The sequence below is a fragment of the Panthera tigris genome, chromosome B3, assembly GCF_018350195.1.
Source record: "Panthera tigris isolate Pti1 chromosome B3, P.tigris_Pti1_mat1.1, whole genome shotgun sequence".
NCBI classification, from domain to species: domain Eukaryota; kingdom Metazoa; phylum Chordata; class Mammalia; order Carnivora; family Felidae; genus Panthera; species Panthera tigris.
The window spans coordinates 74,371,842-74,510,628 of NC_056665.1; the positions used below are offsets into that span (position 1 = coordinate 74,371,842).

A 138,787-nucleotide genomic window follows, 5' to 3' on the forward strand; every position below is an offset into this window, starting at 1 on the left:
GTTTTCCAGAGTGGTTGTACTGTTTTACATTCCCACTAGCGATGTGAGAGCTCCAGTTCTTCTGTATCTTTTCCAGCATTTGGTATATTGAAGTCTTTTTTGTTTCTTTCTCTTTTTTTTTTTTAAGTAGGTCTCGCCCAGCAAGGAGCCCAATGCTGGGCTTGAACTAACAACCTTGAGATCAAGATCTGAGCTGAGATCAAGAGTCAGATGCCTAACCGACTGAGCTACCCAGCCATTTGGCTATATTGAAGCATTAAAACATTTTTTAGGGGCGCCTGGGTGGCTCAGTCGGTTGAGCGTCCGACTTCAGCTCAGGTCACGATCTCATGGTCAGCGAGTTCGAGCCCCGCGTCGGGCTCTGGGCTGATGGCTCAGAGCCTGGAAGCCTGCTTCTGATTCTGTGCCTCCCTCTTTCTCTGCCCCTCCCCCACTCATGCTCTGTCTCTCTCTGTCTCAAAAATAAATAAACGTTTAAAAAAAATGAAAACATTTTTTAAATATTTATTTATTTATTTTTAATTAAAAAAAATTTTTTTTAATGTTTATTTATTTTTGAGAGACAGAGAGAAACAGAGCACAAGAGGGGCAGGGGCAGAGAGAAAGAGACGCAGGCACAGAGTCCAAAGCAGGCTCCAGGCTCTGAGCTGTCAGCACAGAGCCTGACAAGGGCCTCGAACCCACGAACCGTGAGATCATGACCTGAGCCATAGTCGGACGCTTATCTGACTGAGCCACGCAGGTGCCCCTTAAAATTTTTTTTAATGTTTATTTATTATTATTTATTTTTTTAATTAAAAATTTTTCTTAATGTTTTTATTTATTTTTGAAGGAGAGAGAGAGAGAGAGAGACAGCATGAGCAGGGGAGGAACAGAGACAGAGGGAGACACAGAATTCGAAGCAGACTCCAGGCTGTAAGCTGTCAGCACAGAGCCTGACACAGGGCTCAAACTCATGAACTGCGAGCTCCTGACCTGAGCCGAAGTTGGACACTTAACTGACTGAGCCACCCAGGCGCCCCATTTAAAAAAAATTTTTTTTAATGTTTTTATTATTTTTGAGAGAGAGAGAGACATACACTCAGACAGAATGTGAGCAGGGGAGGGGCAGAGAGAGAGGGAGACACAGAATCCGAAGCAGGCTCCAGGCCCTGAGCTGTCAGCACAAAGCCCGCTACAAGGCTCGAACCACAGCTGTGAGATCATGACCAGAGCTGAAGTGGGACACTTAACTGAACCACCCAGGTGCTCCTAGTATTTTTAATACTAGCTATTCTGATGGTATCACAAAGCACAATGGATTTTAATTTCCATTTCCCTAATGAGTAATGATATTGAGCCTCTTTTGTACTTACTTGCAATGTACTTACTTGCCATCTGTAAATCTTCTTAGAGGAAGTATCTATTAAAGTTTTTGTCTATCTTTTATTGGGTTGTTTGTTTTCTTATTATTGAGTTTTTGAAATTTATGTATTCTGTTTTTTCTTTCTCTAGTGGATTGTGCTTTTGGTGTCATCAATAAGAAATCTTTGCCTAATCCAAGGTCACAATGATTTTTCTCTTGTTTTCTTCTACAAGTTTTATAATTCAGGTTTTACATTTATATCTGTTACTTTTGTTTTGTTCTGTTTTGTTTTAAAATAGATCTATTAATTTTAAAAAGTTCAGGGGTGCCTGTTTGGCTCAGTTGGTTAAGCATTGGACACTTTTTTTTTCCTTTAATTTTTTTTTTTAAGTTCATTTATTTTGAGACACAGACATCATAAGTTGGGGAAGGGCAGAGAGAAAGGGAGAGAGAGAATCCCAAGCAGGCTTCACACGGTCAGCACAGAGCTCAACCCAGGGACTTGAACCCACAAAACCATGAGATTACGACCTGAGCCGAAACCAAGAATAGAAGGCTTAACTCACTGAGCCACCCAGGCGTCCCATTTGTTGGACTCTTGGTTGCCCAGGTCATGATTTCAAGGTTCATGAGTTCAAGCCCTGCATTGGGCTCTGAGCTGACAGTGCGGAGCCTGCTTGGGATTCTCTCTCTGGCTCTCTCTAACACCTCCCCTGCTCATGCGCGCGCTCTCTCTCTGTCTCTCTCCTCTCTAGAAATAAATTAATAAACTTAAAAAAATAATAAAATAAATAAAAGAAAAAAGTTCAGACATCCCTGATTTGAGTTTGTGTGTGTGTTTCTTTTCTTTGACCTTTTCACTTACTTTCTAAGGAAATTCATTTAAAAAGTGCTAAGTTCAGGGCACCTGGGTGGCTCAGTCAGTTAAGTGTCCGACTCTTGGTTTCAGCTCAGGTTGTGATCTCACAGTTCATGGGATGTAGCCCTGCCTTGGACACCATGCTGACAGCACACAGCCTGCTTGGGATTCTCTAAGACCAGTGGTTGCTTGGGGCATAGGTTGAACTGGGAAGGCTTGGAGGCAGAGAAAACAGGAGATCACAGAGCAATTTAAGAGGTAGATGATGAGGACCTGAATGGAGATAATGCCAGTAGGGATGGAGAGGAGGGAAACCAGTCTGCAGATATTTTCTGAAGTATTAGTAGAAGGATCTGGGAGATGAGAGAAGGGATATTTGAAGTTTCTATTCTGGGACATTGAGAGAATTGTAATGCCATGAACTGAGATATGGAACATAAAAGGGACACAAATTGAGTGGGCATGGATTATGTTCAGCTGTGGGCACATTTGGGTGAGAGCCCTGTGCTTCAGACTCAGGGGATCCCCAGCAGGCAGGAGAAAACATGAGACTGAAGCAGGGAAGGTGGAAAGTACTAGGCTGAAATGGAAGGCATCAACCAGGAGAGTCAATGGAGGAAGAAAGAAAGAAGGCAAAGGACAGCGAACCCTGCATAGTCAAGGTCAGGCCAACAGAAGAGAAATGGGTCAGAGAGGCAGAAGCAGAATCAGGAGAGAATCCGAATCCACTGCATATTGAGAAGGCATCTAAATTTGGGGTTCCCCAGAAGAAGCCCCTGAGCATGGTTTTAGGTGCAGGTAGATTTTTGAGGAGGGATCACAGGAAGCAGGAGTGAGGGAACAGAGAGTGAGACAGGAAGGGAAGAAAAGCCAACCCGAAGGGTGTTTTATTGAGTTTGCAGTTGAAGGTTGGGGCTCCTGGGTGGCTCAGTCATTTGAGCATCCAACTTCAACTCAGGTCATGATCTCGCGGTTTGTGGGTTCGAGCCCCATGTCAGGCTCTGTGCTGACAGCTTGAGCCCGGATCCTGCTTCAGATTCTGTGTTTCCCTCTCTTTCTCTGTCCCCCTCCCACTTGTGCACTCACGCTCTCTCCCTCTCTATCTCAAAAGTAAGTAAATATTAAACATTAAAAACAAAATAAAATTAAATTTAAAAAAAGACAGTGTAGTCAAAGGCAATGGAAGGTGAATTTCAGTAGAACCTCCAAATTTAGAGACTGCCTCTAGGATTGTCCACAAGAAAGATGGGAGGCTGGAATATTCATCCACCAAGATCTATAGCCATTGGTTGAAGATTGCACCTGGGGGCACTAATTACCTTGCATTTCCTGGCTGTGTTTGCATCAGAATGGGCAAAGAGAGGGGTGATGAGCAAGCGCCCAGCCCATCGTGTGGAAAAATGACCAGTGATGGTTAATTTTATGTGTCAACTTGGAGGGTGTTTTGGATGAAATTAACATTGAAGTCAGTGAATTTTGAGTAAGGCAGCCTTCATGATGTGGGTAGGTGTCATCTAATCAGTTGAAGCAATTACCCAACAGCAAGAATTCATCAGCACTCCTGGGTCTTCAGTCTGTTGGTCTTTGGGCTGAACTGGGATCTCAGCTCTCCTGGATCTCTACCTATTGGCCTCTGGACTGGCTCACACTGCAGATTCCGGACTTGGCAGTCTCTATAATTGTGTGAGCCACTTCCTTGTAATAAATCTCTAATAAAACCTATATTTACATACATACACACATGCACACACACCCTATTGGCTCTGTTTCTCTGGAAAACCATGACTAATATGGCCCTGAAGCAGAACGTAAGTCAGGGTTCAGACTCGAGATAGGATGCTGGCAGCGCAAGGTGAGTCTGGCCTCACACGGAACTGTCCACCACAGCTGTGGCTGAACTCAGAGATGTGATAAGCACAACCAGGGGCATCTGCTGGAAATGATAAACAAGGTGAAGACAGCCTGCGGGTTTGGTAGCAAAGAGGACTTTGGTGATCTTTGTGAGAGGAGTTTTATGTTTCATTTTGAGTGAGTTAATGAGTGAAGGATCTGAGGAAGTAGAAGCAGAGAGCAGACATGACTGTTGAGAAGTTTGGTAGTGAAGGAAGGAAAAGAGGAGATGATGTTAGGTTAAGCAAGCAGAGTATCAAGGGATTCTTTTCTTTGTTTCAAGGCGGGGAGGACTTTGGGCTGTGGAGAAGAGAGAATGGCAGTAGGGAGGGAAGAATCACAGGCCTAAGAGAGGGAACAAGGACCCTGAGTCGGGACTAAGTATGGATTTCAGGGGCTCAGGTAGAAGGATTAGGTTCACACAGGGATAAAGATGTAATTTTATAAAAAGGAGAAATACCAAATAGGAATTAGGTGAAGATATTACATTGTGCTGAAGAGATAGAAAGGAAAGTAATTTCTATCTGCTCAGATAAGTAGGGAGGAGAGACATAGTGTAGAGTAGTGGGTAGAACACGGATTTGGAGTCAGACTGGTAGATCTGGGCTGGGATTTAAGCTTCACCATTTCCGAGTTGTTTGTCTTTAGGAAAACTCCTTAATCTGTATCAATTTCCTTATGTATAAAATGGGGAAACTAGTATTTACCTAGGTGAACAGGTGGATAGAAGTATATGATGCATATGTTACTGTACCTGACACATAATAGGCATTCAAAGATAATCATTGTTAAGTAAAGCAATTTTCTAAATGGGAAAAATTAAATGGGACTTGGTCATGGATCAGTTCCTGTGGGAAGTGAGAATAAAGGTGATCATTTATTGGATTTTTTCAGTTCTAGATTTTACATTTGGCTAATAGATTTCATTTCTCTGCTGAAAATTTCCATCCTAGCATCTATTTTCTCAAACTTATTGGTTGCAATTATTTCAAAATCCATGTCTTGTAATTCTAATGTCTTGTTCAGCTGTGGGTCTGTTTCTGTTGAGGTTTTTTTTTTCCTCTTTGTTTCCGGCCATTTGGTGATATCTTCTGGTATGCTTCGTTAAGTTTCGATTGAATGACACGTATTTGTATGAAAAATTGTAGAGACAGTTTGTCTCCCGGGATAGTTCTTGTATTTCTGACAGGCAATTAGAATAGAGGAAAATCTCTTTCATCCAATGTAGGCTCTAGCTGATTTGAAACTGTGTTTCAGTCTTCCTCTGTGCTCTTCTATTTCTAAATTATCCTTTGTGCCAATGATCAACGAACTCCCAGCTCCAAACCCACGCTTCACTTCCTGTTTTGCAATATTGGAGCTAGATTCTGTAAATGTTTCTTTTGCCAGCTGGCACAGTGTTAAGCATTGTCAGTAGAGGGTGCTGGAGGAACACTGGAGGAGGAGGAAGTCTCTTCCTAGTTTTGGTGTTGCTTTGGCAAGGCTGTAGTGGCATGTACAACTTCTCCAGTGCAGGCTCCTGCAAAGTAAGGCAATCAACGGTGCCCAGTGGCCAACAGCCTCGCCTGGCACCTTCTTGGGTGGCTTCTCGGTGAATTGCAGCTGATGAGGCACTTTCCCCTGAACGACTTCCCTTGGTGCCTCCTTGGACAGTTTTGCAGTGATTTCTGAGGTGCAGTATCTCAGTGACTCCTCCACCAGCCAGTGAGTCACAGGTCTCTTAAATTAGGTCAGAATCTCAGCTCTGGGAGTTTGAGGCAGGGTAGGTGGTCTTCCCTGACATTTTATTTTATTTATTTATTTTTAAAGTTTATTTGGGCGGGGGGTGGTGAGAGAGAGAGAGAGAGAGAGAGAGAGAGAGAGAGAGAGAGAGAGAATCCCAAGCAGGCTCCATGCTGTCGGCGTAGAGACCAGTGTGGGGCTCGAACTCACGCACCATGAGATCATGACCTGAGCTGAAATTAAGAGTCGCTTAACCGACTGAGCCACCCAGGTGCCCCTCTTCCTTGGTGTTTTATTTTAGCCTTGAGGTAGTGGCTTTTCTCATATCTGTTATTCCTGTCTTCTTTAGAGTTCTCTTTTTTTCTTACAAGTCAATCTCTCAGTACTCTAATACCCCATTATAGTTGATATTTTATATTCAAGTTTCCTGGTTCAAATTCTTGTGTGATTTCTATTTCTTGTGTGAACCCTTACTGATTACACCTTTAGTCTGAGAGTATAGTTCTTCAGGGGCCCTATCTGAAATCCAGGAGTGTTAATCAGGGTCCTCCTTCTCAACAGGTCTTGAACTCCAACATTTGTTTTCTTGGTACCATGAGACTGGTGAAATTTCTTCTCAGACCCTTACCTAATAATTGGGGACCATCACTCTGCCTACAACATCTTGTTTCTCAAAACCATCTATTCTGGTATTGGATGAACAATACCATATATTAGCCACCAGGTCAAAGTACAAAGAGCTCTTAACTTCAATATGGTATCTCAGTAGTGGCGAATGAGATGATTGTTCAATAAGTCTTTTCATTAATCTATAGGTAGGACTGTATGCAGAGAATACGTGGGACATATGGAATTGGATATAGAGTAAAGACGGAGCAAAAGGAAATGAGACTCCTTCCATATGCTATAGCAAAGCAAGCTAGATATGATTCTAAGGGGCCAGGTAGCAGTTCCTATAGAACAAGTTAAAGGTAATGAGAACAAGTTAAAGGTAAATGGTAATGAGGAATCCAATTTTAGGGTTGGATTTTGCTTCCTATGGTAGCTAAAGGGGGGATAGCTAAAGGTTGGAGAATAAAAATCTCAGAATACAGAATATTCCATCTCAAAGCCCAGAAGAAAATACAGCACAGCTGTATGCATCTTTCCCTGTAGATGTCAGATGTAAACTGAATTCTGAAGCTGATCTTGCACGTTGTTGAATTGCAGATAAGTTTACAACCTCATCAAGATTCTGCAGTGAAAGTAAGAATAATGATCCGGAAAAAGATCAAGATCTTGATAATCCAAATATGGCCATAAGAAAAGAACTAGGGGTCTTGGGAAAAACCCAATCCCACAGACTCCTTTGAAACAGTTTTTCATTGTGTCCCTCTGACAGAGGGGAGAGTGCTTTACTATTTCCTACCCCACACCTCATGTCCTTACACTTGTCCTGTGACCAGGATGAACCAGAGAGTGAGAAGCAATAACATACCAGAGTAAATAGGAATGATACTCATAAGAAGCTGCAGGAAATTTCTGGGGCAAAATCTGGGGGATTCCATGTGATTATAAAATTTAATGCGTGTGATCATGAATTTATGAAAGACGACAGGGGGCGCCTGGGTGGCTCAGTCGGTTAAGTGACTGACTCTTGGTTTCATCTCAGGTCATGATCACAAGGTTCATGAGTCCCAGCCCTGCATCGGGCTCCGTGCTAACAGTGTGGAGCCTGCTTGGGATTCTCTCTCTGCCCCTCCCCAGCTTGCTCTCTCTGTCTCTCAAAAATAAAAATAAATAAATTTTTAAAAAATTAAAAAAAAGAAAAATGGCAGAAGATAATTTTAGATTGGACCAAATTAATTGAAGTAATGATCTACAATGTATATTGTGAGTGCTTAGCAGCCCACAAAAAGCTCAGCATCTGCCATTTTTTTCTTATTTTAAATGTTTTATTTATTTTTGAGAGAGCACAAGTGGGGGAGGGGCAGAGAGGAAGGGACAGAGGATCCGAAGCAGGCTCTGTGATGTGGGGCTTCAACTCATGCACCAGGAGATCATGACCTGAGCCAAAGTCAAGATGCTCAACCAACTGAGCCACCCAGGTGCCCCAGGATTGGCCATTTTAAATGTCTCTATGGTTTTGCCTTTTGCGTGATGATTCAGGAGAAGCATAGTTGTTGTTGAGACTTGAGAGAACAGTGTCCCTGGTTGTAGAATGAGGGCTCTGTTGCTGTAAACAACATCATGGATAGCATCCCTAAAAGAGGATAACCAGAAATCTCATAAAGTTGTTTCTTCTTAACTATAAAATGAACTTTATTTGTTCTGTATAATGCTTAATGAGGATAATTATGTGGTAAGTCAAGAAAATATCCTATATTATTTAAAAATTTTTTTTAATATTTATTTATTTTTGAGAGAGACAGAGTGTGAGCTGGGGAAGGGGCAGAGAGAGAGGGAGGCACAGAATCTGAAGCAGGCTTCATGCTCTGAGCTGTCAGTACAGAGGCTGATGTGGGGCTCGAATTCACAAGCTGTGAGATCATGACCTGAGCCGAAGTCAGACGCTTAACTGACTGAGCCACCCAGGTACCCCCAAAATATCTTATATTAGGGGAAAGAGACAACATGTATAACTGGAATTTATGGATAATCCCCGAATCCGTTTCTCTAGTTTGCAGAGGCTACTGATTGGCCCCAGTAGTCTTTCTCCCTATCTTTCTTAGTAATAGAACATGACATTTTTAGCTAGACTTATGTCCACTTGGAATAAATACATTTCCCAGCCTCCCTCACAGCTGTATGTGGCCATATGACTAAATTCTGGCCAATTGGAATATATATGATGTGGGTAGGGAGAGGGTATGTATTCTTTGGCTTTTCTTTTTTCTTGTTGGTTTAAATATGGACATGATGGTTGGATCTTGAGCTGGATCCTTTATGGATCTTCTGTGAAGTGGAATGCTAGGGTGGAACAGGAAGACAGAAGGAGCTTGGAAGCCAGATAGCTGTGGAGCTGCCATACTGAGACTTTGCATGCCTACCTGTAGAGCTTTTATATGACAGAAAAATAAACTTCCATCTCACTTAAGCCACCATGATGTCAGGTTTTTATGTCTTATACGGCCCATGCCTAATTCTAATGGATGCACTTAGTTATCTAAATACCATCTCTTACCAAGTCTTCAATCGGTCAACAACTATCTCCTATGAATCTATGTATCCTAGAGCTTAGCATGGTTTCTGACACATAATAGATGTTTGATAAAGGCTCCTATCTATCTGCTCCACAGTGTCTGGTGGGGGACTTGAAGGCTGGGAGCTAGAATCCTCACATGTGTAGCAGTTGATATTGACTTTTGGCTGAGACTTTAGCTAGGGCAACTGGCTGTACCACATACATGTGACTTCTCCATGTGTCTCGGGCTTCCTGGAAATATGGCAAGCATTGAGAAAGAGAGACAGAGAGAGAGAGAGAGAGAGAGAGAGAGAGAGGAAGAGAGCACACTCCAGACAGACTGTATATTCTTTTTATGACCTAGCCTCGAAAGTTATTGTATGCCATTGGTTAAGGCAGTCACAAGCCCCTGGTTACAATCAAGGGGGAGAACACAGACCTCCCATCTCTGGGTGGCAGGACTAGCAGTTACACTGTAAGAAGGGCATGTTGAATGGGATAAATACCTACATCTTTAGAAGATAAAGTCTATCACAGTCTGCCTACTGGTCATAGCAATTCACATCCCTCCCACACTCATCCCCTGCCCTTAACATCTTCAAGTCTCATCCCATCATGGCACAAAGCTCAGGTGCAAGGGCCCAGATCTCATCCTAGCTCCTGGACCTCAAGCCTGAGCAAATGTTGCATAACAAATCATCCCCAAACTTAGTAGCTCCTTCTGGGTATATATTATCTAATTGGGAGATAAGATGTAAACATGTGAAAAGTTATATACTAATAAAAGGGTTTAACAATAACCAATGAAATGTTTTTTCTAGCTATTGATATATCTGTTGCTTTGTGTGAAGAAAAATTTCAAAATTAAAATTGACATTTAGCCATAAAAAAGAACAGGTCTTTTTAATGATATCTACAACATGGATGAACCTTGAAAACATTATGCTAAGTAAAAAAAGACAGGCACAAAAGTTGACGTATTATGTTATTCCATTTATATGAAATGTCCAGAATAGGCAATCTATGGAGACAGGAAGTTGATTAGTGGTTTCCAGCAATTACGGGAACGGGGGAATAGAGAATGGTTACTAACCGCCCTTTTGGGGTGTTGAAAATATCCTGGAATTAGATATATATGGTGAAGGCTGCACGACTCTGTGAATATACTAAAATCTACCGAGTTGTGTGCCTTCAAAGAGTGAATTTTGTGGTAAGTGAATTATGTTTCAAAAACATGTAAAATTATTTAGGGGCGCCTGGGTGGCGCAGTCGGTTAAGCGTCCGACTTCAGCCAGGTCACGATCTCGCGGTCCGTGAGTTCGAGCCCCGCGTCAGGCTCTGGGCTGATGGCTCAGAGCCTGGAGCCTGTTTCTGATTCTGTGTCTCCCTCTCTCTCTGCCCCTCCCCCGTTCATGCTCTGTCTCTCTCTGTCCCAAAAATAAATAAATAAACAAAAACATGTAAAATTATTTAAAAATTTTCTCTGATCAATCATGAATGAAATAGAAGAACAAATTTGGCTCTATTGTCTATATGGGAAGATCAATTTTTACAAAGTCATTGACAAATTTGTAAAAATTAAGACCTGGAACAGAAATTGTTGTGTCATAATTCATTCCTATGACAGATCAATATGTAAATATGTTTTTCCTTTTTATTTAAGATAAAAAATATATGTATATAATTATTAACCCATTGCTTTTTCTTTTCTTGTTCTGTAACATATATATGTTACTGGCATTATTATGAACATATTAGGTCAGTAAAAGAAAATTTGTACTCTATTTCTTTTCTGGTCATGATTATGTTTCATATCATCATTAATACTGAAAATAATCTTTTGTTACAGAAGAGATGGGCTTTGAAAATCATATACTTCAGTTGTAAAATATGTAAGGTATTTGTTGTTACTGACAGTCTCAGGAAAAATCAGTCAGGAAAAAATCAAGGTCTAAACTGGGGTAGCAATGAAGGGAATAAAAAGGAGGTAGATACTGCATGAATAAAACGTACTTTTCTATGGGGTACCTGAGTGGCTCGGTTGGTTGGGTGTCTGACTTCAGCACAGGTCATGATCTCACCATCTCATGGTTCATAGGTTTGAGCCCCACATCGGGCTCTGTGCTGACAGAGTCTGGAGCCTGCTTCAGATTCTGTGTCTCCTTCTCTCTCTGCCTCTCCCCTGCTCACACTCTGTCTCTCAAAAATGAATAAACGTGGGGCGCCTGGGTGACTCAGTCGGTTAAGCGGCCGACTTTGGCTCAGGTCATGATCTCGCAGTCCGTGAGTTCGAGCCCCGCGTCGGGCTCTGTGCTGACCGCTCAGAGCCTGGAGCCTGTTTCAGATTCTGTGTCTCCCTCTCTCTGACCCTCCCCCATTCATGCTCTGTCTCTCTCTGTCTCAAAAATAAATAAACGTTAAAAAAAAAAATTAAAAAAAAATAAATAAAAAAAAATGAATAAACGTTAAAAAAATTAAAAAACAAAAACATACTTTTCTACGGTTATTGGAGCACAGAAGAGGGAGATGTCAAATACGAAATATATTTTCAGCTTGACAATAACTGGAAATCTTGGGGGCTTGGTTTATAAGTATAGGTACCCAATGCCTAGAACTGCCTCTGAACATAAAGGTACTTACTTCAATACATATTTTTTGTTTGAATGAATGATCTTGTACAGGCACATCTTAGCTGCCTTATATATTCTCCACCCATCTTTTTACTGTAGATATTACTGTGGCAACTAACTGCTTGCAGGCGTCACCTGACAGTATCTGCTCCCAACTACAGCACCTAGCTTTGCCTTTACCCTGGGGAATTCTTCACTGAAGACTTGTGGGACACCTATCGTTTCTGACACTTGTGTAAACTTGGAAGGGTGAGGGAATTAACAATTCAAGGGGCAACTTTTGACCATTGGGGGTAAGAGTCAGTGGGTAAGTATTCCTCTCTTTGTCTCTTGACTCATATTCTATGTGGCTCCACAGAAAGTCCCAGTGGGATAATGTTCCAGTTGCTCAGAGCAGTGACCAGCTTAGTACCACATCCTTGGACCTACTTTCCCTCGTTCCCACTTTCCCTCTTCCCATTCCTCACCTGCCTTGTCCCTTGTGATTGCTTTCCACAATAAATAAACTACCTGCATGTCATTCTTGTCTCAGCCTCAGCTTGTGGGGGGAGTTCAGCCTAACACGGATTCCTATGTAAAATATGGCATGGGCCATATTAGCACTGGTAAAGGACCCACAGACCTAGCTGTGTCACTAACCTCACATGAAGAGATGGGCACTTTTGTCACCATTTTCAGATGCACATGTACCGACAGGAAAAGATCTCCAAGCCATTTGTTTTTTGTGGTTTTTTTTTGAAAAAAAAAATTTTTTTTTAACGTTTATTTATTTTTGGGACAGAGAGAGACAGAGCATGAACAGGGGAGGGGCAGAGAGAGAGGAAGACACAGAATCAGAAGCAGGCTCCAGGCTCTGAGCCATCAGCCCAGAGCCTGACGCGGGGCTCGAACTCACGGACCGCGAGATCGTGACCTGAGCTGAAGTCGGACGCTTAACCGACTGAGCCACCCAGGCGCCCCATCCAAGCCATTTGTTAAAATGAGGGGGGGGGGGGGAAGAGCAAGTCATGAAAAATGCTTGCAGCATGGTCTCATGTTCCTGAAAAGAGCAGGTGTGTGTACATGTTAGGAAATGTACACAAAACGGTGGACTGTCACGGTTTACTATATAGTTTTCTACGGCTTGAGTCATTACAAGGAGAATGCATCTGTGATTAAAAAAATAATAACGTCCACCTCCAAGGCCGTTCAATCAAGGTTGTGAAAGTGCAGAGCACTAGGCAAAGCGTTCCACTAACACAAGGTGAAAGAGAGCCGAACGGCGCTCAGGTTTGCCCGCTAGGGGGCAGCGGAGCGAGGACAAAGGTTAGGCGCGCGAGAAACCTGGGACTGCCGGAGCGAGGGAGGCTGGGTCTTTATGGGCGCCGGGGAGCAGAAGTGTACAGCAACCTAAACCTACAAATACTCGCTCTTCCCCAGGCGGGACGTTGCAGAAGTCATAAATTCCATCCCTCTGCTGTAGCCCAGGCAGATCGGAGGGTTTTCAGAATCTAGGGGATGCCCCGCTCCACTTCCCCCAGAGAAGCTTGGCACTATGAACAGTCTTCAGGCTCGCTCGTACTACTTCTGCTCTCAACAACTCTCCTCTCTGTTCACCGCCCTGCCCCCCCCCCCGCCCGACACCCGCAGAGGGGAAATTGAGTCACTGGAAGGCGAGGCCAGAGTCGCGGGGGGAATGTGCGCCGACGCCAGCCTCGAGCGCCTTCCAGATGCTTGGAGGAGGGGAAGAGTTCTCCAGGAAAATATACAAAGGGGGGTGAGAGGGGGAGGTGGCTGGCTGGGCAGGAGCTGAGCCAGACACATGGAGAAACGCTGCCCAGGATCAAAGGAAATATGACATTTGAAAAGAATGTGCGCGTCTGCGTGTGTAGCAGAGGGGTGGGGGGCGCGGGGGCGACGTGTGGGGAAGCAGGGGCTGGGTTGGGGTCTCTTCCCCTGCCCTTCTAGCCTCTGCTTCCCTCCTCTCTCTGCAGCCCCCTCGGGTGGAAGCTGGTCGCGCGAGTCTCAGGGTGTTCCTCGCTCTCCCTCCCTGTAGGTCTCTCCTTCCTTTATTTCCGAGATGAAGCTGGAAGGGAAATGTAATTTGAGGAGACCAACCAAAGGGGGAGAAAAAAAAAAAAAAAAAAAGAAAGAAAAAGAAAAATCAAACCAGGCCGCCTCCCTGCTCGGCCTCGGAACATTCTTCTCTCCCCGCCGGCCCAGCCTCTTATCCCCGCCCCTCCAGCGTCGCGGTCCTGGGCTCGGAGCCGGAGCAGCTCCGCACGTCACTGGGGTCCCCGGGGGCTGGGGGGGGGGGGTCCCCAGGGCGGGCCAGCGGGAGGACGGGAGGGAAGGGAGGGGAGCCGCCTGCGCCGCTGCGGAGCTCCGGCCCGCCGGGCCAGCCCTCCCCTCTTCCCCAGCCCCGCAGAGCCTGTTTCTCATTAGAGTAACGGGCGCGGTCCCCGCCCGGCTCCCGAGTGTTTGTAAACGTCTGACCCGAGGGGCGTCGCTTAACCCTTTAGGTGCGGGGCTGGGGCGCCGCTGAGGGCGCAGCCCTGAGCTGGAGGGATTTAGATGAAAAATCGCTGCGGCCTGTTAGAGAACTTTGAAGTACACATTCTTGCTTGGGGGTCGGGGGCGGGGATGGCCCCCTGGCCAGGTACCCTGGCCGCCTTCTGAATCAAGAATCTCTGATCTAACTCCCTCTCACCCAACCAGGCCCCACCATACCTGCCCTTCCTTGAAACTCCAGTCCGAGTCTTCCTTCCTCCCCCCCGCCCAGGTGACAGGTGTCCAACCCCGGGGCCCACAAGGTCGCCCGGCTCTGGGCTCCTAGAAAATCTGGCCAGGATTTTCAGGCGGGCCGGAGCGGGATGCCACCGGATCCGAGATTCATTCCAGACTGCATTTCTAGGGAGGAGGGAGCCGACTTCCCGCGGAGGCTAATTAATGGCCCCTCTGGGTGGCTGGGACAAGGGCAGCGGTAAAGTCCGGCCTGGATCACCGCCCGTCAGAGGCTGTGGACCTTTGAACAGTTCCCCAAGACGGCTAAAAGTTCTTCACCTTTGAGGGTTGGGCAGAGACGGTAGCTGGAAGGGCTGACTCTGCAGGGCAAAGGCTTCCAGGCAGGGCGGCCTCAGACGATGGAAGACCTTTTCCTTTTCAGAGCAGGCTGTAGCCGCTCTGCACCCCAGAGCCCGCTGGGCCCGAAGGCTTGGAGGCAAAGGAGAGAGGAGGTGTCCTTGCTTGAGAGTTGCTGGCTGCAGAACTCTTCAGAACTTAAGAAAGGGTCTGCCTGGGCTCTCTACACGGTGGACCCAGGATATGGCCCCTTTAAGACTCTCGGACCCGGAGCCCCAACTTAGACTAACAAGAGGGTGGTGGTGGTGGAAATGCTCCCGGAGGGATATGATTGTCTCCAATGCGGGCCTGTAGGCTTCAGTGAGGTCGCACCAAGCCTGAGGGACCGTTTTCCAATTAAGTTTTGTTCCTTTTTTTTTTTTTTTTTTTTTTTGAGGGGGAGGGACTGGAGAGAGGACAGAGGGAGGGAGGGTGGGGGAGGACGAGGGGCGCGTGGTTTTCTCATCTCATCCCTGGAGGAGGGGCTGGAGCATCCCGGGCAGCCAATCAGGGACAGGCTGGGGGGGCGCTTTGAAGAAGTTTGGGGGAAAAAAGTTTGGAAAAGTTTCTATAATAACGAGGGGGCGTCCGGAGGGAGGAGGCAGCGGCAGAGGAGGGGGCGTCACGGAGAAGGGGAGGGAGGGAGCCACGGGTGAAGATACGGCAGCCTCCTGAGCTCCCCCCTCCCACCCAGACCAGGACCTGGGGGCTCTGGCCGGCTCCATGGGGGCAGCGAGCTGCGAGGATGAGGAGCTGGAATTTAAGCTGGTGTTCGGGGAGGAAAAGGAGACCCCCCCGCTGGGCGCGGGGGGGTCGGGGGAAGGTTAGTGCGGGGCTGGGAAGTGGTCTTGGGGTCAGGAAAGGAAGGGCCCGGAGATCCCGAGACTGGGGATTTTAGGGCAGCGAGCCTGGGGTGGAGGATGAGGGGCTCAGAGGTGGGGGGAAGTCACAGAGGCTCTGGGGTCTGCGGAGGTGAGGCTGGGGGCCGGGCACCACTTTCTCCTTTTTAGGTCGTGACTGGGGTGGGGGTGGGGGTGCCGTTGGCCGCGCGCCGCCTCTCGGCTGGGCCGTCTGTCACCGGGCTGGGGGGCGGGCGGGAACAGCGGCCCCGGGAGCCCCGGGCGCTGCCAGGGGAAGGGGAAGGGGGCCCCGGAGCGTGTCCCTCGCGGTCCCGGCCCTAGGCCGGCGGACCCGACGCCGGGGGCTGGGGGAGCTCTCCGGGCCCGCCAGGGCGCCCCTCCCCTCCCCCTCCCCCGCCGGCCGCAATGAGAGGCAGATGGCGGGGACCTGAGCCGGGGGCGGCGGCCGCCGCTCTCACGGAATTCGCGCTGCCCGCGGCCCCCTCCCCCGGGCCGGGCCCGGCACGCAGCATCCCCTCGGCTGTACCCCCGCCCCCAGATGGGGGGAGCGAGGGAGGAGCCACCTCCCCTCGTTGCCACAGCCCTGGAGCCCCCCTCCCTTGGCCACTGTTGCGATGGCAACTGGGGCTCCTGCCAGCACCGTTTGGGGGTTTGGGAGCCGCTGCTAATTGGGTTCATGTGTGAGTCGCCCCCAGCCCAGCCCTGCGCTTCCCTAAACACGCCTCCAGGCCCAAATCCAGCTCCTCTCGAGTCGCCTTCCTCACCTTAAGACCCGCCCCGTCTGGTACCCCTGGTTCCAGGGCCAGGGGCTCAGGTTATCCCAGTGGGCAAAGGCCTGGGACGTCTGGATCTATGCACTCCACCTTCTGAGGTCCAACTTTGCCTTTGTCTTCGTGGCTCTGAAGGGCATCTCAGGACCCAGCCCCCTTATACTGAGGAGGGGGTGGCATACGGGGCGTGGAGGGCTGGCCACTCGAGGAACCCAGACATCTCACCTGCTTCTCTTTGTCCCCATCTCCTGTGGCATCCCTCTCTCTGTTCCCCTCCCTTCCCATTTCGACAGAACTGGACTCAGAGGACGCCCCGCCATGCTGCCGTCTGGCCCTGGGGGAGCCCCCTCCCTATGGCGCTGCCCCTATTGGCATTCCTCGGCCTCCACCCCCTCGGCCTGGCATGCATTCGCCACCACCCCGCCCGGCCCCCTCACCTGGCACTTGGGAGAGCCAGCCCGCCCGGTCAGTGAGGCTGGGGGGGCCGGGAGGGGCTTCCGGGGGGGTTGGGGGAGGCCGTGTTCTTGAGTGCCCTAGCATCCGCATCACCTCCATCTCTCCCACGCCCGACCCGCCGGCCACGCTGGAGGACAACCCTGATGCCTGGGGGGACGGCTCCCCCAGGGATTACCCGCCACCAGAAGGCTTTGGGGGCTACCGAGAGACCGGGGGCCAGGGCGGGGGTCCCTTCTTCAGCCCCAGCCCTGGCAGCAGCAGCCTGTCCTCGTGGAGCTTCTTCTCCGACGCTTCAGACGAGGCAGCCCTGTATGCGGCCTGCGACGAGGTGGAGTCTGAGCTAAATGAGGCGGCCTCCCGCTTTGGCCTGGGCTCCCCCCTGCCCTCGCCTAGGGCCTCCCCTAGGCCGTGGACCCCCGACGATCCCTGGAACCTGTATGGTCCGAGCCCCGGAGGTCGGGGGCCAGAGGATAGCTGGCTACTCCTCAGCGCTCCTGGGCCCACCCCAGCCTCCCCGCGGCCCGCCTCTCCCTGTGGCAAGCGGCGCTATTCCAGCTCTGGGACCCCGTCTTCGGCCTCCCCAGCTCTGTCCCGCCGTGGCAGCCTGGGGGAGGAGGGGCCCGAGCCACCTCCACCACCCCCATTGCCTCTGGCCCGTGACCCTGGCTCCCCTGGCCCTTTTGACTACGTGGGAGCCCTACCCGCGGAGAGCATCCCGCAGAAGACCCGGCGGACCTCCAGCGAGCAGGCAGTGGCTCTGCCTCGGCCTGAGGAGCCTGCCCCGTGCAATGGGAAGCTGCAGTCAGGAGCAGAGGAGGCCGTGGCTCCCCCCGGGGGTCCTCGGAAGGAGGTGGCGGGCATGGACTACCTGGCAGTGCCCTCCCCACTGGCTTGGTCCAAGGCCCGGATTGGGGGACACAGCCCCATCTTCAGGTGAGGATTGTGCCTAGCACCGCCTGTGTCTCCAGCCATCTCACTTAGAGCAGGAGGGTGATGGGATGGGTTTGAAGAAAGGTCCTAGTTCTGTGCCCCTTGGCATTTCAGAAGAGAATCTGCAACCAGCTTGGCTGCTGCCATCTACCCAGTTTTGGAGAACATTAAAAAACAAAACAAAACAAAAACCCCACCCCCTCCAGACAGATAATTTACAAAAGGACAATCACTCCCTGGGGACCAATAAGGAAAAACCTCTCCCCCACCCCCACCAAGAGGACCACTTAGGTAAAGAAGGAGCATCTCTAGGGTGTTCCCCACCCTTAGCTCTATGCTGGCACTGGCTGGGCATGGAACCTGGCTGGATTTCTGCCCTACACCCGGTAGCAGGGAGTCTCCCTTCTCTTAATTTCTAGGGCCCTGACTTACTGATTAAAAGTGTAGCTGCTAATTTGAATAAAATAGCTTGCAAGTCAAGGAATTCATACTGAAACAAGCAGTTCTTGAAGTTCTTCCACCCCTTTCACTCAAGAACCCTGGACATTTCAATAATCCTAAATCTTGGGATGTCAGATTGAGTTGGCTCTACCCAGAAAAGTTTCCTGGGGAAAGAAACCTTTACACCTGCTCCCATGGGTGTAACCCTGCAGGGCAGGGTTTCACTTCCGCAGCATGGTTGATATTTTGAGCAGGATGATGGTTGTATGGGGCTGTGGTGGGCGCTGTAGGATAGTTTAGCAACATCCCTGGCCTCTACTTTCTGGATGGTACCCTCTCCCCTAGTTTCGACTACTCAGAGTGTCTCCAGACAATGCCAGCCACCACCTGGGGGGTGGGGGTGGTATCTTTGAGTTCAGGACAGGAAAGTTGCCCATCTGTAACCCCCAGCTTTATGGAACTGACCTGTCCAGCCCCAACTAGTGGAGAGGGTGCTGGCTTGGAAACAATCCTGGCTTCTGTCAGTCACTGGCTTGCTTGGCTTGCTGGATTCTACTCCCTGGGCCTCAGTTTCTTTATCTGAAAAACAAAGGGGTAACCTCTGAGGACTTTTCTGGCCTGAAGTATTTCTTTACTTGACTCTTCCCATCCAGGTCTGGGGATTAGGATTAGGTCTAGGTTCACCTCTGCCTCCCCATGAAGGAACCCTCGCCACCCCAAACCCTGTGCTCAGAACTGGAAAGAAAGGAGTCTCAAGCCTTGTGTCATCTTCCACACCCTCATCTCAAGGGGCTCTGAGAGGGCTGTCTCCTATCTCCCCTTGCTTTGGGGCTGGTGGACTGTTTTATTTCTGCTGTGACTTCCTTTCTCCCACACTCACACCCCCTCCTCCCTCACATCCCAGGGAGCTGGGCCCAGCGCTGCTCCGACTGAGGTCTGAGACTGCATATGATCAGTGCTTTTCTCTCCTACCCAGGACCTCTGCCTTACCCCCGCTGGATTGGCCTCTGCCCAGCCAGTATGAGCAGCTGGAGCTGAGGATTGAGGTGCAGCCTAGAGCCCACCACCGGGCCCATTACGAGACTGAGGGCAGCCGAGGGGCTGTTAAAGCTGCCCCTGGTGGTCACCCTGTAGTCAAGGTAAGGGGCAGAGGGCAGTCCTGATAGCCTTTCTCTTCTCCAGTCCCAGATCCCTGCAGATGGGCTCCAGCTGTGCAGACCCATGGCACTGCCCTTTCCCACACTCCCTCTCAGCAATGACCCTGCAGGCAGCCTGGGGGAGGGGCTGGAGTTAAGGGAGGAAGGGTGCACTTCCAGGACCCGGATATACTCTCTCCTTCTCTGTCCCTCCACCCCCGCTCCACTCTTCCCATGGGACACCCGCCTCATGTCTACTCTGGAAAATGGTAGCCTGCCAGATATGGGGGAGGGGTTAGGCTGAGGCCAAAGTTCACTGGGAGTTAGGTTGTCTGTTGAGTTGGGCCAGTCTCTCTTGGAAGATTTCCCCCTTTGCCCAGCTCAGTTTGGGCCTTATTCCAAGAGTAACACTGTAAACTCCAGGCCACGTTTTCTCCACAGCTGGTGCCCAATTCCCCCTGGGAATCCCTTTCAGGATATCCTTTATCTTTCACCATCCTCATCCCCTGGTGGACTGAAAGCCCAGGGATGGATGAAGGATGAGACAGTGGGGGTTTCAGTTGGGTGGCCTCTCTCTTTCCGTCTGCCAGCTCCTAGGCTACAGTGAGAAGCCACTGACCCTACAGATGTTCATTGGCACTGCAGATGAAAGGAACCTGCGGCCTCATGCCTTCTATCAGGTGCACCGTATCACAGGCAAGATGGTGGCCACAGCTAGCTATGAAGCTGTAGTCAGTGGTACCAAAGTGTTGGAGATGACCCTGCTTCCTGAGAACAACATGGCAGCCAAGTAGGTCCCCACTTCACTTCCCCTCAGTCTTCAGGCTTTAGGACCAGCCTTTTCCATGAGGTCTAAGCTAGGCCCACTCTTCCTCTTCCCAGAAGAGCTAGCTGGACATCACCTCTAGGAACAGGTTCCAGGCCTTCTCATGATCTAGAAGAGGACTTGGGGCCTAGGGAGCACCTTGGAGAGACCACCTGTGATTAGAAAATACCCCCCCTAGGTTCCCAGAGAAAGTCATTCAGGGCTTTGGATGAAGCGTGGGGGCTTCCTCCTTACAGGGGCCTCGCCATTTGGCTTCAGCTGGGTGGGGGCTTGCCTTCCATTCTCTGCCTTCAGCATCGACTGTGCTGGAATCCTGAAGCTCCGGAACTCAGACATTGAGCTGCGGAAGGGGGAGACAGACATTGGGCGCAAGAACACACGTGTGCGGCTCGTCTTCCGGGTGCACGTGCCCCAGGGCAGCGGGAAGGTCGTCTCAGTGCAGACAGCATCAGTGCCCATTGAGTGCTGTGAGCAAAGAGGCCCTGTGCCGTCTCTATGTCTCTTGCCACTCCCTGTTTGCGTGTATGTCTGGCTTTCCATCTCCTCTGCATAGTGTCTTGTGTCCTGTCCTAGGTAGCCCTATAAAGGACTCAGCGCTTATTTCTATTATGGAGGGGTTGGGGGCAGTGTTCTAATTTGTCCCTGCCACAGACTCTGTCTCTGGGCTGGACTGTCTCTGGCCTGTCCTCCATCTGTCTCTGGGTGGCCCTGTGTACTTGTTTGGGTAACTCTGCCCTTAGGTGACGCTGTTCATCTCTGTCTCTGCCCAAGCTCCTCACCTGGTGTGTGTGACCCCAGGGATACTGTTGATTTACTTGTATGTCTGCTACCGAGGAGGACTCCTCCAGGGTCCTGTGGCAGTTATTCCAAGAAGGGTGGGGTCCTCTTGGACTCAGCCCAGCCAGCCTCCTTCCTGCACTGCTCTGCAGCCCAGCGCTCGGCCCAGGAGCTGCCCCAGGTAGAGGCCTACAGCCCCAGTGCCTGTTCTGTGAGAGGAGGAGAGGAACTAGTGCTCACTGGCTCCAACTTCCTGCCAGACTCCAAGGTGGTGTTCATCGAGAGGGGCCCTGGTGAGCACTCATGGGGGCGGGGGGCAGGCAGGAAGAGTTTGGAACGGGCAAGTGAGAGATCTCTGGCACTGTCATTAAACTAGCAAGTTGAACCTCAGTTTCCTTATCTGTGAAAGGGAACAGATGGACTGCCCTTCCTATTGTCCTGTCTGCTTCCCATGGGGAGATGGGTGTGACAGCAATCTGAAATGCTCAAGATGATGAACAGATGTGAGAAATCACATTCATTTTATTAAAGAGGAGTCAGCTTTGACACAGTTTACTCCCATGTAGATAGTCCATAGAGGAGAGAGGAAGAGGGGACTTATATCCTCCCAGACCCCAAGCCCCTCCTGAGTTATGGACCTGGTAGCACAACTGTGATTACAAAGCCTGTGAGGGGCCTCGGGTCAGTTGCGGGGCTGGAGAAGGGGACATTTAGGGGTCCAAGTAAACCCACCAACCTGAGCCCTTTGCCCTCCCCCCACCCCTGCCCACCAAGAACCCCAGCACCTACACTCAAATGGAGCACCCTGGGACCATGTCAGAGAAGGTTCAGAGATTCTGGATCTTGAGATCAGGGTCCCATTGCCTTCCTTCAAGCTAGGACCTTTCTTACTCTTGAACTTCCTCCCAGCACTGTCATGGCAGGGGATGTTTGGAACTGAATGGGAGGGTTCCAGAGTCACCTCTGTCATGAACTCTCTCTGGTTCCCCGGGCTGGCCCTGCCACTTCTCTTGTTTCAGTTTGCTGCCTCTTCCATCCAATTGAGTAAACACGCAGTGGGCTCCCCTGTGAGCCAGGCCTTGTAGGGGCCTTCTGAGTGTGGCCCTGACTCTAGCAGGAGGGGAAGTGGCAGGGGACTGGGCAAGGGGCACGGGCCCTGGAATTGGACTGGAGCTCTCTGTTCCTCCTGCACAGATGGAAAGCTGCAGTGGGAGGAGGAGGCCACAGTGAACCGGTTGCAGAGCAATGAGGTACCAATGTCACCTAGGGCACCCACCCTGGGCGGGTGGTGGGAGAAGTCAGGAAATTCACAGCTATGTCCCTTGCCCATGGGAATGGACTCCAGAAGCTACCTCTTCTTTTCTGGAGGAGGCAGTCTGGTCACTCTGGGAGCAGGTTCATCTCTAGGAAATGAAGTTTGCTGTCTAGCAAATGGAAAAAGCCAGGAGGTGGAGTTTGGGTCCTTGAAAGGGCTATGCCGAGCCAGATCCCCGAGGGCTCCCTGCCTCATCCTGTGTTCTTCCCCAGGTGACGCTGACCCTGACTGTCCCTGAGTACAGCAACAAGCGGGTGTCCCGGCCAGTCCAGGTCTACTTTTATGTCTCCAATGGGCGGAGGAAGCGCAGTCCTACCCAGAGTTTCAAGTTCCTGCCTGGTACGTTCTGGGACAGCGCACGGTGGGGGTGTGGGGATACGGGGAGCTGAGGCAGGGGCAGAGGGATGCGGTGCCCCATCGTGAGGATCCAAGAGACGGATGGAGCCTGGGGACAGAGAAGTGGGCGGAGGCCGTGCAGTGGGGAGACTGCCAGCCCTCTCACCAGTGTGTCCTGCTTTCTCATCTACCCAGTGATCTTCAAGGAGGAGCCTTTACCGGACTCCTCTCTCCGTGGCTTCCCTTCAGCACCTGGCCCCCCCTTTGGCACTGACATGGACTTCTCACCACCCAGGCCCCCATACCCCTCCTATCCCCACGAAGACCCTGCTTATGAAGCTCCTTACCTGTCAGAAGGCTTCAGCTATGGCACACCCCCTCTGTACCCCCAGACGGGGCCCCCACCATCCTACAGACCTGGCCTACGGATGTTCCCTGAGACTGGGGGTACCGCAGGTTGTGCCCGCCCGCCTCCAGTCTCCTTCCTTCCCCGGCCTTTCCCTAGTGACCCCTATGGAGGACGGGGCTCCCCATTTCCCTTGGGGCTGCCGTTCCCTCCTCCAGCCCCCTTTCGACCTCCACTGCCTTCATCCCCACCGCTCGAAGGCCCCTTCCCTCCCCAGAGTGGTGTTCATCCCCCACCTGCTGAGGGATACAATGAGGTAGGGCCGAGCTATGGCCCTGGGGAGGGGGCTCCGGAGCAGGAGAAATCCAGGGGTGGCTACGGCAGCGGCTTCCGAGACAGTGTCCCTATCCAGGGTATCACGCTGGAGGAAGGTGGGTGTGGGGCTGGGGGTTGTGAGTGTGAGTGTGTGCAAGAGATTGCTCTGCATGTTTGCTGAGGGCTGGAGTTTGGCTTCCCAGAGATGGGGCATCCTCGGGCCCTCAGGGCCAATTGGAGGGTCTCAGGAGGCAAGTGTTTGGTGCATGTGGCCACCTAAATCTGGTTAAACTCGGTTCTGAAGGGTGCAGAGAGTTCCTGCCCCAGCCCTTCTCCTGCCTCTGCCCTCTGTCCCAGATCACAGAATTTCCGGGCTAGAAGTACTTTGAAGACCATTCAGCCTAGCTCCCTCAATTGTCAGAGTCACGCACTGAATTTCAGAGTGGGGCAGGGGCTTGCTGAGGTCCCAGTCAGGCACATTTTCCCTTGCCTCAGCGTCCCCCCACACATGGTGACTGTGGTCAGGTTTGGTGATGAGGAGCCTTCATATTTTGCATCTCCTTCCTCCCACTGGCTACACCCACCTCTGGCCCCGATGACAGTGACTGCCCAAACACCGCAGGCCGAGCCAGCAGGAAAGGGCTAAGATGGGGGCCTGGGAGCCTACATGGATGGAATTGAGTGAGATTTGATTGGGGACAGGTATCAAGACACATTGGGGAAACTGAGGCCCTGTGGAAGAGAAGCCAGTGGAGGAGGAGCCTAGAAGCATCCTAGACTGAGGCCTGCCTGGAATGGATTGGGAATTTCTGGAAAAGGTGGGGACCAGTCCCTAGCCCAATCTTTCAACTGCACCTCCTTTACAGTGAGTGAGATCATTGGCCGAGACCTGAGTGGCTTCCCTGCACCTCCTGGAGAAGAGCCTCCTGCCTGAAGCATCACCTGGCAACCCCAGCCCCCCTGCCCAAGCCCTGCCCACTTTCCCTTCATCCTGGGGTGGCAGTTCCAGAAGCTTGGGGCCGATATGGATCCTCTTTCTCCAGCTTTTGCCTCCTCTCCCCTGCCCTTAGCTGAGGTGTGGCCCCTGGGCCTGGTGCTGCCTTGGAGGGGCTAAGATGGGGGTGGGGACCAAGGCTGGGTGTGAGGAAAGACTGGAGTGAAGGCTGTGTCTAGTTGTGTACAGGCCACGGTGCTGGGAGGCTGGGGACAGCTTGATGGATAATAAACTGCTCACTGACTAGTGCTTCAGGCTCCAGAAATCTTTGGACAGAGAGATGGGGCAGCTTACTCTAGCCCTGTATCCCAAAGAGTTTCTCAGTGGAGGGGTGCTGGGGAGGTTTTGAAGGGACTCCAGAGGCTCCCCAGCTGGAGTGAGGTTGGGGGCTTGAGTAGGCCTCTCTTCCCTGGGGATTCAGATTCCTTTAGGAGCTTTGGGATGGGGCCTAGGAATCTGTGTATTTTGAAGTTTCTTTCTCTTACCGCCACTCAGATGATTCAGATTCATAGCCAAGGTCACGAAAACCAGTCTGATCCCTTTTCCCCATTTATAAAGGAGAAATCCCAGGCTCAGAGAGGGAAAAGGGCTTGTCCAAGGTCACACAGCTAATCAACTAACAGGTTGAATGCCAGCCACACTCCTGGCCTCCTGCCCAGCCCACCCTCCCCAACCCACCCTCAGATACCTTTGGGCTTGGGCCTGAGGCCTATCTCCCTCGAGTATGGTTACGGGTGAGGGAGGGCTGGCATGGACCCATCCACACCGGATTCTCCCACCTTTGAGGACTGTGAAGACATTCTGGAAACATCTGTGCTTCAGAGGTAGACTATAGGAAACCATCCACACCGGATTCTCCCACCTTTGAGGACTGTGAAGACGTTCTGGAAACATCTGTGCTTCAGAGGTAGACTATAGGAAACCAAGCAGCTCCCCACAGCTCTGGTCACCACTTGCCCGGGTTCAGGGCATTGTATGATCTCCTGGTCTATCCTGCAGGTACACCCACATGTCCCCACTGACAGGCCGGGGTTGGAAACCTGGTTTGCCCCAGTTAACAGGCCATGGGAGGGACCAAGTCTCCAGTGGGTTGGGGAAAGTCAGACCTTATCTGCCCTGCTCACCTGGAGCCTGGTACACAGTAGGCACTGGGTACCACCAAGCTGAGTTGGAGAGGCCTGGCTGCAGGCGGCCATACTCAAAAGATATTCAGGGAATTCATACTTGGGAAACTTGCCTCACCTAAGGCTGGTGGGGCCTCTCTATGCCCAGTGGGTCCAGACAGGCCTGGCAAGTACCTGTGTGTTCCAGGGCAGGTGTGACAGAAGCTGGGTCTAGATTGGGAGCCCAGGAAATGGGGATAATACCTTCCCCCACCCACCCCTCTCCGTCTGGTTGCTGCTGTGCAATGAATTTCCTTTGTCTTCCTGAATTCAAATTTTTTGTGAACCAAACTGACCTCAAGTGATCAGATCACTGGGCTTTGGCTGCTCTTTTAAAGATACCCTCAGGGTGCCTGGCTAGCTCAGTTGGTAGAGCTTGCAACTCTTGATCTTGGGGTTGTAACTTTGAGCTCCACATTGGGTGTAGAGATTACTTAAAAATAAAATCTTAAAAAAAAAAAAAAAAAGTATCCTCCAGCAGGGGCCAGAGTCATTGCCCTGTAATCTCAATGTCAGGAGGGACCCTGGGGCACATGAGTCACAGGGAGCATTCTTTGGCTCCATCCCCAAGATCTCTGACAAGGGGTAGGTCAGCCTCTGTGAATGGAAAGCTGCAGAAGGCGGGCACTCACTGCCTCCCAAGGCAGACCATTTCATTTTCTGTCAGGGCACTGCTATTCATTCATTGCCACACATTTCTTGAGCAGCTATAACTGCCAGCCAGTGGGTCCTGGAGGACTTCTTAGCCTCAGGGCAACAGTAAGGAAAGAGCTCACTATAAAAATTCAAACAGTTCAACTCTGTAAATATTTCTTATACAGACAGTATATTGGATCTTGTTGTGGGGGAGGACGGTGAGTAGTTTTAATATGGGGTGTAGAAGGAGCAGAGATCAGGGGCATGTCATCCAGTTGTGGGGGTGAGAGGGAACTAACTTCAGGGTGACAGAATTGCCCAGGCTGATTAGGGGAAGGGCAGGTTAGGCAGAGCTACCAGCATGGGAGAGAGACCCTGGAGAGAGGCAAACAAGGAAGGCTAACAGATGGAAGGCTTGGCATTCTTGGAGGAGCAGGAGAGGTTCTGTTTGGTGGGGATGGGGTACAGGTTAAATTCTGGAAGTAGGGGGCTGTGAGGAGGGTTTGGAGAAGGCAGCAGTGGCTAAGTTCTGAGGGCCCTTGTAGCTGTGCCGGGGAATTTAGTTATTTGAGGATGGTGGGAGCTTTCCTACTAGATGGTAGGCCTTAAGCCTGGGGTGATACAATCAATCTGCCATGAAGGTCTTCCTGGGGTTGAGCTGACATCTGCCTCCCTGTGACTTGCTCTGCCAGGGCCTGTTCCGCCTTTTGGGCCCATTCTTTGTAAGCCTAACCCCTCTTCCTACTGGAATCCTGTTGTGAGTCAGCCTCCCAGGGTCACTGTCTCTTCCCAGGATCCCTACAGACATCTAGGTCCCTGAGGCTGGGGTTGAGAGAGAGAGAGAGAGAGAGAGAGAGAGAGGGGAGGAGGCCAGATCTTCAGCTGGTGCCAGAAAAGACTTTCTTGGCCAGGGTTTCTCCAAGTGTGGTCTGAGGATTTCTTGTATTTGAATCACTAGGGAGAGTTTTTTTGTTTTGTTTTGTTTAAAGGTTTTATTTTTAAGTAATCTCTACATCCAATGTGGGCTTCAAACCCACAACCCTGAGATACAGTTGCAAGCTCTGACTTAGCCAGCCAGGTCCCCCTGTTTCGGTTTTTAATATAGATTCCTAGGCAACCCTTGACCTACTCAATTATATTCTTTGGGGCCAGGGCCTAGTATCTGCATTTTAAGGAGTGCCCTAGGTGATTATTCAGCACAAGAATGCTTGAGATCTAGAGTCATTTGTCAATTAAGTGTCACTCCTTCCCACTCCAGACTCTAAAATAGCTCCCTTCTCCCAGATCTTGCCTGGGCTGTCCTGGGTGGAGCCTCACCTGGAAAAGTGTTCTTAAGGGGAGGGGAAGGGCACACACATTCATCACATTGCAACTCATCGCTCTCTATACCTGGCTCCATCTTGCTGTGTAGATAATCTCAGTTGTCTTGAAGGTTGCAAAAAAAAAAAAACAAAAAACAAAAAACTGCAACGCAGGGCACTTCCTCGAAGTTCCAGATGTAGGAAGTGCCAAGGGGTTTGGCTGCTTTTTTTGGGAGCTGGTTTTAGTGGCCTCAGTGTCTGGTTGCTCACTTAGCCAACGGTCCACAAAGTCCTCCAGGGCCCCTGCTCTGTGCTGAGTTCTGTGCTAGGCACATAGGATACGGGAATCACACCGGGGCCTTGCTGTGGAGGAGCAGACAATCCAGGCACTAGAAGCGGACACTTTCCGGCCTGGAAACGGGGGTGAGGTGATTTTATCTGAGCTGTCCAAGAGGCAGAAATGGTACGTTGCTATGGAAACACAGGGACCAGAGCTTGAGAGGGAGGGTCAAAGAACATTTTACAGAGGTGGGTGATTTTGAGCTAGGTCTTCAAGGAGAAGTGAGAGTTTTCTGGATAAACAAGATAGGCATGCGAGAGGGGGTCATGCCTGAGAGTTAAAACATATGAGGTCAAGACCACACTGGGGGGAAGGAATCAGACTTTCGATGCTTTAATAGGTCATGCGAAGGAGTATGGATAATAGGCAGTCTTTTACTCATTTGGTCAGAGGGTCTACAGGCATGAGTGTGGGTGTGTGAGCACATGTGATTTAGGATTTAGAAACTGTTTCGAGAAATAGTGGCAGGGAGACCAGAACAGGTTTTGCAGTAGTTGAGGCAAGAGAAGTCTGGGCTCTATCTACTGCTTAGCTTAGCTAAGCAGGCTCAGCTAGGGTGGGGGGTCAGGGAATAGAAAAGGTCCTGGACTGGGGTCCTAACTCAGCCATCAACTCTCCGTGTAATCTCTAGCACGTCCCTGGCCTAACTGGGCTCTAGCTGCCTCATCTGTACATGTTTATTGACGTCCTTCTCTGTAGCAGCCTCTGTGATAGCTCGTGGGGATAGAACAATGAGTGAGACAAACACAGTTCCTTCTCTCACAGAACTCAAAGTTTATGATAAGCAGTTACAGAACATAGTGTAATGATGGAGAAGTACTGGGGGCTATGGGATCTTTCAGAAAGGTCACTGAACCTGTCCTCTCCCACTGTTTGCGTATCTCTTAGAGTAATGATGGACAACTATATTTTGAGAGCATCTGTTGAATCTGTCCCTTTTAGGGGGGGGAACAAGACATTCCCTGAAAGGAATGGATATTCAGTGATTGCACCCAGGGTCAGGAAATGTGGATTTGTCACTCAGCCCTTGGGTAGAGTGAGAAGGAGCATCTCTTTATGCTTTTCTCTCTTAGACCTCAACTCTGAGAGACCTAGTTAGAGCAGAGTGTGTCCCAGTCGTCTCTACCACAGTGAGGCAGGATCCTGGCAGGGCAGGAAGTCAGGGGCCAAGGTTGGGCAAGATGGAAGCTCTGTGGTAGGTAGTACTACGTTTTATCTTCCTGAGTAATTCCTTTTGGCCCCCTCACCTTTTCTCAAGTTTATTTTGCTTTCTTTCTTCTAACAAAAAAAAATATATATATATATTTTAAATATTTATTTTTGAGAGAGAGAGACAGAGTGCGAGTGGGGGAGGGGCAGAGAGAGAGAGAGGGAGACACAGAATCTGAAGCAGCCTCCAGGCTCTGAGCTGTCAGCACAGAGCCCGACACGGGGCTCGAACTCACAAACCAGAAGATCATGACCTAAGCTGAAGTTGGATGCTTAACTGACTTAGCCATCCAGGAGTCCCTTCCTTCCTTCCTTCTCTTTCTTTTTATTTATTTATTTATTAAAAAAATTTTTTTTAACATTTATTTATTTTTGAGACAGAGAGAGACAGAGCATGAACAGGGGAGGGTCAGAGAGAGAGGGAGACACAGAATCTGAAACAGGCTCCAGGCTCTGAGCAGTCAGCACAGAGCCCGATGCGGGGCTCGAACCCATGGACAGTGAGATCGTGACCTGAGCCGAAGTTGGACGCTTAACCGACTGAGCCACCCAGGCGCCCCATCTTTCTTTTTAAAGATGTATTTGTTTATTTAAGTAAATCTCTACACCCAACATTGGGCTCGAACTCACGACCCTGAGGTCAAGAGTCACACACTCTTCCTACTGAGCCAGTCAGGTGCCCCTCCTTTTAGGTCTTTTTTAATATATTAGTTTCCTAGGGGTTGTCATAACAAAGCACCACTAACTAGGTGGCTTAAAACAATAGAAACTTCTCTCATAATTCAAGAGGCCAGAAGTCTGAAATCAAGTTGTTCGCAGAGTTGGTTCCTTCTGGAAGCTCTGAGGGAGAATCTATTCTAGTCCTTTCTCCTAGTTTCTCATGGTTGCTGGCAATCTTTGGTGTTCCTTAACTTGTAGAAACATCATTCCAGTCTCTGTCTCTATCATTACATGGAATTCTTCCCCGTGTCTCCTCTGTGTCTCTGTGTCCAAATTTCTCTTATAAAGATACCAGGCATTGAATTTAGGTCCCACCCTAATCCAGTATGATGATATCTGCAAAGACCCTATTTCCAAATAAGATCACATTCACAGTGCCAGAGGTTAGGACAGCATATCTTTTTTGGTGACCCAGTCCAATCTACTACACTGAATTTCATGTAAAGTTTTGTCAATCATTCTGGTCTCAGTTGTGTTATGGCAAGTTAAGCAAAAATGTCCACTTTGGGCCCCAGCAGTGCAAGGGAGATCAGTGTCCTTTGATGCCAGCTTGGTGGATGCAGCCATGAAGTGTGGGAGTCCCAAAGGAAAGGTGATTTTGAAGTAGCTTCTTGACATAGTGAAGAGCAGGCATTTTAAGGCCAACTCCCTCAATCCTCAGGAGATTCTCCTTTTCCTGCTGTTCTTGGACAATCTCCATTTTACTTGGGATGCTGAGAGATTATGTGGATTTATTTACAACTACACTTCCAAACTGGAAAGGGTTAACAAAATGAACAAAGAGTAACCAGCTAAATGAGAATGGAAATTCTCAATGAGCTTTTAGCATATTAAAAGCTCTGAAGATTCCTTCTGTATATGAATTCCTTTAACTGTATAATCCGACGTTTCCTAAATGCAGTTGATCATGAAGATCTTTTTTTTTTTATGAAGATCTTTTTAAAAAAATATTTATTTATTTTTGAGAGAGAGACACACACAGTGAGAGTGGGGGAGGGGCTTAGACAGGGAGACATGGAATCCAAAGCAGACTCCAGGTTCCCAGCCTCAGAGCCTGACACGAGGCTCTAACTCATGAGATCATGACTTGAGCTGAAGTTGGACGCTCAACCAACTGAGCCACCCAGGCACCCTGATCATGAAGCTCTTTTATTTAGGACAATACTGTATTAGTTATCTGTTCCTGTGTAACATATTATTCCAAAACTTTGTGGCTTAACAAATAAAAAGTTATCTTTCACAGTTTCCAAGGGTCAGAGATTTGGGAGTGGCTTGCCTGAGCAGTCTTGGCTTCGAGTTTTTCCTGAGGCTGCAGTCATCTGAAGGCTTTGTTGGAACTAGTGGAAGGTCTCTGTTCCACATTTCATGGGCCTCTCCACTTGGCTGCTTGAGTGTTCTCATGACATGGCAGCTGGCTTTCCCCAGCATCAGCAACCCAAGAAGCCAATGTGGAAACTTTATAACCTAGCTTTGGAAGTCTCACACTGTCATCTCCATCATACTCTATTGGTTACACAAACCAGCCTTGATTTACCGTGGGAAGAGCAGGAGGTGAGGGTCATATGGGCCATCTGGGAGGCTGGTACCACAAATATGAATATTCATTTATTCATTCATTCAGCAAATATTTACTGGTGCCTGCTATATGCCAGACACTGCTCTAGACACCAAAAAATACAACCTCAAACACAACAGACACATCCCTATCCTCATGGAGCTCACATTCTAGTGACACCTCACTCAACATCTGCTTGAGAAATTTGGGAAATATTGCTTCACAGGGACACAGAAGAGTGAGAAGTGTGGATACAGAATAGTTAATGCCAAGGTAGGGGGAAACTCATAACACCATGGAAACTGGGGCTCCTGACCTCGGTTTCACATTCTGGAAAAGGCAAAATGATAGGGACAGAAAACAGATCAGTGGTTGCCAGGGGAAATAATTGGAGAACAAGGAGTGGTTGACTATAAAGGGGCAGCACACAGGAATTTTTAGCGTGATGGAACCGTTCTGTATGGTATGGTGGTCAATATATGACTATGCCATTGTCAAAATCCATAGGACTCTACAAAGACCAAACTTAATTGTATACAAATAAAAAAACCCATATGTAACATATGAATTTAACTGTATTACAAATATATATGAAAAAGGTAGTGCGGGTGGGGGTGGGGGTGGGGGGAAAGCTAAAATAAGTAAATTTGGAAAACAATGTTTTGACTGGATGCTTTAAGGCTATAGACAAAAGGAACCATAGGTTAAAAAAAAAAGAAACAATAGATCAATATTATAGTTGGTAAATTTGTTACAGTTTAACAATTCTGAAACTATTTAACATATATATTAGTTTTGAACAAAAAAGTAAATGGTACATAAGTTAGATGAATTGTAGCTATGGGATAGAAGTTTCTTATTGACAGAGAAAGTGGGGAGAAAAGCTAAACAGAATAAACACTGTAGTGCTGGATTTGAATTGGGGGTACCAGTATGAACTCATGCTTGTTTTCTATACATATTTACATGGTATTATAGAATATATGTAATAGATCTATATATGTAGATATCATTCTATATATAGAGCTATAAGCTACAGATATCTGTATAATATACATATGTATGTATGTGTATAGACATACAAAAAATACAGAGATAAATATAAAGTGTGTATATGTGAGCTAATACACATACATGTATTTGCTAGTTTTGCCTGCTAAGAATCCGAAAGAAGGGGGTACCACATTAGCAATGAGCACACCTAACAACCAGATGTTAGGTTTCTAAATACCATTCTTCAATAAAAGGAACCAGGGTTCCTTGGAAAAATGACAAATTCTAGGGTTGGGGAAGGCATAACGCAAGACAATCCTGGAGCAAATTGCATTTCTAGAAAATTAGGGCAAAAAAAAAAAAAAATAAGGAGGAGGGGATATCAAAAGGATGCAGGAGCCAAATCAAAAATGTCCCAATGGCCAGGGTGCCTGGGTGACTCAGTCAGTTAAGTGTCTGACTTCAGGTCATGATCTCGCAGTTCATGAGTTCGAGCCCTTTGTTGGGCTCTGTGCTAACAGGTCAGAGCCCGGAGCCTGGTTCACGTTCTGTGCCTTCCAATCCCTCTCTGCCCCTCCCCCACTCATGCTCTGTCTCTCATTCTCAAAAATGAATAAATGTTAAAAAAATGTTTAAAAAAAACCATTAAAAAATGTCCTAATGGCCAAAGTTGAAACAATTTGAGCAAATTAATAAATAAGAATATTAGATTATAACACAAGGAATAAAATAGGAGCACCTGGGTGGCTCAGACAGTTAAGCATCCAACTCCTGATTTTGGCTCAGGTCATGATCTCACAGTTGTGAGACTGAGCCCAGCATCAAGCTCTATGCTGAGCATGAAGCCCGCTTGAAATTTTCTCTCTCTTCCTCTCTCTCTCAAAAACAGAACAAAACAAAACAAAAAACACAACAACACACACACACACACACACACACACACACACACAAACCTCTGTAATGGTTGAATAAGTAACTCACTGGAGGAGAAGGGACAAGTTTCCTTTAAAGAGAATTTCAATTAATAAATGCATAAGGAGGGGCGCCTGACTGGCTCAGTGGGTAGAGCATGCAACTCCTGATCACGGGGTTGTAAGTTCAAGCCCCATGTTGGGTGGAGAGTTTACTAGGGGCACCTGGTGGCTCAGTCGGTTGGGCGTCTGACTCTTGATTTCGGCTCAGGTCATGATCTTGCAGTTCATGGGATCGGGTTCTGTGCTGATGGCCAGAGTCTGCTTGGGATCCCTCTTTCTGCCACTCCTGCACCCATGCTCTCTCTCTCTCAAAATAAAGAAACATTTAAAATAAATAAATAAAATCTTTAAAAAAGTAAATGTAGATGGACTGAGTTGCAATAGAAAATCACCATTAGACCATCACAGTAATAATTGCTACAGGCAAGATCCATTGATGAATGCTAAAATCAACAGGTAAAACTTCAAGGAAGGACAAGATATTTGCAGGCCTCAAAGTATCTGTTCCAAAATGTACTAATTACTGTGAGAGTTTTAAAATACAGTCCTGGGTCGCCTGGGTGACTCAGTCGGTTAAGCTTCCAACTTCGGCTCAGGTCACAATCTCACAGTTTGTGAGTTCTAGCCCAGTGTCGGGTTCTGCGTTGACAGCTCAGAGCCTACTTTGGATTCTGTGTCTCCCATTCTCTCTCTGCCCCTCCCCCACTTGTGCTCCCATGCGCGTTCTCTCTCTCTCTCAAAAATCGGTAAATAAACATTAAGAAAAATACAGTCCCAAATTCTTTGATACCCCTTGCTCTAGGAAATAGAGCTGACTTAATTCCTCTGAGCTGAGAGGAATTAACAAAATGGTTATTTATTTATTTTGAGAGAATGAGAGGGCGGGAATGGGGAAGGGACAGAGAGAGAGGGAGAGAGAGAGAATCCCAAGTAGGCTCCGCACTGTCAGTGTAGAGCTAGACATGGGGCTTGATCCCATGAACTGTGAGATCATGACTTGAGCCAAAATCAAGAGTCAGACGCTTAACCGGCTAAGCCACTCAGGGGCCCCAGCTTGTATTCCGGACTTAGCAAGTTGTTCTAACAAATAGAGTATGGAAAGGGAAAAATAGCCACTTAACAGTAGAGAGACCAAGCAAACACCACTGTAACCGAGCAATCAAGGTTAACATCATGGGCAGTAATTTATGTTGATATCTGAGGCCCCTGATATGATACATTGAGAAGCACACATTACCTTTGTGATATTCTTTCCCAAGGCCCATAACCTCAGTCTAACCTAAACTGTACAGCATTGTACGAAAGACTTAATCACAAGTCTTGAAAGGGGTTGAGATTTCAGGTTTCGTTTTGAGGAAAAACACATGCATATTTACATATTGGTGCCAGCAAGGGCAGGGAGGGGCAGTGCGTTTTAAAGTTTTGTGATTCTGTAACTTGTGGAGATGCAGCCCACGTACGTGCAATGCTTAGACCCTGAATCCATTCAAATGTGTCACAGGCATTCCACTGTCCACTGGACAGTAATCCTTGTTTTTTCCCTTGCCTCCACCTCCGAAGTTGCTGTTTGCGTCCTGGTCTGGGCTGGAGAATCTGAAGAAGAGACCTCCTTTCTTCCCAGTGGGACCTGGCTGAGCTTCAAGTCCTTTCCGGCTGTGCCCTGGGTGGGTGTCTGCCTCCTCTTCCAGACTGCCCCAGAGGTGAACGGTGTCCAGATTGCCACGCAGGATTTCTGGGAAGGCGACTGACACCAGGGGGCAGCAGTAACAAAGTGGAAGGTGGGGTGGGCAGGAGGGAGGAGGAAAAAGCTTAGAAAAACAGGGCCCCTGTTCCTTTGTGAACTTCACATCTGATTCTCTTGTACATTTATTTATTTTTTATTTTTTTAATGTTTATTTATTTTTGAGAGAGAGAGAGAGAGAGAGACAGAGTGTGAGCAGGGGAGGGGCAGAGAAAGAGGGAGACACAGAATCGGAAGCAGGCTCTAGGCTCCAAGCTGTCAGCACATAGCCGGATGCCGGGCTCAAACCCGTGGACTGCGAGATCATGACCTGAGCTGAAGTGAGACACTAACCAACTGAGCCACCCAGGTGCCCCTCTTGTGCATTTTCTCAGACCACCGTTCACCAATTGGCTCCCACTTCTCAGAATCGTCAGTCATTTGGCCCTTAGTAATCATAGATTTGCCTTGTTAACTGTATTTTTAGGGTGCTTTCCCTGTTTCCCCTGCCAGATTGTAAGGTCCTGAAGAGCAGATTCCGTGTTTGTATTTATAACTCTTCGTGCCTCCTTGTCCAGTGAATAATAAGAGCTGCAATTTTGTGATGCTTATTAGGGAAGTGCTTTATGTGTTTTAACTCCAAGTTTGCTGCAATCCCAAACCAAGGCTCAGAGATGTTCACTGAGGAGAGCAGCGACAGAAATAGATAACAGGGGTGCTCACTCTGTTCTGAGCACCTCGTCAAGCAGGCCCTTCACATAGCTCATCTCATTTAATCTTCTCCCAACAGTCCTGGCAAGTTGTTCCTATTATTATCCCTATTTCATAGATGAGGAAACTGAGGCACAGAAGGCTTATGTAATGTCTACAGTCACAGCCTCCCAGGGACAACGTGGGGATTGTCCTGGGAGGGGGGGGGACCCACCTCTAGGTCCAGTGACCTTTCCCACCATACTACAGCCAATTCCCTACCACATGGGTGAAATCAGATAAAAAATAAACATCCAGGTGGGGTGCCTGGGTGACTCAATTGATTAAGTGTCTGACTCTTGATCTCAGCTCAGGTCTTGATATCAGGGTTGTGAGAGTTCAGTCCCTGTGTTGGTCTTCCTGCTGGTCATGAAGCCTACTTAAAAAAAAAAAAAAAAGAAGCTGTGGTTTGGGGAAACTGGGTGGCTCAGTCAGTTAAGCCCAGGTCATGATCTTGCAGTTCGTGAGTTCGAGCCCTGTGTCAGGCTCTGAACTGTCAGCACAGAGCGGGGAGCCTGCCTTGGATTCTGTGTCTTCCTCTCTCTCTGCCCCTCCCTAGCTCATGCTCGCACTCTCTTTCTCTCTGTCAAAATAAACAAACTTAAAAAAAAAAAGTAAATATCCAGGGCTCCCTTTGAATGAGGCAGCCAGACAGTCCAGAGATTGAACTTCAGACTTTTAATCAAAGGCCTTAAGATTCATGCTCCCTTTTGGATGTCATTCACTTCTTCTTCTTCTTCTTCCTCCTCTTCTTTTTCTTCTCCTCCTCCTCCTCCTCCTCCTTCTTTTTTAATATTTATTTATTTTTGAGAGCGACAGAGAGACAGAGTGTGAGCGGGGCAGGGGCAGAGAGAGAAGGAGACACAGAATCCAAGGCAGGATCCAGGCTCCAAGCTGTCAGCACAGAGCCCAACACGGAGCTCGAACTCACGAATGGTGAGATCATGACCCGAGCTGAAGTCGGACGCTTAACCGACCGAGCCACCTAGGCGCCCTGGATATTGGTCACTTTGTAAGTAGTAAAATGCAGGAGTTGGACTGGTCCAAACAGTGCCTGAAACCTCTTCTGATTCTAACACTCCAGGAGTTTATGCTGCAAATGGCAGTGTGCGGCGGGGAGCCTGCAGAAGGAGACCACTCAGGGTTGTTGAATAAATGACAGGACTTCCTTGCCCCTCTGAAGGGGTGGGGAGGGGAAGGGGTATACAGGCTGGGTGTATGTAGAGATGAGGCACAGAACTTGTTCTGAGCCCCCCAACGAGCCCTTTCCCCTCCATTCTTTAAGTCCTTTTAGGATGTTGCTCGGCCTCAGAGAGAGGTCTTCTTCATTCTTTGTCCCCCTGGTGGCAAAGGGCAGAGGAAGAAAGCTGCCGATGCCTTTGCCTGCGTGGGTATCTGACCAGCCCCACACCCTGGCTGTGGTGACAAAGCCGTGGTACTTAGATTCAACCAGGTGTTGGCATGCTTTATGACCTCTAGCATAAAAGGTTTTTCTAAGGCAAAGAAAGTTAAGTTTCTATTCCATTTTGGATTATTTTTGTATTATTTTCACCATCCTGAAAATCCCAGCACCTCCTAACTTAGCACCCCATTGGCAGCTGACCATAACCTTGCCTAGTTTTGGGGTCTCCCAGTTTTGGGTGGCCCTGGCTCCACTCTGTTTCCTGCCTCCGTCAAGACTCCCCATGGTTTCTTTGACGTTGTGGTTGGTCAGGGACCTTCTCTGGCTCTCCCAAGATATAACACACTATCACCAAAATTCTTGTTGGTTTAACTGTTCCTTAGCCACCCAAAATTCCATCCTAAGTACGCAGTTTACACTACTAATCCATCATCTAGCAAACATTGTTTTTACAAGGAATATAGAACTGAGGGAGAAATGTTGGTCTCCATAGGGATTTAAAAGGCATATGTGAGGGCGCCTGGGTGGCTCAATCAGTTAAGCGTCCAACTCTTGATTTTAGCTCAGGTCATGATCTCATAGTTTGTGAGATAAGAGCCCTGAGTTGGGCCCCACGATGACTGCGTGGAGCCTGCTTAGGATTCTGTGTCTCCCTCCCTCTCTGTCCCTCCCCCTGCTTGAGCTCTCTCTCTCTCAAAATGAATAAATAAACATTAAAAAAAAAAAAAAACTAAAGACAGAGGCTACCAAGATATTTTTCATTTATTTTTAATTTTTGATACAAAACATAGAAAACTCAAACTAAACTACACATTTTAAAAAGCTGACAAATAACCACAAACACTCCAAAACCCAGAAAAATAGCACGGTATTAAATAAATCATGAACTGCTTAATGTACAGTCTGTATGACTTATAGCTTTGTGTGGCCATCCCAGGTGAGGTAAAAGGAAAATTTTTGAAAGACCTTTCGGCACAGGGATGGCAAACAATAACTCAATTCGGTGTGGAAGTTGCCGCAAGCCACATAAATCTATCACAATTAATGTATCTCCAACCCACCTTCCCTTTTGCTAGACCCCAAAACTGCCCTTAGGCAGTCACCTGCCACAACGTCATCAATGTCGCCTGCCACAAGCGGAAGGGTGACAGAGGAAGTCTGAAGGAAAAGACACAGTAGTCTCACACACTGAGGTTAAAATATCTTTTGCACATTTCACAGAAACCTAAGACCGTCTGAATACACGACAGGGGTCTGTGCTCTGGAGCGCCCCCTCCAGCCTCAGCTCCCTTAGACACACAGCACATGTGCCTCTGGTGGGTGCTGGCTGGTGCGCAGGGGCAATCAGCAACTGGATGGTTCACCCCAGCCCTCCCTCTCTTGCACTAGGCTTTATAAAGTTCCCTTTTATATGTCTTGGACCTAGTTCCATATTAGGACAATTCTATCCCCTACTTGTTTTGAATGATAGCATTCCACTGCATGAATGAACATCCACATTTAGATGATTTCTAATGTGCCATGACAAATAATGCTGCAAAGAATACTCATGCTCCTATTTTTTTATGCGCATGTGAGAATATATTTGTAAAACAGATTCTTAGAGTGTGATTGCTGGGCTCCAGAGCATATCCAATCACAATTTAATGGACACTGCTAATTGCTGTCCTTGGAGGTTGTGAGGATATGCCAGCAGGGTCCAAGCATGGCCAACACTGTGTGTTAGCAAACATTGCTAATTCTTGCCACTCTGTAGGTGAAAAATCTTGCTATGGTTTTAATTTGCATTTCTCTTACTAAGAATGAAAGGGAGGGGCGCCTGGGTGGCTCAGTCAGTTGAGCAGCAGACTTCAGCTCCGTCATGATCTCTCAGTCTGTGAGTTTGAGCCCCACATTGGGCTCTCTGCTGTCAGCACAGAGCCTGCTTAGGATCCTCTACCCCTTCTATGCCCATCCCTGCTTACATGCTCTCTCTCTCTCTCTCTCTCTAAATAAAACATTAAAAAAAAAATGAAAGGGAGCATCTTTTCATGTATTTGAGAACCATTTATATTTCTTCTTTTGTGAATTGTTTATATCTTTGTCCATTTTTCGGTTGAGTCGATCTTTTTCTTATTGGTTTAAAAGAGCTGTTTGAATATGAAGGAAACCAGCGGTGTCTGGGTGGCTCAATTGGTTAAGCAACTTCAGCTCAGGTCATGATATCATGGTTCGTAAGTTTGAGCCCCACGTGGGGCTCTGCTGACAGCTCGGAACCAGGAACCTGCTTAGATTCTGTGTCTCTATCTCTCTCTGCCTCTCCCCCACTCGTGTGTGTGTGTGTGTGTGTGTGTGTGTTCTCTCTCTCTCTCTCTCTCTCTCTAAAAATAAATAAACCTTAAGAAAGAAATTTAAAAAAATAGGGGTGCCTGGGTGGCTCAGTTGGTTGAGTGTCTGACTTCGGCTTAGGTCATGATCCCAAGGTTTGTGGGTTCGAGCCCCACATTGGGCTTACTGCTGTGAGCGCAGAGCCTGCTTCTGATCATCTGACCCCCTTCCCCTCTCTGCCCTTCCCCTGTTTCTGCTCTCTCTCTCTCAAAAATAAATAAAATGTTTTTAAAAATTAAAAAAAAATAACTATGAAGGAAATCAGTTCTTGGTTTGAGATGATTGGCAAATCATTTTTCTCAGGTTTTCATTTGTCTATTGACTCTGCTTATGGGGTTTACATTCCAATGGAAAAAAATTCTGTATTTATGCAACTGAATGTATATATATATATATATATATATATATATATATACACACATAATATATACATTATGTATACATAATATATATGTATGTGATATATATATATGTGACTGAATATATATATGATATAAATATATATATGTGACTGAATGTATTAAACAAGTTTTTTTTTTAAATGTTTATTTATTTTTGAGAGAGAGAGAAACAGACTGTGAGCAGGGGAGGGGCAGAGAGAGAGGGAGACACCAATTCTGAAGCAGGCTCCAGGCTCTAAACTGTCAGCACAGAGCCCAATATGGGACTCCAACTCACAAAGCATGAGATCATGACCTGAGCCAAAGTTGGATGCTTAACCAACTGAGCCACCCAGATGCCCCTAAACAAGTTTTTAATGACTTCTGATCTGGTGTCATTCTTAGAAAGGCCTGCTTCTTCCAAATACAATATTTAAAAAATTCTCCCATGGTTGTGATATTTTTATGATTTCATTTTTAATATTTAAATATTTGATTTTTCAGGAATTTATTTTGCTGTATGAGGTGAGGTGTGGATATTTTATTTTATCTCAGAAGGCTACCCCATTGTTCCAAGACGTTTATTGAAAAATACATCCTAGGGGTGCCTGGGTAGCTCAGCTGGTTAAGCGTTTGACTCTAGATTTCAGCTCAAGTCATGATCTTGTGGTCATGGAATCGAACCCCCCGTTGGGCTCTGAGTTGACAGTGTGAGCACTGCTTGGGATTGATTCTCTCTCTCCATCTCCCTGTCCCTCTCCTGCTTGTGCAAAGGAGCTCTCTCTCCTTCAAAATAAATAAATAAACATTAAAAAAAAGAGAGAAACATACATCTTATCTTCACTGAAAAGCTATCTTTGTCATATACTAAATTTCTGTATGTAGTTGCTCTTCTTTTCTACATTTTTGGTCTGTTCCACTCAACAGTTTGTCTATTCATGTGCCAAGTTGCTAATAGTAGCTTTATATGTTTTGATTTCAGACTTCTAGTTTCCGGAACTGTGAAAGAATACACGTCCGTTGTTTTAAGCCACTCCCTGGCTCCATTCCCTGCTCCCCCCATTGGTGGCAACTTGCTGATACAGTGACAGAGTTGGGATTTGAAGGAGAGTCTAAGTGTGCACCTGAGCCTGAGTGCTGTGTTCTGAATGGGAGTGCACAGGTATTCAGCCCTGCTCCTGTGAGAGTGTGTGAGGGGAAAAGTAGGGGAAATTAGTGAATCCCCAATTTCCTTGGGCCTTATCAGCCTGTGGGTATAGGTATGGGATGAAGGGGCATGCTGGCCATTCTGTGTCCCTTTCAGTTCTCCTCTTTGCTCTCCAGTACCCTGCTCTGTGTCCAGGAGGCTGACCTCAATGCACTGCCTCAACCCTACTTCCCTGCCCTTTGGCTTCTGATTGGGTGTGGCCAATGACGGGCACTGGCAGCAGGTTGGAAGTCTGCTCCCTCCGTCCTGGGTCGCAGCTTGTCAGTGGCTGTGTATCTTCATCTGAGGCCTCAGCTCCTTCTGGTGGCCCTTTACAGGTCCAGCTCTGGTCCATTAGTTGGTTCCAGTAATCACATCTTTCCCTTTCCCTTTCAGGCCTCTGGTGGTAATGGCTTTCCCCACACTAATCCTAGAGTCTCTTACTGGTTTTCCTTAACCCTGCCCACATCTCATAAAGATCCATTCTTTAGACGTCCTTCAGCCATCCCTTTTGAAAGGACCACGTGCTTCCTACTGAGATCCTGACCAATATGGGGAGCCATCACTCTCTCCCAGAGTAACTCCAGTTTATTTGGCTCCTGCCTCTACTTGCTTGTTTGGAACGGGCCCGACCATTCTTGGTGCCTCTGGGAAGCCACTTCTATTCCAATGGGAGCCCACCAGGCCAAGCTGCTCTGGATTCTGGCAAAGTCAGGGAGGTGCCTGTCTCCCCACTGGGTTATTCCCACAAGCAGATCCCAAGCAGGCTGCCTGGGTCCCAGGGCTCCCCACCCCCTATCTCCAGAAACTGGAATAGGCCTGTCTGTCAAGCTTACAGGGCAGGCCCCTATTTTAATCTCCAAGAGCTTTCTCTGGAGGCTTCTCATTCTTTATGCAAACAGACTCCAGGCTCCAGGGTCCCCTGTTGCCAGACATGCCGAGACATATCAGACATATCGCATTCTCCTTAGACTTGAGCTGGGATCCTTCCATACAAGGTTGGGAAGGTAAGTTTGGGCCAGGGCAAGGAAAGCCTCCAACACAATTGAACAAATTTTAACCTAATGTTACAGGCAAGGAATCACCAAACATATTCATGCTGGGAGAGGCTTAGATCAAAAATTAAGAACTTTGCACATTGCCATCCCCATGCTCTTCCTGTTCTCCCTCTAGCTGAAATATCACCTTGCCAGAGAGTCCCCATCAAGGCACTCTGCATCACCACACCTTGCTTTATTTCCAGTACAACATTTGTCATTCCCTGAAATCACAGCTGTTTTCTTCTTTCTTCACCCATTCCACGAGGGCCAGGAGTCATGTTAGTCAATGCTATACTGCCAAGGCCTGGCTTATAGTAAACACTTAATAAATGTGTGTGGAATTTGTTGAATGAATGAATGAATTTGGCCAAGTGAATGGATTTAGATGAGGAAGCCCAGAGAGGTCAAGGACTTAGCTACCTGTTTAATCATGCACAACTCGTCACTGGCAAAGTCGGGACTAGAGCCAGGCTATTTAACTAAATCCGATACATCCAGGAGGAGAGGGGGGAGGAGGAGGGCACTGGTTAGCAGGGAGGGTGAGGAGAGCCTGGTCTAGGAGCCAGGCTGGTGGCAATGGGAAAGAGGGCGTCTCTGGGAAGGTATGGTGACATATTGGCCAGAGGTGAGGTGGGGACGAGAGACAAGATCTAGGAAGGGAAAATTAAAATGTATAGGGTATCTCTTCTGTGCCAGAACATGTGCTAGGCATAGTACCTGTATCTGTGCATCTGTGTGGTCTGATTTACAACCTGTGCGGTCTGATTTACGACCTGTGCTGTAGGTATTATCAGCCCCATTTTTATGAGCTGAAGAAATGGAGGCACAAGAGTTTAAATAAATTACCCTCTTTTATCCATTTATCAAGTACCTGACTCTTCCACCCTCTTTCCATCCTCCTTTGAATTTAGGATTAAACCAGAGAGTTTTCCTTGAAGATGCCACTGTGTGTGGGGTCCACAGTCCATTAGAAAAGGGCAACAAGAGTTATGTATTTATTCAGGGAACAGCAGGAAACAGGGGTAGTGGCTCTCACCTTGCTTCAGAGGAGAAACTGAAACACAAGAAGGCAGGAGCCTCTTCTGATACCTGGAGAGCAGACAGAGGTGGCAAGAGGGGAGACGACCTGAAGTTCGCCCTGAGGGTCTTTTGCTTCAAGGTACTATAAAGAGCCAGGACCGGGACACAGATGGGGCAGAGCAGAAGATTGTGGAGACAGAGATGACACAGATCACCTTTTCCTTTTCTGGATTCCAGTCTAGGGAGAAGCAGGGGTGGGACAGGACGGGCTGGATTCCAGTCTAGGAATAGTATGAGGATACTGGGAGTAGTATGAGAATATGAACCCCCTCCTCTCCCCAGTTGGGCCTCTTCCTTGCAGTGGGGCGCTCTTGGCCCCTTGCCTGCCAGGACACAAACACACCATGGCCCGACAGCCCAGATGTTCCTGGGCAGGCTTAAATTACAGTCCACTGCCCTTTGTCCCCGTAGGTACTACACTTGTGCCTGTCAGAATGCGGGGCTCATTTTGGGTTTGTAAAATAAAGGGCACTGGAGCCCAGGACCCAGACTGTGCCCTCTACAGAGCCAGGTTCTGTTCAGGCCCCAGGGCTGCATAAGGTGTTCTTTGTGCCGGGGATGCCTCCGGGGCCGGGTGTTGGAGGCGGGCCCCCAACCCAGAGCTAGTCCCTGACCACTGATGCCAAGAGGTTGGCTGTGGATCAAGGGTTGAGGGAACCCTCAAAGCCTGCGTTACGGACCAGACCCTCACTCCCATCCTGAAGCCCCGCCCCTCCCCCGCCCGGCATTACTCAAACTTGCTAAAAGGGGCTTTCATTAACCACGCCAGTCTGAAAATTCAGGCGGCTCTCCCCGCCCCTCCAGCCCTGGGGGCTTCAGGAGGGTCTGGGCTGCCTGCCAGCCCCGGCAGTCCCCAGACTTGGGGGTGGGGTGGGGAGGCGGTGCTGTTACCCTCTGCTTCCTGCTAGGTTTCCAGCCCGGAGTTTCCTCAGGCCCCGGCCTCCCCCGCTCCCCACCCTGCTCTTCCTTAACCCTTTCCTCCGGGGAAGGAGTGGCACAGGTCCGGTTCTCTGCCTCTTCGGGGAGGGCTGGGAGGGGCGCGGTGGGAGGAGCTGGGAGAAAGTCCCCGAAACCGAGCCCCCTCTCCCCCACCGGAACGCCCCTCCTTCCCCTTCCTCTTCCTTCCACCCAGGAAAGGGGAACGTGGAAGGAAATTAACTTTGACCCCTGATTCTGGCTTCGGGCCTAAAACTTGGGTGGAAGGCGGAGGTTTCCAGGACCCTCTCGCGCCCTCCCCCCGCCCTGTCGCCCCCTCCTTCGGCCCTCCGCGCCCCTTCAAGCCACTAGGCAGACGGAGAAAGGGTTCATCCTGCAGGGGCTGGCGCAGTGGTGAAAGGGGAAGGCTGGGGGCGGAGGGAAGGGCGGCGGGAGCCCAAGTGGTCCCACCCCCAGCTGCAGCCCCTGGCAGGAAGAGATTGTCGCGGGAGCCGCCGCCAAAAGGGACGGAACTCGGGCGGACGGGCGCCGTGGCCGTGGCTGGTGGGTCCGTAAGCCGAGAGGACCAGGCTGAGGCGGGGGGCGCGCCGCTCGGCGGAGGGGGCGTGGCCTGGACTCCTCCCGCACCCCGCTGGGGCGCCTCCCGCGCTGGGACCCGGTTGACACCGTCGGCGCCCTTCTTCCAGGGGCGCCGGGGCAGCCATGCTCCTGTCCGGGGGCGACCCTCCGGCGCAGGAATGGTTCATGGTGCAGACCAAATCGAAGCCCCGGGTGCAGCGGCAGCGGCTGCAAGTGCAGCGCATCTTCAGGGTCAAGCTGAACGCCTTCCAGAGCCGCCCAGACACCCCCTACTTCTGGCTGCAGCTGGAGGGGCCCAAGGAGAACATGAGCAAAGCCAAGGTAAACAGCTTGTCCCCACCCCCACCCGCCCCTTCCAGCCAGAGCCCTCTCGCTCTCCCCTGCCCGGGGGAGACAGGGGTCCCCAGAGATCCCTCGACCTGGATTCGGCACTATGGCGGGCAGGTAGTGGGCCAACGTCCTGCCTTTCCAGATCTGCAGGCTTGACTCCTTCCCTCTGGTTCCTTTTTTTCTTTTCTGCCTCACCCCTCTTTTGCGTGTCACTTCTGTCCCTCAAGTGCGCTGCGAGACCCTCCATGGTACGTGTTCCCTCATGAGCCTTCCAGCATCCACAGCCTGCTCCTCCATCTGGGGAACAGCTTAAGGTCCTTCTATGGCCTCTGCAACACCTCTTTGTTCTCCACCAAGACACTGGAAGGCCCAGGTCCTTCTGTCTCTTTTTACGTCTCCTTAAATCCTGGGTTGCCCCTTGGAGGCTCTCAGAGTGCTGGACTGGAGGGGCCCTTAGAGATGCTTCTAGAGCAATGCAGGCATTTTACAAATCAGGCATTGGGGATTGGAGAGGGTAAGAGGCTTGCCTGAGCACACAGTGTCAGGTAGGCAGGAGGGTGGCAGGTGCTGGGACCAGAACCCAGGGCTCTGGGCTCCCTGCCCCACACTCTTGATGCCCTAGGTAGCCTCTTGCAGGGGCTGGCGCGGGCGCGCCCGTGTGTGTGCGCGCCCGCGTGTGTGCGCGCCCGCGTCCGTGCACAGCTGCTCTGGAAGGCAGCCGTCCCTGGGGATGGGTGGGAATCTTGGAGGAGGGCTGTGGGCTTTCAGATGAAAGGGCCTGCTGTGTGGGGCTGGGCACTGGACAGGCCAGGTCACAGTGTACCTCTCTTGCATACTCCCTGGCTTCTCTTAACAAGGTTCTCTCTGGCCTCCAGTCATGGCCAAGGTCTCCCTCTTCCCCCAGATTCCCTTATCTTTTCCTAGTAGGAATGCTACAGTTTCTTCCCTGGGCCCCAGGCCATTCGCTTCCTGTGTATCTCTCACCCCTGCACCCTGCCCAACACACACCCCTTCCCCAGCTGGGTCTATACCAATATCCTAATTGGTCAAGGCCATGGGTGGGGGAGCCCAGAGTACACTGGCGAGTGGCAGGCAGGCAGGCAGGCAGGCTGGAAAGTTCCTCCCTCAGCCCCTCCACTGAGTTGCTTGGTCAGCAGTTTTTCCAGTTCTGACAGAGGTGCTGGGGGCTGGGGGGAGGGGTGCCTGCCCAAAGAATGGATTGGCAGGCACCCCTCAGATTCAGACTTTTCAGTAGCTGGAATAGAGTTGGTTAACAACAGCAACCTTTGGGGGTGTTTTGGGTTCTTAATCTTTTTATTAATTTGAAACACAACAACTCACGCTTTTATGGGATTTGCACTTTCAGAGGTGCCCAGCTCCCCTGCCCCCTGCTTAGATCCCAGATCAGATTCTCTAGGCCTGTCTGCTCCTGCTCCTACTGCTGCCTCAGGGTTCCTTGGGCCACTGATCCCTCCCTTACACTCCAGGCCCTGCTAAGGTAACCAGTGGTTCCTTCAATTCCCCCACCCTGTCACCTCAATCCTCTTTGTCTTCCTTTGGGGAAAGGCCCTGTTTAAGATGGATACAAGGTGAGGGGCTTCTGGGTAACTCCCTCTCTTATTGCACAGAATTTGCAGAAAGGAGAGATAGTTGGAGGTTTGGAGCAGGGGAGCAGGGTAGGTGGGAAGATAAGGCTCTGTCCCAGGAGTCAGGAGATCTGGGCTTAACCTGCTGTCACCAAGCTATGTCTGGTGTGGCAGAGAGAGTTTGAGATTGAGGTTTGCTACTCTCTAACTAGGTGACCTGGGGCAAACAATTTACTCTCTCTTGAGCTTATTTCCTCATCTATAAAATAATATAACACCCACATCACAGAGGGATTGTGAGTCAGCTGAAATAATGCATGCTTAAGCACGTTTGCAGATGTGGAGAGCTATGGGGGATAGATGTCAGTTATTATTGTATAACTTTGAACGAGTGCTTTTGTTTCTGATTCTGGGTCTCCTTGTTTGTAAAGTGAAAAGCTTAAATTAGAGTAAGAAGATTAAATGCTCTCTAAATTGCAGCAATCTGGTACATGACAATTTCTCAAGTATAAGGATGTTTTGTGGCTTCCATGGGGAGATGCTGTGGCTGACCCCAATCCCGGCTGCAGGGATATAGAATCCTGCACTTTGATAATGTCGTACTATGCACAGGCCACCTGGCAGAGAAGACCTAGCGAGATTGGAGACTGAAGGATGGGAAAGGGGTGAGCATGGGGATGGCTGGCTTGTGAGGGGAGGGGAGGTGAAGGACACAGGCTTATATCTGGAGAAGGAACTGGGTATGTTTCTAAATTATATGCACTGGTTTTTCAGGAAAATCTCTGTAGAACTCGAGTGCTTTTACTTTATTTATTTAAAAAAATTTTTAATGTTTTTTTTTTTATGTTTATTTATTTTTGAGAGAGAGAGACAGAGAGAGAGAGAGAGACAGAGCGTGAGCAGGGGAGGGGCAGAGAGAGAGGGAGACACAGAATCTAAAGCAGATTCCAGGCTCTGAGCTGTCAGCACAGAACCTGATGCGGGGCTCAAACTCATGAGCTGTGAGATCATGACCTGAGACGAAGTTGGACACTTAGCCGACTGAACCACCCAAGCGCCCCTCAAGAGTGCTTTTAATTGTTATCTTGTAGTGGGATTTAAGAAATAATGAGGACAGGGGCACTTGGGTGGCTCGGTTGGTTAAGTGTTTGACTCTTGATTTCGGCTGAGGTCATGATCTCATGGCTTGGTTCTTGAGAACGAGCACCACATCGGGCTCTGTGCTGACAGTGCAGATCCTGCTTGGGATTCTCTGTCTCTGTCTTTGTCTCTGCCCCTCCCCTGCTTGGATTCTCTCTCCCTCTCTCAAAATAAATAAATAAACATTAAAAAAAGAAATAATAAAGACACTGCTGGAAATCACCTTCCCAGGCAGCAAAAACAAACACTGGGGTAGCTTCACCTCTCTAAGGTGAAATCAACAAGTGGAAAGGAGGGTTTTAATAGTGACAGAGTTGCCCAGGGACAAGCCCTGCTCAGCGCTCTGTTCTTGGCAACAATGTGAGGAAGGGTTGAGCACAGAGAGGAGAGGTGACATTTCACTTTTCCCCTTTTTGGAGATGATGGAGGGAGACGAGGGGGAGCCAGAGACTGGGTTCAGGGAGCTGTGGGACAGGGCATGATTTGCTGACTTTTGGTTTGGCTTGTCAGATGGAAGCCGATCTGTCCCTGCTCCACACTGAGCAGTAACATGTAAGTTGGTGGCCAGGGGCATGCTGGAGCTGGCTGCTACTTAACCCACTGTTAAAATTTCAGGAAGTTTGGAAGCCAGTGGAGTCCCATTGGTAATTTGAAATTAGCCATGGTGGGAATATTTATGCCACAGAAACTGTCAAATGCTACAAATCATGTCTATCCCCCCACCTGGCTGATTGCTAAACACTTCCCGGCACATCTAATTGTGTTTTGGGCAACCGATCCTTCTCCCTTTTAAATTTTTATTTAAAAGAGTTTTTGTTTAAAAATGTGTTTGAGAGAGAGAGAGAGAGCACTCGAGCAGGGGAAAGGGGCAGAGGGAGAGGGAGAGAGGATCTTAAGCAGGCTCCATGCTCAGTGCAGAGCCCAACTCGAGGCTTGATTCCACGACTATGGGATCATGACCAGAGCTGAAGTCAAGAATCGGATGCTCAACCGACTGAGCCACCCAGGAACCCCTTCTCCTTTTTTTAAAACTTAATTTTTTCTTTTATCAAAGTAATGCACAATGTAAAAGTCCAATAGTTTTTAAAAAGCTCACACTAGGACACCATGATTGCCTGCCTTGTCCCTCCCAACTCCCTCTTTGGTGCTCTTCCTTGTAGGCAGTATTGCCTTTGGCATTTCCTCATCTCCACATTCCTAAAAACATATATAGGTACTGTTATATTTTGACTAATCAATTTTAGACATTTAAAAAAAAATCTTGTATTTATTATTTATTTATTTATTTGTTTGTTTATTTATTTATTTATATTTTTATGTTTTACTTTTGTTTTTATTATTTTAAATGTTTATTTATTTATTTTGGAGAGAGAGAGAGAGAGAGAGAGAGAGTGAGAGAGAGAGAGAGGGAGAGAGAAATTTAATCCCAAGCAGGCTCTGCATGGTCATCACAGAGCCCGACTCTGGGCTGGATTCCATGAACTGTGAGGTCATGACCTGAGCCAAAATCAAGAGCTGGATGCTCAACCGGACTGAGCTACCCAGGAGCCCCTTATTTTTTATTTTGAGAGAGAGAGAGAGAGAGAGAGAGAGAGAGACTGAGAATTAGGGTGGAGGAGAGGGGCAGGGGGAGAGAGGGAGGGAAGCTGACACAGCCTCCATGTTCCGCGTTAAGATTTTATTTTGATATAATCTCTACATCCAGCATGGGGCTTGAACTCACAACCCTGAGATCAAGAGTCACATGTTCTACCGACTGAGCCAGCCAGGTGCCCCAGTTTTAGATACCTTTTGACATACCATTATTGTAGGTGAGCCTTTAGTCCCTTATATCACCATCCCTTCTTTTTTTCTCAGTATAGTTCTATTTCAGTTTTCTCTCAGACCTGTATTTACTGTTTGCATCATTATGCCTGTGCAAGCATCACACGTATTTGAGCACTGCCATGTACCCTGCTTATGTTTTCTTGCTTTTATTTCAGTGACGTTAAGAACTCCTTGTTTTTTTAATGTACTTGTTTTTCTTAGTACCTGTAGCCAATTCTAACAACTTCAGTGGCTTCTCACTACAGTTTTCTAGGTGGTCAGTCTATGGCTTCAGGATGTCCTTGCAGTTCTAGATGTTTTCCTGGAGACATCCTTCTTTCTGTCTAGCCAGGACTACACAGTTTTCTTCCTAGACTTCAATTTGCTGTCATTCTTGGCAGCCCTTTGCGTTTTTTCTTTGTTAAGTGTATTATTTCCTGGACCGAATGCCTTTCTATTTCTTGGGTTGGTGGAGCACGTCCACCAGTTGCGTCGTAAGTTAAAAAAATGGTGCAGTGCATGGGGCTCCTGGGGTGGCTCAGTTGATTGAGCCTCCAACTCTTGGATCTCAGCTCAGGTCTTGATCTGAGGGTTATGAGTTCAAGCCCCACGTTGGCTCCATTCTGGGTGTGGAACCTATTTAAAAAAAAAAAAGAAAAATAAGTAAAAGATGGTGCAGTGCTGAAGAATATACTAGTAACATGCTTGCCTCTTGAGTCTTACCCTCCAGTCTGAACTAGTTGTCCCCCGTGCCTGACGATGCTTTTGGTCCTAAAACAGTGCCTAGCAAATAGTGGGTGCTCAATGATGATTTGCTGAATGATGAATACATTCTGAGATTTCTCTTCACCGTCATCCTGGAGATTGTCTTTGCTTTCTTCGTCTTTCGGATCTCCTTTCTTAGTTTCCATTGTTGATTCGCTGGAGAATGCTCTCCAGCAGCTTCCTGAGAAAGGGTTTACAGGAGGTAAAATGTTGGAGGAGGTAAAATGATATGCATATTTGCATATCTACATTGCATAGCTGAAGGTCGCTTGATTGATAGTTTGGTTGGTATTGAATTATAAATGGAAAATTATTGGTGAGATCGGGCCCTGTTTCGGGTGAGCACGAGCCTTGCATCGAGTGAACATGAGCCCCACTTTGGGTGAACTCTGCTTCTCTTTCTCTCTCTATGTCTGCCCCTCACTCACTTGCACCTTCTCTCTGTCTCAAATAAATAAATAAATGGAAAATTATTTTCCTTCAGAAGTGTGGAGGCATTATGCCATTGATTTCTTGCTTTAGGACTTTGGAAGCTCTTTAGGTCCCAGGTCCTTTGTGTGTGAAGTGTTTTCTCTCTGGAAGTATGTTGTTTTCCCCACTGTTTTGAGGTTTCTCAGTGAGACTCCTCTGTGTGGGTCTGTCTTCATCCATCATTGCTTATTATTGCTATATTCTGGGGGCCTGTCTATCTGGACACTCGTGTTCTTCAGATCTAGACAATTTTCTAGATTGGTGACTAGATTGACTAGATTGGTGACTAGATTGGTGATTGGAAAGTTGGTGACTTTCCTCCTTGTGTTTTCTCTGTTCTCCTTTTCTGGAACTCCTTTTTAGACATTAATGTCCCAATGTACTGGCCCAATGTACTTTTGCTTATTTTTTTCTCCTGTTCTCCAATTCTGACTTTTTGCTCTGTTTTCTGGAGAATTCCTGAAGTTTATCGTCCAAACTTTTTATTGGGTCTTCCATTTCTGCCGTTTTATATATATGTGTGTGTGTGTATATATATATATATATATATATATATATATATATATATATATATAATATGTATATATAATGTATATATTATATATATACATACATATATACATATTATATATACATTATATATATTATAAATATATATTTATAATATACATATATATTAATGTTTATTTATTTTTGAGAGAGAGAGTGGAGAGAGTGTGCACTCGCACTCGTGCTAGTAGGGGAGGGGCAGAGAGAGAGGGAGACAGGATCCAAAGCGGGCTCTGCTGGGCTCTGCAATGACAGCAGACAGCCCCAATGCAGGGCTCAAACCCACAAGCCGCTAGATCATTACCCAAGCCGAAGTTGGACACCTAACTGATTGAGCCACCCAGGCGCCCTTGCCATCATATTTCTAATATCTAAAGTCATTTGTGGGGGTACCTGGCTGACTCATTCGGTGGAGCATGTGACTAATTCTCGGGGTTGTGGGTTCAAGCCCCACATTTGGGTGTAGGGATTACTTAAGAATAAAGTCTTTTTTATTTTTTTAAAAAAATTTTTAATGTTTATTTTCAAGAGAGAGAGAGAGAGAGAGAGTGGGGGAAGGACAGAGAAAGATGGAGACACAGAATCCAAAGCAGGCTCCAGGCTCTGAGCGTCAGCACAGAGCCTGATGTGGGGCTAGAACTCAGGAAATGTGGGATCATGACCTGAGCTGAAGTCAGTTGCTTAACTGACTGAGCCACCCAGGTGCCTCAAGAATAAAGTATTTTTGTAAAAAACCACTTATGTTTTTTGAATTCTCTTTTCAAAAATAACACTGTATTCTTGTTTAATGTGTGCAATGTTCTCTATCATCTCTCTGAGACAGCAATGGTAGTAAACTTTTTTTTTTTTTTAAAGTAGATGCCATGTCCAGCATGAAGCTCAAGGCAGAGCTTGAATTGATGTCCCTGAGATCAAGACCTAAGCTGAGATCAAGAGTAGGAGGCTTAACTGACTGAGCCACCCCGGCGCCCCAATAGTAAACTTTTTAAAGTTTTCTTCTCCCTCCCGAGTTTCTCTTCCTTCAAATTGTTCCCCACCCGTTTGTGTATGTTTTCTGTATATTTATTTCACGTTAGAAGTTTTCCTTATCTATCATGATAATCCTTGCTTGAGGCTGACACTTGTTGATTTAGAGCTTGGTTGTACAGAGATCTCAGGGCACTGTCTGTTAGGAAACTTATTTGGTGATCTTTAGGTCTTGGCTCTCCAGCTGGCCAGATTTCCAGAATGTATTTCTCTTATTCTCTGTCCTGGCTGCTAAATCGCTGAATGGGAAGAATGAGTTTCTTGGCATTCAGCTTTCATTGTAGACTTCATTATTCATCTCTCCTCCCTTCCTTCATGTTTTTTGTATGATACCCACACCCTCAAGTATGGTGATCCACGTCTAATCCTGGGACCTTGTTTCCCGCCGTCTAGAGAACAAACCTCACAGCCTTTGTGTAGGGGGGCAGTTGGTCTCCCGTCTCGAGCTGCTCTTCAAACAACTTGACCTCAGTCTGCCTTTTTATTTATTTATTTTAGTTTAATTATTATTATTATTTTTTTTTTAGATCTTATTTTTAAGTAATCTACACCCAACGTGGGGCTCAAACTCACAATCCCAAGATCAAGAGTTGCATGCTCTACCGACAGAGCCAGCCAGGAGTCCCTCGGTCTGCCTTTTTAAAGGTTTCCCATCACTCTCAATTCCAGAGTTTCTTGGTGCTGCCATTTTCTGAGCCTTTTGACTATTCTGCAGGGTAATTTGGGGGTAGTTCTGGAAAGCAGACAATGAATGGTAACTGCCTTAGGAAAAAGGAGATTTCTAAGTCAGGTGTTAAATGCTAGAACACCTTGATCAAGTATAGACCAATATTAAACTGTTTCGTGTTACTGTTTTTATTTAACTTACTAATTGACAGAGGACCTGTGGACACTGCGCAATGTATTTTGGCAAATACACAACTCTTTTTCTGTGCTTATTTTGTTCCTGCCTTTTCTCTCCTTTTTTCCTTCTGGAGGAAAAAGATTGGGGTGGGCTTTAAGCAGGCAGATTGCTCCAGAATTTTCTGGATGTCATTGCCTGTTGTTTCTTTACATTTTCTTGCTGTAAGGTACAGACGGCACTATGGTTAAGACCCCAGACTTTGGAGTCAGAGTGCCTGAGTATCCCAGCCGACAATCTGTTTAACCTTGGACATGTGCCCTTCCTTACTCGTCTAAAATGGGGATGATAGCAAATTCCTTATAGGGCTGAGATACGAGTAAATGAGATCATGTGTCTAAAGAGACTGACACACAGTAAGTATTCAGTAAATATTAGTTCACACTTACTATTTGGAAAACGATTTTAGTTTTTATATACCTGTTAGTTAAAAAATATCGAACAGTGAATGGCACAATAAATATTTTCAGCTCTTTGCACAAAGAGAAAGAAACCACCGTCAATCTTCTTCCTCAGCACCTCTCTTCATTTCTACATGTTGTTTTCAAGTAATCGGAATATAGGGTGCTGGGGTGGGGATTTGTTAAGGTCTATGACAGTTATCCTGCGCCCGGTCAGATTCACCCTCGCCAGACAGTGGACCAGATGAGGTTCTTGGTAGGAGGGGTTGGCTTGGGGTGTCTGTCAGGTTTTGAGCTGGTTTGGGACTGATCGAAAAGGGGTTAGACCTGGGCCTAAGCCTAGGTGTATTTTAGACCCTTTGGGGAAGGGGCTGGAGGTCTGTGGCCTGGTCCTGGTGGAAGAGGTAAACACAGGCCTGAACGGGATGGCCAGGGTACCGAGCAGAGGGGCTGGAGCCGTCTTCAGGATGGCTTTTGGTGATCTAAGAGGGAGCCTTTTTCCCTGTTAAGGGGAAACAGGGAGAGGGGTGACCTTCAGAGACACGGGGATGTAAAGGGACAGGAGGGACATGAGGGCAAATACAGTTGACATGGGTTGACTGATTAAGAGGGAGAGCCCACGTTCCCTTGGAGCTCATGGGGGTCATGCTGGTGCAACTCAGCCATATTGGGGAGAAACCCAACCTCATCCATCCCAGTGACTGCCAAAGACTGAGTGGTTGAGCCCTGTAAACATGAGGACTTGGTCTGCCCAGAGAGCCAGAGGCCTTCCTTTTGGTTCCGCCACTGTGCATGTCTGCGGGGTTCTCCTGGATGCTGGCCCAGTGACTTACCTCCTCCTCTGTTCCCTCTGGGCAACAGAGTTACCATGGTTACAGGTACAGGTTGTGCTAGAGACCTTCTGGAGGGGGATTAAGCCAGAATCCCACAGGATTAGCCTATAGTCACTCTGCAGTCTGAGGAGGTAGAAAGAACTCTGGTTTCGGAGTCAGACACATGTGGGCTGTGGTCCTGGCCCATCGCCCTCTAGCTGTGTGCCCTTGGGCAAGCTACACAGCCCCTGCTGGGCAAGCAAAATGGGAATAGGATGGGCAGACATCAGGCTAAGCGCTTCCTTCATATTAACTCATTGAAGCTTCATAATAGCCTGATGAGGTGGGAAACTGTTGTCCCCATTTTACAGATGAGGAATCCAGACACAAGAAGGGGTAAATAATTTGCCCCCTGGTCACATAAGTTCCTGGCACATGGAGGATTCTCAGTAGTATGCAATTCCCCTCCCCTAGCTGTCTCACAGTTCTAGAATGCCAGGGTAGGACTGGACCCTAGGGGTATGTCACTGTCACTTAACCTGTAAGATGGCAGGTTAAGTGACAGAGGCCCTGAGAAGAAGGTAAATTTCCCACAGTTGACCTAACCTGTTGCAGTCAAGTTGGAACCAGAATCAGGTCCCTCGACTCCAAGCCTAGGTGCTTCCCCCTTCCCCCCCAGGCCTCCCTCATTCAGTCAGAGAGCTCCCTGAAAAGAAATGAGTGTGTGAGGAGGCAGGCCTAGAGAGAGGGGCTGGCTGTGTGTGTGTGTGTGGGGGGGGGGGGCGGGGAGGGTGCAAGCCAGTGGCAGGCCCATAAAGGAATGACTTCCTTTGTGTTCTCCCCACTGTGACTTCAGGAGTATCTGAAGGGCCTGTGTAGCCCGGAGCTGTGGAAGGAGGTTCGCTACCCGCAGGCCCTGCACTGCGCCTTCCTTGGGGCCCAGGGCCTCTTCCTCGACTGCCTCTGCTGGAGCACCCTGGCCTACCTGGTGCCTGGTCCCCCCGGCTCCCTGATGGTGGGGGGACTGACCGAGTCTTTCATCATGACCCAGAACTGGCTGGAAGAGCTGGTGGGGCGGCTGCGCTGGGGCCCTGCCGCTCTGCTCACCCCCCGGGGAATCTGGGAGGCTGAGGTGACCAGGGCTTTTGGGGCCCTGGTCTGGATCCGTGGTGACCAGTATGCAGGGGATCTGCTGCAGCTGCCCCCAGCGGTCCAAGAGCTGCTGCTGAGCCTGGTGCGGGACGCTGCAGGCAAGGAAGACATCATCGAGTGGCTCGGCCGCATCGGCACCTCTGAGTCCTGCCCTGACCCCGAGGTGCTGATCTGCCCTCCCCACCAGCAGAAGGAAGGCCCGGCCATGGTGTCTGTGGGAGACGGTCCTGGGCCCTTCCTGGAGGTGGGGACTCTCCAGAACAGGAGCCCAGAACATTCAAAGAGATTAACCAGCCTGGGAGCCACCAGGGCCCTGGTCTCGGGCACCCCAGGCCAGAACACACAGCAGGAAACAACCAGCCAGCTGGTAAGGTAAGTTCTGAAGAATCAGTTTGGTTTCTCTAGACCCTGTCCCTGTTCCCCCCTGCCCCACGGAAATGGTTTGAGATTTACCTGGCCTAACCACCTTTCCAACAAACTTGGATTTCCTCCAGGGTCGATTCCAACAGCCAAGGTAGTACCGACAGTGCTCGAGAGGAAGGGCCCGCGCAAGCCACCAGCAGCCAGGACTCTGCAAACCACACACAAGCCCCGTCACAGCAAAGGCAGGTCCAGAGAGTGGAAGATAAACGCCCCTTCCAGCCTCCCGTGTCAGCCCTGAGCATGTGCCCGCCCTGGAAGGCCTGGACCCCGGGGCCAGCGTTTGGGCCCTTGTGGCCAGGGGCTATCGCCGCAACCTTCTGGAGGATCAATGAACTGCACTCTCTCCACCTGGCCTGGCTCCTGTCCCAGGCATGCTTCAGTTTTCCCTTCTGGCAGAGGCCCCTGGGCCCCATTCAGTTCAAGCTACCAGGGCAGAATCCTTTGCCTTTAAATCTAGAGTGGAAGCAGAAGGAGCTGGTTCCTTTGCCCAGCATGGAAAGCCCAGACTGCAGACCAGATGGGGGACCAGGAGGAGATGCAACCCTACAGAATTGCCCGAGGCCAGAGACCCCCCAAAAAGTCATGAGTTTATTGGTGGTCTCAGGGGGCTCAGGCGTAAAGGACAAGACTAGCCCAGGACTTCCACAGATAGGGCCCCCCTTGACCTCTGCACCCCAACTGCAAGCTGGAAGCGAGCCAGGGGATCAAGGAAGTGTGCAGTGGGATTGTAAGGGGCCAGAAGAGGGCCCTTCTGTACTGCCAACAGGACAAGGTGTGCCTACAGCTCACGGGGGGTCCGTGGCTCAAGAGGGGCTGACAGTTCAGTCAGCACCCGATGCTCAAACAGTGCCTGAAACTCTCGAAGTGCCCGTGGCTGCGGCAGTGCCCACAGCTCAAACCCCACCCACAGATCAGGGGCTGCCTGCAGTCCCCAAAGTGCCTACAGCGGAGATGATGCTGGCAGTCCCCACAGAACCTTCAGCTCTCAAAGTGCCTTCGGTTCCGACAAAGCCAGCAGCTCAAGGGGGGCCTGCAGCTCAGAAGGCAGCCGTGGGTCAACCGGCATCAGCAGCTCAAATCGTACCTGCGACTCCCAAAACTGCCACAGCTCAGAAAACGCCTGCAGCAAAAATGCCACCTGCAGCAAAAACACCCAAAGCTCAAACTGGGCCTGCAGCTAAAACAGGGTCTACGGCCCCCAAGGGACCTGTGGCCCCCAAAGCACCTGCAGCTTCCAAAGCCTCCAGAGGCCCCAAAACACCTGCATCTCAGAAGACGCCCACAGATCCAGGGCCAAGCCTGGATGCTGCCAAACTCCTGAGCGAGGTGCAGCCTTCGTCAAGGGGCAATGCCTCCTTGCCAAAGGGCCATGGGGAGTCCAGAAGGCAGGGTCCTCAGTCCAGCAGCACCTTGACTTCCGGTAGTCAGCACCAACCTCAGATGGAGGGGCTCCCGGGGGCTTGGGAGGGGGCCCCGAGGCAGCCGCCTCGTCACCCACAGGCAAACAGCACAGTGACCAGCTTCCAGAGGTATCACGAGGCCCTGAATACACCCTTCGAGCTGAACCTGTCGGGGGAACCCGGGAACCAGGGGTTACGGCGAGTGGTCATTGATGGCAGCAGTGTGGCCATGGTGTGAGTAGCTACAGGTGTGGCGTGGGCTGGGGAGCTGGGGCAGGGCATCCCCGGGGGGGGGACAGAGCGTGGGCATCCCCTTGGTATGTGGGTGACATGGGTTCAAATGGGGAAATGATAGGATGGAAATGGCAATGGTGGGTGACTGGGGCATGGTAGGAATGTGCACGGAATCATGCAGACAGTCCTGCCAAGGGACGTTTCTTTCTCTCTCTTTGATAGAAACAGAAACAGGCTCACAGAGGTAAGGCATCTGGCCCAAGATTCCAGAGCCTCGTAAGGGACCTGGCTGGCCTTTGAGTTCAGATCTGTCCACTGCCAAGGCCCGTGCTCTTCCCACCGCAGCCCGCCTGTCTCACATAGCACAGCGTCTGTCAACCCCAGGCCAGCTACCAATGTTTAGCCTGAACCTTAAGGCCCAGCCCAGGTGTCCTTTATGGAGTTTTCCTGAGTGTGCCAATCAATCCTTAGAGACTGTCCTCCTGCATTGTGCTTACTGCTCTACACATGCTAGCATAAATGTGTGCAAGACCACTGAATTTGTCCCCACGGTACAGTAGTTATCTGTGCTGAGCACACTCCTGGCCCACAGTAGGTGGAATGAATGTTTGTTTGCTTCTGTCCCTGACTTAAGTTCTTTGGGTGCAGAGGTTGCCTTCTTTTTCCTGTTGCCCTGGAGTTTCCCGCACACACACACACGCACACACGCATTCACCCCACACGTGTGCACACAGCTGATCACATGCACATAGCCCCCGACGTGTGCACACACACGCACACGCAGAGTAGGTGAGTGAGCCCAGTAGGTGCTTACAGAATGTTCGATGATGGAGGAGAGGGAGAAGGGCATTGCCGGTTGCTGATGCAGGCATGTGGCATTGTCTGAGGGAGGAGCAGAAAGGCAGGGCCACTCGTCAGGAGGAGGCTGCTCACTTCCCACCACCCCCCACAGGCATGGCCTCCAGCACTTCTTCTCCTGCCGTGGCATTGCCATGGCGGTGCAGTATTTCTGGAACCGGGGACACCGAGAGGTCACTGTGTTTGTACCCACCTGGCAGCTGAAGAAGAACCGGAGGGTGAGAGGTGAGCTGTCCACTGCCCACCCCCTCCGCCAGCCCCTGCAGCATCACCAAGCTTTGCCTTTCCCTGCCTCTCTGTCCCTGCCGTGGCCTCTTCCACTTCGCCCTTCCTCTGAGCATCTCTGTCTTCTGTCTTTCACCTCCAGAGAGCCACTTCCTGACGAAGCTGCACTCCCTCAAGATGCTTTCAATCACCCCCTCCCAGCTCGAGAACGGCAAGAAGATCACCACCTACGATTATAGGTGTGCCAGTCCCAGGCCTTTCTGGAGGGTTCCAGGGGCTGGGCTGGTGTGTCGGGTGGAGTCCAGCCTCACCTGCTCTGGGGAGATGGAGGCCACCATGTCAGAGGGTCATGTCAGAGAGGATGGCGTGGTGCACAGGCCCTCTGTAGGCAGAGGGAGGCACACAGTGAGGAGAGGGCTCCAGGATCGGCTCTACCCAAGGCTAAGGGGGATTCCTGACTTTGGGACTCTCCAGCTCCATTCCCTCAGTCTACAGGCTCTCTGACCTATGGGCTGGATCCCACTACTTTGGATAGGACCCGCCCAGGTGACTCCTGGTGCTTCCAGTGAGCTGCTTGCCCAAGTGACTGATTTGGGGCCTCGGTTTGGGCTAAAGTTCAAGTCTCCAGGAACTGCTTCAGTTTTTTTCCTCCCCCCCAGCCCTGGCACTGGGAGGAGGTATGTGTGTGGCTGTATGTGGTTGGACCCCTGGCAGGGCTCTGAAAATGGAGTTAGACTGGCCTTGTCTCCTCGCTAAAGCCCCAGTACCTCCCTACTTCCCTACATGTCAATCCTAAGCACCTAGTCCCCAACATGGCTGCAGGACCAGAATGCACAGGGGGAGCCTGTGATGCTGCCTCTGTTGGGGCAGGGAAGGCCCTGCCATAGTCACTGGGCCCAGGCTGGAGTCTGTGCCCGGTCTCGGCTGCACTTAGGCACCTCCTATGCTGGCCAATGAGAAGTTCTGTTCTTCCCCACTTTTCTCAAGACCTGGCATCCATTCAGCTGGAAGGGCCAGGCATGGCAGCTCAGGCATCCCTCCTTCAAGAGCTAGGCCCCCTGGTAAGGTCTTTAAGCGCCTCTAAAATTTCGGGTCTGGGTTTGAGGGAAGATGGTTGTTCTGCAAAGGTCCCCTGCTGGGCACTTGTGGAATAGCATGCTTGGGGCCGCCGGAATGGCAACCTTTCGGGGAATGCCGAGAAGTAGGTGGCCTTTGCTTTCTTTCCTGGTCACAGCCCTCTTTCAAGGAGAGGTGATCCTTGGAAAAGTGGATTTGTTTATTCAGGTATGTGATTTTATATATGTTTTATATGTATATACATACATACATTACATACATATCGGTGTATGTATGTAGTGTGTATATGTACATATGGATGTATGTATGTATGTCTTGGCATGTATGGGAATGTGGTGCATTGGTGAAGAATAGTAATGGAACATGTGTGTGCATGCTGTGTGGCAGGCACCGAGGTAGGCACTTCAGTGTACTGTTTGTCTCATTCAGTTTAATCCTCACAGCAATATAGGGTAGGTATTTTATGTCCATTTTGCAGATGTGGAAACTGAGCTAGTAAAAATGCATGTGTGAATGTGGGCGAGTGTGCAGGTTTCAGCGTGTGTGTCTGTGCATGTGTATGTGAATGCCTGTGTGCTAGATAGGGGCGTGTGTTTGTATCTGTAGATGGGGGTGTGCATCCAAGTTCACCCTCCCGGGGGCTAGTGGTGATCCCGGATGGCTGCACAGACGGACGAGGAGATGGGCTCCTGAGCCCTGGCTCCCCGACCACCAAGGGCAGCATTTTTGTTCAGCACATCTCCACGTGAAACTGCAAGTTCATTTTCCCCAAAGAGCTGGGAAGTAAGGGTTTCTGGGTGGCTAGCAGCAACCCCTCTCCCTGCAGGTTCATGGTAAAGCTGGCAGAGGAGACAGACGGCATCATTGTCACCAATGAGCAGCTCCACATCCTGATGAATAATTCCAAGAAACTGATGGTCAAAGATCGGTGAGGTGATCCCAGGGACTTGAGCTGTTCCTTCCCCGTGGATGGATGTCAGCCAGCCCCTGGCAGGGGGTGCTGGGCTTGGGAGAGGGCCCTTAGAGCTGTGCTCACCAGACGTTGGTCTCAATTCCTGTTCAGACATCTGGGGGTTAACGGGCTGTATGAATCAAGGGCTCCTCTATGACCATATCTCCTTTCTCCCGGGTCCAGCCTACTGCCCTTCACCTTTGCGGGGAATCTCTTCATGGTGCCGGATGACCCCCTGGGCCGTGATGGCCCCACTCTGGACGAATTTCTGAAGAAGCCAAACAGGTAATGGGCCAAGCCTCTGCCGCCTCCCAGTTCCTCTTGGGACTGACCAGAAACTTCTCCTTGGTGCTAACCAACATTTGTCTAGTGCTTAACCATGAGCAGAGTGATTCGATTTTTCAGGCTTACGGTTTTACAACATATTTTTAAAAAATATTTATTGATTTTTGAGAGAGAGAGAATGCATGTGAGTGGGGGAGGCAGAGCGAGAGGGAGAGAGAATCTTAAGCAGGCTCTGCGCAGAGCCTGACGCGGGGCTGGAGCCCATGAACCGTGAGCTCGTGACCTGAGCCAAAACCAAGAGTCAGACACTCAGCTGACTGCGCCACCTAGGCGCCCCAACCTCTACCACATATCGATGCATCCATAAGCCACTTACAGTATGGTTTTGCAGCTTTACAGTTTTGCACATGTGCATCTTTCCACAGTTGGCATTTGTACTCAGCATTTTATGGCTCCCCACCCCCCCGCCCCGCCCAGATACATGCCATGTTAATTCATGTGGCTCACTTTAATGGCTGCGCGGTATTCCATTCTAGAAGTACCCAGGGGATTTATCGAATCTCTTGTCAAGGGCCGTTTGACATTTTCCATATTATGCTGTTGGCAGCAGTGCTCCAGGGGACAGCCTCATTCTTGCTGCTGTGGGAATAAAGGGAGCTGGGCTAGGGGAAGTACTGTGGAATTTTTTCCATATTTATTGTCTCCTTGGATTCTCACAACCTGGGTTAGACATACATGACTTCTGTCCTGGACCAGGTTTGCAGCAACTCAGACGGTCTGGCCTCCTCCTGCTCTGAGCTGCCTTACTGCCCCTCTCTTCCTAGTTCCCAGCAGAGAATGGTGGTAAGGACCTTATGGACAGGGCATTGCTTTCTGGACCGGGTCCCTCAGTTTCATTTCCCTGGTTTGAGAAAAAGTGCTGTGGAGGTTTGTCTGCTGTGCCCTCTCTCAAGTGCCTTGTCAGGCCGCCTTCCTTCTTGACCTCCCCCTGGCTTGCTCATCCTAGGGACAGGTTGGAAGTGCCAGTCATCTAACTCGTACCAAGTCATTGGCTTAGAAGTGGTTGAAAATGTTGCTTGGTCAACAAGGGTTTGATTGGGTGAGGCTTCGCATATGGATGAATCCCCAATATGGAGGCCTGGCACGTGCTGGAGATAGAGGAGGTACCTGCGGGCAGGGTCCTGATGGAGGCTCTGGCGCTTGGCCCAGCCTCAGGGGGACTTAGCAGTGGGGTGAGGCTCCGCAGATGTGGTTTCCCCATTGGGTGCCCCTCCCCTCCAGCAGGCCCCTGAGCCCCTCCGCTCTGCTCTTCTGGTATAGGCTAGACACCGACATCGGCAACTTCCTGAAGGTGTGGAAGACACTTCCTCCCAGCTCAGCCAGCGCCTCTGAGCCAAGTGATGGTGCTGACCCTGCACCTCCAGAGGGTCTGCAGAATATGGAAGAAGTCCGGGAGGAGAAGGAGGAGAGGCAGGACGATGAGCAGAGGGAGGGGCAAGGGGTGCAGGAGCCGCCTGAAGAAGATGCCCTGGACTCCTCACTGGCATCAGTGTTCAGGGCCGAGTGCCCTTCCCTTTCAGAGGAAATCCTCCGGTGCCTCAGCCTCCAGGACCCCCCTGACGGTGCCCTAGACATTGATCTCCTGCCGGCGCCGGCGTCTCCCTACCTGGGCATCCCCTGGGACGAGAAGGCTCCCTGCCAACAGGTTCTTGCCCACCTGGCCCAGCTGACCATCCCCAGCAACTTCACTGCACTCTCCTTCTTCGTGGGGTTCATGGACTCCCACCAGGATGTCATCCCTGACTATGAAGCCCTCGTGGGCCCCCTGCATAGCCTCCTCAAGCAGAAGCCGGACTGGCAGTGGGACTGGGAGCATGAGAAGGCCTTCTTGGCTCTGAAGCGAGCCCTGGTGTCTGCCCTCTGCCTGACGGCCCCCAACACCCAGCTGCCCTTCCGCCTGGAGGTGACAGTGAGCCAAGTGGCCCTCACGGCCGTTGTCTATCAGGAGCACTCGGGGAGGAAGCACCCTATAGCCTATACCTCGAAGCCCCTCCTTCCTGATGAGGAGAGCGAGGGCCCCCAGTCAGGGGGAGACAGCCCCTATGCGGTGGCCTGGGCCCTCAAACATTTTTCCCGCTGCATTGGAGACACCCCAGTGGTCCTGGACCTTTCCTACGCCTCCCGGGCCACTGTGGACCCTGAGGCGCCAGAGGGCCGCAGACTTTCCAAAGCATGGTTGATCCGATGGTCCCTCTTGGTACAGGACAAAGGCAAGAGGGCCCTGGAATTGACCCTTCTCCAGGGCCTGCTGGGAGAAAACCGACTGCTGACGCCCGCGTCCTCGATGCCTCGCTTTTTCCAGGTTCTGCCTCCTTTTTCCGACCTGTCCACTTTTGTCTGCATCCACATGTCGGGCTATTGCTTTTACCGTGAGGACGAGTGGTGTGCTGGCTTTGGTCTCTATGTCCTGTCTCCCACCAGCGCCCCTGTCTCCCTTTCCTTCTCTTGCTCCCCGTACACACCAACCTATGCCCACTTGGCGGCCGTGGCCTGTGGCCTGGAGCGCTTCGGCCAGTCCCACCTCCCTGTGGTTTTCCTCACGCATTGCAACTGGATCTTCAGCCTCCTCTGGGAGCTCCTGCCCCTGTGGAGGGCTCGAGGCTTCCTCTCCTCGGACGGGGCCCCGCTACCTCACCCGAGCCTGCTGTCCTACATCATCTCGCTCACCTCTGACCTCTCGTCCCTTCCGTTCATCTACCGAACCTCCTACCGGGGCTCCCTGTTTGCTGTGACAGTGGACACCCTGGCCAAGCAGGGAGCACAGGGGGGCGGGGAGTGGTGGAACTTGCCAAAGGACGTGCCGATCCCTGTAGTATCTCCTCACACCATGGGCAAGAGGCCTGACTTGCTGGCATTACAGCTGAGCGACAGCACTCTGGCCGATATCATCGCCAAGCTGCAGGCGGGGCAGAAGTTGTCTGGCTCCTCACCCTTCAGTTCTGTCTTTAACTCACTCAGCCTCGACAAAGAGAGCGGCCTGCTTATGTTCAAGGGGGATAAGAGGCCTAAGGTCTGGGTAGTCCCGAGGCAACTCCGGAGGGACCTGATTTTCTCCGTGCATGACCTCCCCCTGGGCACCCACCAGAGGCCCGAGGAGACCTACAAGAAGTTGCGTTTGCTGGGGTGGTGGCCCGGGATGCAGGAGCATGTGAGGGACTACTGCCGAAGCTGCCTGTTCTGCATCCCCCGAAATCTCATAGGCAGTGAGCTGAAGGTTATCGAGTCCGTGTGGCCCCTCAGGTCTACCGCCCCCTGGTCCAACCTGCAGATTGAGGTGGTGGGCCCAGTCACCATAAGTGAGGAGGGCCACAAGCACGTGCTGATTGTGGCCGACCCCAACACCAGATGGGTGGAGGCGTTCCCCCTGAAGCCCTACACGCACACGGCAGTGGCCCAGGTGCTGCTCCAGCACGTGTTTGCCAGGTGGGGCGTTCCCGTGAGGCTGGAGGCTGCCCAGGGCCCCCAGTTTGCTCGGCATGTCCTGGTAAGCTGTGGGCTGGCCCTGGGAGCCCAGGCAGCCTCCCTGAGCAGGGACCTCCAGTTCCCCTGCCTGACCAGCTCAGATGCCTACTGGGAATTCAAGAGGGCCCTCAAGGAGTTCATCTTCCTGCACGGCAAGAAGTGGGCGGCTTCCCTGCCCCTGCTGCACCTGGCCTTCAGGGCCTCCTCCACCCAGGCCACGCCGGTCCAGATCCTGACGGGGGATGAAGTGAGGCTGAGCGAGCCCCTGTGGTGGGAGATGAGCAGTGCCAATATCGAAGGGCTCAAGATGGATGTCTTCTTGTTGCAGCTCATTGGGGAGCTGTTGGAGCTACACTGGCGGGTGACCGACAAGGCTAGCGAAAAGGCAGAGAATAGGCGTTTCAAGCGGGAGAGTCAGGAGAAGGAGTGGAATGTGGGCGACCAGGTCCTCTTGCTGTCGCTCCCCAGGAACGGCAGCAGTGCCAAATGGGTGGGCCCCTTCTATATCGGGGACCGGCTGAGCCTGTCTCTCTACAGGGTCTGGGGCTTCCCGACTCCAGAGAAGCTTGGGTGCATCTATCCCAGCAGCCTGATGAAGGCCTTTGCCAAGAGCGGCACACCCCTGTCCTTCAAGGTCTTAGAGCAATGACCGGGGTGCCGGGAGAGCCCCCACTCCAGGGTCCTGGGCTTTTGCTGCTAGGCCTCCCCCAGCCTCGAGAAGTGGTCTCATAGCCCCCTGGGGGCCTCGGTTGTGCCTTTTGCGGAGAAGTCAATTCACAAAGCTTTGCTGAATTGCCTTGAACTGGGGATCAGCGTCCCTATGGAAGCATCCCCAGTTTGGGATATCGGGAGAGTCTGTCAAAGGCTGTGAGATATGGGCCTCTGGCAGTTTTACCCTGGGGGGCAGAAAGTCCCCTTTTTAAGGTAGGCCAGGCTCATTGTCTTTCCCCGGGTATCCTCATCGTCCTGTCACACGTGTGCAGGTACATACACACGTCCCCCCAGAATGTTACTCCTGTCTGTCCTAACGGTCAAACGGTGTTGGCTCTGGGCCTCAAAATCGGAACCACATTCCCTTATCAAACAGAAATCTCGAATATGGACTCTTCCCCTGAACTGTCCACCTGGGGACCTTTTGCTCTTCTCGCTGTCACAGCTGACCCAAGTCCATGAGGGCTGTGGAGAGGCAGCCCATTCCCAGTCTCACAGCCACCTTCCTCAGGCCAGCCTAGGCCTGTCCACTTGTCGAGGAGGGACTGGCAGTTCTGGGCCCAAGGCTCAGAGCTGGGGTAGAAGTACGGCCAGCCACATAGAGCATCCCGATTGTCAGCAGGGGAAGGGCAAGGAGAGACAGCCTACCTCAACTGGCTCTAGCCAACGAAGACAACCCGTCCCCTGCTTCAACGGCGTCAACCAGAACAGGAATCAAGGATCTCGATGCCGAGTGTGGCATCTCTACCTGACAGGCTACTTCAACTAGACCAAGGGGCCCAGGCCTCTGTTTGAAGGGGGCAGGGCGTCTGAAATGAGCAGTGCGGCGCGCGGTGAGGTACTGGCACGGCTCTACTTTCCAACCCTGCCCCAAAGCCCACAGCCCTCTCTTCCCATGTCTACTGTACCCCGTATCCCCAGACCCCGCACAATGTGTGACTGCTTTGGTTGGATCGTCCCCTTCCCCTGCACCTGCCTTCTGTGTAGAGCAAAGCCCAGCTCCCTCGCAGCCACTTCCTGCAAAGATCATCTTGTAGGGACAGTGAATTCCTCATAGGTGTGTGCACTTACACTCGCCCTCTGAGTGGCTGCTGCTTCTGCTGACTGTAGTTTCCTGGTGAAGGCTAGCACTGTGTCGCTCTTGGGGGGTGGGGGAGGCTCTAAGTAGTTTTATTTTTCCAAAGCTGAGCCAGACTCCTGGCCCAGCTCAGGTTGCCAAAGCGCTTGGCATTGCTAGAGCCAGAGTAGGACCCACCATCGAGTCCAGTTTGCTTGTTTCACAGCCAAGGTGAGAGGCCCGGAGGGGAAGTGACGTGCCCAAAGTCACACAGCTGGTTCGCTGGTGGCTGAGTTGGGACCAAGACTAAGCTTCCTAGCTCTCAGTTCACCCTAAACAGGTTTCTGGCGACAGGTTCAAGGGAGAGACTCCCTCAGAGCCGTATCCCATCCCCCATCTCCCAGTTCTTGTAGACAAACTGCTTCGTTGTTGCCCTTAAATCATTTCCAGCTGTTGATCCTGTCCAGGAGAGAATGGTTGGGTGACAGCTGAAAAACTGAAAGGTGAGCTGTGGGATTGTTAGCAGACACCTTCTTTCCTCCTCTTTCCCCTTTTCTCCCCCTCTTCTCTGCTTCTCCCTTTAGTGGTATGCCCAGCCTCCTCCCTCCCCATGCGGTACCCACATCCCAACTGCCCTCCTCCGCCCGCTCCACGTGTTAACCACATTTATGGTCTTATATCCTTTTATATGATTGTTTTTCATTCGATTTGTCAATAAACGGATCCGAATGGAACCGAGGTCTAGTTCTCTTTAGCTGCAGGCTCACTTACGGGTGGGGAGGGTGGGGGGCAGTTGTGGGGTGCTGCTGCTGCATGTTTCCCAGGCTGAGTTGAAGATTTGAAGGCCTGGGTAGTACCCTTTCAAGCTCACCTGACGCATGGTCTCATTTTATAGATGAGGAGACTGGCACCCAGGTAGTGAGATACATAAGGCCCCACGGCTGGTTTGTGGCAGGGCTGGGAGGGGAGCCCAGGCTATGGGCTCCCACGCAGCTGCTCTTTCCAGTCCCTGTCATGGAAGAACTGGGTGAATGAAACCTGGCGTGAGAGAATGGCATCAGCGCTGACCCAGCTTAGTTGTATTGGAAACACGACAGAATTAGGTTTGGATATCGACTCTATATCTGCTACCTGTGTGGCTTGTTTCTCGAGGCCTCGGTTTCCCCATCTGTGAGATGCAGGGTGATGACTCCCAAGTTACGGGATGGCACAAGGATTACATGAAATAATCTGGGCAAAGGGGCTACTGTGGTGCTGAGTATGGTGTGAGCTTTCATCTCTGCCGTGGACTGTATGTTTCTGTCCCCACCAAATTCATATGCTGAAATCTTAAACCCCAGGAGGATGCTATTAGGAGGTATTAGGAAGGCCCTTGGGAGATAATCAGGTTTAGATGAGGTCATCAGGGTGGAGCCCCCATGGTGGGATGAATGTCCTTTTAAGGGAAAGGGGCCACTCCTTGCTCTGTCTCCACCATGTGGGGTACAATGAAAAGATGGCCATCTGCAAGCCAGGAAGTGGGGTCTCACGAGACACTGGATCTGTCATCACCTTGATCTTGAATGTCCAGCTCCAGAATTATGAGAAATAGGTGACTGTTGTTTAAGCCCCGCCCCGACCCGGTCTATGGCATTTTGTTATAGTAGCCCGAGCTGCCTGAGACAATCACGTACTAGCTAACATTTCTTCTGCCCTTGGAACTCTTGCCATTTTTGATCCTCAGGTTCAGAGACCTTCCTAATGTTGGCCAAGCTTCCCGACTCTGGGCCTCGGCTTCTTGGTGCCTTCCTCACCTGCCCAAACTTCTGTTCAGCACTGGCAGGGGTATGGAGCAGCAGGAGGGAAACTTCTTTCCTGGGAACTCCCCAGTGTGTGTGTGTACGCTGTCATTCATTATTCATGGAGCACCTACTATGTGCCGGGCCCTGTCTAGGTGTGGGCTGGGTAGCAGGTCATGTGAGTCATAGGGTCTCTGCCCCTTGGAATCCTCAGGTGAAGGAGACAATTCAACAAGCAAATGCAGTGCAGGGGAGTAAGAGGAGAGAGAGAGAGAGAGAGAGAGCATAGTATATGAGCTTGGGTCTCAGGCACCTGGGATCTCAGCTCACATGCTATTCAGACAGGTCATGGTCTTCCCTGACCCCCTTCACCAGGAGTAATGCACATGCCCTTAGTACAAGGCAGCAAGGGAAAGGCTCAGAACTCCTAAGTGGAAAGCCGAGCAGAAAGCTGGCTCAGCAAAACCTCTTTAGTTTTTACTCAGGATGACTTTAAGCAATAATCAGATTTTACCCACATTGGCTTGTGAGCGCTGGGATGGTGAGATTTTGCTTCTTCGCTGTTCAACAATTCTGAGCAGGATTTGAGATTCCTCCTACCTTTAGGGGAGGGCATAGTAAAAGTTTGTCTAGAGTTGACCATTATGGGCATCACAGCCTACCAGTCACTGCTTCTCTCGTTTATGCCCATCACGATTTTCCCTTCTCATATGGGGCACTGGAAGGTGGGCTTTCCCCAGAGAAATTACAAAGCAGCCAGTAGGCAGATAGTTCTGTGACATAACACAAGTCATAAAGACAAAGCATGTTCCACACTGTATCCTGTTCTCACGTTAAAACTTAACATAAACTAGCTGGTGAGATTAAGACCCCTAAGCTTTGTGACACCACGCTTTCCCAGCAACCATTTACTAAGTTCTTGCGTTCACAGGTAAAAGTGAACATATTTGAATGAAACAAGCATCGTAACAGGTAAATGGCCACTATAAAACCAAATAAAAATCCTACATGCCTTTTAGTTTTTAATTTTTATAAGCTTATTTATTTATTCTGACAGAGACAGAGACAGCATAAGTGGGCGAGAGGCAGAGAGAAAGAGAGTCCCAAGCAGGCTGCTAGCACAGAGTCTGTTGCAGGGCTCGAATTCATGAAACTGTGAGATCATGACCTGAGCCAAAACTAAGAGTCAAACGCTTAACTGACTGAGCCACCCAGGTGCCCCCCTACATGCTTTAAAATTATTTTTCAGTTAATTTATTTATTTTGAGAGACAGAGAGACAGGGAACGAGAGAGGGGGAGAGAGAGAGAGAGAGAGAGAGTAGTACAAGCAGGGGAGGGGCAGAGAGAAGGAGAGATGTGCACCAGTGCAGCCCCTGATGCGGGGGTCGAAGTCACACACTGAGATCATGACCCCAGCTGAGCTCAAGAGTCAGATGTTTAACCAACAGCGCCACCCAGATGCCCCACCACCCCCTACATGCTTTTTAAAGATTGCCAGAGAATCCTTGGGACATGCACCCTTTTTAATTTATTTACTAATCCAAACAGTAACAGTAACTTACACATATTGAGTACTTGCTTTGTGCCAGGCACTGTTCTAAGTGTTTTCCAACCCTGTGGGGTAGATACAATTGTTTTCTCCATTTTATAGAGGAAGAAGATGGGGGACAGAGAGGTTCAGTCATGGAAGGTCATGTGCAGCCACTAAGTGAGAGGCCCCTGTGCCACCTCTTAACCACTATGTTCACTGCTTCTCCTGTGAGCATATTCACTTGTTGCTAGGATTACTCTGCCTTGCCCCCCTTCAATCTATGGCTGGTCTTTCCTTAACGTGTTACACTGTGTCGGTTAAGATTTCTCCATTTCAGGTTGGTCTGGATCAGACTGCTGTACAAACTAAAACCCGTCCCGATTTACCTTAGGCGGGTCCAAGAACGATTCCCTTGGCCTTGATAAATTTTGACTTGAAAGCCAGGCCTTCTTTTCTCTGAGGTGTGATGAGAAAACAATGATTTTGAGTTGCTGCCTGGGTATTTCACAGTATGACAACCCCCGCTCATGCCCAGAGGCTGGATGGTTTTCAAGGACCAGAGCTTAGGATACTCACCCCAAATTCCCACTTTGCTTTTCCTGGGGCACCTTTTAAAATAACCACTTGAGAGCTGAGCACACAAAATTTTAGTGACCTCTGTGCCAACCACCTTATGAATAGTAGGTGCTCGTTACCCTGCTCTCTACGTCCTGTTCATTCACTCGTGACCGGGGACAAATGCCTGCCCTTCCCTTGGTTCATTGTGTGTACCCCCACCCCTGTTTCTGGGATCTGTAATAAATCTTGTGTCGCTACTTCCTTTGTGTGCATGTACCGAAACTGCACCTTTAATGAAAACGGCCCTGGGGTTTTCACTTTCCTGAGGTGAGAGCTCGGTGGAGAGCGGGCTACCTGCCTACAGTGCCCTGTGTGAGTGGCTTGTGCCTCCTCATTATGACCTCCTCAGCAGGTCATGAGCCGCATATTCTTTTTTTTTTTTTTAATGTTTATTTATTTTTGAGAGACAGAAGGATAGAGTATGAGCAGGAAAGGGGCAGAGAAAGAGGGAGACACAGAATCCAAAGCAAGCTCCAGGCTCTGAGCTGTCAGCACAAAGCCCAACATGGGGCTCGAACTCATGAAGTGTGAGGTCATGACCTGAACCTAAATCGGATGCTTAACCGACTGAGCCACCCAGATGCCCCATAAACTGCATATTCTTGACTTAATACACCAGCTCCGGGTCCCCCAACACAGGATTGTGTCACTTTCCCTCATCTAGTACCTGGTGCTACTTTGTAAGCTTCCACATTCTTATAGATGGTCAACATGAAGCAGGAGCTTGTAGCGGCTGGATTGCCAAGGATCTCAAAACCACACTAGGTAATGTCTCATTCTGAGACTCACCGATCCCCTAAAGGGCTATGCAAGGAAGTTCACTTACATAGATCAGTATGGCAGCCCCAGTGTGGAGAATGGACTGAGGGAGGCAAAACTGGAGGCCAAGGGGTCAGTTAGAAAGCTTCTGGAGAACTCTATCTAGGAGACTGGTAGTTTGAGTCAGGGGGGTGGAACACAATAGACAGGGCTCCTGGTTGTGATTGGCTATGGGGTATAAGGGAGAGGGAAGAACTGAGGACAACGGCTAGTGTTGGGTTGGGGAAACAGGGAGGTTTCATTTATGGAGAACAGAGACACACAGAGAGAGAACAGATGTAGGGAGAAAAGACCATAGTTGACTATAAGGTGGGGCGTCCAATGTATGCATCAGGGATAGAGATAACAAGTGTGGAAGCTGTCAGCACATGGATGGAAATTCAAGCTTTTGAGAATGTATCAGGCCAGAAGGAATCCTAGGGCAGAACCTTGAGGAAAAACATTTAAGACTTGAGCAGAGGGGTAGAGGAGCCTGAAAAAGAAACTGAAGCCTGGGCAGAGAGTGGAGGGCAAGCCCAGAAGGTGCACAGTCAGGGAAATTGGCACAGAGAGTTCTGGTAGGAAGGTGTGGCCAACAGGGTCAAATGTTAGGGAGGACTTGAGTAACAGAAGGACTGGAAATGTGCGTTGACTTTAGTGACACCAAAGTTGGGAGTGACCAGGCTGAGAGCAGTTTAGGTGGAGCAGTGGAGGCCACAGTTGACTCAGGAGGTGAGAAACTGGCGAGCATAAATATTTGACTCTAAAGAGGAGGAGAGATGACATGAACATAGAGCCGGGGACATATAAAGCTCTGTATCTACAACTATTTCCACACCTATCATTTTCTTTTTCAGAGTCAAGAGTCTTGAGTCTATTTAACTACTAAAGGGAAGGAGTAGAGAGGGAGAGGTTGAACCTTAAGAGAGAAGTGAGACTAAGGAAAGGGGATGTTTGGAGGAAGTGAGATCCGTGACTGGTGGATGCAGGTAGCTGCCTTGACAAGAAGAGGGACACGTCTTCTACTGAACCAGACAGGAGGGAGCAGAGATGAGAATGGTGAGTTTCCGGATGTGGTGGTGGGAAGGGTTCCTACCTGGTGTTTCTGCTTCTTCAGTCAGGTTGAGGGTGAGCCCGTTTGCTGCTGATGACAGGGGCAGACCTGGCGGTGTAAAAGGTTTAAGGAAAGAACAGAAAGCTTCTGTTGGATGCTGGGGAGGATGAAGAAAAAAGCTGGCAGAGGAAACCACAAAAGATTTGCACAGAGGATTGGGGACAGGGGTGACTGGACACCATGGGTTTAAAAAAATTTTTTTTTAATGTTTATTTATTTCTGAGAGAGAGAGAGACAGAGTGTGAGCTACGGAGGGGCAGAGAGAGAGGGAGACGCAGAATCCAAAGCAGGGTCCAAGCTCTGAGCTGTCAGCACAGAACCCGACGAGGAGCTCAAACCCACGAGTTGTGAGATCATGACCTGAGTTGAAGTTGGATACTTAACTGACTGAGCCGCCCAGGTGCCCCTGGACACCAATGGGTTTAGATCCACAGTGCATCCTTCAGTGGTGGGACTTTCTCTGCTGAGATTGGCTGCCAAGGTGTGGGCACAGGGAGGCAGGACAGCTGCATTCTTTTTTTTTTTTTTTTTCTTTTTAATGTTTCTTTTTGACACTGAGAGAGACAGAGCATGAGTGGGGAGGGGCAGACAGAGAGGGAGACACAGAATCCGAAGCAGGCTCCAGGCTCTGAGCTGTCAGCACAGAGCCTGATGTGGGGCTCAAACTCACGACCGCGAGATCATGACCTGAGCCGGAGTCGTTTGCTCAGCCGACTGAGTCACCCAGGCGCCCCAGGACAGCTGCATTCTAGTCTTAGGATTCTTAAAGTCTGAGGAGCTTTTTGTACCTGGAGAGGAACACTAACCACCATTGGTGTTTATTTACCGTTTATTCTATTTACCTCATAAACCTACTTAAGCAAAATTGTTTAAACATTTAAACACGGTTTGTATACCCAATAAATCAAAACCTACCTATTTTTTTTTAACGTTTATTTATTTTTGAGACAGAGAGAGACAGAGCATGAACGGGGAGGGTCAGAGAGAGGGAGACACAGAATCCGAAATAGGCTCCAGGCTCTGAGCTGTCAGCACAGAGCCCGACGCGGGGCTCCAACTCACGGACCGCGAGATCATGACCTGAGCCAAGTCGGCCGCTTAACCGACTGAGCCACCCAGACGCCCCAAAACCTACCTATTTTACAAATCAAATTATTTAAACATTTCCTGTAAACTTAAAACCTCCTACATATTTTGATAGGATCACCAGTAATATATTAATTTCTCTAAAAGCATGATTTTGGTAAACCACACACATCTTACAAGGACCATGAAATTTATTACACCTATACTATGTGTATACACATATTATAAAAATGGGTTTGTAGACCCAAGAGATGGACACTATCTCAGTTCAGACCAATTTCTGAATTTAGATAATCCCAAAGAACATTATCTCAGGGCAGATGAAGTTTTATATGATTAATCAATGAATGATTGGCTGGGACCTGGGAACTGGAAAATCTTCTGAAATGACTAAAATTTGGGGCGCCTGGGTGGCTCAGTCGGTTGAGCGTCCGTCCAACTTTGGCTCAAGTCATGATCTCATGGTTCATGAGTTTGAGCCCTGCATGGGGCTCTGTGCTGACAGCTCAGAGCCTGGAGCCTACTTCGGGTTCTGTGTCTCCCTCTCTCTCTCTCTGACCCTCCCCCACTCTCACTCTGTGTCTCTCTTTCTCTCAAAAATAAACATTAAAAAAATTTTTTTTTAATTAAATAAAATGACTAAAATCTGAGCCAGTGTTTACCTTGTATACCATGGGAATTTCTTAAACCCATGCTTTTTCCATGTGATTTGTGTGTTGTAACTGGATGCCTTTATTTTATTTTTAAATTAAATTAAATTATTTTATTTATAATACATTAAAAAAATCTTTTTTTAACATTTACTTATTTTGAGAGAGAGACAGAGTGCGAGTGGGGAAGGAGCAGAGAGAGAGGGAGACACAGAATGTGAAGCAGGCTGCAGGCTCTGAGCTGTCAGCACAGAGCCTGACATAGGCTCGGACTCACAAACCACGAGATTATGACCTGAGCTGAAGTCGTGCGCTTAACCGACTGAGTCACTCAGGTGCCCCAATACATTCTTTAGATGTTTATTTATCTTTGAGAGAGAGAGAGAGAGAGAGAGAGAGCGCAGAGGAGGGGCAGAGAGAGAGGGAGGCAGGAGACAGAGAATCCCAAGCAGGCTCTGTGATGTCAGTGCAGAGCCCAACACTGGGCTTGAACTCACAAATCTCCAAGTCATGACCTGAGCCGAAACCAAAAGTTGGCTGCTTAATCAATCGAACCACCCAGATGCCCCAGGATGCCTTTCCTTTAGATGATGCCATCTTTTTTTTTTTTTTCAACATTTATTTATTTTTGAGAGACAGAGAGAGACAGAGCATGAGCAGGGGAGGGGCAGAGAGAGAGGGAGTCACAGAAGTTGATGCAGGTTCCAGTCTCTGAGCTGTCAGCACAGAGCCTGATGTGGGGCTTGAACCCACAAACCGTGAGATCATGACCCGGGCCGAAGTCAGACACTTAACTGACTGAGCCACCCAGGCGCCCCTAGATGATGCCATCTTAAAACTTAATGACTAGGATATTTCAAAAATGTCCATGTTCCCTGCAGATGTTCCAAAAATGTCCATGCCCTGATCCCTGGAGCCTCTGAATTATGTTTCATAGCAAAAGGGACATTTTCATATGTAATTAAGGTTATTTATTTATTTATACTTTGAGAGAGAGAGAGAGAGCGAGCAAATGAGGGAGAGGGGCAGAGAGAGAATCTTTTTCTAAATTAAAATTTTTTTTTTTTAATTTTAGAGAGAGAGTGAGCAAGTGAGTAGGGAAGGGGCAGAGAAAGAGAGAGAGAGAATCTGCGCTCAGCGCAGAGCCTGAGGCACAGGGCTTGATGCACAGGGCTCCAACCCAGGACCATGAGATCATGACCATGCGATCTTGACCTGAACTGAAATCAAGAGTCGGATGCTTAACTGACTGAGCCACCCAGATGTCTCATGTAATTAAGGTCAAAAGAGGAAGATTAGACTGGATTATCTGGGCAGGCCCAATCGAATCACATGAGCACTTAAAATCAGAGAAATTTCTCCACTGAAGTCAGAGACTTCTGACTCTCAGAAGGATAGGTCAGAGAGATTCAAAGTGTGAGAAGGACTTGGCCTGACATTGCTGGCCTAAAGATGGTGGGTGCCAGGGATCTCAGTCCTACAGCCATAAGGAACTGAATTCTAAATGCTCTTGAAAGTGGATTCTTCCCCTTCAGCAGGGAAGGCAGCCCTTGCTTTCACCCTTATGAAACCCCAAGTAGAGAATCCAGTCACGCTCTGCTGGACTCTGACCTACAGAAAACTGTGAGATAATAAATAGGTGTTGTGTCAAGCTGCTGAAGTTGTTATATAGCAATAGAAAACCAACACAATAACTTCCCTGCCATTATTTACGAATTTATGTAGCCCATTTGCACGTTCAAAAACATCTAGTTGTTTTTCCTCAATATCCAGTCTCCTCTTGTTCCACATTATAAAACTCATGATGTTTAGCTCAGCATGGCTGTCCGGAATAAAGACTCGATTTCCTAGCCTCTCTCCTTGGCCTGGTGTGGCCAGGTGTGACTAAATTCTAGCCAATGAGATGTAATCAGCATGTTGGGGGCAACTTTCAGAAGGCTTCTGTAAAGGAAGGTGGCGTGCTCTTTCTTCCTTCCTGCTTCCTGGGGGGCTGTAAGGCTAATGTAATGGCTGGAGTGCAAGGAGCCATCTTGGGCCATGATATGGCAGCTAAAGATGGTAGAACAGCAAGAAGGGAAACTTGGCTGCAATCATCATAAGACTGTGATCCAGCCCTACTCTTTATCTGTGAATTCTTCTATGTGAGACAGAAATAATCTTCTTTGTTGGTTAACCCATTATTATTTTGGGTTTGCTGTTACTGCAATCTCATTGTAATTAGTTTGGTGATATAGAGGCTCCCTTTCCCAAGAAATGAAGGATCAAATTTGAGCTGTGAGCAGTTATCTTTTGGACGTTTGACTAATTCATCATCTTGCAATGCACTGTTGGGCTCCCTTTCTTCCTGGTTGTAATATATGACCAGATGGTGCCAATCAGTCTCCTCCATTCTTGATACAGTTCCAACTTTTTCTGGAATCACTCACAGCTCTATGTGTCCACCCTTCCCTACTTATACAGATAAAGAAAAATAAGTATACCTTACGAAGAGATAAAATACTCACTATATTTATACTCTTCTACTTATCAGAATTAGCTAAATATATATGATTATATTTGTTCTTCTTCTCTTGATAAATTATCTTTTTGCACATTTTATAGTGACTTTTTCCCTTTTAAATATAATTACAGAGTCATGGATTTTAAAAATTCACCTTGTTCCAATTAACTGTATTATTTTCCTTTCGATGATCAAATTGTCACAGCATGTCAAGGGGTGGGAGAATTTGAAAATGGATTCCTTTGCCTTTTCGGCTCTACCCGATCCAGTTTAAAACGTATCCTTGCTTTTTGTCATTAACAACATGTTCCAGGCATAGAGTTATTTAAGAGATGGAGTTCTGTTCTTTTTATTTTATTTAATTAATTAATTAATTTATTTATTTATTATTATTTTTTAATTAATTTTTTTTAATGTTCATTTATTTTTGAGACAGAGAGAGACAGAGCATGAACGGGGGAGGGGCAGAGAGAGAGGGAGACACAGAATCTGAAACAGGCTCCAGTCTCTGAGCTGTCAGCACAGAGCCCGGCGCGGGGCTCGAACTCATGGACTGCGAGATCGTGACCTGAGCCGAAGTCGGCGCTTAACCGACTGAGCCACCCAGGCGCCCCTATGACTTTTATTTTTAAGTAATCTCTACACCCAATGTGGGGCTCTAAACTGCAACCCCTAGATCAAGGGTCACACGTTCTACCAACTGAGCAAGCCAGGCGCCCCGCCCCAAGTTCTTTTAAAGGTGAATCATATTTGAGGCAAAGGTCCAGGTGCTCAGAATGCATATCAGATTTGTTCTAATATTGTTTCTAGGCTACTTTAATGACAAATTTTGAAAAAGTTACTTCTTTTGAAAACCACAAATCCGCGTTGGTGTTTCCTATGTAATTTAAGCATTACTAATTTCCTTTTTAATTTGACTCAAATATACAATTTTACATTTCTCTTCTCTAAACATACCTGCTTGTATCCTGTAACCCCTGATCCAAATTGTAAATGGCATCTTGTCTCTTCAGGGCTCCTGTGGTTTCTCATTGACCGTCATTCTCTAGTTGCTTTACTGATAGGTTTATCCATGCTGGGAGAATGGGACAGCGTGCGGTAAGACAGAGATTTTATAACACTGGCAGGAGAGTGGCTGAGGGGATGAATCATAGCATCTAAGACAATAGGAAGTTTAAGAAGGAGGACAAAACAGCACAAATCAGGAGAAAGAAGAGAGGCTAGGACTAGTTTGGGACAGGTACAGTGAAGGTAACTGAGAGAGCTGGGAGGGTGGTGGTGGCGGTCAGAATGTGGAGTCGTTGAAGTTCAGATCACAAAGGTTCTAGGAGGTGGCCGCGTCATTGACATGTGTCATGCTTGGAGATCAATACTTGCCCACGTGTGACTGTCTACCCCTACCTCCAGCTGTCCAAGGAAGCTCAGTACACCCACTCTTGGCTGCAGCAAACACACACACACCCCACGTCTTAGGTGGGGAGGTGAGGGCCAGAGTCCATCAGGGACCTTGCAAAGATGGATGCCCAGATTCACTGTCTGCTGGCTGCCCCAGTGTACATGAAAAGTGTGTACCATGTTCAGTCTGGGCACATGGCCTTCCTGCCCCACCAGCCACAGGCTCTGGGCTGTCCTGTGGTCCTCCCCACACTTCTGCTGGTGGCTAAGCCTCCTGCCCTAGCCCACACTGTGCTGGCTCGGCTTCTGACTGTGCTGGCCAAGATCCGTGATGCTGGCACACCTCATAGGAAGGAGCCTGCAGGGTACACTGAGGCTGGTCCATCTGGGTCCCTGTGGGGGGGGCCCGTCAGGCTCACCTGTGCCACCTGTCCCCAAATAGCACTGAGCAGAAGGCTGGGGGTGGAGGAACAGGAAGAGCAGAGTCTGCAAAGTAGCACAGGCCTTGCCACCTGCCATACCTTGCAGGCACAAAGAGATGCAGTGGGAGGATGGGGGTGGGAGGGTAGGTGAGGGGGGCCAGGTCCCCAGACACCACAGCTCTACTCTTCACCTTGGGTGTTAGGCACAGGGCTCCATGCAAGAAGGTGGAATACAGGCAGCCAGAGGGAGCCTCTCTCCTACTCCAAAGATGCTGCTTCTGGGGCAGGAGAGGGCAGAGGGCAGAGGGCAGAAGGCAGGGGTTAGATTCCAGTCCTTGAAAGGCCTGAACCCTTAGAGTGGGAAAATGAGGAAGCCAGAGAAGCTTGAGTATTTCCAGCCCCCTAGTAGGTTCCCCCGACGCAGGCGCAGGGACACTCGGTCCCCAGGGTCCAGGGGCAGTAACACAGAGCTGGTGGCTGCCTCTCGGGTCACATCAGGGTCGTTGGCAAAGGCTGAGATGACGGGCCACGTGTTCAGCATCAGGCTTACCTGGTGAGATGAGCCCAGTTAGCACTTCTCCCTTTATCCCAAGATCCCCCACTTGTCCGAGGGCTTCTTCTTTTCTCCAGCTCCCAAGGGATACTCTGCAATCCTGGGAACTTGGGGCTCAGCACACGCTCATTGGGGGGCTGAGGGATGGCCAGGGTTGGACTCAGTACCTCCTCCACACTCTCTGCTAGACAGGTCCTTTCCTCTCTTCCTCCTGCCAGCCGCACCACCCCCACCCCCCAGCCAAGGACACTGTCAAGGGAGGGACTGCCTAGGAGTTAGCAGGACTCTACTTATTCCCTCTCCCTTCCCTCCCCTCCTGAGCCAGGACAGGGCCCCAGTACACAGGTCACCTGGACAGTCTGGCGGTTGTACACCTTCACCACATGGAACCGGAAGCTATAGACACCACGAACAGGGGCCACAAAAGAGCCCGAGGCCCGGTCAAAGCCACCACCCTCATTCACCAGGACCTGTGGGAAGCAGACTCTGCTGAGTGGGGGTTGAGGGAAACTACTGGCTTATGGGACAGGGCAGTGAGTAAGGAAAAGAAGGGGTGGCAGGTAGATAAGAACAGGAGGAATGCACAGATTCACAAGAAATGATGAGAACGGGCAAGGAGGAGTGTGGGTAGGGGTGTAGGGAAGGGAGACAGGCAGCAGGGCAGAGGAGCGGAGGAGCACCTAGTCACAGTAGGGGGATTTTCCTTAAGAGCCAAGTGGGTTTGAGTAGTTGATTTCAGGTCATTACACGTCCACTGGACAAGGGTAGGGGGATTACCTGGTCAAAGTAGATGGCCCCACTGGTGCCATTGCTGATCTCCCCTGCTGGCTCGTGGTGGTGGCTTCGGACTGCAGCAAATGCCACTCTTCCTGGGGGGGCCTCTCCCAGGGCTGCTCCCCCAGGCCCCCCTGCAGCAGCTCGGCCAGGCTCACAGACCACCAGGCATTCCCCCTCCAGGAGGACAGGCTCTGCCCCTTCTTGGGCCCACCCATTCCCTAGGGTCAGAAGTATCAGGGCCAAGGGCAGCCTGGGGCTGGGTGGGAGTCTTGGTCGCCAGTGTCGCTTTGCTCCTGGCATGGCTGAGTTGTTCTGTGACCCACAAGTCTTCCTGTCTTGTCCCCTCTTGCCGCTCCTTTCAGTTCCTGCTTCCCCCGGGGCTCTCACCACCCCTCACCCTGCTCCTCAGCCCCCTCTCTGGGTCTCACTGTTAACCTGGTCTCAGCATCTCCCTCTCCATACCTCTCTGTACCCCCACGACTCTGTCCTGCCTCTCTCTCCTGCTGTCACTGCAGTTCCCTCCTCCTTGGCAGGGCACGAAGTGACAGCAGTTGGGCGCTAGGAGGGAGAGGAGGGATGAAGCAGAGAGACAGAAGGGCTACAGCCAGAACCCAGGGCAGCCCCTCTGGAGAGCACTGAAGGCTGGATCTGGGACCATAGAGAACTTGGTGTGTAAAAGTGTACATGTGCCTGTGAGAATGTGTGAGAGCCTGTAGGTGTATGCCGGTGAGCGTGCATCTATGCGCCAGACAGCTCGTACAGCCCCTCCTTTTCCTCATTCCTCTCCTCTTAAAATCCCTCACTAGTCAACAGCCCTCTCAGTGGCCCCTTTCCGCCATTAGAAGAAAGCGGGTGACCTTGTCTTTCCCCTACGATCGTGGTGGAAAGTGCTTGGGCCAACCGTGTCAGTATCTTGTGACCGTGGGCCAGTCTCTTTCTCTCCTTGATCTTCCACATCTTCATCCGAAGGGATCCTCTTCACCTCCAGCTCTCAATGAGTGGTTCCTCTCTCCCGAGAAACAACTGCGCAGAACGAGCGAGAACCCAGATTTACCGGGAGAGGTGAACCCATCAGGCAGGCTTGGAAGCTGAGCCCAAGCGAACCCCGGGCGAGTGGGCGGGGCCGGGAGGCGGGCCGGGGGCGGGTCAGGGAGGGTCCCGGCGGCAGGCGCGCGCTAGGGCCCGGAGCCCGCCCTGCGCCGGGTGGGGCCTGGCTGACTCCGCCCCGGGCCAGGAAGTGACTCAAAAAACTGTTCGAGATGTGGCGAAGACAGGTCCCCGTTGGGTGAGGACTTCGGGAAGGCCCGCCCAGTTTTGGGCTCCCAGCCCTTCTCCGCTGGGCCTGGGGCGCGGGTGAAGCTGGGGCCTGCAGGCACCGAGAGGCGCCCACTGTACTGAGGCCGAAACAGGCGGCCAAGGCGGGTAGGCGCGCTCTGCCCCGTGCCCCGGCGGCGGGAGCCGAGCCGGAGGCCCCTGTGCTGAGCGCGGCCGGGGGAAGGGCGCCGGGGGCGGTGGCAGCTGGCGGCTGTGGGCGGGACCCGGCTCGACCCCTGGGCCCCGGGTGGGGCCTTGGCGCTACCTAGAAGAGCGGCGGACGGCGGAGGGAGGGGGAGAGGTGGGAGGGGCTAGAACCTTGGAAATGGCAGACCAGGGACTCCAGAGGACATCCCAGTTCAAGCCCTGGTGCGGATTCATCTTTAAGAGGCCGTCTTGGACGCGGAGACTGCAGAGATCCTGAGGAGAGGGACTCTTTTGTCATCTATCCACTTCTGGCCTCCAGACCGAGCTGGAGCCCCCACTCTTCCTGCTTAGGGCTGTGGTCAGCCTTTTCCAAAGGCCAGATGCCCATCCCCAGTAGGCAGCCTTGTTTGCCCATGACTTCCTCTCCGGAGAGAAGACCTGGTTCCGGATAATCTGACATTCTCTTCCTACCCCCAGGATGGACCCAGGTTGTTTACTAGATTGGTATCGCGACCTGTTGATAGCTGGTGTAGGGTGGGAGACCCAAGATTTGGGTTAAGGGGACAAGGAGGCTCTGAGCTGCCTTCCCTCCTTCCAGGGCTGGGTGGCCAAGCAGCCATGCCCACCTGGGGGGCTGGCTCCCCGTCCCCTGACCGCTTTGCCGTGTCTGCGGAGGCTGAGGACAAGGTGCGGGAGCAGCAACCCTACGTGGAGCGCATCTTCAGCGTGGGGATGAGTGTCCTCCCAAAGGACTGTCCTGAAAACCCTCACATCTGGCTGCAGCTGGAGGGCCCCAAGGAGAACGCCAGCAGAGCCAAGGTGAACACCCCTCTCTGACCCTTTGGGGAACAATGTCTCCCTCCCCTACAGGGAGGCAGAGCAGAGGAGGGGCCGCTGGGGAGGAGCTCCACTCACTCCTTGGTTGTCTTACTGGCAACCTCAGTGACTGTCATCTTTTGAGGGACTTTGCAAATCTGTATTTATCTGGAGTTTTGGTTTCATTTGAGCTATGTTGAGCCAGGTTCTGCCAGGACTTAGAGACAGGTGATTCCACTCAAATCAGTTGTGCTGTTTTTGAAGACTAGAGATAATCCGGTTGGGCAAGCAGGCCCCACCAAGGAATTCACTGGGGGATGGGAAGCCAGGCCTCATTGCTTCTTGCCGTCAGAGGTTCTAGTACAGCTCCACTTACCTCATGGGGTGGCCTCATGACCGAGTCTCCCTTTCCTTATTTATGAAATGTGAATAATAGCAGTATCCACTTCATTGGACTTATTGTGAATGAGATAAAGCATGAGTCCAGCAAAAGTTAGCAAATGACAGTCCTTGTGATGGAAATCTACAACACGCATATGCACGCATATGCACGCATACATATTTAGCACGAATACATATTTAGAGAGATGGCCTTGTGATCAGTTTATTATAATAATATCTTAAGTTGAGTCAGGTTCTAAGTGGAAATATTAGCCGTAGCCCTATCAGCTGAAAAGGGAAAAGAAGTGAGATTCTTGATCCCTTTTTAACCCTCACCTTTGTCAGGCTCTGTGGGGCTCCATTGCTCTGCCCAGGCGTCCTGGAACTCAGGGATGGGGTGGTGGTGGTGTGCAATGGGCCTGAAGAGGCTACTGGGCCATGTAGAATTCCAGAAGTCTCCTTTTTTCCTATCCCCTATCCCCGTTCCTCCCCCAGGAGTTCCTGAAGGGTCTCTGCAGCCCAGAGTTGCAGAATGAAATCCACTACCCACCCAAACTGCACTGCATCTTCCTGGGAGCCCAGGGCTTCTTCCTTGATTGTCTGGTCTGGAGCACATCAGCCCACCTGGTGCCTGGGCTGCCCGGCTCGCTAATGGTCAGTGGCCTGACTGAGGCCTTCGTCATGGCTCAGAGCAGAGTGGAGGAGCTGGTGGAGCGGCTGAGCTGGGACTTTCAGCCAGGGCGATCCCCCAGAGTCTCTCAGTGTGCCGGAGTGCTGAGAGACTTCTCCGCCCTGCTGCAGCCCTATGGGGATGCCCACAGAGAGGCCCTGCTACAGCTGCCCCTGGCTGTCCAGGAGGAACTGTTGAGTCTGGTGCAGGAGGCATCCAGAGGGCAGGGGCCCCATGCAATACCCCCCTGGGTGGGGGGGAGCCCAGGCCCACTGGGTGCTCAGTACCAGGGAGTCAGAGCTCCCTCGAGTGAAGGCAGGGAGTCCCTGCACACTGGACCTACAAGGTGGCAAGAGTCACGGGGAGAGAGACATGTTATGGAGAAGGAGGGAGGGAAGCAGGGTGGTCCCAGGGAGATGGATTTGGGGTGGAAGGAGCTGCCTGGGCAAGAGGCCTGGGAGAAAGAAGGGGCCTTCAGATCACAGCCAGGAGGAGGAGAGGCAGGGCAGGTAGGGCCCCTGACAGGAAAGGGTCTGGGGAAGGAGGGGGTGCCTCAGGACAGAGGACGGTTCTGTGTCCAGAGTGAGCCTCCTGGTGCCCAGGGTCCCTATCCGAGGGCAGCTCAGCCCCGGGGAGCCTCCCTCCTCCAGCGGTTACACAATGGGAAGGCCTCACCTCCAAGGGTGCCTAGCCCTCCACCTGCACCCGAACCCCCGTGGCACTGCGGAGACCGAGGAGACAGGGGAGACAAGCAGCAGGTCGTGGCTCGAGGCCGTGGGTCTCCGTGGAAACGAGGTACCCGTGGGGGCAACTTGGTGACTGGCACGCAGCGTTTCCAGGAGGCCCTGCAGGACCCTTTCACCCTGTGCCTTGCCAATGTGCCTGGCCAGCCAGACCTCCGTCACATTGTCATTGATGGCAGCAATGTGGCCATGGTGTGAGTACCTGGTGGGACTGAGGATCCCAGGGAGGGGGATGATATGAACAGTTTTATGGACCTTGGGGACACATGCTGAGAGGCCCCGTCTCTGGAGCCCTAGAGCGCTGACCCCTTCCCACTGCAGGCATGGCCTCCAACACTACTTCTCCAGCCGGGGCATTGCCATTGCTGTGCAGTACTTCTGGGACCGGGGCCACCGTGACATAACTGTCTTTGTGCCTCAGTGGCGCTTCAGTAAGGATGCCAAGGTCAGAGGTGAGTTGGGCACAATGTTTTGTAACCCGGGAGAGGCCCCGTTTCAACTTGAGGATAACCCCATTGTGCTCCTCTGTTTCTCTAGAGGGCCACTTCCTGCAAAAGCTATACTCCCTCAGCCTGCTCTCTCTCACTCCCTCCCGAGTCATGGATGGCAAGAGGATCTCCTCCTACGATGATAGGTACTTGCTTCTCTCCTGGCCCCAGTATTGAGATTCAAGAAGCACAGTGGGGGCAGCCGAGGCGGGGATGGAAGCCCCTGACCCTTTGTGCGGTCTCTAAGTCTGGGCAGCGGGAAAATGGCCAGTTACTCCTCCGCGTACCTGGATGAATCCAGGCCAGAGGAGACAGAAGGTAGACAACTGTGTTTGCCCATTCATTCATTTTTGATTCATCAGACTAAATGATGCCTTGTATTTATATAGTGCCTTACTGTCTAGAACATACTAGTTTAATGGGAAGCTGGGAAAGCTGGTGACATAAATAACTTCTTACAGCCCAAATTTCCAAACATGTAGAGAAAACCCCCTGGAAGTACCAGTGTAGCTGTTCAAAATAACAAAGGCAAAGGAAGAAACACAGCGCGGCCATACTAAGATGATACAAAACGTGTTACAATAGGAACATCACTGGACTTAGAAGTTGAAGATCTGAATTTGAGCCCCAAGTTGTACCTACTCCTTGACTCTGACTACAGACCAGTCTCTTAACGGGTTAACCTCTTTGTCCCAGGGTCCTCTTCTATCTGTTCACCCTCCTTGTGAATATCAAAAGAAGCTAAGGTATGTGCTTGCCTCACTCAAGGTGCCAGGCAAGTGTACAGTGATAGTCCTTGACTTGTCATGGACCCCCTCAACTATGGCAGTAGGTCTCTTGTCTGTCACACAGGAATGCATAGAGTAAGAGTGGTCACCTTTTTAAAAAATTTTTATGTTTTGTTTTTGAGAGACAGAGACTGAGTGTGAGTGGGGGAGGTGCAGAGGGAGGGAGACACAGAATCCAAAGCAGGCGCCAGGCTCCGAGCTGTCGGTGCAGAGCCCGATGTGGGGCTTGAACTCATGAGCTGTGAGATCACGACCTAAGCTGAAGTCAGATGCTTAACCGACTGAACCACCCAGGCGCCCCAAGAGTGGTGGTTAACTCTTAACAAACAAAGGCTATACTACATGGCAAAGGCAAAGTGAGCAGTTAAAGCTGTCAAATTGTTTAAATAAAAAATCCAGGGCACATTCCCTCCCCAGGGTACACACATAGAGGGGGAAATGGGCAGATTTTAAAAGCCAATTCGTTGTTTGCAATTACAAGTTCTTTATTCCCTAGGATTTTCAGTCTTAAAGAAAAAAAATGAGTTTCCAAGCCACAGTGATTATATATTTTGTCTTTTCAAATACTTTTTTCTCCCTAACGAACAAATGGTATTCTACAAAAAGGCAGTTCACTTTCTCCCAGTGCTCTTCTGTTTTATGTCTAGATTTCACAGATTATCCAAGACATGGAACCTTTCCACACCAGCACTGACACAGAATTGAAACTGAAGAGCGAGTCAGTTGTAATGAATGTTAAAGGCACGTGTCTGTTATGTAGGTCCCGGTAGGCAGACAGCACAATATGAATTTGGAATTTTGTCTAGTTACAGTGAGTAGCAGAGTGGTGCATAGCATAGGCCTACTGAATGAATACTGCTGAGCAACAGAAGTAACATGACAGTAAAATACCCTTAACCTGCAAATACCTTTTCTATTATCATATGATACCGTGTACATTTATATGTCGTCTCCTTCATGCGTTTCCCAGACAGAAACTCAGAACCAGTCATGTTACACCTAACGCTTATCACTCGTTCCCTGTTCACCACACTGTCTTTCAAATACTGCCTGCCCACTTAGCACTTAGCAGTAGGCACATGGCCTGTAGAAGGAGGTGGGGGTGCTGGGAATTAGGGAAGGCCTGATTATTGATTTCAGAGCCCAAACAAACCATAAACCAAACACTATGGCATCTCGGAGGAAAGGGAGCCCCCTTCTGGTGGGGATTTTATGGGAAGGGAGAGATTAGCAAGTTTTTTTGTTGATTGAGGATGTGGGCTGGGCCCCAGCTTTTTGGCTTCTAAACCTGTTATAAATGACCCCCACCCATTGCCTCAAGAGTCCTATCTCATCTTGTGGAATCAGAATTACTAAAGTGAGGCCCAGGCATCTCTTTTTTAAAAGTTCCCTGATGATCCTGTTCATCCAGTGAGGTTTGGGAAGCACCTCCAGATGGAGGGAATCGTCTGAGAAGCATGGTGGCAGTCAGACAGCACAGGGCATGTTTGGAGAACAGGGTGTTATCTGATCATTGATTTTGTCAGAGTTGAGAGTACATTAGAGAATACCAGAAGAGATACGGCTGTACAGGTAGATTGAGCTGGGTTCTAGAAGGCCGTAGCTGCCAGCCCTGTGGACTTTATTCGGTAGATAAATGGCAAGGAGGGAAGAGTTTTGTTTGGGGGAAATGCGTGTTCTTTTAGGGGAGGGCAGGAGAGACTTGAGGGTGGTAAATGGCTGGGGTCAGGGCACCCCTTATCAGGAGGCTATGCAGTATCTCAGGTGCAATGTTCAAATAGCTAAGGGTAATGGTAGGACTGGAAAGGAAGGGGGCAGAGTGGAAGGCTCTTCAGAGGAAGAGCATGATGGATTTGTGACTGATGGGGGAGGATGGAAGGAGACAGAGCTGGAGCCAGATCTCACGGTCTCTCATGAATGAGGCACAAAGTGTTGGGTGGAGGGTTGTGGTGGATAGAGGGGATGCTCTTGGGAGACCATGCGGATTTGTCTGTTTCCTCTCTTAACTATGGCACCTGAATCTGGCAGTCACTTAGTGACTGGGTCACGGTGAGGTGGGGGGGGGGTCAGATCTCCATGCCCAGAAGTGGGTCATGGAAGTCGATGATACTCTGGGGTTGGGGCCTTGGAGTATCCCAGAACGGCTGCCGTGGTTTTTGAGACAGGTTCATGGTGAAGCTGGCTGAAGAGACCGACGGGGTCATTGTCTCCAATGACCAGTTCCGGGACCTGGCGGAGGAGTCTGAGAAGTGGATGGCGATCATCAGGGAGCGGTGAGGGAACCCTCCCCTGAGAACAGGGCGCATACTCGGACCTTTCTCTAAACCAGTTCTGTTCTGCCATCGGGTGAAGACTCTGGGAAGGGGCTTGATACTGCCTTGAAGGATACGGTGGCCAGTAATTTTCTGGTGTTGCTGGTCTCAGCTGTCTGGGAGGTTCTTAAGGGTCCCTCTGTGACCATACATTCTCTGTCCCCATCCAGCCTACTGCCCTTCACCTTTGTGGGAAACCTCTTCATGGTTCCTGATGATCCATTGGGGCGAAACGGCCCCACACTGGATGAGTTCCTGAAGAAGCCAGTCAGGTAACGCCCCAGCTTCTCCTAGACAGCCCCCAGCCCTGGCCCTCTGTCTGAAGGGCTTTGTGGACCTGGAGACTTGGGGGGAAGTGTGACCTCAATCTGGGCCAGCTTAATTCTTCAGTGGTTCCGGTTGCGGTGGGCTTGGCCGTATTTAACTGCTTTTCAGGGAATCCTGACATAGACCCTCCAGGCTGGGAGGGAAGCTTCCCCTGATCCATGTTTGGTGGATTATTTGGAACATGGTTGCTTTTACTTATAGCCAGTTGTATTTAGCACATCTGTGCCGAACCATGAAGTAAGTAGTCAATATATTAGACTTAAACTAGATCATACCAGTGGCAGGGTTCACCTTCCTGGCTCCAAAGGAAATGTCCTCCCCTTCAGAAGTGGGTTGATACTGCCACTCAGTGGTCATATTGGGGAACTTCAGGACCATTCCCCACCTCCCCCCTCCCTCCAAGCCAGGAATAGGCCAGGCAGTTAACTGGGATGCCCCCTGGGCTCTAACTTCCCTCCGTGATGCTCATCAGCTTTTCTTGTTCTGTTTCTTCCCAGGGCTCAGGGGTCTTCTAAGGCTCAGCATCCTTCCATGGCCTTCACAGAACACGGTCATCAGCAGCAGGGGAGAGAAGAGGAGGAAAAAGGCGGTGGTGGCATTCGGAAGACTCGGGAGACAGAGCGGCTCCGGCGCCAGCTGCTGGAGGTGTTTTGGGGCCAGGATCACAAGGTGGACTTCATCCTGCAGCGGGAGCCATACTGCCGGGACATCAACCAGCTCTCGGAGGCCCTACTGAGCCTCAACTTTTGAGTCTCACCTGTCCGAGTGGCTGCTATACCGTCAGCTCCAGCCTCACCCAACTCAGCATTTTCTGTGAGGGTCCTTGTGCTGCTCAGATCCTGACCTAGACTCACTCTGAGTTGGTGCGACTTGATCTCATCTGGAGTCAGGACCTCAAATAGCTCTCAGGAGGTTCTGCTCAGCCTTAACTTCTCAACCTTGCCATAGCACAGGGTTTCTGTAGGGAGTGGGGGCTGCTGGGAAGAGTAGGTCCTGGAGATTGGGACTGCTAGCTCCTCCTTCAAATTGAGTTGGGGATGGAGACGGGGGTGGGGAACGAAGAGCAGGTGGCAAGAAAGCGAAGCCTTTCCTTGCCCTGGCTTTGGCAGGTCAGAGGACAGGTTGCTTCCTAGGCCTGGCTGGGAAGGGGGATGCTGGGTCCTGGGGAGGCTAGTGTTACGGGGTCTGGGTCACAGTGGGGCAGCAGGGAGCTGGTGAAGGCAGAGGGAGACTTGGCTTCCGGTCTCAGCTATGCCTGTCTGTGACCTTGATTGAGCTGCTTGGCCTTTACTTCTGTGTATAAATCAGGAGCAAAAATGCCAGCTGGGAAGAGAAATGAGAATGTGGGGGAAAGCTCCTTGGAGGAAAGGTACTTGCATCAAGTCTCAGGTGTGTCTGTCTGTGGCTGCACAGGCTTCCTAACCAAAACCTCACTTTCAGAGATCTGAGGATCCTCAGTCCCCACGGCCCATGCCCTAGATTTTAACACTGCATCCTCAGTATAATGTGCCCTATCATGGCTGCGTCCCTTTTGGGCAACTCCCCCAAATCCACATTTATAAAACAGTTAATTAGGGGTGGCTGTTTGCATTACCAAAATACTCTCAGGGTTCCTATAAATGGCAGCTCTCCTGTTGCATTCAAGTGTTTACAGAGTCACGAATGTGTCAGAAAGTCCCCGTTGAGATGCACTTGCTGAAGTGTTGAGCGTTCGCCAAACTGATGAAGCCATGCTCTGTCTGCAATGACAATGTTAATGTGATCTGACCCCAGCATTTTCTCTACAGAACACATTTACTGCATAAAGTGAGGCCCCCTTCTGCTCTGTGTGCATGTGTATGGGGATGGAAGGGTTTATAGAGGTGGTATTGAGATGAACCAATTATCTGGAAAATGAAAACCAAAGGGTCCAAGTCAGAAGGCACCTGACTGGCCACCAGATCGACCACTGTCATCCTGATTCCTACATCCTGTCCTTTATCTGCTTCAAGTCCTCCTGTGCCAGAAAATTGACTACTCCAAGGTTGCACATTTCCTCTGTGGACAGTATTGGTTGCAGCCCCCAAATATGCTTTTCTGTTACATCTACCTTTGGGTGGGTCATTCTCTCAGGAACAATACAGAGCCCGTCAACTTCCTGAAGAGTCCAAGACCAGATAAAGAAGTAGGACAAGTGCCCCTGGATTCTGTGCTGTCCGGGCTCTGCAGCGAGTCCCTGGACATGGTTCTTTTACGGCTGTGGACATCTGCCTGAGTGGCACACAGCGAATTAAGTACTGCCATCTCCGTTCTTCATTCCAGCAATTAGTGTTGGGGAGCTGGATGATGGAGAGTGTCTTCAGCTCTTCTCCCATTAGGGCTTTATAGCACTAGCCTGTATAGACCTGACCTAGGGGCAGGTGTGTGGCAAAGAGGCTAGTTGTGGGGTGACTGACTCACAGACAACTCCTAGTCCTCTGGGAAGAAAGGAGATTGGGTAATCTGGCCCCAAACTGGGGGCTAGGGGGAACTACTTCTGGTCAAGGCGTGGCACACAATCAGGACAGTAGGCCAGAAGGACCCAACTGTCCTTTCGTGCTAGGGACTCTGGTTGCTTGAAGTCGGCCCAATCAGATGAGAGGCAAGTCCCAAGCTTCTTACAGGTGGGGATGTTGGCTTTGTCCTACTGCAGCTTCATGAACTAGGGCCAGCGGGATTGCTTTATTAATTCACTGCTCTTCAGTGACAGACTGAAGGCTGTTCTAGACTGAAGCCTTATCTCTTCCCCTGCTGGCACCCTAATGGCACTGTGTGAACAAGTACACAGGGTGACCACAGAACCCACTGGAAATGGATGATCACTGCGCTTGTTTTCTGGTCTCTACCTTTATAATAACCTCATGCCCCAAATTTGTTACTGGCTCTTGGCAAGGGAGGGACCAAGAAGAGAGATGCCCAGTATAACTTTCAAAACCCCAACATAGGGAAAAGAATCATCTGGCATTTCCTTAGAAATAAATTCCAGAAGAATCTAGGCCAAAGAGGTGAACGAAGCCTGTGAGATAATTTATCTTTATTGCCTCAATCACAGAGAATTCTCTACACAACATAAAGGGTAACTGGGACAGTAATGGGACACACAGGGAAACCAATCTGGGAATTCTTTTCCAAGGAGTTGAAGAGTTTAAGGATCCAACTTGATGAGACTGCAACCTTGAGACAGTGGACAGTCTCTCAGTTAAATCAGGTGGAGCAAAGGAACCATGAGGAGGGCAGGGAGAGGAATCTCTAAGGACTAGATGATTTCAGGTCCCAGAGGAGTACCTGAGTCTCCAACCAGGAAGCCTCTGTTGAGGGACAGGACTCCAGCCCTGCCAGAGGCCTCCCTGCTTAGGCTACGATTTCCTTCAAGGCGGCCCCTAGCTCTGGGAAGGAATACTGGTAGCCTGTGGCCAGTGTCCGCCGTGGGACCACCTTCTGGCCCTCCAGCAGCATGATGGCACGCTCTTGCCCAAAGACAGCTTGCACCACCATGCTGGGGAGAGGGATGAAGGCTGGGCGGCCTAGGGCAGCGCCCAAAGCCTTGGCAAACTCAGCATTTGTAGTAGTGGGGGCTGGAGCCACTCCATTCAGGACCCCCTGCACGTGGCTTGCTTCAAGGGCATGGATCAGGATTCCTGCCAGGTCTCTGATGTGAATCCAGGGGAAGAACTGGTGGCCCGAGCCGATGGGGCCCCCCAGGCCCAGGCGGAAGGGCAGCAGCATCTGACCGATGGCACCGCCCCCACGACCCAGCACGACCCCTAGGGCAGGCAAGAGATATGGTCGGGGAGGCTCCTCAGCCTCCAGCAGTTCCATAGTTCCTTCTGGTTTCCTCTTCCTCCCTTTTCCCAGGCCAGCTTAGCTCTGTAGTAGCTCAGAGGTGTGGCTCTCTCTGGGACTTCCTGTCCTCCCATCCACAGCTTGGCCACAAATCTGCCACTCCCCGAGCCCAGGAAGACATTCCAAACCTGTCTGATACCCAGGCCCCTGGTTCTCACCAGAACGCACCACCACCTGGCGTGTAGACTCTCCAGGAAGCCTGGCTGCAGTTTCCCATTTGGTTACCAGGTTGGAGAAAAAGTCAAAATCCCCTCCTGGGCTGTCCTCATCGTACTCTGCAGTCGGGCTGGGCTGGTAGTAAGCTGCCGGTGGAATAGCACTGGTTTGCCCCAACGTCCTTGGTCCTGCCTGGCCCTTTGCACCTGATGTTTCCCTTGGTCTTGCCCTCCTAGGTCTTTGGGATCTTCCCATGGGAAGACAGAGCCCTAGTTTTCCTTTGAACTACTCCACGAGTTGACCTGTTCCTGCCCTAGAGTAACTTATCTTTAGTTGTAGCTAAGCTGAGTGACTGCTAGAGTGTAGTGCTTAAGAGCAAAGACTCGGTGCCAGGCTGCCTGAGATTTATTCTTAGCCCCACCATTTATTAACCCTAGGAGTTCAGGCAAATTATATAACCTCTCCCTGCAGAATGTTTGCATCTTTACAACAGGAATAACAATAATACCTATCTCTCATAGGGTGCTTGTGAAGGTTAAATGCTGTAATATGTGTAAAACACTTAGACTAGTGGCAGATATATGTTCTATAACCGTTTGCAGTTCTTTGGTCCCAATGGTGAAATACAAGAATCAAATTCTGTTCCCAAAGAACTGTGGTGTGAGAAGCAAGGGACTTGGGAGTAGATGAGGCTTTTTCTGGCACTGAGAGCAGTGCCACTATCCCCTCTTCCTTTGAGAATCCCGGTTTCTCAGAGAAAGTACACAAAGGTCAGGAGAAATATGCATGGACTGAGGGCCTAGGAAGTTGTTGTGCTTGGAAAAGATCAGTACTCGGGTGTGTATAGCTAGAAGGGCCTGAGCTAACCCCTTGCTGTGCAACCGCTCTTCTTCTGGCTAATATAAGGGGCTGGTGATTTGGGACATACCTACACCAGTGACTAAGACCCAGGCCTTGGGGGGTTGTGGGGCTTTGGTGATGGCTTTAGCCAATATCTGGGTGGTCTCCAAGCGGCTGCTGAGAACCTCCTTCTGGAAGGTTTCATTCCATCTGCAGGAGGGAAAAAAAAAAATAAGGGAAATAAGTCACTAAATACATACACACATATCCCTTCCTCTTTCCCTGGGGCTCATCCATACCCACTTCTAGCAAACCCCTGCACTGTGGTTTAGAGGAATGGCCCATCTCTCCTGTAGGAAAAAAAAAGGCATATATCTTGGGTATCTTGAGTTATGAGTGAAGACTAAAGTCAATGGCTGAGGCAGGCAGAAGGGCAGGTGGGGGTGGAGGAAGGAGTGGGGCGGGATGAGTAGTTTGGGATATGAGTTTAGTTCTCAATCTGACATTTCTATTCGCCACAGCTCACAGGTTCTCCTCATCAGGGTCACACCCGTCCTCCCTCTGCTCTGAAGGACATCAGCTTCGGGGCCCTAGCTGACCTTCGGAGAGGGTTGAGGATGTTCTCTCCTGCCAGGTTGACAGCCACATCACAGCGCGGCAGCCCCGACGTAGCAAGCTCATCCTGTTGAAGAAAACAATGAGGCGGGTACGGGTGGTGGCTTGCCCTGCGCCGCCAAACCAGACCTTCTCCCATAGCTTCCAGAGGATGGACATACCCAGGTGATCCGACCGGGCCCGGGCTTTCGGGAGACCAACGTCACTTCGTGGTCCCTGGCTTTCAACAGCTGGGTTAGGGCTGTCCCAATGAAGCCCGTCCCGCCACCTGACCAGAAATTACGAGCTAATTACAGAAATTATCCTCTCGGGGGGGTCACCTTCCGTCCCCGCATGTGGCCCCCTCCTCTGATGCCATCCCATCTGACTCCAGACTTCTTCTCCCCCCTCCCGCGATGCAAAAGTGACACAGGTCACAGGGACTGGGGGAGATTCGACTTCCTGGGATAGGAAGCCAAGGCTGGTGCACGACTACCAGTGCACGATTCATTGCCCTCCCTCAAAAACGGCCTCCCACCTCCCAGTCTTTTATTTCAACCTTTCCATAAGCCCGCCCCCGATTCTCGCTTTCTGCCCTCCCTCACCCACAAGCACCCGCATAGCGACCAGGACCTAACGCGCCCGCGCAAGATTTAGGGGGGCGCTCCCAATCTTGGAAACGACCGCCCAATCCTGGGAGCGACGTTTGTGCGCATGCGTCTCTCGAGAAGCGCGCTCCAATAGGGGGGCGGGCAGGATTGAGACTGGGCGTGGTCCTGCTTGGCGACCCGGAAGAGTTCATAGAGAAGGCTGTATATTTCAGCGCGAGGAGTGGCTGGGACCGGCTGGGGTGGGAGGTGGTAGACTTAGATCCAGTGGGCGGGGAAAGAAGGTACGAAGGCAGAGGACGGAAGGTTTTAGAGTGGGGAGCACACAGTTACCCACCCACCCACTCATGACCGAAAGCCCGTAGAGATTTGAATGTCCTTTCAGCCTGGCGGATTGGTAGTAACGCAAGAGAATTTCTCTATCCGTACTATGGATTTTTTTCGGCCTGGCCTCTTCATCCTTTCTTCTCCCTGTTCTGCTTCCTTCCTATCTTCATTTGAAATTTTTTAGGTTACTCTCCTCTTAATCCTTCTCCAGCCTATTTCTTCGGATGCTAATGCCCTCTGTCTTCACCTGCATAGCCAAACTTCTCCAAGGAGTGGTGTCCATTTTTACTCCCCAATTCACTCCCGTCTTTTGCCTTTATTGTTTATGGACTCTGTCGTCAAGAGCACTAATTTCCAATGTGTCACCAAAACAAATGCCTAGTTTCCAGTTATTTTCTTGACCTCAGTTTCACTGGACACTTGCCGACTTCTCCCTCCCTTTGGAAATCGTCATCTCTCAGCCTTCGTGAAAGCCACAGCTCTCTTCTGGGTGTTCCTCCAAACTTTTCAGTTTCTGTTGCTTGCTCTGCTTCGAAGGTCTTAAAATGTTGGTATTTCCTCAAAGCTGGGACCTAGGACCTTCCTCTCTTCGGTCTGCACTTTCTCCCAAGTGTATGTGGGTGAATTTGAGGCTGGACACCTAGTTCCTGAACCTGCTTTGAAAGCGTAAGCAGCACTATAGCTGTGTTAGTTGCATTAGTAACTTAGGCCCACCTTCTGTTTTGTTCCCTACTTATGTTTTAGTACTGCTTATCATTAATTTTGCCCTTTTTGCCCCTACTCCCTGTTTACCCACTGATTGTAAAAAACTAATGAGGACCAGACGGTAACATTTGTCTTCAAAATTATCTGAGGTGCCTGATATACCAAGTCCTGCTCGTCCCCTCATTTTCCGGAAACATACACACCTCCAAATATCCTCCTTTCAGGATTTCAGGAACCCCCTCACCCACCTCTCATGTATTCACCTCCTTCCCCAAACATTTATAAGCTGTCCTTTCACTCAACAGAGCAAGGCAGCTTTATGAATGATCCTCTTCCTTCTCGTTGGGCTGCTCTTCTAATAAAACTTCTTTGCTTCAAAACTGGTGTCTCAGACATTGGCTTACTGAACATCCGGTGCACTGACAAGTGTGAGTTCAGTAACAAATACAGTTACCAGTTTTTCAGAGGCTTCCCAACATCCTATGCAACTTGAATTTCTCCTCTGACCTTTTGACTCTATAAAAACTTGTCACTAGACACTTCTTCTTGGATGTCTGAAAACTTGTTGATTTTATTTACTAAGTATCTCCCACATCCATCTGTTTGTTTGTCTGCCACCACCACTCTCTTTTAACTTATTATGCTCTTTTGTGTAAATTTCTGCAGCAGGCTCCTAGTAGGTCTCCCTGCTTCTGCGTCTTTCTCCTCTCCAAACTGTTCCACACATTGCAAACTGAATGATTTAAAAAGCTGGGCGGAGAACACTATGGTGACATACAACTCCTGAAAACAAAAGCAAAGACAAAAAACAACCCCCCCCCCCCCAAACCTCCCATTGTAAGTTTCCTGGATGTGCTGGGTAAAATGTAACACATCTCCATTTAAATACATTGTTAAGGCAACTAGAAAATAAAGGAAATCCTCAGAGACCAAAAAACAAGTCTTGGAACTGAGGGTACCTTGTGGTTGTTTGTCAGAGTAACCTAGGGGTGTGGGTGACAGCAGAGAATGCCTCAGACCCCTGCATAAAGCTCTTGGTGGGCTATGTTCTTAGGGGAAAAAATGAGTTTAAAAAAGCCTACTAGTGCCTGGTTGGCTCAGTCAGATGAGTGTATGACTCTTGATCTTCAGGTTGTGAGTTTCAGGGCAGCGTGGGGGGTGGGGCTGGGAGAGTGGGGGGGGGGAGCAGAGATTACTTAAATAAATAAAACTTAAAAAACAAACGCCCACTTAGTATCAAAGAACATGACCAGGAAACTTGTTTCTGCAGGCTTGGCTCTCCCCTAGGATTGGTTGTAAAAAAATTTCCTTCCCTGAGAAGTTGTATCTATTGTCTGGCCCTCCTGCAGATTCAGAGTTTGAATTAATTGTTGTCTGCTTGGACTAGAAAGCCCTGAGCCAAAAATTTAAGTGTTCCAGATATGAATAGAAATAAATTTTCCCTTGGTTTCACAGGATCCCAATTGATAAAATCCTGCCAATCACACAATCCAAAACACACGAAAAAAATCCAAGCTACTCTGGGGAGGGGTCAGCTGAAATAATACATAGCTGAATTAGACCAAAAAGGATTTCAGATATTAGAATTATGAGATATAGAATATGAAACTACCAAATCCAAAATGTTTCAAGAGGAGACATTAAAAACATGAGAAAGAGAAGATACTATTTTAAAAATTCCAGCAGAATTGATAAACCAATTAGAATTTCTAAAATTTAAAAACATAATAACTGAAATTCAAAAACTCTTTGAATGAGTTTAACATCAGGGAATAGATTTAGCATTGGTTAAGAGATGATTAACTAGATATGAAGACATTACCCAGCATACAGCACAGAGAGACAAAGAGGTAGAAAATATAAAACAGAGGGTAAGACAAGGAAGATAAAGTGAGAGATTCAAATTCTTTCTATTTGGAGTCTTGATAGAGAGGAAACAGAGGAAGGGACAGAGAAAATGTTTAAAGAGATAATAGCTGATTATTTTTCCAAATTAATGAAAGGTATGAATACTCAGATTCAATAAGCAAAATGAATCTCAAGTAGAATAAATAAAAAGAAATCCATACCTAGTCCCATCATAGTAAAAGTATAAAAACCAAGAAGAGATATTAGAAGAGGGCAGAAAGACAGATTATCTATAAAAAAATAACAATTAGACGGACAACAGACAATTTAGCTACAATACAAGCCAGTGGAGTAATACATTAAAACCTTCAAAGGCGAAGAGAAAATAATGGCCAACCTAGAACTGTTTACAAGCTGGCATTCAAGAATGAAGGTAAACCGATGGTATGTTTAGACAAGCCAAAGAAGAGAGCATTTGTTATCATCAGACTTACAAACTTTGTCAGGAAAAAAGAAAAGGGTCTCAAAAGGAAGGCGTGAGATGCAGGAGAATAATGAGCAAAAAGCTGGTAAACAAATGGGGAAATATAAACAAATATTGGCCATATAGAGCAACACAATGATATATAATTTGTGGGTAAAAACTGAAGCAGAACTAAAATGTTAGTCACCAATAATGGAGCTGGAGCTGAGTTGTTGGGGAAGGGTAACAGTCCTGAATAATACTAAACTTTGTTAAATATCCATTTAACAAATGAAGGGCAACTATTATATATTAGAAACAAAATGTGCACTTATAAATCAGTAGAGACAACAAAACAATCTAATCAATAAAAAAGTCATTGAGAAACAATAAAAAAAGAAAGTTTAGACAAAATTAGAAGATTCAAAGTAAGATAATAGGAATAATCGGTATCTATAATACATTTAGACTGAGAAATTGAATTAATTACATGCACTGGAATTCTAGATTTCAACGTGGATGAATCTTACAACTGTAATGTTGAGCAGAAAGGAAGTTGGAGGAAAGTATTTATGGTATGATACTATTTGTTTAAAGAGTAGAAATTGGCCAAATAATGCACTCTTAATTGGGGAGGTAGATTTAAAGTAACAAGAAAGGCATGAAAAATCCTCAGGATAGCATTTACCTGTGGGAGTGAGTGGGAAAGCAGTCAGGGAGGGGGACTCAAGGGACCCTGACTTCTTACTTCTTAGGCTAGATGGTGGGTACATGAACCTTCGTTTTGTTTTTCTTTGTAACTTTTAGTTGTCTGAAGTATAAGAAATAAAAATTTGTGGTGGATTTAAAATTTATAGTCCTGTCTCAGATGTGCAGAAACAGAACTTTAGTTTTATAACCGAACCCCACTTGCTCATGAACGTTTTTCTTTGGCAGTGGAATAAACTCAAACTCACCCAACCAAAGTAACTTCCTCATTTCTAGTTTAAAGTTCTCATCTCACTCAGTTTTCTAGGAGTAAATTCGCAGTCTTTCAGAGTGCCTCGTCCCTCTTCTCCCTTCCCTTTTCCCGCTGGACACCAGGGTGTAGGAGGCCCATGGTCCAGGCGCTGCCATCCAGTCCTCAGAGATTTGAGAAGGCCAAATCTCTTCTCATTTGGCCTTTTCATGTTGCCTGCTGTGGGCTGAGACACGGCTGGTTAGGCTGGGCCTCTGGGCATAGTTGTTTGATACAAACTCCCATGCTTCTGGGTATTATATCTTCTGCCTGTAATACCCGTGGTCCTGGCTGAGATCCCAGTGTTCTAAGAATGTCTGCTAGGAGATTGAGGAACAGTAGGCTTGTCTTCTGACCAATAGCATAGAACGTGTGGGGCTTGGTAAGTCTCCCCATAGGCCCCCTCCTGATTTTCTGCTACAGTCTTTACTGCCTAGGCACCGCGCTGCAGTCTAGCACTGTTAGTTATATACTGCTGTTAACAAATTATCTCAAAACTTAGTGGTTTGAGGGGTGCCTGTCTGGCTCAGTCGGTAAAGTATATGACTCTTGATTGATCTTGGGGTTGTAAGTTTGAGTCCCATATTGGGTGTAGAGATTACTTAAAAGAAAATCTTAAAAAAAGATACTTAGTGGCTTGAAACAACAATAATAATATTTATTATCTCATACAGTTTCTGTGGGTTAGGGATATGGGAGCAGCTTAGCTAGGTGGTTGTGGCTTAGGGTCAGTCATTAAGTTATGGCCAAGATAACAAGGCTGCAATCATCTGAAGACCCGGAGGGCCCTTTCCCAAGGTGGCTCACTCCCTTGGCTGCTGGCAAGAGGACTTGTGTCTTGCCGGTTGTTAGTAGAAAACTCCAATTTCTTGCCACGTGGATGTCTCCATAGGGCTTCTTGAGTACCCTTATGACACAGCAGCATGTTTGCCTGGATCTAGTGATCTAAGAGAGAAAGAATGAAGAGGAAGCCTCAATGCCCTTAACGACCCACTTAGACTTGGAAGTTGCTTTTTATCATAATTTGTTTCTTTTTTTAAAAAAATTTACTTATTTATTTATTTTGAGAGAGAGAGAGAGAGGGAGACAGAGGATCCGAAGCAGGCTCCGCACCAACAGCAGTGAGCCTGATGTGGGGTTTGATCTCACAAACCATGAGATCATGACCTGAGCTGAAGTCGAATGCTTAACCGACTGAGCCACTCAGGCGACCCCCATAATCTGTTTCTTAGAAGTGAGTTACCAAGTTCAAGTAGAGGGGAATTTGGCTCCAACTTTGGAAGGCAGGAGTGTCAAAGAATTTGTGGACATATTTTATGTTTTATTTTATTATTTTTTAAAGTTTATTTATTTTTGAGAGATTCAGAGACAGTGTGAATGAGGGAGGGGCAGAGAGAGAGGGAAAGAGAGAATCCCAAGCAGGCTCTCCACCATCAGCACAGAGCCTGATGCGGGGCTTGAACACATGAAACCATGAGATCATGATCTGAGCTGAAACAGAGTTGGATATTTAACCGACTGAGCCACCCAGGTGTCCCTTGTGGACATATTTTAAAAGCATCACAAGCTCTGTGCTGCAATTGGGGCTTCTGGGAGAGCCTTGCAAGCTCCCAGCTATGCTTGGGGATTGCAGCACAGTCTTGCAGTTTTCAGATATGTCCTCTACCTCTCTGGGTTGGGTGTCTCTCCCTGCTACTCTAGTTGAGTTCCTTTTCAGAGAAGCCAGGCAGCATTTATAATCTAGTTTTGACCTTTCCAAGCCTCCTTGACCTCCTATTCCCAGCCCAGGAAAAGCTATGTGATGGACAATAGCTCTGATATCCTATCCTGTTTCTTTTCTATTCTTTGATTTACAGAACAAATTCTTTGCTCCATCTTCTAAGATCTAGTTTGTTGGAACACTTAAGTATTTTCTTCTCTAAAAACTTTGCTCTTGCAAGTGAATCTCCTACTTTCCAGGCTATTCCAGGCTCATCTCTATTGTAATTTGGCTTTATTTTCAGGAAGATTTATCCCCTTGATCACAAGGATGGATTCTTGGCTTCTAATCCTAGAAAAAAAAAATCTCTCATTGGACTGAATTTGCTCATGTGTCCATCTCCAAACCGACAATTGTGGCCAAGTATGGAGTGTTCTGATTGGCCAGGCCTGGGACATGTGTCTATTGCTGGACCAGGGTGGCGGGGAGTCCCTACTCATCGTCCTCAGCCAGGTTTCTGAGGTATCAAGGGACTCCTCCTCTCTTCAACCACACTCTAGTTATTGACCAACCCTTCTTTCTCTCCTGGCTCTCTTTTCTTACAGTGAGTTGGGGAGGGGACTGGGCAGAGGGAAAGGAGGTTCTGCTAAATCAGATGCCCTAAGACCGTGGATTCAGGGGGGTGGAGTTTCATCAATATCCTCATGGAGGTGAGGCAGGAGTTCCTTCCAGAGCTGTGTATCCTTTGTGGGAGGGAATATACATAGGGACAGTGCTAGCTCCCAGCAACCACTTCTCTCCCAGTAGGCTGATGGGAAACAGGTCCTGTCTGAGTGTACTCAATTTCTCCTCAAACTCCTTAAAGTCTTTCTTCTTCTGCGTCCTGGGGGTGAGTGGGTTGACTTCTCCTTCTTTTTTAGCCTCTCCTTTTACAACTGAACTAAAGTTAAGCTGTTTGCAGGGCTCACGGTACATCTGACACTTCAGCTGTGAAAACATTCAAATCGGAGCCAGACAACAAGACATGAGAAATTTTTGTCTGCATCTGGGTATTGGTGCAAATGCAGCTGGTTTGCCTTTCAGGAAGACAAGGGTCTCTTCGGAGTCTGTAGCAATCACAAGGATTTCATTCATTGAAACGGGACTGTTTCCCCCACAGCTGCTTTCTGAAATAGCAAAAGAAGCTGAGCACAGTCCCTCTGGGTGGTCAGGCCATCACCACAGGGTGCGACAGGAAGCCAAAACTTACTGGGGGGGTGTCCTGGCTGCTCCCCTCAACTTGGGCAGGGGCAGAGTGGGTTGGGGGTTTGCTGGTGACAAGCACTTCTTCCTTTCTCCCATGCCACCTCTAATTGTGTGAATGTCCCTCTGCTTCATTTTGTTTGGGCAGATTTTTGCAACTTCTCTCAGGCTCTGGAATGTTGCTTGCTAAATGCAATTCACATCATCATGTCACATGGTTTCTTATTAAAATATGATACAACCATCCAACCAACCATCCAACCAAAATCTTAATACTGGAGACACAGCAGATTAAGGAACCTAGAACCTCCTCCCTCCCTTTAAAAATAGTCTTCTCTGGGGGCGCCTGGGAGGCTTAGTTGGTTAAGCGTCCGACTCTTGATTTTGGCTCAGGTCATGATCTCACGGTTCATGAGTTCGAGCCTCGCATCTGGTTCCATGCTGACAGCACGGAGCCTACTTGGGATTCTTTCTCCCTCTCTCTTTGCCCCTTCCCTGCACTCTCTCTCTCTCTCAAAATAAATAAATAAACTGAAAAAAAATGAAGATAGTTTCCTCTGACCCCAGGTTTTGTGGTGATAGAAGCAGTGTTCTGACAGAAGCAGAGTCTCGCCATTTGTGGAAAGGCCAGGTTTTCTCCTAGGGCTCCATCTTCTCTTCTCTCTCCTCCATGAAGAGTTCTAGATGCCACTCCCTCCAGTCAGACCCCTATCCAAACATCTGTTCCCAGTGGGGACTTACTCAGGAGTTAATACCTTTTCACCTCCCACATTAGCCCCATCTGCTTCTGTTCTTGTTCTGCTGTGAAGACCATGTGCCCCTGAGATCTCTCTGAGTCTAGTTTCCAGAGCAGTGAGTGAGAAATGAGTTAAGGTTTGCCTTCCTGTGTGCTCTGCCAGTGCTGGAGTGTGTGTGTGTGTGTGTGTGTGTGTGTGTGTGTGTGAGAGAGAGAGAGAGAGAGAGAGGAAGGGAGAGGTACACACATAGAGAAACACACACAGAGATTAATTAGCCTTTTGTCTGGCTGAAGGGAAATGTTCATCATGAGCAACAGCTCTTGCACCACCAGAGGCCTCACTAGCCCAGAACCAGAAATCCCGTTTCCTCTCCTCTCAAAGGGAGGGCCACCGTCTGCAGACTGTCATCAGTGTTCCAGTCCTGGACTGTAAAATGGCCATCAGGAGGCTTTTCCTGGGTTTGCTTTTCCCCCTGGCCAACAGTGTAGCAAATAGATACAGGCAGGAAAAGCCACACCAAGTCAGGTGACAAAATGGTCCTCCTCTCTCATGGCCGGGTCATGGCTTACTAAACAGGAGATCTGAAACCCTTAATGGTGTATGAAGAACTTATGAAGGCTTATCTGATCAGCAGGGACTGGACGGGAAGATGATTAATGGGACATACTTCCAGAGAAAAAGAAGGAGACGGATGGGCAGATGAGAGTTGAAGTGGCCCTGTATGTGAGGAAGACATGAACAATCTTAAAGCGAAAGCTTATATACGGTCTCTGGGAGGAGATCACATTCTCACGGATTCTCAAAATCACATTCACACATAATAAAATGCCGATTTTATGACATGGCACATTCTTGCGGTTGCTGTAGAAGGCAGATCACGGCCAGATGAACACAGGTTATTTATTCACTGGCCTGCTAGAACTATTTGGCACCCTTTTGGGGAACTCTTGAGTGAGTGGGTGAGGGGGTGAGAAGCAAAGCATGTTTTTATTGTTCAAGATGGACTGGATGAAACAGTCAAGGGTGAATGGAAAACAGCAGAGCTCTGTCCACTGTGGATCACCTGACCAGTTCGAGTAAAGAGAGAGGCTGGAGCAGCTGTCAGTTTATTTTCATTTTTTTAAATGTTTTACTTATTTTTGAGACAGAGATAGAGAGACAGAGCATGAGTGGGGGAGGGGCAGAGAGAGAAGGAGACACAAAATCCAAAGCAGGCTCCAGGCTTTGAGCTGTCAGCACAGAGCCCGAAAAGGGGCTCGAACCCACAAACCCTGAGATCGTGACCTGAGTTGAAGTCAGATGTTTAACCGACTGAGCCACCCAGGTGCTCCTGGAGCAGCTGTTGACTGTACTGCTTGAGGAAAGGCTGGAACATGGTTTGTTAGGGTGGAATTGGAGGTGATGTCTTTACCTTGGGTGTGGAACTAGACTGTGGTATAAACCAGGCCAGGTGTGAGCCATACTTTCTTTAGTAATAGTGTTTATGCCCAATTAAGTCCAACATTTTTGTGGGAGAACAGAGATCACACATAAAACAGGAAAATTAGTTAATGAATAATTGCAAGGTAAAATATTAAAAGGCAACAACCCTGTAAGTTAAGAAATAAGATGTCTGGATTAATGTTTCCAGGCATTAAAAAAAAAAAAATCCTCATTGGTGGTTAACCAGCATCGTAAAAGAGGCTTCTATGGGTAAAAATCTGCCTTTAAAACATATGGTCAAATTGGCTGGGTGAGGAGAAAGGGAGCTCACTGAATAGCAAGAGTTTTATCTATCTATCTGTCTATCTATAGATACATATAGAGTGGGTATATATATAAATATATATAAAATAGAAATATATTAAATATATGTTTAAATAGAAATATATATATTTAAATATGTATTTAAGTTCATTTATTTATTTTTGAGAGAGAGCAGAGAGACAGGGAGAGGGAGAATCCTAATCAGGGGCCGCACTGTCAGCACGGAGCTCAATCTCAGGATCCATGAGATCAACCTGAACCAAAATCAAAAGTCCGATGCTTAGCCAACTGAGCCACGCAGGTGCTCAAGAGTTAGATATTAACTGGTAATAAGGTAACCAAAACACTGAGAGGGACAGAGAACCAACTTAACAACAACAAAAAAAATTCAAACTTTTAATTGCAGTGGGTAACACTACTGTAACTCAGTGAGTTATCACAGAGTGAGTGCATCTCTGTAACCACTACCCCAGTCAGGAATAGAACATTACCAGCTCTCCAGAAGGCCCTCATTCCCCAACCATGTGCCTTTTCCTACTCTTTTTTTTTTTTTTTTTTTTTTTTTACGTTTATTTATTTTTGAGACAGAGAGAGACAGAGCATGAACGGGGTAGGGTCAGAGAGAGGGAGACACAGAATCCGAAACAGGCTCCAGGCTCTGAGCAGTCAGCGCAGAGCCCGACGCGGGGCTCGAACTCACGGACTGCAAGATCATGACCCGAGCCGAAGTCGGCCGCTCAACCGACTGAGCCACCCAGGCGCCCCATCCTACTCTTTTTTTTTTTTTATAATTTAACCTTATTTTTTTATTTTTTTAAATTTACATTCAAATTAGTTAGTTTATAGTGAAGCAATGATTTCAGGAGTAGATTCCTTAATGCCCCTTACCCATTTAGCCCATCTCCTCTCCCACAACCCCTCCAGCAACCCTCAGTTTGTTCTCCATATTTATGAGTCTCTTTTGTTTTGTCACCCTCCCTGTTTTTATATTATTTTTGTTTCCCTTCCCTTACGTTCATCTGTTTTGTCTCTTAAAGTCCTCATATGAGTGAAATCATATGATTTTTGTCTTTCTCTGACTAATTTCACTTAGCATAACACCCTCCAGTTCCATCCACGTAGTTGCAAATGGCAAGATTTCATTCTTTTTGATTGCCGAGTAATACTCCATTGTATATATATACCACATCTTCTTTATCCATTCATCCATTGATGGACATTTGGGCTCTTTGCATACTTTGGCTATTGTTGAGAGTGCTGCTATAAACATGGGGGTGCATGTGTCCCTTTGAAACAGCACACCTGTATCCCTTGGATAAATGCCTAGTAGTGCAATTGCTGAGTCATAAAAAACTGAGTCATAGTCATAAAAAAACCCTATTTTTAGTTTTTTGATGAACCTCCATACTGTTTTCCAGAGTGGCTGCACCAGTTTGCATTCCCACCACCAATGCAAGAGAGATCCTCTTTCTCCACATCCTCGCCAACATCTGCTGTTGCCTGAGTTGTTAACGTTAGCCATTCTGACAGGGTAAGGTGGTATCTCATTGTGGTTTTGATTTGTATTTCCCTGATGATGAGTGATGTTAAGCATTTTTTCATGTGTCGGTTGGTCATCTGGATGTCTTCTTTGGAGAAGTGTCTATTCATGTCTTTTGCTCATTTCTTCACTGGATTATTTGTTTTTTGGGTGCTGAGTTTGGTAAGTTCTTTGTAGATTTTGGATACTAACCCTTTATCTGATGTGTCATTTGCAAATATCTTCTCCCATTCTGTCAGTTGCCTTTTAGTTTTGCTGATTGTTTCCTTCGCTGTGCAGAAGCTTTTTATTTTGATGAGGTCCCAGTAGTTCATTTTTGCTTTTGTTTCCCTTGCCTCTGGAGACGTGTTGAGTAAGAAATTGCTGCAGCCAAGATCAAAGAGGTTTTTGCCTGCCTTCTCCTCGAGGATTTTGATGGCTTCCTGTCTTACATTGAGGTCTTTCACCCACTTTGAGTTCATTTTTGTGTCTGGTGTGAGAAAGTGGTCCAGGTTGATTCTTCTGCATGTCGCTGTCCAGTTTTCCCAGCACCACTTGCTGAAGAGACTGTCTTTATTCCACTGGATATTCTTTCCTGCTTTGTCAAAGATTAGCCAGCTATACGTTTGTGGGTCCATTTCTGGGTTCTCTCTTCTATTCCATTGATTTGAGTGTCTGTTCTTGTGCCAGTACCATACTGTCTTGATGATGACAGCTTTGTACTATAGCTTGAAGTCTGGGATTGTAATTCCTCTAGCTTTGGCTTTCTTGTTCAAGATTGTTTTGGCTATTCGGGGTCTTTTCTGGTTCCATACAAATTTTAGGATTATTTGTTATAGCTCTGTGAAGAATGCTGGTGTTACTTTGATAGGGATTGCATTGAATATGTAGATTGCTTTGGGTAGTATCGACATTTTAACAATATTTGTTCTTCCTACCCAGGAGCATGGAATCTTTTTCCATTTATTGGTGTCGTCTTCAATTTCTTTCATAAGCTTTCTATAGTTTTCAGTGTATAGATTTTTCACCTCTTTGGTTAGATTTATTCCTAGGTATTTTATGGTTTTTTTGTGCAACTGTTGGATTCCTTGATTTCTCTTTCTGTTGCTTCATTGTTGATGTATAGGAACGCAACCGATTTCTGTGTGTTGATTTTATATCCTGCGACTTTGCTGAATTCATGAATCAGTTCTAGCAGTTTTTTGGTGGAATCTTTAGGGTTTTCCATATAGAGTATCATGTCATCTGCAAAGAATGAAGGTTTGACCTCCTCCTGGCCGATTTGAATGCCTTTTATTTCTTTGTGTTGTCTGATTGCAGAGGCTAAGACTTCCAATACTATGTTGAAAAACAGTGGCGACAGAGGACATCCCTGTCTTGTTCCTGACCTTAGGGGGAAAGCTCTCAGTTTTTCCCCATTGAGGATGATATTAGCGTTGGGTCGCTCGTATATGGCTTTTATCATCTCGAGGTATGCTCCTTCTATCCCTACTTTCTTGAGGGTTTTTATCAAGAGAGGATGCTATATTTTCTCAAATGCTTTCTCTGCATCTATTGAGAGGATCATATGGTTCTTGTCCTTTCTTTTATTGATGTGATGAATCACGTTAATTGTTTTGAGGATATTGAACCAGCCCTGCATCCCAGGTATAAATCCCGCTTGGTCGTGGTGAATAATTTTTTTAATGTATTGTTGGATCCGGTTGGCTAATATCTTGTTGAGGATTTTTGCATCCATGTTCATCAGGGAAATTGGTCTATAGTTCTCCTTTTTAGTGGGGTCTCTGGTTTTGGAATCAAGGTAATGATGGCTTCATAGAATGAGTTTGGAAGTTTTCCTTCCATTTCTATTTTTTTGGAACAGTTTCAAGAGAATAGGTGTTAACTCTTCCTTAAATGTTTGGTAGAATTCCCCTGGGAAAGCCATCTGGCCCTGAACTCTTGTTTTTTGAGAGATTTTTGATTACTAATTCAATTTCCTTACTGGCTATGGGTCTGTTCAAATTTTCTATTTCTTCCTGTTTCAGTTTTGGTAGTGTGTATGTTTCTAGGAATTTGTCCATTTCTTCCAGGTTGCCCATTTTATTGGCATATAATTGCTCATAATATTCTCTATTATTGTTTTTATTTCTGCTGTGTTGGTTGTGATCTCCCCTCTTTCATTCTTGATTTTACTTATTTGGGTCCTTTCCTTTTTCTTTTTGATCAGACTGGCTAGTGGTTTATCAATTTTGTTAATTCTTTCAAAGAACCAGCTTCTGGTTTTATTGATCTGTTCTACTGTTTTTTTTTGCTTTTGTTTTTGTTTTTGTTTTGGTTTCAATAGCATTAATTTCTGCTCTAATCTTTATTATTTCCTGTGTTCTGCTGGTTTTGGGTTTTATTTTCTGTTCTTTTTCCAGCTCCTTAAGGTGTAAGGTTAGGTTGTGTATCTGAGATCTTCTTCCTTCTTTAGGAAGGCTTGAATTGCTGTATACTTTCCTCTTATGACCACCTTTGCTGTGTCCCAGAGGTTTTGGGTTGCGGTGTTATCATTTTCATTGGCTTCCACATACTTTTTAATTTCTTCTTTAACTTCTTGGTTAGCCCATTCATTCTTTAGTAGGATGTTCTTCAGTCTCCAAGTATTTGTTACCTTTCCAAATTTTTTCTTGTGGTTCATTTCGAGTTTCATACCGTTGGGGTCTGAAAATATGCACGTATAATCTTGATCTTTTTGTACTTACTTAGGGCTGATTTGTGTCCCAGTATATGGTCTATTCTGGAGAACATTCCATGTGCACTGGAGAAGAATGTATATTCTGCTGCTTTAGGATGAAATGTTCTGAATATATCTGTTAAGTCTATTTGGTCCAGGGTGTCATTCAAAGCCATTGTTCCTTGTTGATTTTTTGATTAGATGATCTGTCCGTTGCTGTGAGTGGGGTGTTGAAGTCTCCTACTATTATGGTATTACTATTGATGAGTTTCTTTATGTTTGTGATTAATTGATTTATATATTTGGGTGCTCTCACATTTGGCACATAAATGTTTACAATTGTTGGGTCTTCTTGGTCTATAGACCTCTTGATTATGATATAATGCCTTTCTGCATCTCTTGATACAGTATTTTAAAGTCTAGATTGTCTGATATAAGTATGGCTACTCTGGCTTTCTTTTGTTGGGCATTAGCATGATAGATTGTTCTCCATCCCCTTATTTTCAATCTGTAGGTGTCTTTAGGTCTAAAGTGGGTCTCTTGTAAATAGTATATAGATGGGTCTTGTTTTCTTATCCATTCTGTTATCCTATATCTTTTGATTGGAGCATTGAGTCCATTGACGTTTAGAGTGAGTACTGAAAGATATGAATTTATTGTCATTATGCCTGTAGAGTTGGAGTTTCTGGTGGTGTTCTCTGGTCCTTTCTAATATTTTTTTTTGCTTTGTGTGTATATATATATATATATATATATATATATATATATATAAATTATATATATATACAATTTTCATCTTTTCTCCCCTCAGAGAGTCCCCCTTAAAATCTTGTGGGGCTGGTTTAGTGGTCACAAACTTCTTTAATTTTTGTTTGTCTGGGAAACTTTTTATCTCTCCTTCTATTTTGAATGACAGGCTTGCTGGAGAAAGAATTCTTGGCTGCATATTTTCCTGATTCAGCACACTGAATATATCCTGCCACTCCTTTCTGGCCTGCCAAGTTTCTGTGGATAGGTCTGCTGCAAACCTGATCTGTCTTCCCTTGTAGGTTAGGGACTTTTTTTCCTTTGCTGCTTTCATGATTCTCTCCTGCCTGAGTATTTTGTGAATTTGACTATGATATGCTTTGTTAATGGTCGGTTTTTGTTGAATCTAATGGGAGTCCTCTGTGCTTCCTGGATTTTGATGTCTGTGTCTTTCCCCAGGTTAAGAAAGTTTTCTGCTATGATTTGCTTTCATAACCCTTCTATCCCTATTTCTCTCTCTTCCTCCTCTGGGACCCCTATGATTCTGATGTTGTTCCTTTTTAATGAGTCACTGATTTCTCTAATTCTTAAATTGTGCTCTTTTGCCTTCATCTCCCTCTTTTTTTCTGCTTCATTATTCTCTATAAGTTTGTCTTCTATATCACTGATTCTCTGTTCTGCCTTGTCCATCCTTGCCGCTGCTGCATCCATCCGTGATTGCAGTTCAGTTATAGCATTTTTAATTTCATTCTGGCTATTTTTTACTTCTTTTATCTCTGCAGCAAGAGTTTCTAATCTATTTTTGACTCAAGCTAGTATTCTTATCATTGTGATTCTAAATTCTGTTTCAGACATCTTGCTTGTGTCTGTGTTGGTTAGATCCCTGGCTGTCGTTTCTTCGTGCCCTTTCTTTTGGGACAAATTCCGTCGTTTTGTCATCTTGAAGGGAGAAAAGGAATTAATGAGATAAAAAATTGAAATTAAAAAAATTAAAGTTAAAAAGTATTAAAATTAAAAATTAAAAACACACACCCACACAAATCGAATAGATGATGCTAGATTCTAGGTGTGTTTTGGTCTGTGTGTAGAAAGTGGTTTGACAGATTAGAGAGACAAACAAACAACAACAAAAAAACAAAAATAAAAAACAAAAAAGGGGGGAGAGAAAAAAAGGAAATCATTTGAGAATTTGAAAAAATGAATACACTAAAGTAGACTAAAATACACAAAAGTAGAGAATATACTAGAAAAAATTATAGAAAAGTATTTTTAATAAAAATTAAAAACAAATATGAATTTTTTTCACTTTCCATGTTTAAGAAAAAAGAAAAGAAATGAAAAAGAGAAAAAAGATAAAAAAAGAAAAAAGAAAAGAAAAGACAAAAAAAGAAATTGTTTGAAAATTTGAAAAAGTGAATACACTGTAGTAGACTGAAATAAAATGATGGGAGTAAGCTAGAATTTGAAAAATTTACATAAAATAAAAAATATAGTAATAAAAATTAAATAAAAATATTTTTTAAAAAATTGAAAGTAAAAATGAAGTTTTTCTCTTTCTACATTCAAGAAAAAGAAAAGAAATGAAAAAGAGAAAAAAAGAAAAAGAAAGAAAAAAGGAAATTGTTTGAAAGTTTGAAAAGGTGAGTACACTGAAGTAGACTAAAATAAAATGATGGGAGTAAAGTAGAATTTGAAAAAATTTACACAAAAGTAAAAAATATAGTAATAAAAATTAAAGACAGATATTTTTAATAAAAATTGAAAATAAAAATGAGTTTTTCTCTTTCTGTATTCAAGAAAAAGAAAAGAATTGTAAAAGAGAAACAGGAAAAAGAGACAAAAAAAATTGAATAGATGAACCTGCTAACAGATTGAAGTAGTACTGAAATTGCTTCGTTTTCCCCTAGAGGTCAGTCCATGTAGCTCTTTATAGTCCATAACTTAAGCCAGGGGTGAGGTTTGTGTTCTTGAAGAGTGAAGTTAGCCCAGTCGGGCAGGGCTCGGTGTAACAGCTCTGCTCTCCTGTAGATGGCGCTGCTAGCCTACTGGGGTGGATTGTTGCGGTGCTCATCGGTGTGCATGCGCATGCGTGGGAGCGGTGAAAAATGGCACCACCCAGCCACCCTGTCTGTTCTCCCGGATCAGCAATGGCGCACCGGTCCTCCGTCTTCAGCTCTCATCCACTCCCTGCTCTTCCACTCTCCGTGACCAGGCCCCAGGCAGTACCTCTCTCCCAAGTTTTATCTCAGATGCAGCTGTTTTCCCGGCCCCTTACTTCCAAAGGACTTCAGTTTTGACCTGCTCTGCCCCTCTGTGGGAGGGTCTCACCGAGCAATGGCTGAATGAGCAGTGGCCGAATGTCGACTGCACCCAGGAACGCCCACTGGACCCTGCTGTTGCTGGTGCCCCGAGACTGCGGCCAGGTGCCAGCCCACCCCCAAAAAAGATCACGAGACAGTGTAGCCTCAGCATTTTAGGGACCATGGAAAATCGTAACACATATCTGGCATCAGGCTTCACCCTTAACGACCTTGTTCCAGCACCAGCGAATGTGGCCGTTTTCTGGGGTCTGCTGGGACCAGGTGGCTTCAACCATCTCTACCAAATGTCCTTCCTTCAGTGGAACTGCTTTTCCCCGTGTGGCCCGCGAGAACCTCCCGGACCACACTCTGTTCCTGGGGATTCGCCCTTCCCACCAGAGCACCACCAGGTATGGAGATGCGGAGTTGCAGCCTTTGCGCTCCCCTTGTTTACAGTCTTAATGGAATTTAAACCCTCTCCTTTCTCCTTTATCCCTTTTTAATTTAGTTCCTGTGGCTGTTTCCAATTTTCCACGTTCTCTCCAGCTGCTTTTGGGGACGGGTGCTTTTCCCGTATGCTTCCCCCCCTCCCCAGTCTCTGTCCTCTCTCGCCCGCAAAAGGGGTTCCCTACCTTTTGGGGCTTCTTGGTCCCCAAGTTCAGCTCTTCGTGTTGCATACTTGCTGAATTCTGTGGTTCAGGTTGTGCAGATTGTTGTGTTAATCTTCCAATCGGTTTTCTAGGTGTGTAGGATGGTTTAGTGTCGGTCTGGCTGTATTTCATGGACGCAAGACACAAAAAGCTTCCATGCTGTCTCGCCATCTTGGCCCCCTTTTCCTAATTCTTGTACCTCCATCCTCACCAAAGGTAACTGCTATCTCAACTTTTAACACATAGATTGGTTTTGTTGGTTTCTGAACTTTATATAAATAGGCTAACAATGGGTCTTCTTTTAAGGTCTGTTTTTTTTTTTTTTCTCCTTCTCAATATTATGTTTGTGAGATTCATCCATGTTCTTGTATGTAACAGCAGGTACTTTTCATTGCAGGGTAGTATCCCATGTAATGTTACCATACCACAATTATATTTATTCATTCTGCTGTTGATGGACTTTTGGATTGCTTCCAAGTATCATGTTGCTATGAGCATTCTTGTTCATGCTTTATGATGCAGGTATTTCTTTTGGGTGTATCCCTAGAAGTGAAATTGATAGGTCAGAGGATGTGCCTATTTTTGTCAACTGATGCTGTCAAAGTGGTTGAGTGAGTTTACATGCCCTCCGCACTGTAGGAATGTTCCTGTTGCCCTCCTTTCTGGTATTGATATTATCAGTCCTTATTTTTAGTCATTCTGGTGAGTTTGTAGTGGTATTGTGTTGTGGTTTTAATTTGCATTTTCCTGATTGCAATTGAGGTTGGGTGCCTTTCATACGTTTATTGGCCATTTGGATATCTTATTTTGTGAATTTCCTTTTCAAGTCTCTGGTCTGTGTTTCTCTTGGATGGTCTGATTTTTTTCTTATTGCATTATAGGCATTATTTATAAATTCTGCATGTGAGGCCTTAGTTGGTGTATGTAGTACAAGGATCTTTCTCCACTTGGTGGCTTGCTTTTTCACTCTCTTAAAGGTGTCTTTTGATCAATGGAGGTCCTTCTTGTAGTCCAATATATCAATTTCCTTTGAGGCAATAGTTCTTAACGGATGTGATTGTCAGATACAGGACATCTAGTTAAACCTGAATACCAGATAAACAATAAAATAAATAAACAACAAAATAAATAAACAATAAAAAAATTGAATGTAAGTACTTCCCAGGTAATATTTGTGACACATACAATTTTGTTGTTGTTGTTTATCTGAGATTCAAGCTTAACTGGGTGTTCTGTTTTTTTCACCCAAATCTGGCAGCTGTACCCATAGGGGACATTTAACAATGTCTTTGAGGCATTTTTGATTGGCATAACTGGGGTGGTATTGGCAGAGGTACTGGCATCTAGTGGGAAGCCAGGGATGATGTTAAATATCTTATAATGCACAGGACAGCCCCCATAACAAAAATTTATCCAGTTCAAAATGTCAGTAGTGCAAGGTTGAGAAACTTGCTTTTAAGTTAGTGATTTTTGTGTGCCTTGAAGAAATCTTTCTAAACCCCAATGTGAAGAGATACTGTCTTGTCAAATTGTCTACAAGTTTTATTGTTTTACCTGTCATGTATGAATCACCTGGAACTGACTGTTGTTTTTTTTTTTAAGTTTATTTATTTATTTTTGAGAGAGAGAGAGAGAAAGAGAGCATGGCAGCAGAGCAAGAGAGAGAGGGAGACAGAGAATCCCAAGCAGGCTCTGTAATGTTGGCATAGAGCCCGACGTGGGGCTTGAACTCATGAACCGTGAGATCATGACCTGAGCCAAAATCAGGAGTAAGACACTTGGGGCTCCTGGGGTGGCTCATTCGGTTAAACATCTGACCTCGGCTCAGGTCATGATCTCACGATTCGTGAGTTTGAGCCCTGCATGGGGCTCTGTGCTGACAGCTCAGATCCTGGAGCCTGCTTTGGATTCTGTGTCTCCCTCTCTCTCTGCCCCTCCCCTGATAGTACTCTGTCTCTGTCTCTCTCAAAAATAAATAAAAAACATTAAAAAAATTTAAAAGCTTATTTTGAGAGACAGAAAGAGAGAGAAAGGCAGAGAGAGAGGGAGAGAACTCCAAGCAGGCTCTGCTCTGGCAGTGCAGAGCCCAATGTGGGGCTTAATCCCATGACCTGAGTCCAAACCAAGAGTCAGGTGCTTAACCGACTGAGTCACCCAGGTGCCCCCTTGGAATTGATGTTTGTGTGTTTGTGAGGTAGGGGTCAAATTTCATTTTCCCCGTTGATCTTCACCTGGCCCAGCAATAAAAGGACAAAGGACAGTCCTTTCCCACTGCCCTGAATTTCCTCCTTTGCCAGGAAATGTGTCCCTGGAGTTACAGAATGTGTTAATGAGCAGATCACTGCTGTGGACACCTGGAGCTTCATGTCACCAGGGACTTTTGGGAGATGGTGTAAGACACGCCTCAGACTTGTCTCCCCAGTAGAGTGATGACACTGGGTTAATCACTCACCAATTCCCATCCCTTTTGCGTTGAGGCCACTTTAGGGGCCACTTCTGATCTCCTGTGAGCACTGGCTGAGCATGCTTCTACACCAGAGCAAGCTTTTAGGGAAAGAGTTGTGATGAGCTGGGTAAGAAGCCTTGAGTGGAAGCTCCCTTCAGTGAGCAGTTACAGAGTAGGGACACTGTCAGCCACTCTCCTCCTTCTGAAATGGCCGGGTCCACTGCTGGCCCACATTCAGGTCATTTCATCTTGTCATTGATTCTTCAAGGTAGTGGTTCTTTCTTTCTTTCTTTCTTTCTTTCTTTCTTTCTTTCTTTCTTTCTTTCTTTCTTTCTTTCTTTCTTTTTTCTTTTTCTTTCTTTCTCTTTCTTTCTTTCTTTCTTTCTCTATCTATCTATCTATCTATCTATCTATCCTGGCATCTACCTATCTATAAGAGATATTTATTTTAAGGAATTGGCTCACGCCACTGTGGGAGCTGGCAGGTTTGAAATCTGTAGGGCATGTCAGCAGGTTGGGAATTCAGGTAAGGGTTGACATTGCAGTGTTGAGTCCGAACCCCTCAGGGCAGCCATCTGGAGACTAAGACAGGCTTTCTATGTTGCAGTCTTTTTTTTTTTTTTTTTTTAAATGTTTATTTATTTTTGAGAGAGAGAGAGAGGAAGAGAGTGAGTAGGGGAGGAGCAGAGAGAGAGGGACAGAAGATCTGAAGTGGGCTTCCCCCTGACAGCAGCCAGCCTGATGTGGGGCTTGAACTCAAGAACCACAAGATCACGACCCGAGAGCCAAAGTTGTACGCTCAATGACTGAGCCACCCAGGCGCCCCTCTATGTTGCAGTCCTGAGGAGAGTTCCTTTTATGTCAGGAAACCTCAGTCTTTGTTCATAAGGCCTTCACCTGATTGGATGGAGCCCACCTGCGGGTGGAGGACGTCAGAGTCTGCTGATTTAGATGTTAATCACTTTATAAGGCTAACCTACAGTCCCTGCCAGTTGCAGTTGGTCCTGGGGCCATTAATACTAGTTGTTGCCTTCCTCCTCTGGCACCCATTCCCCGCCTCCCTCCTGCTCCACCACATGGCAAGCTCTTCTGTTGGTTTAAATTGTTTACCCAGTAGGGTAACCCAGACCTTTATCTCAGAGGTTACTGTGCTTTTCTTTTTTTTTTTTTTTAATTTTTTTTTTAACCTTTATTTATTTTTGAGACAGAGAGAGACAGAGCATGAATGGGGGAGGGTCAGAGAGAGGGAGACACAGAATCTGAAACAGGCTCCAGTCTCTGAGCTGTCAGCACAGAGCCCGACGCGGGGCTCGAACTCACGGACTGCGAGATCATGACCTGAGCCGAAGTCGGACGCTTAACCGACTGAGCCACCCAGGCGCCCCTGTGCTTTTTTTTTTTAAGGGAAGGGTTGCTGCAGTTACAGGTTTTAGTTATCACTGGGCATAAAAGCACCAAAGAGTACCTCATACTCCTCCCTGCCCTTATTACATGACAACTCTATCTTTGCATGATAATAAGGGTGAGTTATTCATGGTAGTGAGGTAAATTCACTGTTGCCTAGAGATTCACTCATTATAAAGACAGGCTTGGCATGACAGCTGGCAGCCATAACTTTAGATTTAGTGGAAGCCTTACTATACCCTCAGCCCCAGCGGGAGCAAATCCCCTGGTCTATTTCTGGGAACCAGGGCCCTGAATTCAGTAGGTCTGATCACAGACACTTGATGTCCCAAGATCAGATACTCAGTGTCTATTAGGGTCCAGTAGCTTCCCAGGAGCTACTTTTTGTATGATAAATAACTCTGTGCTACCGATGGCATGGCTTTACTACAGAACCTTAGAGGTCTGTTCTGTAAATCAGGGCTTGTCAGTCACTTTGTAGGGTCCCCACTCTTATCTATCGGGAGTACCTGTAACACCCATGGGTTCTTCTAGGGTTCTTTGAGTTCTGCCTGAACCTGCTACAGATTGCTCTCTTGCCTTGGAAAACTTTCTCTTGAAACCGTCATCAGATTTCTGAGACATCTATTAAATGGGCCAGAACAATATTCTCAAGTGTTTATATGCTGTCTCCAAAATCCAAAGAGGCCTACCATGCACTATTCCTCTCAATGGCCCATGCCATCACTATAGCGGGCCAGTTTTATGTTCTGGGCAATGTCCAGACATAAAGGCCTCTTTGGGCTCATCCTGTAAGAGAACTGGAGAGTTGCCATAATCTTGAGACAAGATGGTGAATGCAGACTGCTTTCCTTCTCCGGTGAATGCAAACTGCTCTGACCTTTCTGCTTGGTGCAGACTGAAAGAACACGTTTGCCTGATCCAAAGTCACATATAAAATGCTACAGGCTGTGTTGATCTGTTCTTGCAAACATATGACATACAAAATAGCAGCAGCATTTGGGGCTACTACGCGGTGAAGTTTATGGTGGTCCATTGCTGTTTGCCATGGTATATCTGGCTTTCCAGGATACTATCCCCTGCACCTTTAAATCTTAAAAAAAAATTTTTTTTTAACGTTTATTTATTTTTGAGACAGAGAGAGACAGAGCATGAAAGGGGGAGGGGCAGAGAAAGAGGGAGACACAGAATCGGAAGCAGGCTCCAGGCTCCGAGCCATCAGCCCAGAGCCCGACACGGGGCTCACACTCACGGGCCGCGAGATCATGACCTGAGTCGAAGTCGGACGCTTAACTGACCGAGCCACCCAGGCGCCCCTTAAATCTTTAAGAGTGCCACTACACTATGCCATTTCATCTGGGATGTTGTATTGTTTCTGATTTATCATTTTGGCCAGATGTGGGGATGTAGCTACACGTGCTTCCTCTTAGCCTTTCTTTTTTTTTTTTTTTTGATTTAAAATTAATTAATTATTTATGTATTTATTTATTAAAAAATTTTTAAGGTTGATTTATTTTTGAGAGAGAGAAACAGAATGTGAGTGGGGGAAGGGCAGAGAGAGAGGGAGACACAGAATCCTTAGCAGGTTCCAGGCTCTGAGCTGCCAGCACAGAGCCTGATGTGGGGCTTGAACTCACAGACCGTGAGATCATGACCTGAACCAAGGTTGGATGCTAACCGACTGAACCACCCAGGTGTCCCCAAAAGATTTTATTTTTAAGTAGTCTCTACCCCCAATGTGGGGCTCGAACTCACATGCTCTATCCTCTGACTGGGCCAGCCAGGTGCCCTTCCTCTTAGCCTTTCTTACCAAAATGGACCTTATTTCATAAATCAGAGAATCATTATGAGAGTTCTGTCAGCTTCTAAGTCCCAAATATACATGCCAAGTATGCACTCGGAGTCCAGGGAATTGACCATAGTGTGGGGTCAAGAACCCAAATGACCTACTGTGACACAGACACGAACGAGGACTTCATTTGTCACTTGGCGCATAGGTCTCAGCTCTAACAGATGGGGCGCGGCTGCATATCAGGTTTTCAAGTATTACTCCCCACTCATATCCTATATGCAAGAGCCCTCAAACGTTCTGGACATTTTGTAGGTTCCCTTGGCCAAGGATGAGAAGATATCTCCTGAAGTTCAGATCAAGGGTGGTAGGAGGACCTGAGGTCAGCAGCTCTCTCAGATGCAGCTGGGGCAGGGGGAGACTAGAGAAGCTGTTTATAAAATGCTGAACAAAGGGGGCAAAACACAAGGCAGAAGAGACAGCAAACACTCTGTTCTCCTGAAGCTGTTAGCTGAGTTTCCTTTGGTGGTCCCTCATGTTTCCCAGCATGAGAGTGTGTCCCCTTTTTGGGATGGAGTGGTGGGATCTAGGTTATATCCCTGTCTAGAGGAGCCAGTGTTAGCCCTTCATTGTTACCCAGTGATGGAAAGGTGTCTCTCTGGCTCCTACAATGGCTTTGCCCTGTTGGTGGCCTCTGTCACCTAGGTGCCAGAAGTCTCCCTCTTGAGGGGTTGCCTTAAAAAAAAGTAGCGGTCCCTGCCTCTCACATAGAAATGAATCACAAAAGTATCCCTCCTGGGCCAGCTACCTCTCCTGCACCTGAAACTACTTTAGCACAGGCTTGAGGCTATGTAAGGCTCAGTGATGTGATCTTTGTCTTTTCTTTTGTCAAGCAAGAGGAAGAGTTAGGGAGGCTTCTGGGAATAGAATAGGGTGTGTCTTGAGAACTTTCAACCTGGGGTAGTTTGGTGGCGTCTGACTCTTGATTTCGGCTCAGGTCATGATCCCAGGGTCAGGGGATGGAGCCCTGTGGGCTCTGGGCTGACAGCACAGAGACTGCTTGGGATTCTCTTTCTCCCTCTCTTTCTGCCCCTCTCCTACATTCATTCTCTCTCTCTCTCTCTCTCTCTCTCTCTCTCAAAATAAATAAATAAATTTAGGATAAAAGGATTGGCCAATGGGAGCACGGTCAGGAATTCAGGAGCAGAAGGAGAGTGATACAGTAGGATTTATTCACACAGTCCTTTCCTGGGAAACCACTTAGAATCAGTTGGCTGTGGGTCCTTCCATGACCCGTGGGTCCTTCCATGACCCACAGCTCCTGTCCTGCAGCTACAGCTAGAGCAAGCAGAGGTGGAGCTCCAGCTGTCTTTCTGGGTTCCAATAACCACTCCTTACCCAACCCCCTTCATGCCAAAGGGACGGTGGTGGCTCCGTACTCTTGCCAACTCTGGGATGTGTCACCACACCCTATTGGTTTCCTGTTCCCTTTGCACATAGATAGATCCTCCATCGAACTTTTCCTAAATTATCCTGTGTGATTGTGCCATCTGCCAATACTGGGACCTGACAGACAGACCCTTTGAGGATAAAGGCCCAAAGAATACACAGATGTGGCTGTTTCACAGCCCAGAGGTGGGGCTGGCGATGGAAAATCATGCTGCACTTTTCAAAGCCCGCAAGCCCAGCACAGATAAGCGCATACGTGAGATGAAAATCAGAGAAGATGGTCATCAGGAAAACCATCACGGAAACTAGCAAAGATCTCTGCTTCTTGGCTACCATGGCCTGATAATGCAATCGTTTCCTGATTGATGAGGAAATGAACTCAGACGAATGCAGCCAAATACTCTTCTGGGGAGCTGTGGTGTTTCACAGCCCTAAAGCCACGTAACAAAAACACAAACACAAAACTCCAAACACTTTTAAACTATCCAAATAAACTGAAAGTACCAAAAAGTTGAGTAGGGACAGAAGCCTTTCAACATTTAATAAAAAACATAGACTCAGAAAATAATGCCCCAAATGTCACAAATCACATAATCCAGGCAAAGATCTGTTAGCGTCTTCTTAATCCCTCGTGGCCGGTGGAAGGACATTCAGTCAAGGGGTATTTCACAGTGGGAAGAGGAAGAGTCCAGGGTCTTCCCAGGAGAAACAAATCCTGCATTACATTACATTGAAGTTTTGCATTTTCCCACATGACTGAATATTTTTGAAAACAAATTTTTAGCCCTTTGCCTCCGGACTTCTCTGGGGCCAGCAGCCACCCGACCAGGGGCCCGGGGCCGCGGGCTCAGCCGACTACCATGGGCTCTGTGTCAAACCAGCAGTTCGCAGGTGGCTGCGCCAAGGCGCCGGAGGAGGCGCCGGAGGACGCCGCCCGGGCGGCCGAGGAGCCGCAGCTGCTGCACGGTGCCGGCATCTGTAAGTGGTTCAACGTGCGCATGGGGTTCGGCTTCCTGTCCATGACTGCCCGCGCCGGGGTCGCGCTTGACCCCCCAGTGGATGTCTTTGTGCACCAGAGCAAGCTGCACATGGAGGGCTTCCGGAGCCTGAAGGAGGGTGAGGCCGTGGAGTTCACCTTTAAGAAGTCTGCTAAGGGCCTGGAATCTATCCGGGTCACGGGCCCCGGTGGGGTGTTCTGTATTGGGAGCGAGAGGCGGCCCAAAGGGAAGAACATGCAGAAGCGCAGATCAAAGGGAGACAGGTGCTACAACTGTGGAGGTCTAGACCACCATGCCAAGGAATGCAAGCTGCCACCCCAGCCTAAGAAGTGCCACTTCTGCCAGAGCATCAGCCACATGGTGGCCTCGTGTCCACTGAAAGCCCAGCAGGCCCCCAGCTCACAGGGAAAGCCAGCCTACTTTCGGGAGGAAGAAGAAGAAGAGATCCATAGCCCTGCCCTGCTCCCAGAGGCCCAGAATTGAGCTACAGTGGGTGGGGGCTATGCTTTTGTGATCAGGAAGTTTTGAGGAGCAGGCATCAATCGGCAGAGTGGAGAAAGTGGGGACAGGGTGGGTAGGGGGCAGCTGGCGCTGCCATGTGTCTCAGGCCGGGGTCCACAGCATCACCCCCTCTTCCTTCTTGGCAGGGTAGGGGGAAGGGGTGAGGCAAATGAACTCCAACCATGCTCTATCCAAATGCTTGTGAACGTGTTCTGGGGAAAATCTCTCCCCGTGTGCTTTAGCTGAGTCTCCGCCCCCCCAGATCTCCAGCTTCTGAAAGTGGTCTGGATAGGGAAGTTGTTTTCCTTTCAAAGAAGGATATGTAGTAATAATTTTTCCCATGCCAGAATGTAAAGATCAAGCATGAGACCAGATTGATGGGCCCAACCCACGGAGCACTACTTTCTGTGGGAGGGAATCTCTCAAGGGTAAGGCAGGGTTTTTTCCACAACTTGTCCCCTACCCCGCTCTTGGGATAAGATGCTGAGAACTCTCCCGAGCAATGGGTTGTGACCGCAGGCAAAGGGATTGTTGGGGGAACAGCTGCAGACCTGCTGTTCCTAAGCTTACTCTCACCCCATTCTGGGCCGATGGAATTTTATTTATTTGCTCCCTTGGATGACCGCACCTTGGGCCCCACTTTCTCCAGGATGCCAACTGCACTAGCTGTGTGCGAATGACGTATCTTGTGCATTTTAACTTTTTTTTTTTCGTAATATAAATGTTCTGGTTTTGTACTTTTGTGTATTTTAATCTTAAGGCCCTCGTTCCTGCACTGTGTTCTCAGGTACATGAGCGATCTCAGGGATAAGTCGGCAGCAGCTTCAGGTCTGCACGGCAGGAATACTGTTTGTTTTATCATCAGGGAGAACAACTATTTGGAGTGCATAGCCTATTGAACTACCTCATTTTTGCCAAATAGAACTGGCTTTTCTGCCATAGTGTCCTCTTAAAAACCCCTCCGCCTTCAATGTTCCATGGGAGACTAGGTTTTAGCTCAGTTGCCCCCATGACTTGATCTCTTTCTACCGGAAGATTGGAAATTGGTCCGAACAGGAAAAGGTGGTACAGGAAGGTTTGAAGAGGCTGCACCGAGCCAAAAGGTGCAGAGCCAAAGCCAAGGTTAGGAGAGGGCTGTCTATAAGTATAGTAAAGGATTTCTGTTCCAGACTTCTAATCCCAGGGCACGGGACTCACTTTACATACCAGATCCATCCTTCACTGGATTGGGCTAGGCCTACCATGCACAACAGGGTGTATGTGAGTGTGTGTGTGTGTGTGTGTGTGTGTGTGTGAGTGTGTGTGTGTGTTAAAAAAAAAAAAGAGTTGGTAAGAATAGCTTTAAGAACAATACCTCTGTACCCATCTTGAGCTGCCCAGGGATGGGTGTATGAAGCAAAGGCTAAATTTCTCAACTTTCGTAACTTCTGGGCTTTTCTTATTGGCTTCCAGAGAGACCATAAGCCATGGCGTTGTGGTGCCCAGAGCCAGTGTCCTGCCCTGCTGTAGCAGTGATTAATGTCATGGTAGCTAAAGGAGAAAAGGTTTCGTTTACATGCTGTGAGATCACCACAAACCTACCTCACTGTGTTGAAACGGGGCAAATGCAATAGAACGCATTGGGTGATGTGTGTCTGATCCTGGGTTCTTGTCTCCTCCAATCGCTGCTCCCCCCCCCACTGCTAGTTATATCGTATTTGTCTGGGTTTTGTAGGACTTCACGAATAGCTGATTGGGTGATTGCTAGGTGGTCTGGTTTGTGTAAATATAAAGTGTTGGTCTTCTCCATGTTCTTTTGGGGTTTTATTGTTTACAAACTTCTTTTTGTATTGAGAAAAATAGCCAAAGCATCTTTGACAAAAGGTTCTGCACCAGGAAGAGAATCTGGAACATAGCTTGGTGACCCCTCTTAAAGTGTGGTGGTCTTGAACCATCCTTTCTTTTGTGTTTCCTTCCCCTATTTCCTATTTTGGACCAGATCTTCTATTCTAAAAACTTGACTCCTACCCTATCCCCCTCCCCAAAACAGCCCCCCTCCCACATATACCTTTAAACCCTGAAAAAGCTATAAACACTCCATCCCTTGTTCCTAATATCTTGTGTCAAGACCATTCCTTGATGTGATTCATAGCAATACACTTGTATTTGAATGGATCAACCCTACTTTAATCGCTAATCTTAGGGTAGAGAGAAGCAAAAGCAATGAGGGGGGCCTTCCATGTAGAAATAGGGTCTGGAGACCAAGAAAGGGAAGATGAATGTATAATCCAAGTCACTCAGGAACTTTTATGCAGGTGCAAGAAACTTATGTCAAAGTGGCCACAAGATTGTTTAATAGGAGACGAACGAATGTAACTCCATGTTTACTGCTAGAAACCAAAGCTTTGTGTGAAATCTTGAACTTACGGGGGTGGGTTGGGGTAGGAAAGCTTGTACCTATCTGTTCTTTCCCTGATCCCTTCCCCTCATTTCTGAACTGCAGGAGACTGAGCCCCCTTGGGCTTTAGTGACTCCATCTCTGGGGGGTGTTTATGTGGTTGATTTTGCTGTGCCGGGTACTTCCTTTCCCCACTTGCTATTGTTTTGTAATACACATGCTGACCCTTTTCCCTTCTCTTTTTACCCTGGGAAAATCCAATGAATAAATAAAAAGTTATTGGTAAAAAAAAAAAAAAAAAAAAAAAAAAAAAAAAAAAAAGAAAACAAATTTTTAACGAATTCAAAATATTCAGTAAAAAATATTCAATCATTTGAATTTACCATTTTTTTCAATTTTTTAAAATGTTTATTTATTTTTGACAGAGAGACAGAGCATGAGTTGGGGAGGGGCAGAGAGAGAGGGAGACATAGAATCTGAAACAGGTTCCAGGCTCCAAGCTGTCAGTACAGAGCCCGACGCGGGGTTCCAACTCACGGGCAGCAAGATCATGACCTGAGCTGAAGTCGGACGCTCAATCGACTGAGCCACCCAGGCGACCCTGAATTTACCATTTAAACTTTGTTCCATGACTGGGATTCCAAGTTTTCCATTATTAACAATGCTGAGATTAAAATCCTTGTTCATGAATCTTTGTGTAAGACGTAATCAGAGACATAATCTCTGATTATGTTTTTCAGGCAAATTGCTAGAAAGAGTTTGCTCGAGGCAGCGATTCACCATACCCTCCGAAGCCAGGAGGGCTATAAGCCTCAGGCTGCTGTTGTGCCTGTCTCCTGTCCTTCTGACCTGTTTTCTCTTCTCTAGCCAGTCTCTCAGCTGGCAAGACTTTGTGTTGAGCAGGCTGTAGGTTTTTGACTTCCTACTGGTTTGGGTACGGCCCTTGTGGCTGGGAGTTGCTCATGCAGAACTGTGATGCTATCCCCCCCTTATCTGCTCCAGCTCTCTGTTCTGCATCAGGGAGTGAGAGACAATCTTCTCTGCATCTCAGATTGAAGCCCCGCAGATGGTAGATCTCCTCTTATCGAGGTGGACTGCGAGGAGGGCCCTGTGTGGAAGCAACTGTCTTCCCTGCATCACATATCTAAACCGGTGGTTCTCACTGAGGATGATTCCTGCTCCCCTGCCCCTTGGAGAACACTTGGCAATGCCCTGAGACATTTCTGGTTGGCACAACTTAGTGGAGGGGCGCTATTCCTGGGACCTGGTGGGGAGAGATCAGGGATGCCCTAAATATCCTACATCTTTGCCTGTGATTCACAATGTTCTTAGTGATTCTGGATATTACTAAAGATAAATTCGAATCAGTATAGAGTTGATGATTACAGCAAGGATCTGGCATAACATCTTGTTTAAGTTGGAAATAAGGATCCTGTCTCTCCAGGGATTCCCTTTTTCTTCTTTCTTTCCCTAATTTTTCTTCATTATTTCCTCTCTGTATCTCACACTCACACCCCCCCCAGACCCCCCCACCTGCTCCCACACACCCCAACCATTTCCAAGGCTTGTAGGCTGCCTAGGCTGGAGGCCAGTTGCATTGTGCCAAGAGAAGAGAGCATCAGAGAGAAGACACATCCTCACGTCTGAAAGCTGGGTCTTTATTGAGGTTTACTGAGGATTCTGTGACCTGGAGGGGCCCTCGTGGGTCTGAGGGATGTGGCAGGGCCTCAGCAGAGATCAGAGGCAACTCGAAAGTGAGTGGCACAGAAAGCCTGCCCAGGTCTGGTTCCAGATTTCCCCTCAGGCCGGCCCAGGCTCCATCCAGGCTTAATTCTGCTTCAGGACCTCATTGATCCAGGGCCGGTAGTGGGAGATCCGGGTGAAGACAACAGGGGGCTTTGCATTCTTCCGTCCATGGGAGACGATGCCCTGAGCCACCCCAGCACACAGAAGAGGGCCCCCTGAATCTCCCTGTGGGGCAGAGAGAGAGAGAGTGCGCGCGCGCGCGAGAGAGAGAGAGAGAGAGAGAGAGAGAACACAGAAGGTGAGCTGGGAAGTCGTCTACTCCCAGTGAGACCTGGGGTCAGACCAAGCAGCCCTGGTTCCTCATGGGGTTATACATCTTGGTGTGATGCCCCTTTTCTGTTTCCTTCTGGCCACCTCATGTGCCCTGTGCAGCAGCCTGGGAGGGGTGCCCAGAGACTGCACTGGGCCATGGGTGGGGGAGGGGCAGGGAATGGATCTGCAGAGGGGTGATTCCAGTTCCTTAGGCCCATGATCTGAAACCCTGTCGCTGGCTGACAACCTTCCCACCCATCTCCTTCCACAAGACGTCTGGGCCCCGAACAGTGACTTGTAGAAAAGAACCCTCCTCCGAGGATCACCTCAAATGCAGATGTTGTCTTCCTGGGATTGCCAACACACAATTGGAGGTTGTGGTCGAAAGTTCTGTAGTGTCTGCAGGCTTGGGGATTCATGAGCCTCTGCTTCACTTCTTGCAGAGTATCAGAGCCTGGTTCATTCAATTGTGTTTTTCCCCAGCCAGCCACCCGGCACATTCTCCCGGGTGGGATGACGTTGAACTGGGGCGGAAGGGGGAGCGTCCCCACGGCCAGGGTCAGGTTAGCTTTCTCCTTCAACTGTGGAGGGCATGAGGGGCTGTCAGTGCTAGAAATGGGTGACAGGGCAGTTGGAGGAAATCAGGGAGGGACAGGGCAAACTGTTTTGCATTAGAACTACATCCAGTGGCACGAGTCAGTGGGGTTGGAGTCCAGAGGCAGGTTGGGGACATTTTAGGGCAATGGAGACCTGAAGGAGAAAACTAAGAGAACAGAAAGTGGGAAATGTGGAGAAAGAAGTTATTACCTTCAGTAACATGATGTCATGGAGAAGAGCACTATCATCATATTTTGGGTGAGGAAATTGTTTTATGACCTCAAGCTTCTGCCATGTGTCTTCTTTCTTTTGTATGTTATGGGCTCCAAGGGTGACCATTATGGACCTATTGTGAGGGAGAAGGAAGGACCAGGAGAAACTGTGATGGTCTGAGGTTTCTCCTGCGATGTTCCCATTCTGAGAAAAGAGGACTAGAGTCTATCACAGGGGTCACTGGACTCTACTCACCCCTCTTTCCCTGGACCACTTGTAGCATTTGGGGTGGGGGCTCATATTTTACTCAGGGAATAGCTTTCTCAGGGAACATTGACAATTTCCAGGACCCTCAGGAATTCCTGGAGACTGAGTAGGCCATGGAGGACCCAGGGGACAGGATTAGCACTTCCTAATTTAGGGAGCCCTGTGTGAGGGCCAGAGATATCAGAGGAAAGGGGGAGTTGAGGTGGTGGGATCCCTGGTGGACCCTGTTGTCTGCCTCCCCTGGAAAGATGGCTCAAGTCCCTGAGAACTAAAGGCCAGTGTTCTTGGAAAGGGCTTAGAGGAAGTGGCCTGGAAAACTGGGTGGGTTGGGAGAGGGAAGCTACTTTTAGAGGAGGGACTTTTGGATAGGGCCTCCTTTTCCTCTCTGTAGGGGAGCCGAGCTCACGGTGATTGAAGATCAGGGCATCTCATCAATTATGGGACCAAGTTCCATAAGTTCAAGTCTTGCCTCTCCCAGCCCCAGGAGCCTCAGACCGCCCAAGGGTACGTCCTTGGCTGCCACCCTAGCTGTTAATCTCTAGAAGGGAGATAAATGGGACCCTGCTGTGTCACCTTCCTGCACAGTGAGCAGCCGTCAGCACAAAGTTCCGTCTTATCAGGAAACCACCGCAAGATGCCAGTCTATTCTGGAGAGTGACAATTTCCAGGTGGGCCATGTAAGGGCGGGAGTGTGGCTTGCACTCTGTGCCCCCGATGATCTCTCCTGGAACAGAGATCCCCAGGGCTTGAACACAGAGAATGCATAGGCTGAGCTAAAGTTGAGAGGGGCTTCTCTCTAATCTCATCCTCACTGTGTACTCTGCCTGTTGCCCCCTCAGGAGGCTCGGGTATCTGGTGTCCCCACCCACAACCTCTCACATAAATTCTCACTCCTTCTTCCAGGTACAACAGCCAATCTGGCCTCAGATGCCATTCGGGCATTTTTCACCTCGGATTTCCCCCACTGCCATTGTGCCTGGGACCTCAATGCTCCTCTTCCACTGGGCTCCAAACCTTGAGGGCAGTGTCAGAGAATGGCCACATTACGAGGTAAAGTGTAGCCCCGAAGCTCAGAAGATGAAGAGAACATAGGACCTCCTACCCAATATCTCACCTTAAGTCATGAGAAGATGCCCACTCTTCCTCCCACCTGTTCGGGCTTTCCCCTAGTCAGCGGGGTTCCTCGTCTCTGGGAACTACCATAGGCTGCAGAGACTGGGGGGGTGGGGGAGGCATATCCCAAGTGGAACTTCACCCTGGATTCCTGCAGAGAGATCCTGCGATCTTGTTTAAGAGTCAGCTATATTCAGACTAAACTGTGTTGGGGGCTGATACTGCAGCTTCCAGAGGGAAGGACTCACCAGCTTCAGCTCTGGAGCAGAGGAGAAGGAGCGGCAGGGCGAGAGGAAGACAATGCATCTTCTCAGAGAGGCTGCCCGGGCAGATGCTGCTTCTGTCTTCTGGCTTGGGTTTTATAACTCCAGCGATGAGCGACGGGCTGGGCTGGTAACCACAGGAACTGTGTGGTCATGTTTTCTTCTCCCATCCTAAACTGGTGATCTTTCTGATCAGAAGTTTCCCCCAAGTTACCCTCTGTTTTGCTGGAGGTGAAGTGGAGGTCTGACCCCCAAGTTTTGGCTTCCAGGATGAGCTTTCAACCATGGTGCCTTATCTGGTGAGGGGAGGTGGAGGGATTGTGTCTTTCGCAGTCAGGGCAGCTGGTTTCAGGCTCATCAGAAACACGGGTGGGGAGAGTCCTTACACAGAGCATCCAGAAACACATGCACTTTTATGGCCCACAATAGGAAGTGCATTTTGCAAAGGGACCCAGTAGCCATATATATGCATGTGTGACTACATGAGCACAAACATACACATGTACAAATGAATCAAAAGTTTCGGGAAACAATATTTATCCTCGTCACGTGCAATGCTTTCAGTTTCCATTCATTCCATTCCACTCCGTATTTTTTATTTTTTATTTAAAAAATTTTAAATGTTTATTTATTTTGAGAGAGAGAGAGAGAGAGAGCGAGCGAGCAGGGGAGAGGCAGAGAGGGAGAGAGAACCCAAGCAGGCTCTACACTGACAGTGCAGAGCCTGATGTGGGGCTTGATCCCACAAAACTCGAGATCATGACCTGAGCTGAAATCAAGAGTTGGACACTCGGGGGCTCCTGGGTGGCTTGGTTGGTTAAGCGTCCGACTTCGGCTCAGGTCATGATCTCATGGTCCGTGAGTTCAAGCCCCGCGTCGGGCTCTGTGCTGACAGCTCAGAGCCTGGAGCCTGTTTTGGATTCTGTGTCTCCCTCTCTCTCTGCTCCTCCCCTGTTCATGCTCTGTTTCTCTCTGTCTCAAAAAAATAAATAAACGTTAAAAAAAAATTAAAAAAAAAAAAAGAAGAGTTGGACACTCTGGGCGCCTGGGTGGCTTGGTTGGTTAAGCGTCCGACTTCGGCTCAGGTCATGATCTCACGGCCCGTGAGTTTGAGCCCCGCGTCGGGCTCTGTGCTGACCGCTCAGAGCCTGCAGCCTGTTTCAGATTCTGTGTCTCCCTCTCTCTCTCTGCTCCTCCCCTGTTCATGCTCTGTCTCTCTCTGTCTCCAAAATAAATAAACGTTGAAAAAAAAAAAAAAGAGTTGGACACTCAATTCACTGAGCCACCCAGGTGCCCCATCTACTCCATATTAAAATATGGACAGCACCCCACTTAAAGGGTGAACACCTACAATTTGAAAACCATTGATCTGGTCTCTCTCATCCTCTGAACCAGATGTTCATAGGCAGAAGAAAGATCTATGGAGCGTAGATAGGGAAGGGAACATACCCAATGGTAGGGCTTTATACACATTATCACAAGAGCACGTGGGATTGGAATTAGCATTTTTTGAGAGCTTATGCATCATTTATTGTCCCAACTCTTGATATATTTGCATAACAACCCTGTGAAGTATGTATGATTAGCTCAGTTTTATGGATTGGCTATTGAGGCTTCTAGTTTAGAAATAGATTTTTCTTATTCCAAATCAAGGGCCCTCTCTGCCCTACCACCAAAGAGAAACAGAGAAATAGAGTCCCACCAATGGGGACATAGATGTAGAAGAATGGTTTGCCCTGGGAGCCTGGGGTTTCCTACTCTCTCATTATTATTCAAACTTGTTTTGCTCAAATAGAATGTACACAGATGTCAGTATCTGAGGTTTTACTCTTTTTATTCTTCAGAAAATACCATTATTGTCACTTTACAGATATAGGACTGAGGCTCAGACACATTAACATGACCAAGATCACACAACTCATAACTACCACAACCAAGTTTCAAGTACATACTTGCTGTTTTCCCCAGACTTGGAGAAGCAGGGAGTCCAGGGAAGAGTTGGGTAACGGGGTGGAGTGTCATTTCTCTTGGAGACTGAGAAGCCATTTAATTCAGAGATGGGTAAGCACAGGGGAAAAATATCTTCCCCAAATCATTCTACCATGCCCTTGGTCTCAGCTTGGGTTTGTGACTGGGGTGGTTCATTCCTTAGTAAATACTGGTTAGGTCCTCAGTTGCCCTCAGCTCTGACCCTCTCTAGAATAATTACACCTACACGTATTTGTAGTCCCTGTACAATTTTTTTTGTAAAATTTTTTGATGAATCCCTGTACTAATTTTTTCTCACTCTCTTTATCTGCCAGATAAAATACAGAATGCACAGTTAAATTTGTATTTCAGATGAATACCAAATCATTTTTTAAGTATATCTCAATATCAAATGAGACATACTTATACTAAAATAAATTGTCAATCTGAAATTCAAATGTATCTGGGAGTCCTGCATTTTTATTTGCTAAAGATGGCAAACTTACTCTAGGCATTCTACCATCAGCAGAACAGAGGAGAATCTGGACCTGGAGAAGTCCTATCCTGTGGCCTTGCACCAGTTGGACCCAAAATCCGAGAGGTAAGCAAATGAAACATTTCTATTTTTCACTCATGTAATGAGAAGTTGAGGGGTAGGTAGTCCAGGACTTGTGTGATAGTTCCACAGCATCAGTAAAGACCTGGTTCACCAACATTCAATTTTTGTTTCACCTGTACTGGCTGAGGGCAAGAGAATGGAATAGGTACAAGCTCTGGTCAAGTGCCAATTTCAGAAATAAAGTTGGCACTATCTGCCTGTATTTTCCATATTTTCTTCCTTGTGCTGTCATGTGTGTTTGCATATTTGAACTGATTTCCTTTTTCTCTCTCCTCTGCCCTCCTTCTGCTATTTTGTATATAGTATGTTGTTGGTGGTGAACCTTCGGCTTAGTCCACGGTTTGTAGAATATCACTTTGGGAGTCTGACTAGATTAGAGGTGGCATGGGTATCACCTAGAGATCCTGTACTTGGAGTTGAAAGCAGTAACTGATGAGACTGGATTATATCAGTTCTGGGGAGAGTCAAGCCTCATTTTTCTTTGTACGGGAGATAGGGAGGATTACGTTCAATGAGAGCACTTTTGTTTTAGGGAGGTTAGGTACGGAGAAGGAGTGTGTGGCAGCTACGTGACGGCTTGTAGGAGACATTTGCCATGTATGGTGGGTCCTTAGTGTCTTTTGAACACCCTTCCCATATCAGAGGAATTCCCAGCTATGATTCTTGCTTTCCTAAGGTGGAATCCATAAACTTCCTTTCTCAGATTCTTTTGCATCTAGGCCTCAATCTTATGACTGAGACTCTACCAATCAGTTGAGTAGGTATAAAACTTGATTTAGAAAGGTGTAATCAGAGGGAGCAGGCATCGTGTGGAATTAATTTTTCCAGTGAGGGTGAGTGGCCGAGGGGTCTGTTTTTTGGGGAAAAATGAGTTGTGGGTCAGCTGTCTGGTGCTGCCTGAGGGCCAAGCCAATGGGCTGTGACGCCTTTGCTGAACAGTTCTGTGCTGTAGTTCAATGTCGTTTCCCTGGCTACATCGCCTCTATATCTGATTCCACAGCATGTGAGGAAGATGGTGACTCTGCATAAGGAAGAATTTGCTAATAATCTGTTGTTACAACACGAATGTGTGGGGAGGGGAGGCAAGTGATTTCCCCATTGCCTGAGATATTAAAGTAGAGGTTGGACAGAGTCTTGTTTAAGATTCACAGTGAGTGGGAAGGAAAAGGTTGGGCCGACTATAAAAACAAAACACTGGCATTTAGTGACGGCAATGTTCCTGGGCCACTATAATGCAGAGGGATCATCCCTCCTCTGAGTTCCTGAAGCATTTATCATCAGTGCCATTATTCACTTTGACATTCAAGGCACATGGCCGGCTTTGCAGTTAGATGGGAGAACTTGAATCCCTCTGCCGCTTAGCTATCTGTCTGACCTTAGCAAAGTTCCTTAAGTTCTCAGCTTTAGTTACTACCTTTGTAAAATACAAAGAATGACATGAAACAGGGTTTTTGGAGAATTAAATATGGTGCTAAATGAAAAATGCCACATGGTTGGTCTTTAATAAACACTGATTTGGTCCCCTTGTGTTATATCTTGTGTGGTCATATAACGGTTTGATGGGCAAATGGTGCATATGTCCTCCTGGAGGCTGTTTATCTTTCCCTCTAAATTCTCCTAAACATATTACAGATTAATCAGATTTACCAGACTTGAGTCATGTCCTGCTTTGTACACCATCTTGTTTTATTTGTTGAACTTTAAGTTGCCAGGGTGTTTCTTAACCTTGTTCTCTGAGTAATAGCTGTGTCTTTTTGGATTGAGCATGTGACTGAAGTGGGTTTAACCCTCAAATTGCCATGCAGGACTAGAACAGCTGTAAACGTTGACCCATGTTGCAAGAAGAAATACTCTTGTAAGAAATACTATGGAGAGGGACACCTGATGGCACGGGCTTGTGCTTTCTTGCCTCCAATTGAGATAGCAGTGCAATGGAGAAGGGACAGTAAGTACATTCTTCATGGCATTGGCCACATTTTCCCGAAGCAGGCTGGAGCTCACTCTGTGCTTGCCCTTGCAATAGCTGATGTTTCTGAAAGACCAAGTTTTTCTGAATTTAACTGCTACTGGTTTACATTCAATATCTGCCGAGTAATTTGCAAGGATATATAAGCTGATACAGGTTCGTGTATCTGGGCCTGTAGCCCTAACACACTAGTTCCTTTTTTTTAAATTTTATTTTTAATTTGTTAAAATTTACATCCAAATTAGTTAGCATATAGTGCAACAATGATTTCAGGAGTAGATTGCTTAGTGCCCCTTACTCATTTAGCCCATTCCCTCTCCCACAACACCTCCAGTAACCCTCAGTTTGTTCTCCATATTTATGAGCCTCTTATGCTTTGTCCCCCTCCCTGTTTTTATATTATTTTTGTTTCCCTTCCCTTATGTTCATCTGTTTTGTCTCTTAGAGTCCTCATATGAGTGAAGTCATATGATTTTTGTCTTTTTCTGACTGACTGATTTCACTTGGCATAATACCCTCCAGTTCCACCCACGTAGTTGCAAATGGCAAGATTTCATTCTTTTTTGATTGCCGAGTAATACTCCATTGTATATATATACCACATCTTCTTTATCCATTCATCCATCGATGGACATTTGGGCTCTTTGCATACTTTGGCTATTGTTGATAGTGCTGCTATAAACATGGGGGTGCATGTGTCCCTTCAAAACAGCACACCTGTATCCCTTGGATAAATGCCTAGCAGTGCAATTACTGGGTCATAGGGTAGTTCTAGTTTTAGTTTTTTGAGGAACCTCCATGCTGTTTTCCAGAGTGGCTGCACCAGCTTGCATTCCCACCACCAATGCAAGAGAGATCCTCTTTCTCCGCATCCTTGCCAACATCTGCTGTTGCCTGAGTTGTTAATGTTAGCCATTCTGACAGGTGTAAGGTGGTATCTCATTGTGGTTTTTATTTGTATTTCCCTGATGATGAGTGATGTTGAGCATTTTTTCATGTGTCGGTTGGTCATCTGGATGTCTTTTTTGGAGAGGTGTCTATTCATGTCTTTTGCCCATTTTTTCATGGGATTATTTGATTTTTGGGTGTTGAGTTTGATCAGTTCTTTATAGATTTTGGATACTAACCCTTTATCTGATGTGTCATTTGCAAATATCTTCTCCCATTCTGTTGGTTGCCTTTTAGTTTTGCTGATTGTTTCCATCATTGTGCAGAAGCTTTTCACTTTGATGAGCTCCTGGTAGTTCATTTTTGCTTTTGTTTCCCTTGCCTCTGGAGACGTGTTGAGTAAGAAGTTGCTGTGGGCAAGGTCAGAGATGTTTTTGCCTGCTTTCTTCTCGAGGATTTTGATGGCTTCCTGTCTTACATTGAGGTCTTTCATCCATTTTGAGTTTATTTTTGTGTCTGGTGTAAGAAAGTGGTCCAGGTTGATTCTTCTGCATGTCACTGTCCAGTTTTCCCAGTACCACTTGCTGAAGAGACTTTGTTACACTGGATATTCTTTCCTGCTTTGTCAAAGATTAGCCAGCTATACGTTTGTGGGTCCATTTCTGGGTTCTCTATTCTGTTCTACTGATCTGAGTGTCTGTTCTTGTGCCAGTACCATACTGTCTTGATAATTACAGTTTTGTAGTATAGCTTGAAGCCTGGGATTGTGATGCCTCCTGCTTTGGTTTTCTTTTTCAGGATTGCTTTGGCTATTCAGGGTCTTTTCTGGTTCCATACAAATTTTAGGATTGTTTGTTCTAGCTCTGAGAAGAATGCTGGTGTTATTTTGATAGGGATTGCATTGAATATGTAGATTGCTTTGGGTAGTATCGACATTTTAACAATATTTGTTCTTCCTATCCAGGAGCATGGAATCTTTTTCCATTTATTGGTGTCGTCTTCAATTTCTTTCATAAGCTTTCTGTAGTTTTCAGTGTATAGATTTTTCACCTCTTTGGTTAGATTTATTCCTTGGTATATTATGGCTTTTTGTGTAACTGTAAATGGGATGGATTCCTTGATTTCTCTTTCTGTTGCTTCATTTTTGGTGTATAGGAATGCAACTGATTTCTGTGCATTGATTTTATATCCTGCACTTTGTTGAATTCATGAATCAGTTCTAGCAGTTTTTTGGTGGAATAAATAAAAAATTTAATAAAATAATTTTTTAATAATTTAATAATACATATATAGTTGCATATATATGTGTGTGTGTGTGTATGTATATATATATATATATATATATATATATATATATATATGTATTTAAAAATACACACACAAAAAAGCGAATAAATGATGCTAGATCCTAGGTGTGTTTTTGTATGGGTGTTGAAAGTGGTTTGACAGGGGCGCCTGGGTGGCGCAGTTGGTTAAGCGTCCGACTTCAGCCAGGTCACGTTCTCGCGGTCCGTGAGTTCGAGCCCCGCGTCAGGCTCTGGGCTGATGGCTCGGAGCCTGGAGCCTGTTTCCGATTCTGTGTCTCCCTCTCTCTCTGCCCCTCCCCCGTTCATGCTCTGTCTCTCTCTGTCCCAAAAATAAATAAAAAACGTTGGAAAAAAAAATTTAAAAAAAAAAAAAAAAAAAAAAAAAGAAAGTGGTTTGACAGATTAGAGAAAAAAAGGGGGAGAGAAAAAAAAGGAAATCATTTGAGAATTTGAAAAAATGAATACACTGAAGTAGACTAAAATGAGATGATGGGAGTAAAATATAATTTGAAAAAATTTACACAAAAGTAAAGAATATAGTAGAGAAAATTAAAGAAAAATATTTTTAATAAAAATTAAAAATGAAATTAATTTTTTCTCTTTTTGTATTCAAGAAAAAGAAAAGAAATGAAAAAGAGAAAAGAGAGAGAGAGAAAAAAGAAGGAAATTGTTTTAAAATTTGAAAAAGTGAATACACTGAAGTAGACTAAAATAAAATGATGGAAGTAAAATAGAATTTGAAAAAATTTACACAAAGGTAAAAAATATAGTAAAAAAATTAAAGAAAATATTTTTAATAAAAATTGAAAATAAAAATGAATTTTTTTCTCTTTCTGTATTCAAGAAAAAGAAAAGAAGTGAAAAAGAGAAAAAAAGAAAGAAAATTGAATAGATGGATCTGCTAACAGATTGCAATAGGACTGAAATTACTTAGTTTTCCCCTAGAAGTCAGACTATGAAGCGCTTTATAGTCCATAAACTAAGTAGGCGGTGAGACCTGTGTTCTTGAAGAGCAAGGTTGGCGAGGTTGGCAGGCTCAGTGTAATGGCTCCGCTCTCCACTATATGGCACTGCTAGCCTACTGGGGTGGAATGTTATGGTGCTCACAGGTGCGTGGGAGTATGCGCATGTGCGGGAGCGGTGAAAATGGCGTCACCCAGCTACCTGGTCTAGTATTGGAAGTCTGTTTTCCCAGTCAGCAATCTCACACCCGTCCTTTGTCTTCAGTTTTCTTCCACTCCCCGCTTTTTCACTCTCTGTGACCAAGCCCCAGGCAGTACCTCTCACCCGAGTTTTGTCTCAGATGCAGCAGTTTTCCCTTGCCCCTTACTTCAAAGGAACTGTGGCTTTGACCCGCTCTGCCCCTCTGCAGGAGGGTCTCACCGAGCAATGGCCGAATGTCAGCTGCACCCAGGAACACTTGCTGGACCCTGCTGCTGCTGGTGCCCTGAGACTGCAGCCAGGTGCCAGCCCACCCCAGGAAAACGTTCGTGAGATAGTGTAGCAGCAGCTTTTCAGGGATTATGGAAAATCACAACACACATCTGGCACCAGACTTCACCCTTAATGACCTTGTTCCAGCACCAGCGAATGTGGCCTTTTTCTGGGGTCTGCTGGGACCAGGTGGCTTTAACCGTCTCTACCAAATGTCCTTGCAGCAGTGGAACAGCTTTTTCTGTGTGGCCCAACAACCTCCCAGACCCCACTCTGCTCCTGGGGATTCGCCCTTCCCACCAGAGCACCACCAGGTATTGAGCTGCAGAGTTGAGGCCTTTGCGCTCCCCTTGTTTACAGTCTTAATGGCATTTAAACCCTCTCCTTTCTCCTTTCTCCCTTTTTAGTTTTGTCCCTGCGGCTGTTTCCAATTTTCCGCTTTCTCTCCAGCTGCTTTTGGGGAGGGGTGCTTTTCCCGTATTCTCCCCTCCCCTGCCCCCATCTCCATCCTCTCTCCACCTGCAAAAGCACCTCCCTTCCTGCAGCTTCTCGCTCCCCAAGTTCACCTCTCCGTGCTGCGTACCTGCTGGGTTCTGTGGCTCAGGTTGTGCAGATTGTTGTGTTACTTCTCCAATCAGTTTTCTAGGTGTGCAGGATGGTTTAGTGTTGGTCTGGCTGTATTTCATGGACGCGAGACACACAGAAAACTTCCATGCTGTTCCGCCATCTAGGCTCCTCCCCCGCACACTAGTTCCTTTTGAATGACTTCCCTCAGCATGATTGTTCCAGTGGACAGATTATCCAGGAGAATGACGGATGAAGAGGTCCTGGGAGCTGACTCCAAGTTTTGGATTGGGAGGAATAGGTCTCATGGCCTCATACAGGCTCTTCAGCAAGAACCACCCCCCACCCATGGGTGCTTTTTTGGATTTCTTCCTGCTAGGTCTTTTTTCCATTTACCATTCTTGCGATAGGCTGGTGTTTGAGCAGGGAAAGTCCTAGGGTGCCCCTTCTCATGAATTTGGGCAAGCCCTTTGCCCTGAGCAGTTTCTCCTCTGGACCCTGTGATGCTATCACCCCTCATCACTCTCAGGATCGGTCAGGCAGGCACTCCTCTTCTGCACCTCAGAATTAACATGGCACCAAGTGGCTGTGGTGGCCTTATGTTTTCTGGGTGTGCTGTGGGAGAGACTGGTGAGGCAACAGCTGTGGTTTCCCTTCCAGGGGTCTACGCCATGCTCGTTTAATCTGTGGTTGTCGTCAATGACAGAGTCAACGCCTGGAGGCTCGGCCCATGGTGTCCCCGGCTGCTTCCTGTGGGCCACACTGTCAGGATATCACTACTGGATTTGGACCCACTTGTGTTCTAGACAGTCCTAGAATGGGCTGGTATCCTCCTTCTACTGGGATTGCTATTCTGTGTTGAGGCCTCATACGGGTGTCTCGTTTGACTCGTTTTTTTCTCCATGTCTTATGTTTTTAGTTGCAAGGAGATTCCTTTGTTCCTTGAGTGGTGAGTGCTCCCAGCTGCAGGTAGATTCCAGTAAGGCTGTTGGGACAGCTTGAGGAGAAGTTATGTGAGATATCAGAGGCAGGGGGTGTACAGAACCCCCAGCACGGGGGCGAGCCAGCCATCTAGGCGTCACTGAGAGTTTTCCCCAGTGTTTCTGATGAAAGACATTTGGGTTGTTTCCAGGTTTTTGTAATTATGAATAGAGCTGCTTTAAACGTTTGGGTACAGGTTTTTGTGTGAACTTAAGTTTTCATTTCTGTAAGGTAAACAGCCAGGGGTAGGATTCTAGGTCATACAGTAAGTGTATATTTAATTTTCTAAGAAACTGCCAACCTCTTTTCTAAAGTGGCTGTACCACTCTGCACTCCCCTAGCAACGGATGAAAGTTATGCAAGCCCTGTCAGTCCCTTGGGGTCCGATTCAGCCTGCAGACAGTCCAGATCTCTGCGGTCTCGACAGGCCCCAGTACTTGTTGGAGGCCAGGCTGGCAGGGTAGGCTGACCACTCTGTCCACGTCTCTGGTTGTGTAGCTTCCCGGGAAGAAAAGCTGCCGTATAAATGTGCTGTCCCAAGGGGTCAGGAGTGTGTGGGGTCTTAGAAGCAATTCAGTGTGTGCTGTGGTCTCCTAGGCAGACATCACACATAATGTCCTGTTCCTTGTATTTCATGTTTAAAACTACTTAATTGTACAAATATAAAATGAGATTTAGGGCTAAAAGAAAAAAAAACACATCTTTTGATTACCATTGTAGCATAAGTTCTTTCATTTTTGAGATTTTTCTGATTTTTTCTTTTCAAAATTTGTCAGACGGGGTGCCTGGGTGGCTCAGTCGGTTAAGCATCTGACTTCGGCTCAGGTCATGATCTCACAGTTGGTGGGTTTGAACCCGATGGGCTTTGTGCTGATAGTGCAGAGCTTGCTTGGGATTCTGTGTCTCGCTCTCTCTCTGCCCCTCCCCCACTTGTGCTTGCGCTCTCTCTCAAAAATAAACAAACTCACATACCCAAAAAAAACCTAAAAAAATCTAAAAAAAAATTTCAGACTTATGCCTCTTTTTTTCTTTCTTTAATGGTAATTTAGGGCTGGCTGGGTGGCTCAGTCGGTTGTGTCTGACTCTTGATCTCAGCTCAAATCTTGATCTCAGGGTCATGAGATCCAGTCCTGTGTTGGGCTCTGCACTGGACATGAAGCCTACTAAAAAAAAAAATGGTAATTAAAAATTTTTTTCACAATCATGTTTTATTTGCATCACAAGTATATATCACAAACTATATTTTATACATTGTGTGGCCATTAACATAGATCTATTTTTTTTTAAATTTATTTTTAACGTTTATTTATTTTTGAGACAGAGAGAGACAGAGCATGAACGGGGAAGGGTCAGAGAGAGGGAGACACAGAATCTGAAACAGGCTCCAGGCTCTGAGCTGTCAGCACAGAGCCTGACGCGGGGCTCGAACTCACGGACTGCGAGATCATGACCTGAGCCGAAGTTGGCCGCTTAACTGACTGAGCCACCCAGGAGCCCAGATCTATTTTTTAAATAAAATTTTCTTTTAAATCATAAAAATTATAATATTTGCTATTGCTTTTATATTTTTGTATTTAGAGTGATTTTCACCAGGTCCTTTTTATTTCTTCCTATATCTTCAACTTTCTGTCTATTGTCCTATTTTTATTGTTCATTATTTACTGAAAAATGTTTATTCATTTATTTTGAGAGAGGGACGTTTGGGGAGGGGCAGAGAGAGAGAGGGAGAAAGCAAGAATCCCAAGCAGGTCCTATGCTGTCAGCACAGAGCCCAACATGGGGCTTGATCTCATGAACCATGAGATCGTGACCTGAGCCAAAGTCAAGAGTTGGATGCTTAACTGACTGAGCCACCCATGCACCCTATTTTTTACTTTTCTTATTTCTTTGTAAAAGTGTTTATTAATTTTGAGAGAGAGAGAGATCTCTCTCTCTCTCTCATTTGAGCTGCTTCCGTACCTTGGCTATTGTAAACAATGCTGCAATTAACATAAGGGTGCATGTATCTTTTCAAATTAGTGTTTTCATTTTCTTTGGGTAAATACCCGGTAGTGAGTAGTGAAATTACTGGATCTTATGGTATTTCTGTTTTTAAGTTTCTGAGGAATCTCCATACTATTTTCCACAGCGGCTGTACCAATTTACCCACTTACACTTGTTTTACACATAGAGTTAATTACCAGTCTTGTATATTATGCTAGCTTTTTTTTTTTTTTTTTTTTTTTTTTTTTTTAACACCAGTACTGACCAGTGGCAAAGCTGGAAGCCATGAACAGTGGGCTGGCAGGCTATAGGAGGATGGAGGTGCTGGGTTCCCTGTGGGCAGCAACAGCAGCTCTTTCCTGCCTGGGGCCAGGCCTGCCTTCTCAGGACTTTTAGGGACTGTAGTGGGACCTGTTTGGAGGTCCTTGAATT

General features: G+C 48.0%; 7 protein-coding genes across 18 annotated transcripts; 4 read left to right on the top strand and 3 right to left on the bottom strand.

Annotated features, from left to right (window-relative positions):
* Window positions 1-15,220: 15,220 nt before the first annotated feature.
* On the top strand, window positions 15,221-24,459 carry NFATC4 (nuclear factor of activated T cells 4). Of its 3 annotated transcripts, none has more exons than XM_042989470.1 (10): window positions 15,225-15,531; window positions 16,632-17,727; window positions 19,142-19,304; window positions 19,892-20,091; window positions 20,422-20,594; window positions 21,057-21,197; window positions 22,099-22,154; window positions 22,432-22,558; window positions 22,751-23,332; window positions 24,083-24,459. In XM_042989470.1, the coding sequence occupies exons 1-10, from the start codon at window positions 15,432-15,434 to the stop codon at window positions 24,148-24,150; spliced, it is 2,706 nt and encodes a 901-aa protein (XP_042845404.1). In that variant the 5' UTR covers window positions 15,225-15,431; the 3' UTR covers window positions 24,151-24,459. The 3 variants fall into 3 exon arrangements, with proteins under 3 accessions (XP_042845406.1, XP_042845404.1, XP_042845405.1); XM_042989471.1 differs by lacking the exon at window positions 15,225-15,531 and adding an exon at window positions 15,808-16,248; XM_042989472.1 differs by lacking the exon at window positions 22,751-23,332 and having other exon boundaries at window positions 15,221-15,531.
* Window positions 24,460-44,246: 19,787 nt separating this feature from the next.
* On the top strand, window positions 44,247-66,958 carry NYNRIN (NYN domain and retroviral integrase containing). Its single transcript, XM_007098102.2, has 8 exons — window positions 44,247-44,862; window positions 55,185-55,852; window positions 55,975-57,537; window positions 58,490-58,620; window positions 58,763-58,859; window positions 60,524-60,625; window positions 60,833-60,934; window positions 62,255-66,958. Exons 1-8 carry the CDS (start codon window positions 44,665-44,667, stop codon window positions 65,103-65,105), a joined length of 5,712 nt encoding a protein of 1,903 aa, XP_007098164.2. The 5' UTR covers window positions 44,247-44,664; the 3' UTR covers window positions 65,106-66,958.
* A 3,824-nt stretch (window positions 66,959-70,782) lies between these two features.
* Window positions 70,783-89,254, top strand: KHNYN (KH and NYN domain containing). Of its 7 annotated transcripts, XM_042989473.1 has the most exons (9): window positions 70,788-70,917; window positions 71,808-72,009; window positions 81,507-81,727; window positions 82,601-83,712; window positions 83,840-83,970; window positions 84,056-84,152; window positions 86,960-87,067; window positions 87,277-87,378; window positions 87,931-89,254. In XM_042989473.1, exons 2-9 carry the CDS (start codon window positions 71,901-71,903, stop codon window positions 88,181-88,183), a joined length of 2,133 nt encoding a protein of 710 aa, XP_042845407.1. In that variant the 5' UTR covers window positions 70,788-70,917; window positions 71,808-71,900; the 3' UTR covers window positions 88,184-89,254. The 7 variants fall into 7 exon arrangements, with proteins under 7 accessions (XP_042845410.1, XP_042845411.1, XP_042845408.1 ...); XM_042989474.1 differs by lacking the exon at window positions 86,960-87,067 and having other exon boundaries at window positions 70,787-70,917; XM_042989475.1 differs by lacking the exons at window positions 70,788-70,917; window positions 71,808-72,009 and adding an exon at window positions 80,652-80,732.
* CBLN3 (cerebellin 3 precursor) lies at window positions 78,470-79,747 on the bottom strand. The gene is made up of 3 exons (XM_007098061.3): window positions 79,448-79,747; window positions 79,021-79,140; window positions 78,470-78,667 (listed from the first exon to the last, which is right to left on the bottom strand). Exons 1-3 carry the CDS (start codon window positions 79,745-79,747, stop codon window positions 78,470-78,472), a joined length of 618 nt encoding a protein of 205 aa, XP_007098123.1.
* A 1,216-nt stretch (window positions 89,255-90,470) lies between the features above and the next one.
* On the bottom strand, window positions 90,471-98,107 carry SDR39U1 (short chain dehydrogenase/reductase family 39U member 1). 2 transcript variants are annotated; one of them, XM_042989479.1, is made up of 6 exons: window positions 97,792-98,107; window positions 93,067-93,173; window positions 92,890-92,972; window positions 92,379-92,500; window positions 91,453-91,596; window positions 90,471-91,215 (listed from the first exon to the last, which is right to left on the bottom strand). In XM_042989479.1, the coding sequence occupies exons 1-6, from the start codon at window positions 97,811-97,813 to the stop codon at window positions 90,803-90,805; spliced, it is 891 nt and encodes a 296-aa protein (XP_042845413.1). In that variant the 5' UTR covers window positions 97,814-98,107; the 3' UTR covers window positions 90,471-90,802. The 2 variants fall into 2 exon arrangements, with proteins under 2 accessions (XP_042845413.1, XP_007098125.2); XM_007098063.3 differs by lacking the exon at window positions 97,792-98,107 and adding an exon at window positions 93,490-93,590.
* Window positions 98,108-119,118: 21,011 nt separating this feature from the next.
* On the top strand, window positions 119,119-119,797 carry LOC122239242 (protein lin-28 homolog A). The gene has a single exon (XM_042987744.1). The coding sequence runs from the start codon at window positions 119,119-119,121 to the stop codon at window positions 119,737-119,739; it is 621 nt and encodes a 206-aa protein (XP_042843678.1). The 3' UTR covers window positions 119,740-119,797.
* A 3,986-nt stretch (window positions 119,798-123,783) lies between these two features.
* Window positions 123,784-126,706, bottom strand: LOC102967390 (chymase). 3 transcript variants are annotated; one of them, XM_015544666.2, is made up of 6 exons: window positions 126,587-126,700; window positions 126,219-126,270; window positions 125,843-125,993; window positions 125,000-125,135; window positions 124,519-124,773; window positions 123,784-124,105 (listed from the first exon to the last, which is right to left on the bottom strand). In XM_015544666.2, the coding sequence occupies exons 1-6, from the start codon at window positions 126,686-126,688 to the stop codon at window positions 123,962-123,964; spliced, it is 840 nt and encodes a 279-aa protein (XP_015400152.1). In that variant the 5' UTR covers window positions 126,689-126,700; the 3' UTR covers window positions 123,784-123,961. The 3 variants fall into 3 exon arrangements, with proteins under 3 accessions (XP_015400152.1, XP_007098126.1, XP_015400151.1); XM_007098064.2 differs by lacking the exon at window positions 126,219-126,270 and having other exon boundaries at window positions 126,631-126,699; XM_015544665.2 differs by lacking the exons at window positions 125,843-125,993; window positions 126,219-126,270 and having other exon boundaries at window positions 126,631-126,706.
* Between the last annotated feature and the right edge of the window lie 12,081 nt (window positions 126,707-138,787).

Coding starts and splice junctions, on each gene's coding strand:
- NFATC4 (XM_042989470.1), top strand. CDS start 15,432: ATGGGGGCAGCGAGCTGCGAGGATGAGGAGCTGGAATTTAAGCTGGTG. Junction 15,532..16,631: donor CGCGGGGGGGTCGGGGGAAG/GTTAGTGCGGGG, acceptor CCATTTCGACAG/AACTGGACTCAGAGGACGCC. Junction 23,333..24,082: donor GGGTATCACGCTGGAGGAAG/GTGGGTGTGGGG, acceptor CCTCCTTTACAG/TGAGTGAGATCATTGGCCGA.
- NYNRIN (XM_007098102.2), top strand. CDS start 44,665: ATGCTCCTGTCCGGGGGCGACCCTCCGGCGCAGGAATGGTTCATGGTG. Junction 58,860..60,523: donor ATCACCACCTACGATTATAG/GTGTGCCAGTCC, acceptor CTCTCCCTGCAG/GTTCATGGTAAAGCTGGCAG. Junction 60,626..60,832: donor AAACTGATGGTCAAAGATCG/GTGAGGTGATCC, acceptor TCCCGGGTCCAG/CCTACTGCCCTTCACCTTTG.
- KHNYN (XM_042989473.1), top strand. CDS start 71,901: ATGTTTGGAGGAAGTGAGATCCGTGACTGGTGGATGCAGGTAGCTGCC. Junction 87,068..87,276: donor ATGGCGATCATCAGGGAGCG/GTGAGGGAACCC, acceptor GTCCCCATCCAG/CCTACTGCCCTTCACCTTTG. Junction 87,379..87,930: donor TTCCTGAAGAAGCCAGTCAG/GTAACGCCCCAG, acceptor GTTTCTTCCCAG/GGCTCAGGGGTCTTCTAAGG.
- CBLN3 (XM_007098061.3), bottom strand. CDS start 79,747: ATGCCAGGAGCAAAGCGACACTGGCGACCAAGACTCCCACCCAGCCCC. Junction 79,141..79,447: donor GGGCCATCTACTTTGACCAG/GTAATCCCCCTA, acceptor TGCTTCCCACAG/GTCCTGGTGAATGAGGGTGG. Junction 78,668..79,020: donor ACAACCGCCAGACTGTCCAG/GTGACCTGTGTA, acceptor TCATCTCACCAG/GTAAGCCTGATGCTGAACAC.
- SDR39U1 (XM_042989479.1), bottom strand. CDS start 97,813: ATGAGGAAGTTACTTTGGTTGG. Junction 92,501..92,889: donor ATCCTCAACCCTCTCCGAAG/GTCAGCTAGGGC, acceptor TCCCTCCTGCAG/ATGGAATGAAACCTTCCAGA. Junction 91,597..92,378: donor GGTCTTAGTCACTGGTGTAG/GTATGTCCCAAA, acceptor TTCCACCGGCAG/CTTACTACCAGCCCAGCCCG.
- LOC122239242 (XM_042987744.1), top strand. CDS start 119,119: ATGGGCTCTGTGTCAAACCAGCAGTTCGCAGGTGGCTGCGCCAAGGCG.
- LOC102967390 (XM_015544666.2), bottom strand. CDS start 126,688: ATGCATTGTCTTCCTCTCGCCCTGCCGCTCCTTCTCCTCTGCTCCAGA. Junction 125,136..125,842: donor GCTGCTCACTGTGCAGGAAG/GTGACACAGCAG, acceptor CCCTCACAATAG/GTCCATAATGGTCACCCTTG. Junction 124,774..124,999: donor ATGACATCATGTTACTGAAG/GTAATAACTTCT, acceptor TGCCCTCCACAG/TTGAAGGAGAAAGCTAACCT.